The following is a 134184-nucleotide window of genomic DNA, read 5'->3' on the forward strand; positions in this document are numbered from 1 at the left end:
CAGTGATATCTATGGTTTGCAAACGGAAATCTGTATTCATATCTGGCTAAGTCTGTGTCTAAAAACGACAAATGAATGCTCTTGAAAGTGCATTGCAGCCTGCGGGGAAGAACCTTCACTCCTCTCTCCCAATGTGCTTTGAGAGGTAGGTGAGGAATGGGAAGGATCTCTGACCTTCTCATCCAATGAATTTTGAGAAGGAGAGCGGATGCGACTAGTCAAGAAAATGCAATTGAGATTCAACTATTAAAGCCCCCGTGCAGTCTTTGTAAAACATTTTTTTTTATCATCACTGTATGTCTAATAAATCACTGTGTGTGTTTATTTAATGAAAATAACTTTCCCTGAGCGGATAAGAGGCAATCCGGAATTTTGATAAAGACATTAATGAGCGAGCTAGGACGGACGTTAGTCAATATAACTATTTGTTCAGCACTTTTGAAATGTACAGCGATAGAATTCAGAACATGGGCCGTTCTTACAGTGTTCTCCCTGTACACCAAGTCCGAAACATAGAATAAATAAAGGGGGTATATAAGCAGACAATGAAAGCTCTGACAATATTCTATGATTACATTTCTCAAAAACATGTGCACCACCAAGTCAGAACAGTAGGTGAAATTAAGAGGGGAAAATAGACCAAATTATTAGGGTGAGGCAAATGGGCTACTAACAGCTTACTACACAACATACACTTAGTATTATTTTCTTAGCTACGGTATACATATCTCCCTGGCATATTACATCATTCATGCAACAGCATACAAGATATTTTTGGACTCACCTTGTTGTGCTGTGCTCACAGGAAGGTAGCGGTTGAACAGGAAGGTAATGTGGCGGTGCTTCGTGATCAAACTTTTTCATCAAGGTCTGGCATTCTCTGGATTTATGGTGCTTTCAAGACAACTGGGACCTATGGGGAAAAAAAGGTCAAATCATGATGACGTCAGTGACCTTCAGATCATAGCTCTAGAAAGAGGCCTGAGTTCCCCATTTACAATTCCGAATTGGATGAAAGTTCAAAACGTATTTTCCCATTAGTAGCTTGTTTTCCCGAGTTCCCAGTTGTCTTGAACTCACAGATTCCTTCCAAACCACTCATTGTTGAATTTGCGATTTCCAACTTGTTGTGTAATGTTTATGTCCAATGGCCGATGAGCCCCGATACATTTCATCTGTAATTTCTCATCATTATTTCTCTTCATATGACAAGGATTAAAAAGGATTTGCCAGTAGATTGTCAACTTGATTCATGATGATGACTGCTAGCTAAGATTTTGAAAGTATGATGTTGACATGATCAGTCCAATCAAAGCTACAGTAGCTATAACGCGATTTGACGTCMTTTTATCTGTGGCCAATGACCTTGAGCCTTCTTGGATGGGCGCTTCTAATGTAACTCTATGGCAGCACCCAAGGGGCTAGAATTTTCTAAGTCCACCCTTAGAATTGGAGGTGACATAGTGTCCCCATGAGTGAGGGTTTTCTAATGATCAATTAGCCTTTTAAAATGATTAACTTGGATTAGCTAACACAACGTGCCATTGGAACACAGGAGTGATGGTTGCTGATAATGGGCCTCTGTACGCCTACGTAGATATTCCATAAAAAATCTTCCGTTTCCAGCTACAATAGTCATTTACAACATTAACAATGTCTACACTGTATTTCTGATCAATTTKATGTTATTTTAATGGACAAAAAATTTGCTTTTCTTTCAAAAACAAGGTCATTTCTAAGTGACCCCAAACTTTTGAAYTGTAGTGTATATTWTTTTGGACATTGTTTGCAAACTGATATGTGACATGTATTAATGCCAAAATAACATGCAAAACAGGCAAGCCCAATAAAAAATGTGTGGCTCCAAACAGGCTCTGCTCCACCTGCCCTGAATGACGGGTCTCCACTGACACCAGCTGTTTATCACTTGATTCTCAGAAAACCCTCTCCTGAATCAGCTGATGTTGCACSATCATTTCCCCACATAACTAAACAGCCAGACATCAAATGTGCATCAAACAACTGTTATGCATAACTTAAAGAACCCCTTTAATGACAGTATTGATTTTTGTTTGATTCATCTTGTTAAAGTTACAATATTCTTTCTGTTAGAGGCATTTGATTCTGCAAATCCATACATTGTTTGGGATATGTGTGCCCATGAAAACTGTTTTCACACCGTGCCAAACGAAATGTTACGGGTTACAGTGCACTTCCSAGATCTCCATACAAGAAGGAGTCCAACAGCAATATCATGGATTTTGTAATTCAATGTGTAATTCAATTGTTAAATGCTTAGTATATGATATAATGACAAACAGCAGTATGATAAATGTAAGGAAAGAAAGGTAGTGTTTAAACATAGGTTTTGATTCAACTCATGAATTATATTGAATGTTACCCCTTTATATCTTAATGTATTCACATGAAAAAAAAAAAGGCAAATTATTACAATTGACTTTGTAACAGCTCCAAACAGTTGTCCACTACAGGAAACACTCACTGGTACCCTAGTTTATAGAGAGACCCACCAGCAAAAAAGCCTCTGATCTCCTCTTTACTCTTTCACCTAATTTGACCTCTCCCATCACAGCAAGGGGGTGTGGCCTCAGGCTTCCAACACGTCGTGACCAATGACATGAGCGTGAAGCGCCTGTTGCACATCAAGGGGAGGCGGGCCATCCGAGCCACAGAGGTGGCCCTGTCCTGGGCTAGCTTCAACCAGGGAGACTGCTTTATCGTGGACCTGGGAAAGGTAACTCTCGTCTACACAGTACAGCCTAGGTGATATGTAGACCTGTGTATATACACTACCGGTCAAAAGTTTTAGAACACCTACTCATTAAAAAGGTTTTTCTTTATTTTCACTATTTTCTACATTGTAGAATAATAGCAAAGACATCAAAACTATGAAATAATACATATGGAATCATGTCGTACCATAAAAGTGTTAAACAAATCWAAATATATTTTATATTTGAGATTCTTCAAATAGCCAACCTTTGCSTTGATGACAGCTTTGCACACTCTCGGCATTCTCTCAACCAGSTTCATGAGGTAGTCACCTGGAATGTATTTCAATTAACAGGTGTGCCTTCTTAAAAGTTAATTTGTGGAATTTCTTTCCTTAATGCGTTTGAGCCAATCAGTTGTGTTGTGACAAGGTAGGGGGTATAGAGAAGATAGCCCTATTTGGTAAAAGACCAAGTCCATATTATGTCAAGAACAGCTCAAATAAGCAAAGAGAAATGACAGTCCATCATTTCTTTAAGACATGAAGGTCAGTCAATACAGAAAATGTCAAGAACTTTGAAAGTTTTTTCAAGTGCAGTCGCAAAAACCATCAAGCGCTATGATGAAACTGGCTCTCATGAGGACCACCACAGGAATAGAAGACCCAGAGTTACCTCTGCTGCAGAGGATATGTTTAATAGAGTTACCAGCCTCAGAAATTGCAKCCCAAATAAATGCTTCACAGAGTTCAAGTAACAGACACATCTCAACATCAACTGTTCAGAGGAGACTGTGTGAATCAGGCCTTCGTGGTCAAATTGCTGCAAAGAAACCACTACTAAAGGACACCAATAAGAAGAAGAGACTTGCTTGGGCCAAGAAATACAAGCAATAGACATTAGACCGGTGGAAATCTGTCCTTTGTTCTGGAGTCCAAATTGGAGATTTTTGGTTCCAACCGCCGTGTCTTTTTGAGATGCGGTGTGGGTGAACGGATGATCTCCGCATGTGTATTTCCCACCGTAAAGCATGGAGGAGGAGGTGTTATGGTGTGGGGGTGCTTTGCTGGTGACACTGTCTGTGATTGATTTAGAATTCAAGGAACACTTAACCAGCATGGCTACCACAGCATTCTGCAGCGATACGCCATCCCACCTGGTTTGGACTTAGTGGGACTATCATTTGTTTTTTCATCAGGACAATGACCCAACACACCTCCAGGCTGTGTAAGGGCTATTTTACCAAGAAGGAGAATGATGGAGTGCTGCATCAGATGACATGGCCTCCACAATCCCCCGACCTCAACCAAATTGAGATCGTTTGGAATGAGTTGGACCACAGAGTGAAGGAAAAGCAGCCAACAAGTGCTCAGCATATTTGGGAACTCCTTCAAGACTGTTGGAAAAGCATTCCAGRTGAAGCTAGTTGAGAGAATGCCAAGAGTGTGCAAAGGGGTGGCTATTTGAAGAATCTTAAATATAAAATATATTTTGATTTGTTTAACACTTTTTTGGTTACTACATGATTCCATATGTGTTATTTCATAGTTTTGATGTCTTCACTATTGTTATAGAATGTAGAAAATAGTAAAAATTAAGAAAAAYCCTTGAATGAGTAGGTGTTCTAAAACCTTTGAATGATGATGTAGGTGTTGGTATTTGAAAGCTAGAGTCAGAGCTTTTAGCTAAGTTATATGATGAGCAAAATGATGTGGCTACACCATTGAAGGGACTCTGTAGTCGGTAGAATTGGTGAAATCATCACCATTAACCTGAACTCATATTTACAGCACCTCACATCTCTGTGTAAATCATGCATTGACGTCAATGATTATTTGCATAACATTTCAAGTTAGGCATCTCAATATAGGAGTTCAAGCCTGAAGGGCTATAGCTAAGTAACATTAGAAGCAAAAATGGTGGACACCAGAAATCACATAGTTGAATTTCAATACACGTATAGAGCCCTTAGGCATCGAAAAGACATGTAACTAGGTGACACTGGAAAGCTAGCTAAACCTTTTATTTCCTCGGTCTTCTCCACTCTACCTCTTCCTCAGGATATCTACCAGTGGTGTGGCAGTGAGTGTAACCGTTTTGAGCGTCTGAAGGCCTCCCAGGTGGCCATTGACATCAGGGACAACGAGAGGAACGGCAGGGCCAAACTCCACATGGTGGAGGATGGGGCTGAGCCACAGGCACTTACTGAGGTGAAGGATAGGGATACACACACACACACACAAGAAAATCAATCATACTTATACATGTACAGTATCCAAGTAACATTCAAATATTCATCATTGGAAGTGGTAATTACTGTATAACATATCGTAAAATGGTGCTATACATTTTTTAGGAGTTTCCTGGTTATTGAAATCACCTTCACTGTGGGAATGCAGATGGGTACAAATGCCTTTTTTGTACCCTGTGCCACTTCTGTGCCATAGCCTTTTGCTAAACTGCCCCCCCCCCCAAACAAGTATATGGCAATGTCTCTAAGACTAACGAGAGAGAAAATGATAAATAAAAAGGGGGAGAGAGATAGAGAACGTGAATAAGAGAGAGAAAAGAGAGACTGGCCATGCATGTGTATGGGGCCTGGAACAAGGCTTCTCTGTGTTTCTGTATGAAGCTAATCTTCCATGTTGGATCCTCATAGACTCTGGGGCCCAAACCCAGTATCCCCCCTGGCACACCCGATGATGAGAAGGTGGACACCTCCAACAGGAAGAAGGGCGCCCTCTACATGGTAACTGATGTTACTGCACTTTTCTGTTTAGCATCAGCATCATGATTTGTCATTGTTCTTATCTCATTGTTCTCTTCTCTTGATAATGGTGTTATCCATTTCAGTTCTCACATATTGTTGATCTCTCAAGCTTATTGACGTACATTGTAGATCTCTGATGTTGTATATATTTGTTGATTCCATATTGATCCCTTATTTATATATGGGAATCCGTAGAGAAGAACACATTGCTTTTCAAGGGAGTACTGTCAACATATGTACAGGATGAATATGTGTCTGTTGATATCTAATCCCTGTGTTTTGTAGATCTCCGATGCCTCTGGCTCTATGAAGTCATCGGTGGTGGCCTCCTCCAGCCCCTTCAAACAGGCCATGCTGACCGCTGAGGAGTGCTACATCCTGGACAACGGAGTGGACAAGAACGTCTTCGTATGGAAAGGTAGGCTACTCTTCTCCTCTTCGCTCTGCTTTTGAAACATTTGCCAGGATATTGATCATTATGTGACGCACTTTGACGAAGCAAGTCGATTATCGGAAAATATGTAACTTCTGGGAAACAGCTCCGTCTGGCCAAAAATAGTGTCGGGGCATAAATGGCTACCTCAACGTGTAATGTTTTACAGAGTTCTCTCTTTACGTATTTGTTTTAGCAATCGTCAGGTTTTTTTTTTAGAGTCTTGTTGAGTTGGGTTGATAATTTAGCATCCCTATCTGTTTCCCCTTCACAGGACCCAAGGCCAACACATCGGAACGTAAAGCAGCCATGTCAGCAGCCCAGAAGTTCATCAAAGAGAAGGGCTACTCCGATAAGACACAGGTACACTGATGGAATAACGGGAAGTTTAATTTTGAAAAAAAAACATTTTGACCATTCCTAGGTCTTGCTCAGGCACTACTAGGAAATGGTCCAAATTTTGTTAGCCATGTCCACTTTCCCCCCCAAAAAGTGACTTAAACTTTTGAACGATAATGAATATTAAAAAAAGATTGATAGTTTCACATAACCATAATTCCAAGTTTMATTTATCACTCAGCTATTGGAACGAACGTGAGATGAATTTGTGGTTTATGGCAAACAAAAAACGTGTATTTCTTCTTCGGCCCTGCAGATCCAGGTACTTCCATCAGGAGGCGAGACCACTCTTTTCAAGCAGTTCTTCAGTGACTGGAAGGACAAGGACCAGACCACAGGTCCCAGTAAGGCCTACAGCATCGGCCGCATTGCCAAGGTGGAGCAAGTGCCGTTCGACGCCTCCTCCCTCCACTCCAATAAAAACATGGCCGCCCAGCATGGCATGGTGGATGATGGTAAAGGCAAAGTCCAGGTAAAACACATAATACTGGACTACAATGGAAATAACTAAGTCAAGGATCTCAAACWAATTTTTCCCAGGGTCTGTCTGTTTATATTTACATAGACAACCACGGGCCGTATTAAATCATCTTTTGGGCCGAATGTGGCCCACCACCCGAACGTTTCAGACCCCTGAACTAAGTCTTTGGACTTTACTGTGTTTCTATCTTAAATTTAGGAAAGTTCAGGCAAATACAAGGTTTTGAAGCAGCAGTCAGGGTGCTGGGCACTTTCAGAACAAATCAGGGCAGCAACATAAACGTTGAAAATGATATTGTGAGTGAGCACCCCTAACTATTGCTTTGTTTTCAGATCTGGCGTGTTGAGGACRGTGATAAAGTGGCTGTGGATCCCTCCTCCTACGGCCAGTTCTATGGWGGAGACTGTTACCTCATCCTCTACAGCTACAAACTGGGAGGCAGGGAGCAGCACATCATCTACACCTGGTCAGTACATATGACATCATCCACAACTATGCTGTAAACATGACATCATGTATTTAYACCTAGTGAGTGCAAATGACTAATCATCTACTGTGCACCTGGACAGTGCAAATGACATCGACACCAGGTTTGTGTACAACAAATCAGTTACACAAAGGGGGCATTTTACCTAACCCTAACCTGTTCTGGAATATTCTGAAACACTTCCACGTGTCCTCCTGAACCTAGTTCATAAAGAAAGATGTATCTGAAATGAGCATGGCAAACTGACTCAATACTTTTATCCCATATTTGATACCGGTGTGGTTAACATGTTTGCTGGTTTGTGTGTGTGTGTATCAGGCAGGGGCTGAAGTGCACCCAGGATGAGCTGGCTGCCTCTGCCTTCATGACAGTGAAGCTGGATGACTCTATGGGAGGAGCCCCTGTTCAGGTGGGTCTCTTTACTCTACAGCTCATCTTCCTGTCCCCAACGCAATCGGTGTCAATAGCACAGCACAGTCAATAGCTATGACGGTGTGGCGTTTTTATTCGTAAGGGCACTGGACAAAGCACTTTCAGTCAATAGGTCAAAGGTTGTCAAGCCGTTGCATTTATTGTGGTTCATAACGCCGAATAAAAAAAAATTATTAACCAGATAGGCCAGTTGAGAACAAGTTCTCATTTACAACTGCGACCTGGCCAAGATAAAGCAAAGCAGTGCGACAAAAACAACAACACAGAGTTRCACATAAACAAACGTACAGTCAATAACAATAGAAACATCTATATACAGTGTGTGCAAATGGAGTAAGGAGGTAAGGAAATAAATAGGCCATAGTAGCGAAGTAATTACCATTTAGCAAATTAACACTGGAGTGATAGATGTGCAGGTGATGATGTGCAAGTAGAAATACTGGTGTGCAAAAGAGCAAAAAAAGTAAATAAAAACTATATAGGGATGAGGTAGGTAGATGGGTAGATAGATGGGCTATTTACAGATGGGCTGTGTACAGCTGCAGCGGTCGGTGAGCTGCTCAGATAGCTGATGCTTAAAGTTAGTGAGGGAGATATGTCTCCAGCTTCAGCGATTTTTGCAATTCGTTCCAGTCATTGACAGCAGAGAACTGGAAGGAAAGGTGGCCAAAGGAGGTGTTGGCTTTRGGGATGAACAGTGARATATASCTACTGGAGCGTGTACTATGGGTGGGTGTTGTTATGGTGACCAGTAAGCTGAGATAAGACAGAGCTTTACCTAGCAAAGACTTATAGATGGTCTGGAGCCAGTGGGTCTGGCGTCGAATATGTAGCGAGGGTCAGCCGACGAGAGCATACAGGTCGCAGTGGTGGGTGGTATATGGGGCTTTGGTGACAAAACGGATGGCACTGTGATAGACTGCATCCAGTTTGCCTGTGCATGTATGATCTTTTGCCAAGGGCAGCTGCTGCGTTGGTATCCAGTCTCTAGCAAATGAGGTCATTTTATTGAGTCTCCTATGCATTTTGTCCTGTCTTTATAGACGGAATAATTGTGTGGAAAGGTTTTGATACTGACCAGCAGAGGGCAATCACTCTTTGTTTTGCTTCCAGTTGGGTGTTTCAAGCAGTTTTGTGCTTAACATTTTAATGGGTACCACCATATTGGCAAATAATGTTACATCGTGACAGTTCGGTATATTAAGGACAGCAACCTTTGTCTCAATTTTCATGAAATCAACAGAATGACCCATCACTTTAGAATGTTTTTTCTGAATCTACATCATTATCATTAAGTGTCCATGTTTGTCTATTTCCCCCTACAGGTGCGTGTGACCCAGGGCCAGGAACCCCCCCACCTGATGAGCCTGTTCCAGGGCAAGCCCATGATGGTCCACATTGGAGGAACGTCCCGTAAAGGAGGACAGACAGGCACTGGCAGCACACGACTCTTCCACATTCGGCAGTCCTCCACCCGCGCTACACGAGCCGTAGAGGTGAGTTCTCAGTGTGTCTTTGTGTGAGGGAGAGGAAAAGATAAGTCAGTTCGGGTTCAACAGGGGTATATTATTTATTTATTATTTTTATTTCACCTTTATTTAACCAGGTAGGCCAGTTGAGAACAAGTTATCATTTACAACTGCGACCTGGCCAAGATAAAGCWAAGCAGTGCGACAAAAACAACAACACAGAGTTACACATAAACAAACGTACAGTCAATAACACAATATAAAAATCTATATACAGTGTGTGCAAATGTAGAAGAGTAGGGAGGTAAGCCAATAAATAGGCCATAGAGGTGAAATAACGCTGGAGTGATAGATGTGCAGATGATGATGTGCAAGTAGAGATACTGGGGTGCAAAAGAGCAAGAGGATAAATAACAATATGGGGATGAGGTAGTTNAGCAAGAGGATAAATAACAATATGGGGATGAGGTAGTTGGGTGTGCTATTTACAGATTGGCTGTGTATAGGTACAGTGATCGGTAAGCTGCTCTGACAGCTGATGCTTAAAGTTAGAGAGGGAGATATAAGACTCCAGCTTCAGTGATTTTTGCAATTCGTTCCAGTCATTGACAGCAGAGAACTGGAAGGAAAGGCTGCCAAATTAAGTGTTGGCTTTGGGGATGACCAGTGAAATATACCTGCTGGGGCGCGTGCTACGGGTGGGTGTTGCTATGGTGACCAGTAAGCTGAGATAAGGCGGGGCTTTACCGAGCAAAGACTTATAGATGACCTGGAGCTAGTGGGTTTGGCGACGAATATGTAGTGAGGGCCAGCCAACGAGAGCATACAGGTCGCAGTGGTGGGTAGTATTTGGGGCTTTGGTTATACAACGGATGGCACTGTGACAGACTACATCCAGTTTGCTGAGTAGACTGTTGGAGGCTATTTTGTAAATGACATCGCCGAAGTCAAGGATCGGTAGGATAGTCAGTTTTACGAGGGTATGTTTGGCAGCATGAGTGAAGGAGGCTTTGTTGCGAAATAGGAAGACAATTCTAGATTTAATTTTGGATTGAAGATGCTTAATGTGAGTCTGGAAGGAGAGTTTACAGTCTAACTAGACACCTAGGTATTTGTAGTTGTCCACATATTCTAAGTCAGAACCGTCCAGAGTAGTGATGCTTGTCAGTCGGGCGGGTGCAGGCAACAATCGGTTGAAGAGCATGCATTTAGTTTTACTAGAATTTAAAAGCAGTTGGAGGCCACGGAAGGAGAGTTGTATGGCATTGAAGCTCGTCTGGAGGTTTGTTAACACAGTGTCCAAAGACGGGCCAGATGTATACAGAATGGTATTGTCTGCGTAGAGTGATCAGAGAATTACAAGCAGCAAAAGCGACATCATTGATATATACAGAGAATAGTTGGCCCGAGAATTGAACCCTGTGGCACCCCCATAGAGACTGCCAGAGGTTCGGACAACAGGCCCTCCGATTTGACACACTGAACTCTGAGAAGTAGTAGTTAGTGAACCAGGTGAGGCAATCATTTGAGAAACCAAGGCTATTAAGTTGCTGCAGGGGGTGCTGAGCTGTTGGCCGGGGTAGGGTTAGCCAGGTGGAAAGCATGGCCAGCCGTAGAAAAATGCTTATTGAAATGATCGATTATGATACCCTTACCTATTAAGATGGGAGATGCGGGAAGAGGGTCTTGGCGGTGTGGGAAGGGATGGGAAACATGGTTTCCGGGTGGGGAGGAAGGATGCGGGCGGGTGGATGGGGACTGAGGGGGCTGGGGGGAATGGGCTGGGGAGGGGGAGCCTTTTTTGTTTATTTTCCGAAATACAAAATATTACAAAACTGGTGATACTGTTTATCTTTGTATGTATTTCTCCTTATTTAAAAACGAATAATGTACCCACGGGTACAAGAAAATATATGTGAAAATATGAAATGCAAATATGATAACTGAATATATGAATATATATGACTTTTAATGTTATACCTATACCCGTAACTAGGGCTGTTGGGTTAATCATTTTACCGCCACACTGGCAGTCATTGTCATGACCGCAGTAAAATTCCACGGGACCGCTGAGTATAGGTAATCTCCTTTTATGCACTCTGGACATGCTTRGTAGTACCCATCTCGCCAATGACCATCAGGTTGCCAATAGCCTGGTACTCAGGGCTCTATTGTCCCTCCATCAGGTCCTAATGGCCTGGTACTCAGGGCTCTATTGTCCCTCCATCAGGTCCTAATGGCCTGGTACTCAGGGCTCTATTGTCCCTCCAAACAGTCCATCATGGCCTGTGTACTCAGGGCTCTATTGTCCCTCCATCAGGTCCTAACGGCCTGGTACTCAGGGCTCTATTGTCCCTCCATCAGGTCCTAATGGCCTGGTACTCATGGTTCTATTGTCCCTCCATCAGGTCCTAATGGCCTGGTACTCAGGGCTCTATTGTCCCTCCATCAGGTCCTAATGGCCTGTACTCAGGGCCTCTTGTCCCTCCCATCAGGTCCTAATGGCCTGGTACTCATGGTCTCTTATTGTCCCTCCATCAGGTCCTAATGGCCTTGTACTCAGGGCTCTCTTGTCCCTCCATCAGGTCCTAATGGCCTGGTACTCAGGGCTCTATTGTCCCTCCAGAGAGAGGGGCTGTCAACAGTTGAATGAAATATGTTTCATTGTGAAAACATGTTGCTATTGATGTTTCAGAACAGATTTCACTTGGTTTCCCAAATGAAGCACTGGGTACCTGCAGGAACAGGGTTGGAGAGCCCATGGCATGGAGTTTGGTCGGAATATAACCTGTAGCCCAGCGAGAGGCTGCGTGGAGTGAAATAATTGGAGTAGCCTACCTGGCATGATTGAAAAACGAACAGGCGGGAAAGTGGCCTCCATTCGCTATGGTGCATATGGATGACGTCGTTTCCCCCCTGTTCCTGCCCATTTGATAATGGTCCATTCTAAATCGAAACTAATTTGACATATTGTTAAAGACAAGATTACATTGAGAATAGTCTGATGGGTGAAAATATGATCACTTGATGAGAGAACAACATGTGCAGCCTGAGGCAAGGAACAGAGCACATGCTTTTTTTGCGACTTTCTCAAATCATCAATGGCCTATAGTCGCATCATGCAGCCCATATATGTTTTGATTTCTACAACGTTCTAAGGTTTGTATCATTCACAACTAAAGTTGCCAAATAACTCTAAATCTAGCGTATAGGWTCTGATTCAAATTAGCACTTTTATGCTCAACATAGCCACTTCCTCTGCACACTCGTTCTGGAATGGGAAAAATATCCTTTCTATTTTATTCAGCTAAGTTCAATTATATTCTTCTCACTATAAAATCATATAATATAAAATAATGACATGGGACTTATGAGCATAACTTATCTGCTAAATAAACAAGCCTACAGCCTATGGCATGGCGCATAGCCCGACAAAGAGTAGGTCAACTCATATTCTGTTCTTCTGAAATACATTTTCTTCATATCATAATGTTTGTTTAGACCCGCCTAAAATAAAGAATGGATTTATTGTTATGGTGTATATTAAATTGCTTTATTAGACTTTTTTCAATGTAGATGTTCCAAAGGCGCGTATCAGTGGCTTGTATGCGGCTTGTATGCGTGGAGACCTGGTGATACTGAGCGTGTTTATATGAATTAACGGTCAATTACCGTGAGACAGGCAGTATTTTGCTGACAAAATTGTATGACCGCCACAGCTCTACGCTGTAACCCCCTTCTGAAAAAATGACAAACAAAATAAAAAGTTGAGATAATGACCATTGGTGCGGGAGGAGGATTGACAGGCCCTTAGAAGAACATCTAAAACTATAATATAGTAGAAGTATAGAAACAGTGTAGTATAAGAAGTAGGATTCTACTTTTACCAGACCACTTCTGAACACCTCTTGTCTTTTTCTCCCTGTCAGGTAGAGCCCTCCGCTTCCTTCCTGAATGCCAATGACGTGTTTGTGCTCAAATCTCCCGATGCCATGTTTGTGTGGAGGGGTGTGGGCGCCAGCGAGGAGGAAATGGCCGCCGCCAAGCATGTGGTGGGCATCCTGGGTGGCAGTGCCAGTGATGTGACTGAGGGCAAGGAGCCAGGTAAGGATTTCATGTAGTATTCCATCTTTATTGTATTAGTGGGGTGCATCTCGATAGTCCAACGTGTCTTCCTCTTCTTGTCTTATCTCCTTCATCTACACTAGGCTGAAATCACAGGATAGGTAAAGGCTATTTGGTGTTGGCATCCTCTCATGCATTTGCTTGACCATCTACCTTTTTTCAGATCAGTGTTGATGAAGGAAAGGTTACAAGGAGAGGAAACAACTTTAGACAATTGAAATGTGCCCCTAAAATAACACAGGAAAGAGATAACATCACACATGCTAATATCACAACAAAACACGATAGTGTTCCCGAAGAACCAATGAAATGAATCTATGCTGGTCTTACCTGTCCTAGCTGGGTTCTGGTCTGCCCTTGGAGGAAAGAAGGAGTACCAGACCTCCAAGGGTCTGCAGAACATGGTCAAACCTCCACGCCTATTTGGCTGCTCCAACAAGACCGGATGCCTCAGCGTAAGTGATGGGAGTGTTGTTGAGTGTGTCTATCGTCGCGTGTCTCTTGGATAGATAGCTGACTACTCAATTCAACCCCCAATGAGAAATTCAGTGTCACTCCGAAGGAGAGAACATTGCATAGGTAACACAATGTGGAATACTACAATGCAAAAGTCCAATGTGCCCRTGTTCCACAGTGCTGTATTTTAATCCTCCAATCACCAGGTGGAAGAGGTTCCTGGAGACTTCCAACAGTCTGACCTGGCCACTGATGATGTCATGTTGCTGGACACCTGGGACCAGGTGAGTGAAGCTCCTCCATCATAATCACAATTCACAAGCTTGTTCATCTTCTGCTCTCAAAAAACAATGCAGAGTGAATCTGAAAGTCTAGAAGCTAACAGCATGTGTGGCCTCCCCACAGATCTTCCTCTGGATCGGCAACGATGCGAATGCAGAAGAGAGGACTGGAGCACCCAAAATAGGTACGAGAACACGCAGAGAAACACACTTTTACAGTGGCCCCTACTCAGGATCCAGACGGGGGTCACAACTGATTTAAGAAGAACATGAGTTATCTTATGACGCTCATTGTATCTAGCTATATAATCAAAGGATGACCTTTATATTAGTAAAAGGTTGTTTTCTCCCTCCGACGCTCACCATTGCATACAGTTGAACTTGAAATTGGTTTCAGCCTATGGTTAAAGCTTCACTTTCTGTGGCCTTCATAAAAATATTTTCTGGATCAAAGCATTATGAGTTCCTTTTGTGACTTAATAACATAACAGTACTGTATTTCTGGTCTCTCTCTTTAGCCAGAGACTTGGACTGTCACAATACAGGAATAATGTTTATGCTCTTTCATCCCTCCCTCTCCCTCTCCCCCCTCCTCTCTCTCTCCCCTGTCTCTTATACACATCTAGATGTGTATAAGAGACAGGTCATAATACAGGAATAATGTTTATGCTCTTTCATCCCTCCCTCTCCCTCTCCCCCCTCCTCTCTCTCTGTCTCTTATACACATCTAGATGTGTATAAGAGACAGGTCTCTTCCCCTCCCTCCCTCTTCCCCTCCCTCCCTAGCTAAGGACTATGTGGACTCAGACCCCTCTGGACGCAGAGGGCTGCCCATCTCCACCATCAAACAGGGGGCAGAACCCCCAACCTTCACTGGCTGGTTCCAGGCTTGGGACCCCAAAATGTGGGAAACAGACCCTCTGGAAAGAATCCGTGCCAGCTTCTAAATGCAAAACTCCACCCACCCCCTTACCTATCTGCCACTTACCCATACCCATACCCTTGCCACTCCCATGCACTGCTGTTTGGGAGTTCCTGCCTCTATTCTGTACCAGTGCACTGCACCGCTCTGTTACTCTAGCTTGAAAAAAATAACATCATGTTGTCGTTTTTAAAGATGTATGAAATGTTTGCCTAGCATGTTTTTTTATTTCCTGTTAGAGCATATCTTTGGGAGCCTTCTCACTCCAGTAGTTCTACTGTATTGAATCCAAAAGGTATTTGTTGCCCTTCGTCTTGATATGTGATGCATGCTGCATTTTAACAAGATAAACTACATGGCCAAAAGTATGTGGACATGCTCATCGAACATCTCATTCCAAAATCATGGACATTAATATGGAGTTGGTCAATGTTTGTCTATGGAGATTGTGTGGCGGTGTGCTCGATTTTATACATCCGTCAGCAATAGGTGTGGCTGAAATAGCCGGATCCACTCATTTGAAGGGGTGTCCACATACTTTTGTATATGTAGTGTATCTAACTGAAGAAATACGTGATATCTTTTTGACATTATTTTTGATGATTCTGAAATGCTATTACAGATGGCTTTTAAATAAATTCCTAGTATTTTAAAGGATTGTCTTTCTTCTGTGGACTGTGGTAGAAATAAGAACATGTTGGTAGCCTACATTTTCTATGTTGACAGGAGCACACATGGACAGGAATGACAGCAGAACAGTTTCACACTTTTAATATCAGTACAACCTCTTTCTCCCATGTAACATTTCTCTGTCTTCTGAAGTTGGTCAAATGGTGTAAAAAAACGTACCTAACTTATGAGAACAGAAAACCATAGTAGCCGTCTAGGATACTGTAAAAAAGGAAGACGCCAAGAGAATGTTACCCTTTTACGCACCATTTGGCTAAGGAGAGTTGCCTGAATTCCTTCTTCCCGCTTTTAGAGCTACAGTGGCAGAGCGCTTGGCATGATTGACAGGGTGACCTTGATCGAACTGCTCATCAGCCAGTCTCGCGGGAGCCTGGGCAGACAGCTCTTTCCCGCCACTCTTCGGGAAAGTGAAAATGGTTTGCTGCTTGCCATGGCTCGAAGAAATGACATGAAAGCTTCTTATACATTAGCTTTCACAGCTGTACAGGCCTACAGGGACTTCATGAGAAACTGAGAAAGGTTCATAGAGAAACAAAGTGCTGAAAGCTTTCTGTTTTTCTGCAAGAGAGGAATAAGCCTATAGGGTAGGCCTATATATGAGTGAGTGACCCACATGGCAGGCCTGTGTAGGTAAGGCATTCTGGTCAAATATGCTGAGTGCCTTTTAATAGGTTGAAAGCTTTTGGTTAGGCCTCAGTTTACTAAGTATTTGAAATTGTAGCTAGGCTTTTAATCTTCAGTAGGCTACATCAAGTTCATTAATTGGAACTCAGGTAGACTGGCTCCCGAGTGGCGCAGCAGTCTAAGGCACTCAATGCTAGAGGCGTCACTACATACCCTGGTTTGATCCTGGGCTGTATCACAATTGGCCCAGCATCATCCGGGTTAGGGGAGGGTTTGGCCGGGGTAGGCTGTCATTGTAAAATAAGAATTTSTTCTTAACTGACTTGCCTAGTTAAATAAAGGTTAAATAAAAATACATTTAAAAAAATACTGTCTTCTACTACAGGTGTAGGCTTCTGTAGCTAGGCCTTGGATTCCTTAAAGTTTAGACCTCCCAAAATCCACATGCTAAAGTGAGGGGGGAAAACATAGATTATCCTTGCACCCATGTCACTGTGAACATGGCGGTCACTATATTTGACCTGTTTCTTAGACTAGGCTTCCTTCTCTTGTCACCAAGTAAAGTGACATTTAGAAGTGACATTTGTCCTGTAACCGCTTGCGCGCGTGACAWATACGCCCACTCCTTGCGCGCTCGCTACCGCTCGCCTCCCTCCAACACTATCTAAAAAAATGATAAGTGGTTTATAGGTGGTTTTAGCCTCTCAATAATAGGCTATCTTTGGCGCCGCAGACAGAGATGGGAYCACACAACAAAACAGTAAGCTAAAGTGTGCATAAGCTTTAATATTTGCACAAGGAGTCCATAACTTTCCATTCAATAATTTGCATGAAATCTCCTMCTTCACACATTAATTTCTCTAAATAAAGAAACGTGATAGGATACTTTTTGTATAGGCTGATCCATAAATATCACACATATTCAGACGTAGGACATTTATGGACTAATAGAGTTTTTAACATTGGTAATGAGGGGAAAATCACGTCAAGATCAAAACACTTCAAGCTTCACTGAAAACTTTCCTTTGCATAGCCCTTGGCTGGCATAATAGAGGCTGTTATTATTCGGGCACTCAATGACAAAGTAACCTGGCATTACGAACCACTACTGCTATGCGGCGGCGCTCCACAGATCTTTCTGCAGTGTTCGGAAGGGATAGGCAGGCGTGCTATTCCGTCATGTGATTCTCCTTTTTTCTTCCTACAGTCCTCCTTCGAAGTTGATTTTCGAGCGAGGCAGTGCGGTGCCAGCCTTCCTCAATCTCGGCATCTGGAGTGCTAACTAGATGCGGTGACTTTCGTCCCGACTCACMTTATTTTTTCTCACTCGGCGTAGTTTTCAACAACTTTTTAAGATGGCTGGGGCAATTATTGAAAACATGAGCACCAAAAAGTTGGTGATCGTGGGAGTGATTCTGCTTTTGTTCCAAGCGTTTTCTTTTATGGTCGGTGGCTTGATTGGTAAGCATGGTTTTTCCAATTGTATTCTCTTTTGTTGCAACCTTTGGCTTTGTTATTCGACATCTGCGGTTGAATATCCACTATTTGTCGAGTATATTGAATATTCTATGTAGGCCTATCAAATAATGAAAACAATTGAATTATTTAGTCAATATCACTGTTGTGATTTGTCATGTAAAAGTTGTCTATGTAACTATTAACAATGTAGCCTTTAACGAAGTTACAATGTATCAAACGTATCAACTTTTGTATCAGAAGTTGCAAGAAAAAGAACGTACTAGTTGGTATTCGTCTCCAACTCAAAATATTTCCCTCTGTATTTGCCTTTACTAATATAAAGCACCTTTCCTATATTTAATAATACCTTTTATTGTAAAGTATTCAGTGAATCCACTTTGAATTTGCATGGTTTTGTTTTCTTTTGAAGAATGACATGTTTTACTGTAAAACACCATAGGAATTGGTGTGTGTATAACTTCACTCCAGCACAGAACGTTGTCTGCCCCACTTCTCTCCACCTTCCTCTCATTATGTATGTCTGTAACCCCAGGCAGGCATCATCTCTTTATTTCCCCCTTGCATCTCCCTCTCTCCCTAAATCACAAAGCCCTCTCAGCATTGCATATTTTGATTTCTGCCGGTTCCATTTGCATGACTCCCCACTGACACACACACACTCACGCACATACACACTCATAAAAACTACCACAAACTCTATGCCTCAATATTTGAGTCCTATGAGGCCTTTTGTTACAGATCCCAATCTCTGGTTACTTTTGGCAAAACACAGTCAGTCAGTCTGTCTCCGCTCCTCTCCAGAGCTGGGTGGCTGCTGATAAATGAGCTTGTTTGGGCTACTCCTGCCCAAGATAGTTTTAATGAAGCCGGATGCCTTTTGTATCTGCTCGGTGGCCGGGGCCAGCCAGGGTAATTGAGTAGAAAGGCGTTCGTCTCCCCCTGTTATTGGACAACTCCAACACAGCGTGAGGTCACTGGGCTGAGAGGCGGCCATTATTGCGGACACACTGGGGTGGAGACTGGAGGAGCGGTGTGCTCCCAGAATCTCAGGGTGCCAGGATAATTGAACTCTGAGGGGTTCCGTAGAGCTGGTTTAATTCAATTTGGTGTGTCTGTGCTTGTTCCTGAGTAGGCCCAAGTCCATTGTGAGGCGACATTGGCACACCTAGCTAAGAAGACACACTCGCAACAGAGAGAGATAGTTGATACTCTTCTCAAGATGGCCTTGGATTACTTCTATGAGGGGGGTGCCAAAGGCCTAGCCTCAAGGGTTGTTTTATGCGCTGTTATGTTTTTGTCTTTTACACTATTGAGAGTAAATGGGCTCAACGTCGGCTCGTAATCGAGACCGGTCACACTTTATTTGGATAGTCCATCTGTAGATGCTCTACATGGTCAAACTATCTGTTGATAAGCAAAGTTGGTTGCTAAGGTTACGCTTAGGGTTAGCATTAGGTTTAGAATAAGGGTTGGGGTTGGTAGATGGTTAGTTGAAATGTCACTCAGTCTGTAGAGCAACTAAAGATGGACTATCCAAAGTGTTACGTAGGGGCCATCAGCACAGACCATGGCGTTTCCTTGTTTTAGCAGGTTAAGTTATCAAGTGTATGAGATTTTAGAACTGAAGTAACTCCTGTCAAGCGGTCTCATATTCCTTCCCTTTGAGCAGGTTTTAAAGTGAATTGTAGTGGCACTGATGTATATATAGAGTTTAGAAGTTATTTTGTTCATGGCTGATGTCTGTCTCTGGCCCTGAGGGCATGGTCTGGCTCTTGTTGATGCCTATTATCAATACATCCTAGTCCTTTTTATGGACCTACGGTCCCCTTAGTGACCAAGAGAGAGTCTTAACTACTGCCTAGTCACATAACCCCTCCGACACCTTTTCTTATCCTGTCAATACCCTTTTCTAGTCCTCAAACCTATTCCGTCTTTCATCCCTCAAGCCTCCTGGCTCTATCTACACAGCACCGTTCATGTTTTTACCTCGACCATATCCTCAGCTTTCTAATGCTAATGTTTAGTACCTTTCCCAACGACTAGTGAAGTCCTATGAGAGAGTGGCCAACCTCATCTGGCTCATGAATCTCTATAAGGATACAGTATTATGACTTAAGTGCTGGGGGCTTTCCCGGGAGCCACCTTTTAAAGGGATCGGGCCTTACTACAGGGCGTTCTGTCAACGTTCTGTTGAATGAATTGTCACTTTGTTTAACCAGGATTTGGCTCGGTTTGATCTTAAACTCAACTTCTTCGCGTGTGCGTACTTTGTTGAGCTTGGTAGCCGTCTGACACAAGTTAAACTCCGGAACAACGCTTTGATTATGAGTTTGGAAATGTATTTATGTTTAAAACTTCACCATTAGCCTAACTGTGAWTTAATTATTTGTAGTGTATTCTGTAATTGAAGAATATAATGGGCTTTTAAAAAAAAATCCAGATGATTGCACATAGGATTTATATTTCAGCACAATAATAAAAAGTTACACAATACACATACAGCATATATATATTTTTAAACCTTTATTTAACTAGGCAAGTCAGTTAGGAACAAATTCTTATTTACAATGACGGCCATACCCGCTGGGCCAATTGTGCGCTGCCCTATGGGACTGCCAATCACGGCCGGTTGTGATACAGCCTGCAATCGAACCAGGTTCTCTAGTGACGCCTCTAGCACTGAGATGCAGCGCCTTAGACTGCTGCGCCACTCGGGAGCCAAGCATTGAAATGAGAACCGCAACAAAATTGTCTGTGGTCAGCAATGAAAAATTCCCCCAAAACGCTTATTCTATAGCTTATACCATCAAACATAGTATTAGATGATAATTACTATTTTTATTTCTCCACAAAAGGTCTCATCCTCAGGACAGATGACTAGGACATCTTATGGATCTAGGTCAACTACCATAGTGATCGGCCAGTAACTTAGCAACTCCCCTCTCCCTGTAGCTCCCAGCCCCACCACGGCAGTCCACTACCTGGCTACCAAATGTGTGGACGCGGTCAAACGTCACCAGAGTAGCAGGTGGCTCATGCCCTGGGGCCCTAACCAGTGCGACAAGATCCAGGACTTTGATGAGGCTATGTCCAAGAAGATCGAGGCCAACGACATCGTGTTTGCCGTCCACATCCCCCTGCCCAACAAGGAGATGAGCCCCTGGTTCCAGTTCATGCTGGTCATCTTGCAGTTTGACATCGCCTTCAAAATGTACAACCAGATAGGTAAGGGGAAACTGCAGACTCGATGTGATTGGTGTTGATTGTCTTTCATTTTTTGATTGCGTGTTATTTTAGTGTCAAGACATTCTTATTTTTGATCTTTGTCTCTTTTTTTTGTGTTATGTTGTGTCTCAGGGGGGCAATATGTTGTGTCTGTGTTTTGTGTGTTTCTGCCAATTGTGTTTTTTTTTTTAGGATGTTAATTGTCTGTCTCTGTCTGGTCTGTCTTTGTTGTGTCAGTGACTCATGACAATTCACTCGTACAAGGATCTGTATTACCGCTAAAATATTTGGGTGCTTTGCCCTTACGCTCCTTGTGGATCCAATTTATAAAGTATTCAGAGGTGTGTGTGTGTGTACGTAGATGCTGTTAATATTAGTGTCCCTCTGTCACCTCAGGGTATTGCCTGCTTTTGTCCTGTTTATTGTGGCGAATGCATGAGCACCCAGAGGAATGTGCCTTTTCTCTCCTCTCAGTAGATTGCATTTCTCTCGCACTGAGAGAAAGGCCTAACAATGATGGATGTGCTGCTGGTTCTCCATAGTGATACAAGCCTCAGGGCTCCATGTCAGAGGCTTATAGTCTCTATAGAACAGGTAGCTGGGGGCGGCTCGAACTGTGGTGGTCTGTCTCAAATTGGACACTGATAGCTTTGCAATTTCCTAATATGGAGTGGAATAACACTCTGCTGGGCACATTTTTCACCCCTTCTCCTTGCTTATCCCCAAGATGAATTGTAACATGGTATGTGGTACATCACTTGGAGTGTTGGGGATGAGTTTCTCACTTTCCATTGCAGGGTAGTGTATCCTTGAGGTCAGTGTAAAATGAGAAAATAAAAGCCCTTGAAATATTCAGTCATTTTCGGCAGCCGGTGTTCGCTCAATTAACTGTCACCTGATCTGATAAAAGCTAAATTCCCCCCCCCCCCATAAATTTGCTCATCAAAGCAGACATCCCACATCTCCCTGTATCCTCTTAACATTCCTTTATGTTCAGACCAGGAAGGGTTTGCCATGGTCCTTATCTGAACATGGTATCCGTCATATCTGTGCTCAGTTTCAATCTGAACCCAATGTACTTCCTGTACACCTATTACAATATGGCAATAGACATAGGAAAGTGTCACCATCTTTCTTACAACAATTCCAGTCCTTTCTCCCAGAAGAGCCCAGGTGTAGGGATGAGTGTTTGTTTTGGAAGTGTGCACAGTTATTACATTCAGACAAGGATTCAGACATGGCAACCGTCTTCTGATCTGGCATTAAGGGTAATATGGAAGCTTGAGCTTGCTTCTCCCTTCCTTGACGGCAAGTGGAATATCTCTGTGTGTGTGGTTGTTAAGGAGAGGCCACTGACAGGGCGCTACGCCAGGTCTGGGGCTGTGAAAGAAGGGATTAGAGGGATAACGGAGGACTAATGAAGGGGGATTGGCGTGCCGGCCTGGGAAAGTGATCAGAACGCAGGCTCCTTCAAGCTGCAGGAGTCTTCGCCCTTCTGGAAACGGATGGGGGCAGAGATGGGGACCAACTTCTTCTGTTGTGTTACAGATTTCTAGCAAATCTAGCGCAGGGTGCACGGCATGTACAGTAGGGCACGAGGCACTCTGTAATATCCTCCTCTCACCGACGATACGTTGCAAAGTATAGTTTAGAGCAGTGAAGCACTGTATTTTTACCACAATAGAAAAGCTAAAAGTTAAGTTTGATCTTGTTTGACTAGGTTAAACTGTACACTCCAATTTTAACTATAGCCGTGTTTCAGTATGTAACGTTACTCCTCAAAATGTCGAGTCATTAAAAACCAAAAACCTCCTGTCCCAAGCAGGACGTGGGCTTGTTTACAGCTTGTGCTGCCAGGCTAGTCATCGATTCACTACCCCGTCCAAGAATTCCACCCACCCAGATATGGGACTGTTGTCCACCCCTCTCTAATTCGCCAGGGCCAGGCAGACTGCCTCTGATCACCTGCCAGAGGTTTTACTGTGTGGGGCCCTGAAGATCACCCTGATGTCAACAGCTGTCTATGACCGAGCCGCGGAGGAGAAAAGGACAGATTGCCTGGGCTTTTTTTTTTAAGAGTCATCATGCACAGAAATAGCATGCGGCTGCATATAAAACGACGCATTCAGCTTCAGTGCTGAAACATGTAGCTGTACTGTAACCGGTCGCAAATCAAATCCAGGTTGTCCTTGCCACTCAAGACCACATTAGCTTGCTGAGCTCTTAGGTCTCATTTTGGTCTCAACAGAGGTCAGATGGTCTCATGCGGGAATGTTCTTCATTTGTGGCTCGCTCTGCAAACTACCTCTGTAACATTAACAAGGAGCGGAGTTGCAGTTTGTTCAAAGAAGAGAAGTTCCAGCAAACTATTGACATTGAGCTCTTCGTGATTCACTTTCTCACGGCATCCAAATCTCTCTGTCTGAGAGGTAAACAAAGAAAACCAGAACCCTCCGTGTGACAAAATGGCGTCGGTCTGTCTAACTCAACCAGAACCACTTTCTTTAGACATTTACCATGCTGAAGGTTGATCCCTGAGATTAATTGTCCCCTTTTTTTTCTCACCCACCCCACTCCACCCAGGCAACAGCCACCCCTGGCAGGGGTCCAGCAATAACACAGCTGTTGAGAAGGCTTAGTGGCGATGGGCACTGCACTGGGGTGGAATGTTTGTGTGCGGTAAGCTGACATTCAGGATATTTGGCGGTGTTCACTTGAGAGGGGTATATGGAGACAGTAGAGGAGAGAGGACTGCCAATAACTCCCCCTCCCTCCTTTTCCTCTCTTCCCCCTCCTGGTCAGGGCACCGGGTTTCTTTCAGGGCTCTCCAGCTTGTTTCATAACCACACGAGTCTCTTTGAAAGGGTGAAGCACAGATCTAAAGCCTGTGTTGGCATTCTGACAGCCATTTTGTTTCTCTAGGCACTTAAAACCAGGTTCAGCTCAACGTTTTGCACCTTCAAGTCAGTAATATTGTATCATTACCAACTGTATAGGAGACGGAATTCAAGGCCTTACGTACATGTACGTAAACTATCTTTAAGCCCCTCAACAGGGAAATGTTTCGGATCATTAATCATCCTTCGACTATTTTGGGATCAACATGGCACGCCGATGTGAGATTTTGGTGCATCTGTTCCAGAGGTCGACCGATTATGCTTTTTCAACGCCGATACCGATTATTAGAGGACCAAAAAAAGCCGATACCGATTAATGAGGCCGATTTTTATTTATTTGTAATAATGACAATTACAACAATACTGAATGAAGACTTATCAATAAAATCAATTTAGCCTCAAATAAATAATGAAACATGTTCAATCTGGTTTAAATAATGCAAAAACAAAGTGTTGGAGAAGAAAGTAAAAGTGCAAGTTCCTTGCTCAGAACATGAGAACATATGAAAGCTGGTGGTTCCTTTTAACATGAGTCTTCAATATTCCCAGGTAAGAAGTTTTATGTTGTAGTTATTATAGGAATTATAGGACTATTTCTCTCTCTACCATTTGTATTTCATATACCTTTGACTATTGGATGGTCTTATAGGCACTTTAGTATTGCCAGTGTAACAGTATAGCTTCCGTCCCTCTCCTCGCTCCTACCTGGGCTCGAACCAGGAACACATTGACAACAGCCACCCTCGAAGCAGCGTTACCCATGCAGAGCAAGGGGAACAACTACTCCAAGTCTCAGAGCGAGTGAAGTTTGAAACGCTATTAGCGCGCACCCCGCTAACTAGCTAGCCATTTCACATTGGTTACACCAGCTTAATCTCGGGAGTTGATGGGCATGAAGTCATAAACAGCGCAATGCTTGACAAACCTTTTGTGGGCTGAACTATCCCTTTTTAATAAGCCCAGTACCACATTTTATAGCCTTTGGAATAGTTTTTAAAGTTGCACTCGTCGTCTATAGTGGATGCATTGTCTAGGAAATGTATAGCATTTCTTGCTAAGTGAAAGCAAATGAAGTGTCTGCTAATTTGATGGCATGAAAATGACCCAGTGTTGCTCAGCACAGATCGTATGTGTAGCAGTCCAGATTGTGGTTTAACAGCGGTAAATGCATTCTTTTCATAGCTCTAGACGTTGCTCCCTCTGGTCTTTTCCCGAAAGGCCGTGACTGTCTGTCATCCGAGACTTATTTCACCCCAGTCACCGCTGGTTTACACCAAAGTATTGTTGTCATAATTATAACATGAGTTACGCAATAGGGAATCGCAGGCGGAGAATTTGATTTCATTGCAAATTCCCCCTTCAATGCTGATCTGCTTGTTAAGTTACGCGTAGAGCATAAACAGGATATATATGCCATTATAATGAAGTCTCCCCAACTGTTATGTGGCATCTATATAAAGTTTGGTAGTCGGTAAACATGAGAACCTTTTTTTTGTTTGTTGAACTTTTAGGATCCCCCTAAAGTGTGATGTATTGACATCTTCCTCCTACAGAGGATGGAGCAGTGGCCACCATTGACGTAGGTGTGGCCTACAGGGATGACATGCTCGGTGAATGGACAGAGATGGCCCACTCCATAGAGCAAAGGAAGCTTAGCTGCAATTTCACCACCACCAAGGTAAACACAGGACTTTGTGGAGTGTTCCAAYCGTTTCCTTCCCTCTGGGGTTAAACACTTCCAGTCCAAAAGGGTTTTCTGTGCTACTGGTTTTAATCACTTGATTGCTCTGTTTTTTATTATAGTATTGGTTGGTTAGTCCACACGTGATCATTCAGGTTTTAAAAAAGTCTCCCAAAGTTCTGTGGTTTCAGCTGATTAAATTACATTTTGTGTTTAAAGAAATTCCGTATAGTTGGTGTCCCATCAGACGTGTGTAAGTCATCTCTCGCTGTGCCCTGTAGACGTATGAGAACGAGGGTCGCTACTACGAGTGTGACCTGCTGCCCTTCATGGAACTGGGCAACGTGGCCCACAAGTACTACCTGCTCAACATCCGCCTGCCCGTCAGCGAACGCAATAAGATCAACGTGGGCATTGGAGAGATCAAGGACATCCGTCTGGTGGTTAGTAGTGTGTGTGTGTGTGTGTGGGTGTTGGAAGAGAGACTCAATGAAGTCAAATCTATTCATGAAATATCTGCGATCATTGAATGTCCTTTACTTTTGTCTTGAAACGTGTGGAGATACTTTTTAAAAACGTTTTTCACGTCCTAACTGATTGCCAAAATGGCCAAACGAGATGTTGAGGTGAACTGTGTAGAAAGACAGGCTGACGTTTTTCATTTCCTATCCTATCAGGGTATCCATCAGAACGGCGGTTTCACCAAGGTGTGGTTTGCCATGAAGACCTTCCTCACGCCCAGCATCCTCATCATCTTGGTGTGGTACTGGAGACGCATCACCCTCATGACACGACCCCCTGTGCTGTTGGAAAAGTAAAAGGCCGCCATATTGTTTATTGGACTGTGAACAGGATGGTTCTTTGTTGTGTATTACGGCGTTCAGTCATCCATTGGCGTTGGTTGCGTCGTGAGCTGGTGCACCGTGTAGGTGTGCATTGAGAATTGATCTCTAAACCAAAATGCATGGATGTCCTTGTCCTAGCTTCATACACACGAGTAAGGCCTTCAGCCAGGGTAAAACTCAGTAACCCCCAGTGGATACCAGTTAGGCCTTGGGCCTATGGCAACGTTAGCAAGTACAGGAGGAGACGTGTCGTTAGATTAACTATGGATGAACTGTGCATCTAGGTCAGATGTTATCAGTGCACTGTCCTGGGCCCGTATTCATAAAGTGTCTCAGGGTAGGAGTGCTGATCTAGGATCAGGTCCCACTTGTGCGTCATGTAATCCTATTCATAATGATCTATAAAGACAAAACTGATCCTAGAGCAGCAGTTGGGCAGCTCCCCTGTTAAATAAAAATGAGAACCAGGTGTAGATTTTTCAAGACCTGTAGTGGTGACAACTTAATTCAAAACGATAACTAACGCCAGATTGAAATGATGTACCAATGTAATGTAGAATGATACCCTGTGCCGAGAGGTAAGTGTTCAGTTTGGTTTGTCCCCTGCGGCGTTGGGAGACTATATCAGTACGTCGCTGCGTTCAACACCACAGGAACGTTCGTCCAAGCGAGAAACGCGCTACACAATCTTCTAGCACTCAGCTAACACTTCTACCCCAACCACTCCTCCGTCTTCCCCGTCGTCTCTACGGCTCAGAGCCCTCGTTCCCAAACTACTTCGCAAGGTTTCCTGGAAGAATATAAGGCACTGGAAGAATACATTTATCAATGGCAGTAGTTCACACTGAAATAATAAGTGAGTCTACACAGAGTACAAAACATTAGGAACACCTTCCTAATATTGAGTTGCACCCCATTTTGGGTGGGGGACCATTCTTGATACACACAGGAAACTGTTGAGCATGAAAAACCCAGCAGCGTTGCGCTTCGTGACAGTCAAACCGGTGCGCCTGGCACCTACTACCATACCCCGTTCAAAGGCACTTAAATCTTTTGTCTTGCCCATTCACCTTCTGAATGGCACACATATACAGTCCTTGTATAGCTTTCCCCTGGTCAGTCTGTCATGGAAAGAGCAGGCGTTCCTAATGTTTTGTACACGCAGTGTATGCCAAGTCTGTTTCCACCAAAGCTATTCCTTTATACTGTAGTTAATGCTTTTATTTCCCCAGGTTGTAGGTTGAGGCCTCTTGCTGCTTATGTCTATCTTACAAGTTATGGAGCTAGCTCTGCAGCTTGTTTAGTTTAAGTGCTCTTTATACAAACACACACACACACACACCTCTATCTCTCCCATCTGTATATTCGCAGAGCGCAGGACATTCCATTCATACTAGCCCAATGGAACGTATCTCGCTGCCGACTCTTCTGGAATGTGATTAATGTTTTTAGAGTCAATTGTAACCCCCCTGTCCACACACCCCCATACCACCATTTCCCCCACTCTCAGCCTGTTCCACCCCCTCCTTCCCTCCCTGCAATACACCCCCCCTTCTCTATCCCTTATCTGCACCCCTCCCTCCTTTTCTCCCCTCTATGCGATTATCCTTTCATCTCGTCCCGGCATGCGGGGACTTGCAGCGGTTGAACAGAGAAGCCTTGTTCTGTGTCTGTAATAGGTTGGTTTGATTGATTTATTTTAGCCAGTGTGATTTATCATGGCAGCGTGGTCCAGTGACTGGAGAGATGGGAGTATGGAGTCTCCCGGAGGTCCAACCCCACGGCTCCCTGAGGGGTCTACGGAGAAACGTCCAGGTATAAGTTCTCCTGCTACAAACTGGGGTTCTGTGTCCCAAGTATTTCTGATGGAGCCAAAGCCTTCTCAGCGGAAGTCGTCTATTACCGAATGAATGGCCGCGCACAACTCCCAACACCATCATTAAGTTTGCTGTCGACGGAACGGTGGTAGGCCTGATCACCGACGACGATGAGACTCCGCCTATAGGGAGGAGGTGAGAGAACTGGGAATGTGGTACCAGGACGGCAGCCTCTCCCTCCAACGTCAGCAAAACAAACGAGCTGATCGTGGACTACAGGAAAAGGAGGGCCAGGCCAACTTCCATTCACATCTACGGGGCTGTGGTGGAGATTTGGCATGGGCCCTCAGATCCTCAAAGTTCTACAGCTGCACCACTGAGAGCATCTTGCTGCATCACCACTTGGTATGGAAACTGTCTGACCGCAAAGCGCTACACGAGGGTAGTGTGTACGGCCCAGTACATCACTGGGTTCGAGCTCCCTGCCATCCAGGACCTCTATACCAGGTGGTGTAAGGGGAAGGCCCCAAAAATGTTCAGACTCCAGCCACCCGTCATAGACTGTTCTCTCTGCTACCACACGGCAAGCGGTACCGATGCACCAAGTCTGGAACTAACAGTTCCCTGAAAAGCTTCTACCCCCAAGCCATAAGACAGATAAATAGTTAGTCCGGGTAGCTATTTGGTTAACAATTTCACTATCTGCGTTGATCCTTTTTGCACAAACTTTTTTCACTCATCACATACGCTGCTTGGTACCGTTTCTCTATCCTGTTGCCTAGTCACTTTATTCCTTGTTATGTACAGATCTACCGCCATTACCTGGACTCGGTTCTGCTACCCCGTGTATACAGCCATGTTATCGTTACTCATTGTGTATTTATTATTACTTTTCTATCGTCTCTCTCTTTTCTTTCTCTGCGTTGTTGGAAAGGGCCTGTAAGTAAGCATTTCACTGTAAGCATGTGACAAATAACATTTTGATTTGAATGACAAAGGAGGTTGTTCAACCTTTTTTTTATTTTATACAATTCTGACCATTATATAAAACTAACGGACATAATAATGATGTTGATTATGATCATTATATTAATACAGTGCGTTATGGTGATGATGACTGGTATTTTATTTTGTGTTGATTTGACCTGTTAATGGCGGTGGTACCGCTGCTGATGATGATGCTGCTGTGTCCTCCAGGGTGATCTTTGCCCTGGGCTTGTGCATGACGTTCATCAACATCCCGGTGGAGTGGTTCTCTGTGGGGTTCAACTGGACCTGGATGCTGCTGTTCGGGGACATCCGGCAGGGCATCTTCTACGCCATGCTGCTCTCCTTCTGGATCATCTTCTGTGGAGAACACCTCATGGTTTGTCGCCGGTCTTTTCACCTCTTCCAAGTATTCTTCTGACGTCTTAGTATCTATCCATTTGAGTTAATATGGCTTATTATCCATTGGCTGAGTGTGACTTAAGGAGAATATAGATTTAGCCAACTCRGAAGAGTTAAGTACCGTGAATACAAATTTGGAGCATGACGGGAGTGTGTTGGAGGGAGTTGGCTGACATTCTCCCGGGAAATCTGATGKGTGTCGTCGGTTTGACACTAGCAAATCAGGAGCCAATCACTACAGAGCGGGGGGTGTTCCCAAAGCATGTCATTGGTCCCACGTGGGGGGACACAGCGCATCTYGATATGGAGCGCAGTTCACAATGGATGTATCTCATCAGTTGGTAACTTTTTGTCTTTTCTTGTGACAGGTAAATTTGCTGCAGCATAGCCTATAGTAATATCATTGCTTTAAATCAGTCCATTCAAATTGCATTTCTGTACCTTGTAAACTGTCAAGAGTAGACTTCTCCAAGTGGTTCCCTAACTTGGCCTAGGCTAGATGCAGTTAATTCGGAATGAAACGTATATTCAAAACGTAGAGCTTTTGAGCGTTTTATTTAAAATACTTATTCGCCGCAGTTTTCAGCTTAGACTAGAGTTCTGTACTCACTTGCAAACAATAATACAATTCTTCTTTGTTTTTGGAACTTAAGTCGGATAATTTTATTCGAAGAGAGATGTAACCTTGACGACATACTGTATTAGGCTCTCAGTCAACTTACCTTGTAAAATAAAATAAGAAAGCTTGCTCTTGTTTGCTGAATGTAAAAGACAGCTGCCAAAATAAATGTTGAGAGGGAGAGAGTATGTGGATATAGCAGTTATTTATTTAGACCGTAACTATTCAATCTTTGTGAAGACGCAAAAGCCGCTGGATCCTATTCTAGTCCCATATTATTCAAGCATGTCACTACAATAATGAAGAGAAGAACGACACGCAACGTGGGGAGACATTCTGAAAGGTGCAGTGCATTCGGGAAAGTATTCAGACCGCTTGACTTTTTCCACATTTTGTTATGTTACAGCCTTATTCTAAAATGGATTAAAATGTATTTTTTCCCCCTCAATCTATACACAATACCCCATAATGACACTGAAAACAAGTTTTTAGAAATCTTTGCAAATGTATTAAAAATAGAAAACAGATCATGTTTACGTACAGTTGAAGTCGGAAGTTAACATACACCTTAGCCAAATGCATTTAAACTCAGTTTTTCACAATTCCTGACATTTAATCCTAGTAAAAATTCATAAATTCCTAACCTAAGACAGTTGGGATCACCACTTTATTTTAAGAATATGATAATAATGTCAGTATAATAGAGATTTATTTCWGCTTTTATTTATTTCATCACAATCCCAGTGGGTCAGAAGTTTACATACACTCAATTAGTGTTTGGTAGCATTGGCTTTAAATTGTTTAACTTGGGTCAAACATTTTGGGTAGGCTTCTACAAGCTTCCCACAATAAGTTGGGTGAATTTTGGCCATTCCTCCTGACAGAGCTGATGTAACTGAATCAGGTTTGTAGGCCTCCTTGCTCGCACACACTTTTTCAGTTCTGCCCACAAATTTTCTATAGGATTGAGGTCAGGGCTTTGTAATGGCCACTCCAATACCTTGACTTTGTTGTCCTTATGCCATTTTGCCACAACTTTGGAAGTATGCTTGGGGTCATTGTCCATTTGGAAGACCCATTTGCGACCAAGCTTTAACTTCCTGACTGATGTCTTGAGATGTTGCTTCAATATATCCACATAATTTTCCTTCCTCATGAAGCCATCTATTTGTGAAGTGCACCCGTCCCTCCTGCAGCAAAGCACCCCCACAACATGATGTTCTTCTGCTTGCAAGCCTCCACCTTTTTCCTCCAAACATAACGATGGTCATTATGGCCAAACAGTTCTATTTTTGTTTCATCAGACCAGAGAACATTTCCCCAAAAAGTACAATCTTTGTCCCCATGTGCAGTTGCAAACCGTAGTCTGGCTTTTTTATGGTGGGTTTGAGCAGTGGCTTCTTCCTTGCTGAGCAGCCTTTCAGATTATGTTGATATAGGACTCGTTTTACTGTGGATATAGATACTTTTGTACCGGTTTCCTCCAGCATCTTCACAAGGTCCTTTGCTGTTGTTCTGGGATTGATTTGCACTTTTCGCACCAAAGTACGTTCATCTCTAGGAGACAGAATTCCTAACCCCTCTTTCCTGAGTGGTATGACGGTTGCGTGGTCCAATGGTGTTTATACTTGCGTACTATTGTTTGTACAGATGAACGTGGTACCTTCAGGCATTTTGGAAATTGCTCCCAAGGATGAACCAGACTTGTGGAGTTCTACATTTTTTTTTTCTGAGGTCTTGGCTGATTTCTTTTGATTTACCCATGATGTCAAGCAAAGAGGCACTGAATTTGAAGGTTGGCCTTGAAATATATCCACAGGTACACCTCCAATTGACACAAATGATGTCAATTAGCYTATCAGAAGCTTCTAAAGCCATTACATAATTTTCTGGAATTTTCCAAGCTGTTTAAAGGCACAGTCAACTTAGTGTATAAACTTCTGACCCACTGGAATTGTGATAGTGAAATAATCTGTCTGTAAACAATTGTTGGAAAAATTACTTGTCATGYACAAAGTAGAAWTCCTAACACACTTGTCAAAACTATAGTTTGTTAACAATAATTTTTTGGAGTKGTTGAAAAATGAGTTTTAATGACTCCAACATAAGTGTTTGTAAACTTCCGACTTCAACTGTAAGTATTCAGACCCTTTACTCAGCACCATTGGCRGTGATTACAGCCTTGAGTCTTCTTTGGTATGACACTACAAGCTTGGTACACCTATATTTGGGGAGTTTCTCCCATTCTTCTCTGCAGATCCTCTCAAGCTCTGTAAGGTTGGATGSGGAGCATTGCTGCACGGCTRTTTTCAGGTCTCTCCAGAGATGTTCAAGTCCGGGCTCTGGCTGGGCCACTCAAGGATATTCAGAGACTTGTCCCGAAGCCACTCCTGTGTTGTCTTGGCTGTGTGCTTAGGGTGGTTGTCCTGTTGGAAGGTGAACCTTSGCCACAGTCTGAGGTACTGAGCGCTCTGGAGCAGGTTTTCATCAAGGAGCTCTCTGTACTTTGCGCCGTTCATCTTGCCCTTGATCCTGACTAGTTTCCCAATCCCTGCCGCTGAAAGACATCCCCACAGCATGATGCTGCCATGCTTCACTGTAGGGATGGTGCCAGGTTTCCTCCAGACGTGACGCTTGGCATTCAGGCCAAAGAATTCAATCTTCGTTTCATCAGACCAGATAATCTGGTTTCTCATGGTCTGAGAGTCTTTAGATGCCTTTTGGCAAACTCCAAGCAGGCTGTCATGTCCCTTTTACTGAGGAGTGGCTTCTGTCTGGCCACTCCACCATAAAGGCCCCCCCCCCCGATTGCTTAGTTTGGCCGGTTGGCCAGCTCTAGGAAGAGTCTTGGTGGTTCCAAACTTCTTCCATTTTAAAGAATGATGGAGGCCCCTGTGTTCTTGGGGTCAGTAWTTTTTTGGTACCCTTCACCAGATCTGTGCCTCGACACAATCCTGTCTCTGAGCTCTATGGACAATTCCTTCGACCTCATGGCTTGGTTTTTGCTCTGGCATGCACTGTCAACTGTGGGACCTTGTATAGACAGGTGTGTGCCTTTTCAAATCATGTCCAATCAATTGCATTTACCAYGGGTGGACTCCAATAAAGTTGTAGAAACATCTCAAGGATGATCCATGGAAACAGGATGCACCTGAGCTCAATTTCAAGACTCATTGCAAAGGGTCTTAATACGTAAGGTGTTTCTGTTTTTTATTTTGAATAAATGTGCTAACATACCCATATTGACRAAGTAAAAAAAGGTTATTATGTGTAGATGGATTTAAAAATATATATWTTTTTATYCATTTTAGAATAARGCTGTAACGTAACAAAATCTGGACAAACTGAAGGGATCTTAATGCTTTCCTACTGCACGTGTCAGCCTACTGATTATAACATTTTTAAATAGGCCCTGTGATTTATAAACAAATTCATTCAAATTGACTAACCTATCATTTTAACTTTGTAGGCTGCATGACCTGCACAAATCAATGAACCATCAGCATTGCATGCTTTTTCCCAGCTTCATTATTTGAAAGAGGTGTGTAATTCCAGTACATAAAATGCAGTCCACACTCCAAGAATAACATAACTAGATGTTCCCAAGACAGCATACGTCTATGGGGTTTTAAGATTTTATGTCTTGTGTAATGTAGCCTATCATACACTATATATACAAAAGTATGTGGCGACCCCTTCAAATTAGTGGATTCGGCTATTTCAAACTCACCCGTTGCTGACAGGTGTATAACATYGAGCACACAGCCATGCAATCTCCATAGACCAACATGAGCAGTAGAATGGCCTTACTGAAGAGCTCAGTGACTTTCAACGTGGCACCATCATAGGATGCCACCTTCCAAAAATCTATTCGTACAATTTCTGCCCTGCTAGAGCTGCCCTGGTCAACTGTAAGTGCTGTTATTGTGAAGTGGAAACGTCGAGGAGCAACAGTGGCTCAGCCGTGAAATGGTAGGCCCCACAAGTTCACAGATTGGGACCGCCGAGTGCTGAAGTGGGTAGCGTGTAAGAATTGTCTGTCCTCGGTTGCAACACTCACTACCGAGTTCCAAACTGCCTCTGGAAGCAACGTCAACACAAGAACTGTTCCTTGGCCGAGCAGCCGCACAAACGCTTAAGATCACCATGCACAATGCCAAGTGTCGGCTGGAGTGGTGTAAAGCTTGCAACCATTGGACTCTGGAGCAGTGGAAAGGCGTTTTCTATAGTGATGAATCACACTTCACCATCTGGCAGTTTGACAGATGAATCTGGGTTTGGTGGATGCCAGGAGAACTCTATCTGTAGTGTTTGGGGGAGGAATACATTTCTGGGGCTGTTTTTCATGGTTCGGGCCCCTTAAATCCAGTGAAGGGAAATCTTAACTCTACAGTATACAATTTACATTCTAGACGATTCTGTGCTTCCAACTTTTTGGCAACAGTTTGGGTAAGGCCCTTTCCTGTTTCAGCATGACAATGCCCTCGTGCACAAAGAGTGGTCCATAAAGAAATRGTTTGTCGAGATCGGTGTGGAAGAACTTGGCTGGCCTGCACAGAGCCTGTAGGGGGTGAGTCCCAAAGACCCTCCCCATTATTGTGTAAGGGGACCTTAAGATTCATATGTTTTGCTGCAGGCCTTATAATAAGATACTGTTSCTATGTGTCTAAAAACTCTGCCACTATATGTTGCACAAGCCATCTATATTATTCTTTGTGGTTCAGCCCTGGCTGTTGCAAGAGTGTGCTTGCAGGCTGGGTGTGATTCAGACTGAAATTAGATAAAGAGAAGTAACCACTGTCAGGTTTTGATATTTTGATCTTGTGAAACAGTGGTCAATTCTAATAAATTCAGAGAAGCTACTGGACTAGGTTGCCTTATAAGGTAACCTCAGCTTATTGATACACAYATACATTGACGTAGCTGATCATACCAMTAGGGAGTGATCACATGTATAAAATCAGCTGTGCCCTTAGGTGGGGAGCAGAACTTACTCGGAAAMATGCGTGCTATGTTCCTGTTGTCAACTTCTGTCTGCAATTGCATTAATAAAGGTTTTTGATTTAATTCAAGATATTGTCTSAATGCTAATTTCACCAATGAGCCAATAATTGACAAGGAACGAACCCCAACAAGCCCTGACCTCAACCCCATCGAATACCTTTGGGATGAATTGGAACGCTGACTGCGAGCCAGGCCTAATCGCCCAACATCAATGCCCGACCTCACTAATGGTCTTGTGAGAACTTGCTTCCATTCAGCCACATCTAGTGGAAAGCCTTCCCAGAAGAGTGGAGGCTGTTATAGCAGCAAAGGGGGGACCAACTCCATATTAATGCCCATGATTTTGGAATGAGATGTTCGACGAGCAGGCGTCCACATACTTTTGGTCATGTAGTGTATGTATTGGTTAACRGCACAATCATTTTGGCTTTTTCTGGCTTGGACTCAACATGTATTTTTGTAGGGCTCATTGGGTTCAGGTAACATTATGTTTGACGTTTCAGGCCGATCAAAGCTCATACACATGTTGTACAGGCCTGTCCCCTAGACCTTGCTCCTTTTTTGCATGACATCAGGACCAAGTCGGACTGATCCAGTTCGGTCATTGGGTGGGGCATTCTGATGAGTTGGGTGTGGGGGAGTCTGGACCGAATTTTAATGATTTTAAAAATACCCTGAGTATCCATTGACTTGGTATGACTTTTAGTATCCATTTAATTCGGGCAGCAGGTACCCTAGAGGATAAGCGCGTTGGACAGGTAACCAAAAGGTCGCTGAACCCAGGTGAAAAGTCTGTGCCCTTGAGCAAGGCACTTAACCCTAATTKCTCTTGTAAGTCGCTCTGGATAATAACGTCGACTAATTGACTAAAATGTAAATGTATCCATGGTAGGTGGATACATTTGGATTTTGAACTGCATTTGATTATTTTATCCCCCTCTCTTGTCTTACTGTTCTGTCCCACTTTTTATTAATTTCCCCTACCCCCAGGACCAGATGGAGAGGAACCGTTTCTCAATCTACTGGAAGCAGGTGGGACCCATTGTCTTCGGCTCCTTCTGCCTCTTCATCTTCGACATGTGTGAAAGGTGAGGCTGAACCGCACACACACACACACACACTGTCAAAACAAAGCTCCGAGCTATTTAAAGGTTATCCYCACAGATTTCTGACGTATTTGTTTTCCCCACCAGGGGAGTCCAGTTGAAGAATCCTTTCTACAGTATTTGGGCTTCCGACGTGGGGACTGAGTTGGCTGTATCCTTTGGTTACGTTGATGACTTCGTGCCTTTAAAAGGGATGAAAGGGATGAAATATCTCTTGTCTGAAAAAGAATGTGTCCATGCAATTGTACTGTATATCCCCATACAAGTTTCCAGTGTATCCTGGAATTATTTATATGATCCTTTAAAAAAAAATCTTTGCAACATAGGGCCAGATTGTGTATCAGTATTTGACATCAACATACTAACATTAATCAGAGCACGTCTCCTCTGTTAGTTTCACAGTCACAGTTCCCTCTCATCACTGTGTTCTGTGCTGAAGGTAGCAATAATTAAGTGGTGCTGGCAGTGCCTACTCCTGCCTTGGGCCATCTCTCCTCCTTATTTACCCTCTCCCAGCCTCCTCACTCTGTGTGTGTGAGAGGAGGAGAAGAGCTGCATAGGGGAAACCCACAGGCCTAGGTGATGCAAGATTCATCAGAACAACCCCCATCAGAAACTAGTAGCAGCAAGAGTATTTTGCTTAATCTCTCTGCTTCACCTCTCTCCCTCTCTAGCAGCCCCTCTCTCTTTCGCTCTCTTTTTTTTGTTGTTGCTCGCTCTCCAGTCCAGTGGGAGAAAAAAAGCCCTGTATAAAGTTGGTCGTAACAGGGAGACCCATGAGGTGACGCCCAGAATCGTCCGGGTAGGGGAGGGTTTGGCCAGCCGGGGTTTCCTTGTCCCATTGCGCTCCCTGCGACTCCTTGTGGCGGACCGGGCGCCTGCAAGCTGACTTCGGTCGCCAGCTGGACGGTGTTTCCTCCGACACATTTGTGCGGATGGCTTCCTGGTTAAGCGAGCAGTGTGTCAAGAAGCAGTGCGGCTTGGCGGGGTCATGTTTCGGGGGAGCGTTGGCTCTCGACCTTCGCCTCTCACGAGTCCATAGGGGAGTTGCAGCGATGGGACAAGACTAACTACCAATTGGATATCAGGAAATTGGGGAGAAAAAGGGGTAAAAGTACAAACTAAAATAAAAACGATGGCCATCTCTATCAAGCATGGTGGTTTATATTTAGTGTTCCTAGAATTAAGCGGAATGTCTGAAAACAGCCATGGGTTTCTATCAGTCTGTTGGAAAATGTACTTTTACTGCTACTGTGTTGTAAGATGCGTCAGGCTAGAGCTGGGGGTCTATATATGGGACTTCAGTTATGGTCAGTCCTGTCTAATGGTAAGAGTAATCTTTCAGTTGGCTTAATAAATCGTTCGATTTGCGCAATGTTTTATTAGCAGCACCATGCACGTTAGCTCCTTGACTTGAGGTTGATTTACAGATGGCGTTCATCATCGTGGCGGGGATCTGTGCCTGTCTCTACTTCCTCTTCCTGTGCTTCATGGTGTTCCAAGTGTTCCGCAACATCAGTGGGAAGAGGTCCTCCCTGCCCGCCATGTCCAAGGCCAGACGCCTGCACTATGAGGTCTGTGTGTACATAAATGTGTGTGTAAACAGCACATACAGTGCCTTCAGAAAGTATTCATACCCATTGACTTATTACACATTTTGTCGTTACAGCCTGAATTCAGTATGGATACTGTGAGGATCTGTGTTTTTATGCATTTTATCCTGATACCAGATTTGATTGACGCAACCCTTGACAATACCCAAGTGAAAACATGTTTTTAGATTTGTTGGAAAATGTATTGAAAATGCAATACAGAAATATGAATTTACATAAGTATTCACACCTCTTTGCTATGACACTCCAAATTGAGCTCCGGTGCATCCAATCTCCTTTGATCATCCCCTACAACTTGAATGCCAAGAGTGTGCAAAGCTGTCATCAAGGCAAAGGGGGGCTATTTGAAGAATCTCAAAAACAAATCAAATTATTTAACACTTTTTGCTTACTACATGATTCCATATGTGTTATTTCATAGTTTTGATGTCTTGACTATTATTCTACAATGTAAAAAATTAAGAAAAACCCTTGAATGAGTAGGTGTTCTAAAACTTTTGACCGGTAGTGTATATCTGGAGAAAGGTAGGAAACTATTTCTACAGTGTTGAACTTTTCCAAGAGCACAGTGGTCTCCGTCATTGGGAAACATAAAACGAATGGAACTACCCAGACTTTTCCTAGAGCTGGCCTTCTGAGCAACTGGGCAAGAAGGGCCTTGGTCAAGGAAGTGACCGAGAACCCAATGACCACTCTGACAGAACAACAGAGTTCCTTGGCTGAGATGGGAGAACATGCCAGAAGGACAAGTCTCTACAGCACTTCACCAATCTGGGTGTTATTGGAGAGTGGCCAGACGGAAGCCATTCCTGAGAAAAAGGCACATGACCGCAAGCCTGGAGTTGGCAAAAAGGCACGTGAAAGACTAAGGCAAAAAATAATATAAGGCAAAAGATTCTGTGGTTTGATTAGACAAAAATGTAGCTCTTTGCAAAGCAGGCACAGCTCATCACCCGTCTAACACCATGCCTACCGTGAAGCATGGTGGAGGCAGCATCATGCTATGGGTATGCATTTCAAAGGGCAGGGACGAGGAGACTGGAGGGAGAGGGAACAATGAATAAATCCTTGATGAGAAACTGCTTCAGAGTACAAACAACCTTAGACTGAGGTGAAGATTTACGATCGAACAGGACAATGACCCCTAGCGTACAGCCAAAGCAACACTGCAATGGCTTCAGAACAAGAATGTGAATGTCCTTGAAGTGCAGCCAAAGCCCAGACTTGAATCCCATTTGAAAATCTGTGGGAAGACTTGAAGATTGCTTTTCGCCGCCGCTCCCCATCTAATAGTTTTTTTTTTACCCCCTTTTTCTCCCCAATTTCGTGCTATCCAATTGTTAGTAGTTACTGTCTTGTCTCAGCGCTGCAACTCCCTTACGTACTTGGGAGAGGTGAAGGTCCTSCGTGCGTCCTCCGAAACACAACACAACTCAACCAAGCCGCTCTGCTTAACACAGCGCGCATCCAAACCGGAAGCCAGCCGCACCAATGTGTCGGAGGAAACACCGTACACCTAGCGACCTGGTCAGCGTGCACTGCGCCCGGCCTGCCACAGGAGTTGCTAGTGCGCGTTGAGACAAGGATATCCCTGCCGGCCAAACCCTCCCTAACCCGGATGACGCTAGGCCAATTGTGTGCCGCCCCATGGGCCTCCCGGTCGCAGCCGGCTGCAACAGAGCCTGGGCTCGAACCCAGAGTCTCTTGTGGCACAGCTAGCACTGCCTTAGACCACTGCGCCACCCGGGAGGCCGTGCTCCCCATCTAATTTAACAGAGCTTGAGAAAATCTCCAAGGAAAAATGGGAGAAAATGTGCAAAGCTGATAGACATACCCAAGGCGAATCAAAGCTGTAATCACCGCAAAAGGTGCTTCTACAAAGTATTGACTTAGGGGTGTGAATGCTTATGTAAATTAGATATATATATATTTCTCCTTTTCAATACATTTGCTAACATTTGTAAAAACATGTTTTCACTGTCATTATGGGGTATTGTGTGTAGATGGGTGAAACAATTTAATCCATTTTGAATTCAGACTGTAACAAGAAGATGTGGAATACGTTGAGGGTATGAATACTTCCTGAAGGCACAGGAGTATGGTGACAGCTTAATTGGGGAGGATGGGCTTGTGGTAATGGCTGGAGCGGCATAAGTGGAATGGTATCAAACACATGGTTTATATGTGTTTGATGCTATTTAATTTGCTCCGTTCTAGCAATTATGAGCCGTCCTCCCCTCAGCAGCCTCCACAGACTTAAACATTTGTATTTTCAATGAATTTGTTGTCCGTTTCTTTTTTCATGGATAGTAGTATTAATTCTAATCTTCCTCTCAAAGGGGCTCATCTTCCGGTTCAAGTTCCTCATGTTGGTCACTCTGACCTGCGCTGCCATGACTGTCATCTTCTTCATCATCAGTCAGGTGAGTTCTGTCTGTGTGCCTCCAGGGGTATCCCAGAATCCTCTGGAGAGGGTTGGGTATTGAAGCAGGGTCATGCTAATTAGGGAACTCCATAGCAAAATGTTTTGTGTCGGAAAACGAAAACAACTGTTATTGGACAAGTTCAGATAGTTTTGTGGTGTTTTCTTAAACGTTGTACCTACTGAACACGACCCATATTGTGTGTGTGTCTAGGTGAACGAGGGCCACTGGCACTGGGGAGACTACACGGTGCAGGTGAACAGTGCCTTCTTCACAGGGATCTACGGCATGTGGAACCTCTACGTGTTCGCCATCATGTTCCTGTATGCTCCCTCACACAAACGCTACGGAGACGAGCAGTCCAGGGGTGAGTCCAGCTAACACCCGCCTCTAATGGTCAACTGTCGGTAGGTCAAAAGTGACGTCAAATGTTATTTAAAGGGCATCATACGAGTTCCAATACACTTCACTGTGGTGAGCGAATATTGACACGCAACAGTGTCTCCTTTTTGAGGTAATAACGTTACTTTCAGGTGTATGTTTCTTGTGGACATTTCAGTCTGTCTGAGGTTAAGGGGATCTGGTGCGTCTAATGGACAAAGAATCTCAGAAAAGATCCTAGGAATCCTGTTAAAACCGGTTTCAAGACTAAAGAAACTCCCAGCTCAGAGTAGCTTATAGGACCAGTAACCCTGGTCCTGGAGTGATGTTAAATATTTTTGATTCAACCAATCTGTAAGACCAGGTGTGTTGAATTTAGGCCTGAACTAATCAATTGCCTCAGTTGGTCAGGTGTGGTGCCTAGTTGGAACAAAATCCTGCGGCACTCCAGGAACAGGGTTGCCTACCCTTGTTATAGGAGGACTTTAAGACATTGCCCAGGCAAACTCTGAGCCAGGAGTAAAATCAACTCATAAAACTCCGCCGGTAATCACGACAGTGCGGTACTGCAAAGGAAAGATGGTGATGACGCTCATTGACATTGTTGAAAATGATTTGGGAATAACCAATCTCGACGAGGCATCGCCAGCTGTTAAATCTAGCGCGCTTCAGACAACCACTGCGAATGTGACTACATCAAATGTTGCAATGGTAAAATGTTGAACTTTCCTCTGACACCATCGCTTTGCCTACTCTTTAGTTATTGCCTAATTTGTTGGCATGCACAACCTTCTTTTTAACCAATTCTCATGGTTGTTGAAAGCGGACATTGGACAATACTACTGTAATAGCAACACACTCGTCACTCCCGTTTAACAACTCTAAACCACTTTGGCACAGTAGGCATAAGAGAATACCTGTTGGAGTTCAGGAAAGGGTTCCCTGAAATGCGTTAGCCTGGAGTGGTTTCTCGCCTTATCTCTTTCTCCCTCTCTGTCCATTTAATCAGGTCACTGTTTCAAAAGACAAAGTCATAAATGACGTCTGTCGCGAACCAGAGGGCCTGACATAAAGAGCAAATTGACGAGGAAAAGGGTTTAACGAAAGCTGTGTCTTTTTATTTTAAAAAACGCATTGCGGCGTTAAAGCCTGCATCGGGGGACATAAGTCCGTTTTATACATTGTGACTGAAATGGGAAGCACAACAGCACAAGGTTTGTTCAGAACCATTAGGGCTCTCAGGATAGACATTTTTTCTTCACACTTTTCAACTGAAGACGACAAGCTTTTCTTGTATCGCTCCGTTTTCTACCGTTTGGTGCCTAACGAGCCCGACGCAGATGACCCAGGTGTACTGCTGTCTGTGTACTGATTTGTCTGTTGGTCACTGTGCTCTGTTCAGGAGCCAGTGGGGAGGACATCCAGCTGACCACCACCATCACCCACGTGGACGGACCCACCGAGATCTACAAGATGACGGGCAAAGAGGCCCAAGAGTAGCCCCCCCCCTGGACCTTCTAATACCTACCCTACAAAAGTCCCTCCCTTCAACCCTGACTGTGCTTTCTTTAACCAAATCCCACTGTCCCAAAAGTTCAAAAGCAACTTTTCTGTAGGCCTGCGGTCCATTCATTTCATTGCAGACATGGGGCCGGATTGTAATATCCATCTTTGACATTTGACACAGTCCGTTAACTATCAGTGTTTGCAATGTTGCTGCACAACTGTACTCTTTCTGATGAAGTCCAGATTGTGGACTAGCTGCTTTGAAATGGAAACGGGGGAGAAGGATGTAGCACATCATCTGGTGGTCATAAGAGGGAGTTGTGGAGGAAATCGCACTCCAGGTAGATGTTGCCTTCAGGCACAGTTCTAGGATCAGTTAACCCTCCCCAAATCCTAAATGTAACCATTAGGGGGAGGGAGTACAAATCTGACCTTAAATCAGTGTCCAGTGGTAACTGCATTCAACTCCAGGGCATTCTGAGGCGTAACTGGTTGCCTCACTGAAGACATCAATTTGTTATTTAGAGGGAGCAAATTTTGTATGGATGCTGTTTTTGACTGTTCACCTCAGCAGTTTTACATTTAAATAACCAGTAGGATATACAAGTGTGTATATGCCTCATCGTACAAGTCCAACATGGCCACTTTTGGAAGATCTGTCAAATGAAAGCACATCCCCGCTGTTGTCAGTAATAACGGCAAGCTTTGTTGTCACTTCTGTCTGCACTCACTCTCACCTGTACACGTCCATGGAAAGTTCTAGACTACTGGATTCACTTGTCTATCACTCTTACAAGTGGGGGGTTGCCTTTTTGGATTGTGGGGAAAATGTACAAACCACAAGGGCTTTTTGGGAAACACCAAGTTCATTGTTACCGTCTAGATATATATTTTTTATAAAGTGCTTATTCTCAACTGTATGAAATATTGACATGCTGTATCACTTACTGTCTGCTGGCAAAAGAAAAACATTTGACATTTGAAGATTGTATTACATGTGGGAGTGTAGTTGTGCTTTTTATGCAAATTTAATGAACTTTATGCCATGTCTTTTAATATTTGCTAAGTAAAGTATATTCACTCACATTTTTGTATTGAATTTTCTTTGTCTGTTTTATTTTCTTGATAATGTTATCAGACAGTACTAATAAATGAAAAACAAACACACAAAGAAATGACAAAATTTACTGAACATTTTTCTAATCCTAAATGGGAATTATTCCTCTTGTGCTTGCAGTAGTTTATCCTCTGCCTTAGCAACTCAATGAGCCTGGGGGGGAAAGGAAACCGTTATTCACAAATGTGTAATTTCAATATTCTGTGTTGACAGGAAGTGTTGCTACAGTATTAGAGAAATGAAATTCGGAGTCAAAGTACAACAGAGCGATTTGTAATGCTTACAGGCTTCTTCTCCATTTCTCTGCCTCCTGTCAGTGCTCTCCAGAGTCCCTGGAAGCAGACAGTTCCTCCAGTATTTTTCCTTCCACCTGTAGCAGTGGAGAGGCTGGTGGAGGACAGTTCTTTCTCTGCTGCCTTGGTCTCCCCTGCTACAAGGCTACTCCGAAGGAGTGCATGTTTCCACCAGTGGTCAGCACCTCATCACCATAGCCTGCTGCAGTGGGGTCTCAGCCAGAAGCATGCCATCCTGAGGGGCCACAAGGACCTAGCCAAAGATCTGGTCTGCCAGACAGGAGACATGTGAAGTCCTAGATGCTGCAGTGTCTATGCTGCTTATGGAAGTTAAGCTTTCACTAAGTGATAAGGACGGGGAGCTGTCGTAGGCAGTGTAAGCATACTCACGGATTCCCACTTATCAAGATCACGTTAAAAACCTCAGGTGAAATCCGGTCAAAGAAACACCAACAAAAAGTTGGATAAGATAAGTTATATTCTCATCCATTACTTTTTCCTTTCAGATATCATCAATGAAAAGTATTGATTCATGAGAACTTAAATTCGATCAAATGAAAATGTCTCACCTGACATGAAATTGCGGTTCATATTTGAAAGCGAACTAATCTTTCGCAAACAATTGTCTTTCTAAAAGAAGTAGCTGTTTCTTCATTGTGATTGTAGAAGGAACTGAGAGTTTGAGAAAGAACTTCCCCATTGGGCACACTGGTTGAATCAATGTTGTTTCAACAACTTGTCAACACATTGACTTAACCGGACTAACAGGTTGTTACATCAATGTCATTTCAACATAATCATCAGAACCTATGTATATGTTGAAATTGCATAAAAAATTACATGTAGAAACATATAAAATATTTAAAAAAAAAAAAAAAAAAAAAATATTACACCCGTTTATTAGGTACACCACCCCGTTCATGAAAATAGATTGCTCCTACAGACAGAGTCACGTGGCCATGGCTTGCTATATAAAGCAGGCAGGCTGGCATCGAGGCATTCAGTTACTGTTTGTTTTAACATTAGAATGGGCAAAACGAGTGACCTAAGCGACAATGAGCTTGGTATGATTGTCGGTGCCAGACACCCAGGATTCAGTATCTCAGAAGCGCCCACCCCCCTGGGCTTTTCACGCACGACAGTGTCTAGGGTTTTACCAAAAATTATGCGACTAAGCAAAAACATCCAGTCAGCGGCAGTCCTGTGGGCAAAAACAGCTCATTGAAGAGAATGGCAAGAATTTTGCAAGTTATTAACAGGCGGGCCAAAAACAGACAMATAATGGCGCAGTCAATAGTGGTGTGCAGATCGGCATCTCGGAACACACAACTCTTCGGTCCTTGTCACGGATGGGCTATTTCAGCAGAAGAACACACCGGGTTCCACTCCTATCAGCTAAAAACAAGTATTTTACTGGGTGACTTTTACTTGATTAATTTTCTTTTAAGTTTATATTTACTTTTACTCAAGTAACTGTATCTATGTGGAATAGAGTAGATGACACTTAAGGGCAGCAAAGCATTTAATTTATGGATGTTTGTGTCTATCAGAATAAAAGATCAACACCAACCCTGATCCTTTGGTCATATGTAAGCCGATCAAAACRCAACCCAGAGGCAATCTACACYGGTTACARTTGGTGCCGTTTCCTTTCGGATCTACAAGATCACTGCTCGCATGATCGCCGGATTGCTCCATCACCACTGGACTCCCTTCCTCTCTCCGGTACTGGACCGTCTGCATTCCTCTGTGTGTGCAAGTCTATGAACCAGAGGTACAGGGCATTTGGCGCGAGACAAAGACATTCAGTACTTTATTTGATGTTTACTACAGCATTAAAAAAAAAAAAAAAAAATTATTGATCTACAGTGTCTGATATTTTCTCAAGTTTTCAAGTCTTTCAGTTTCATTTATAAATGTTTTTGCATGTGAATGTGCATACTGAGTATTTAATTTCTGATTTATAAACAGTATTGGATATTTAGTCTGTTGATAGCCCCAACTTTTCTCTCTCTAAATTATAAGGTTGGCATTGTTTCCATCATGTACTAGTCCAGTGACACTTACGAGCTTATTTTTAGGGAAGGTTTTAGTCGGCACAACTGGCTCAACACAGAAGTTTACATGAAACAACATCTGTGAGTTCATCAAGATCAGAGCTGCTGTCCTCATACCTCCCACATAGTACAGTCAAAACAGCCTTGGAGACGAGTGATACTGTTGTCATTCCAGATCTGGACAGTTTTAACTGTGGGTTTCTCCCCCTCCAGGAGCCGACAGTAGGTTGGCCAGAGGTAGACGACATTGTGGTCTGATGTCCCCAGGGGAGGTCTGGTGGTGGCAGAACTTATGTTCATCTCCCACTGTCCAATCCCCAAGCTCGCCCACTTTCCAGTTTAAGCTTAGGTGTGGACCGTATCAGAGGTCCAGGGTTGGTTGGATGGCCATCACAGGGATCTGAGGAGAGGCAAAGCTCAAGCTCAATACGCAGTGCTGCTGTCAGCATGCAGTTAGAGCCCAGCAGCAGTCAGCCAGCCCATTCTCCATCACAGTGAGCCACGTCAGCCCTCTGAGGTATTCAGCCAGTCTCAGTGCTCCTTCAATACGCCAGCTCCACTATCGGTCCCTCCAACCAGTCTCACCACAGAGGAACCAGGCCTTCGCCATGTGGTTGGCATGTTGGACAGAGTCCTCTCACTGTGCACTGCTTCTCAGACACACCAAGCACAGCCTAAACAAACACCACGCTCAAGCCAAGTCCGGTCAAGTCCCTCACGCCAGGTCCAGCCAAGTCCCCCATACAAAGTCTGTGGCATCACCGAGCACACAACCTATGCATGTTGCAGGCTCCACAGGCTCTGTCGCCACTGTCTCAGCCCTGGCCATTTCAAGTGAGACTACCCAAAAGCATCTCAGCCTCCCATGACATCAGCACACCCCCCCGACATCAACCCGTTTTAAAACTAGCCAGCAGTTTGAGGGAAAGCATGGGCAAAGATAAAGTGACCTTCACAGGTGAGCCAGACCTGCAGTAGCCTAGTGGTTAGAGTGTTGGACTAGTAACCGAAAGGTTGCAAAATCGAATCCCCGAGTTGACAAGGTAAAAATCTGTTGTTCTGCCCCTGAACAAGGCAGTTAACCCACTGTTCCTAAGCCGTCATTGAAAATAAGAATTTGTTCTTAACTGACTTGCCTAGTTAAATAAAGGTAAAATAAAAAATCTATGTAAATAGCTGTAGGCTGCTGTCAGACGACCAGAAATACATTTTTGTCGGACCATGGTGACTAGAATGGGATAGTGAGCAGTTTTATGCCCCCGTACTAGTCAGTTAACGTTGAATGGAATGTTGGACTCAGTCTCTATGTCATGCACAATCAGTGAAGAGGCAGGGTCAAGACTGAAAGCTGCTGGTGTTCTTCCCTGTTCTCAGCTAGCCCCCAGCAATGTGTTTTTTGTCGGTTGTGGTGGTCTGACTACGAAGCCCAAATGTATATACTGTATGATCTGGAAATAAAAGTTTACTCATCGAAGTTCACTGTGCCCTCTGGCCAATGAGATGTTTATCTTTGGGGAAAAAACGTGATCAAGTCTGTCCTTCAGAAGATGATGTCCAATAAGAAGTACTGGGAAGGCATCTCCTCCCCAAGTGTGAGCAGTTCCTCAGGCAGGGCATGCCCCGAGTAGACAAGCAAGATTGGCACGGTAAGGCTTAGGCAAGCTGTTACTCTCCTTCCACAGCAGATGTACCTCGTATGGGGGAAGTTGCCAAGCGGTGCTCGTGTGTCACCTCGGAGCACTGTCATTGTTGAGCCCACCTCTGCCCACTCAGCCCCAAAGAACATTCTGGTAGGGAGAGTCATAACACCCATGTGGGGAGGTCGCTGGGGAAGTCCTGACGCGTCACTGGACCCGGTCATACTGTGCCGCGACGCCAAGCTAGCGGATGTCTCTCCTTGCCTAGCAGTTGAGGATCTGCCCGTCCCTCAGAGGCTGCAACGACAGTGTGACACCCCAAGTCTTGCCACTTCTCCTCGAGTCGGCTGATGCCACACAGCTGCTGAAGCACTGTGGTTTGAGCGACGGGAATATCAAGGCATATGAAGTATCTGCTGAGTGGAAAGCTAAGCTGGCTGAGATCCTAGTGAAGTACCAAGATGTCTTCTCGAAGGACAAGCTGGACTGTGGAGAGGGGCGAAGGACTTGTGCACCGCATTCACCTCTCCGGCCACCGCCCTTTCAGGCTTTCCTACTGCCGTGTCTCTCCTGCACACTATCACAAGTTGAGAGAAGTGTTGAGCAAAATGGAGGAGAAACAACTCATCACCAAGTCAGTGAGTGAGTACGCCTCGCCACTGGTCATGGTCTGGAAAAAGACCTGAGGATCTGCACTGACTTCTGCTTGCGCAACGCGAGGACCATCAAGTACATTCACCCTCTGCCACATCAACCTGACTGCCTGGCTGCCTTGGTAGAAACGCTTATTTCAGCGCCACGAACCTCAGATCAGGGTTCTACAATGTCCCTCTCCATGAGTCTGACACCCCTGGGCTTGTATGAGTACAATAGGCTTCCACAAGATTTGTGCAACAGTCCAGCGTCCTTGAGGATGATGCTCAGCATTTTTGGTGACCTCAACTTTTCCAGCCTTCTGCACTACCTGGATGATATGCTCGCCTTTCCTCCTTCTGAGGAAGAGTCTTTGAGACGCCTTGAAGTCGTGTTCAGTCGATTGAGAGCTATCACAGAAGAAGTGTCACTTTTTGTGCAAGTCTGTGAGGTTTCTGGGCCATACTATCGACAGCACTGGTGTCTCTGTTGACCAGGAGAAGATCAAGGTAATCTCAGATCTGATGAAAGACGACGCCTGCACACCATCACAGAAGAGAGTGAGATCCTTCCTAGGGATGGTCCTTTACTACCAGCACTTCATCCCCGGATGTTCCTCCATCGCAAAGCCCCTCACCCTGACTGCGGGACAGAAACGTAAAGGCAAACAGAAAGGCAATGTTGCCGGAGGCCACAGGAGAGCTGTAACCTTCCATGAACTAACCTCTCAGGCCTGGATGCAGAGCTGTGACACTGCGTTTGAGGAACTGAGGAAAGTGCTGATCAACTATGTGGTGTTGGCCCATCCTGATTTCGACAAGCCTTTCATCCTGTCCACCGACACCTCCCTGGATGGCCGGGGCGCTGTTCTCTCCCAACTGTGAGAAGACAAGACCGATTTACGTTCGCAAGCAAGTCACTCAGCCGCAGACAAGCTAACTACCCTGCACACAGACTGGAGTTCCTGGCCCTCAAATGGTCTGTCTGTGACAAGTTTAGTCATTGGCTTAAAGGTCCGAAGTTCACAGTGTGGACTGATAACAACCCTTTCACATACATCATAACCAAGCCAGAGCTTGATGCATGTAAGCAGCGCTGGGTCTCCAAGTTGCACCATACTGCTTGTAGATCAAGCATGTTCCAGGGAAACTGAATGTTGAGGCGACACTCTGGCAGGGACCTGTTCGTGAAGCCACTCAGTCATCGACTCTTGTCTGAGCCGTATTTAGAGCTGCTTAGGAAAGTGTGTGATGTGAAAGATCGATGTGTGCAGGAAGCATTCGGACTGACGTGTCAGTCCTAGATAACTCCTCCCTTTGTGTGTCTGCGGATGTGTCATTGTCTGAGGATGATGTGTTAGCCTTAATCTCCTCTCATGAAGACTGGGAGTCTGCGTCTCGGCAGAGAGCTGCTTCGTTTGTGGACCACATTAGCATTTTAGCACCAGCTGGCCAAGACACACTACCTTCTTTGTCCGTAGAAGAGCTCAAGTCCCATCAACAACATGATGTCGCCCTCCCCAAAGTGATACACTATGTTGAGAGGAAGAGCAGACCACCCAAACGTGAGCGTCACAGTGAGAACTAGCTGGCTCTGAAGATTCTCAAGCTATTGGATAAGTTTACACTGCTGAATGATATCCTGTACAGAGTTTCCTCTGAGGAAGGAGGCTTTGTCTGGTGTTCATGACCTGGCTGACCACCAGGGTCAGCCACACACCCTCTCCCTTGTCCGTCAGAGGTTCTTCTGGCACAACATGGAGAAAAACATACGCAACTATGTCAAGACCTGTCAAAGGTGTGTCCTCAGCAAGACCCCAGAGCCTGTAGAAAGAGCTCTAATGGAGAGTATCTAGACCACTGCAACACTGGAACTTGTATGCATCAGCTTCTGGTCTGCTGAAGACAAGTCTGTGGATGTCCTAGTGATTACTGATCACTTCACCAAGCTGGCACATGCATTCCCCTGCCGGGACCAGACAGCAAAGAAAGGGGCAAAACTTCTGTGTGTATTGATTTCCTCCCCGCCTCCACTGAAACCAGGGAGCGAATTTCCAAAGTGAACTCATCGCCGAATTCCTGGAGTTGGCTGGTGTCGAGATGTCTCGGACCTCCCCCTACCATCCTATGGGGAACGGTGGCACGTAGAGGTTCAACAGGACACTAGGCAACATGCTGAGATCCTTGACCCCAAAGTCAAAGCAGAAGTGGCCCCAGATGATCCAGAACATTACTTTTGTGTACAACTGTACTGCTCATGAGAGCACTGGCTTCGTACCCTTTTACTTGATGTTTGGTAGAGTACCCAGGTTACCTGTTGACTTGATGTTCAAGAAAGTCTTCCAGGACGAGACTGCCTGTGGCTACGGTGTCTATGTGAAGTCCCTGGTGAGCGACCACCAGTCTGCCATATACCAAGGTCAGAAGAGCTCTGCAGTGTAACAGAAACACCAGTCTGAACCGTACTACAAGAAAGTTGAGGGCCAGCCTCTCTCCATTGGCGACCAAGTTCTCGTGGCTAACAAGGGATGCAGAGGAAAATGCAAGCTTGCCGACATGTGGGAACCAGACATCTACACTGCCTGCCATGGCTTCAAAGCCTGTACTCCACATCTACAAGATCCAGGATCATTCTGGAAATGAGAGGGTGGTGCACAGAAACCTTTTGCTCCAAGTCAACTTCCTCCACTTGGATGAGACACAGGATGCATCTGACCCCAGCTTCCAGAGCAACAATGTTATGGCAAGTGACACCTAAGTGACATGTTCCTGAGACTGAAGCTTCTGGATTGGAGTTCAACAGTGCAGCAGCTGAACCTTCCATGGAGGATGCTCTCTCCTGGCAAGATGGATGTGCTGAGAATCGCACTACTTCCTGGGTCCAAGAACAGTCTTCGGCTGAAGACGCTGATGAAGACACTGGCAGCCTCAACCCAAGTAACCCACAGATGAACATTCACTCAGATGAGTTTCCTGTGGCTGGTGCCCCTTCATCTCCCTCCCTTACCTTGCCTCTAAATGCCATCCTGCCCCAGAAAAATCTAGGTAGAGCCCCCATGAAGGCAATCACCCCACTTCTAGGTTTGAAAATGTGTAGACTGGAAGTGTATTAAAGACTGATAGACTCTATGGTACAACAAATTGTAAACACCAAAGGACATTGATTGGACAGAGTCCCCTGATATTGATAAGGGAATCAACTTAGATGTTGAGAAGTTTTAGTTCTTTTCATACTATCCACACTTCCTTCTGCATTCCCCCTCATAAACATCCCTTGCCCCCTTACATCTTCCCTGTCTACTGTATCCATGTGGAAGAGGTAGGTTACAAACAAATTGTCCCATGAAAATCATATTCAAACCTATATGTTAATACACAGATATTGAGTTTATATTGTCACTGACATTGTAATATTATGGTCTTCTACCAGTATATTGTGATATTTATGCATTTCATGCATTTGTTAACTTTTCATCTGTTGATTGGTGAACACTGTACATGCTGGCTAGCTATTGTACTTTCTACTGTATGCTACATGTTGTCATTGGGCTAGCATGGCTATTCATGTCCCCTGTTGTTCATTTGTGCATCAACTCCTTTGTAAAGTACAAGGGCAGCACAACATTTCATTTATGGATGTTTGTTTCTTTATCAGGGTTGTCATGTGTTTTTGTTTATGATATTTTGACAATATTTTACTGTTAGTTTGCAAGTGCACGTCATGTACATAATGCCTGGCTGTCATTTATGAAAGTTGGCTAGCCAAGGCCCATAGGTTATACTGTACATTGCACGATATTGTATCATTATCTAACTAGACGATTGTTATTCTTATTTGCGGACCTGTCTACTGTATCTATGTGGAAGAGAGGAGTTGGTGCATAAGGGCAGCACAATATTTCATTTATGGGTGTTTAAAAAAAAACACCAACCATGATCTTTTGGTCATACAGTGCATTCAGAAAGTATTCAGACCCCTTGACTTTTTCAACATTTTGTTACGTTAGTCTTATTCTAAAATGGATTTATATAGTTTTGTTTTCCCTCAATCTACACACAATACCCCATAATGCCAAAGCAAAAACAGTGTCGTGGAAATTCTTACACGGGGACACTGAAAGTCAATCTTAAATGAATCATTGTTTATTATCAGCGCGCTGGAGAGGTTCCAACCAACTCAATGCACCATAGTACACATGTCAATCAGGAGCTCTGCTGGGGCAGTCCCAGCAGTTGTCTTATATAGTGCTATACACAGACAAGTTATATTTGCATGATTTAGCATAATTAATAAATAATTACAGTCTTGTTTCATTCATGTGACCGACTTATACTGGTTCATAACACCTCATGAGGCTTCTTTCTCTAAGCTGAGACCTTGAAACGGAGATATTGTTCATTCTCAAAACAAGGTCTGGGCGTACTGCCAAATTGCAGATACTGATAGTGAGGATTTGTACAGTCAGCCACTTGCATGAACACAGAAATTGGTTTATATAACAGCACATGAATAGGACACAGACATTAGTTATAAGAAAATCACAAACATTGAAATTCCATTACAAGAGGTTTTTAGAAATGGTGCTAATTTATAAAAAATGGAAATACACAATTACATAAGTATTCAGAACCTTTACTCAGTACCTTGCTGAAGCACCTTTAGCAGCGATTACAGCCTTCAGTCTTCTTGGGTATGAGGCTACAAGCTTGGCACACCTGTATTTGGGGATTTTCTCCCATTCTTCTCTGCAGATCCTCTCAAGCTCTGTCAGTTTGGATGGGGAGCGTTGCTGCACAGCTATTTTCAGGTCTTTCCAGAGATGTTTGATCGGGTTCAAATCCGGACTCTCGCTGGGTCACTCAAGGACATTCAGAGACTTGTCCCGAAGCCACTCCTGCATTGTCTTGGCTGTGTGCTTAGGGTTGTTGTCCTGTTGGAAGGTGAACCTTCACCCCAGTCTGAGGTCCTGTGCGCTCTGGAACAGGTTTTCATCAAGGATCTCTCTGTACTTTGCTCCGTTCATCTTTCCCTCGAGCCTGACTAGTTTCCCAGTCCCTGCCGCTGAAAAACATCCCCACAGCATAATGCTGCCAAACCATGCTTCACCATAGGGATGATGCCATGTTTCCTCCAGATGTGAAGCTTGGTATTCATGCCAAAGAGTTCAATCTTGGTTTCATCAGACCAGAGAATCTTGTTTCTCATGGTCTGAGAGTCTTTAAGGTGCCTTTTGGCAAACTCCAAGCGGGCTGTCATGTGACTTTTACTGAGGAGTTGCTTCAGTCTGGCCACTCTACCTTAAAGGCCTGATTGGTGGAGTGCTGTAGAGATGTTTGTTCTTCTGGAAGGTTCTCCCATCTCCACAGAGGAACTCTGGAACTCTGTCAGAGTGACCATCGGGTTCTTGGCCACCTCCCTGACCAAGGCTTTTCTCCCGGGCGGACAGCTCTAGGAAGAGTCTTGGTGGTTCCAAACGTCTTCCATTTAAGAATGATGGAAGCCACTGTGTTCTTGGGGACCTTCAAGGCTGCAGATATTTTTTGGTACGCTTCCCCAGATTGGTGCCTCGAAACAATCCTGTCTTGGATTTCTACGGACAATTCCTCATGGCTTGGTTTTTGCTCTGATATGCACTGTCATCTGTGGGACCTTAAATAGACAGGTGTGTGCCTTTCCAAATCATGTCCAATAAATTGAATTGACCACAGGTGGACTCCAATCAAGTTGTACAAACATCTCAAGGATGATCAATGGAAAAAGGATGCACCTGAGCTCAATTTCGAGTCTCATAGCAAAGGGTCTGAATAGTTATGTAAATAAGGTATTTCTGTTTTTTATTTGTCATAAATTTGCAAAGATTTTGATAAACTGTTCTCACTTTGTCATTACGGGGTATTGAGTGTAGATTGATGAGGAAAAACATTTATTTAATCCATTTTAGAATTGTTATGTGACTTTTTCCACATAACAAAATGTGGAAAAAGTCAAGGGGTCTGAATACGTTCGCAGAGGGAATCTACACTGGTCACACCAACATCCCCGTGGAAAGTTCCCGACACCTTGTAGAATGCCCCGAATAGTCCAGGCTGTTCTGGAGGCAAAGGCGGTTCCGACCTGATGCTAAATGGGTGTACCTAATAAACTGTCCGTTGAGTAGTTGAAATGTATTTATGTTGAATTTCATATTTGATTAGACATGTTATTTGACCTTGTTTCAATGTTGATAGTAAAATGGTATGTTTGAATAAATGTCATGCGATCAACCTGAATAGAGGTATATTGAAATAAAATGTGGAGCCACAGTCTAATGATTCCTGCCTGAACAGTGACTCCTTCTGGTATATGAGGGGTAATGCACTTTTGTGAGAAGTTGACCATCCAGTAGCCTAACTCTTATGTACCCTGCTTAGCCTTGGAAACAAATTGTTTGATTCAGCTGAGCTATCATGTCAAACACATTTAGACATTGATCAGCTTCCATACTCATTTTCGTACACTACCTAAATAGCATTTAATATTTTAAAGTAACTCAACTTTTCTTACACAAGCTGTATGTGAAAGTAAATTCGCCAGGAGTAAGATAGGGTTTATGTAGGCTACATTGACATCTGATTTGCCCAAAGGACAGTATTTTAACGTGAAGCTAGGTGTACTATCATTTGTCTATGGTTGATTGGATCTTTGGACATGTAGATGTAGTTGCCATTAGCCTTATAAATAAGATTCCAACCAGCCATTGTGCTTAAAAAATACGCTATTGCTCTCTAAAGCCTTAGTAAATACTGTTTGTGTAAGAAACGCTATTGCACAGACAGAGGGCGCCTAGGAGGCGGCAATAAATAAAGGAGCAGAGACCGCAAAACATAACATTCTCAGACATCCGCTATGTTCCTTCCCACTATTCTGTGAATCTCCATTTCTCCACCCGTCTCGGTTCGTTTGTTTTCCTCGCGACGCGGAGGAGAGCGTAGTCCTACGCGCAAGTAGGTGGAGAAAATGAAAAGTTAACGATATTGACTATAAGCGACAGCCAACACAGTGTGAAAGTGAAAGTGGCACCAGTTGGCATTCCCAAAGACCGTCGTTTGATCTGCTTTTCATAGCTGTCCCAATAGAGGGCTGTTACTGAGGGAGGTCTCCTCTTAGTTGGTGACGGTTACAGTAAGCGACACGGAGCCTGTACATTGTCCTGGCCAGGTAAGTGTGTCGTGTCAGTCTACCTTGGAAGTCATAAGGGTTTATCAATAGGCCTATAACATTCACAGTTTTACGCGCTACAAAACGTTCAGAAAGATAACTGTTGCCATTCAAATGTTAGTCTTCATTTGTACTCCTGCGTCACCCATATTGACAACATAAAATATTGACATTGTTGCCAATTATGCGTGCATTCAGACATATTGTGTCACATTTGTAGCGTGCGTAATATGCGCATAATAGTTATTGCCGTGAGAATGGCATGCTATGATTTTGGGTGTCGACAGTAATCGCACTTCTGACCAAGAACGAATTGCAATAGTCTAATTGTGTAATAGGAACCGCACAATGTACAGTGTATCTTTCCAATTCGTCTATCGACAGACCATGCGGGTCGACTTGTTAGCGAAACATTGTTAATCATATGCATACAGTAGATCATCAGATCTCTTGTGAAAAGGCAATACATAGCCTACTGTAGTAAACCAGTTAGCCGAGCAACCATTACATGGCATTAGTCGACTAAATTCAACTCCAAGAGTTACGATGGAATTGAGCAGCGGCTAGTCTGGGCGGACTGGAGCTCCGACATCACATACACTTTTTTAATCGATTACTATGGATTTCAGCACCCAAAGAATAGCATGCAATGTTGTCCAATTACAGTCCGCACACACTAGTTGCAGCTCAACAACATCATTAATCGTGGAGTTGAGTTTAGTCGGCAAACATGGCACATGACAGCTCTATGACGAATTCCACATTTTTAACCCATTAAAAAAGTGCACGATTGCATGTTCTTGGCTTCCTATGGTAAGTTTGACAGACCTGTGAGCTCAGTTCTGTCCAATGTGTATTTTCTCATCATCAACAACAGCACTGACTTTGCAGCCTGGTCTCATAGACGAGACGTAACATAGTAAAGGTAAATGGGTGCCTCTGAAATTAGTATGATATGTTACATTTGGTATGGTTACATAAGACAGATGGTTATTTATGGCAAAAAGGAAATAGGACGGCTGGTCGGGGTGGATGAGTGGGCGTATAACACAAACATGCAAGTTCAAATCTCATATGGACAACTTTAGCATTTTAGGTAATTAACAACTTTTCAGCTACTTTCTAATTTTTAGCTACTTTGCAACTACTTTCATTGTTAGCTCACCCTTCCCCGAACTTTAACCCTTTTAGATAACCCTAACCGGTTAACCTAACTCCTGAACTCAACTTTAAGCCTAAACCCTAGCCTAGCTAATGTTAGCCAGCTAGGCAACGTTAGCCACCTAGCGTGAATTCTTAACATACTGTATCATACGTTTTTCAAATTCATAAAATATTATACGTTTGCAAATTCTTAACATATAATACGAATTGTAATTCGTAAGATATCATACGAAATGGGTGATAGACATCCACAAATTAATACATACCATATCATACTAAATGGAGTGTCTCAGATTTACATACAGAATAATACGAAATGCTCTGAGACCAGGTTGGACTCTGAGATAGATGATGCAGCTGAATTATGGCCAGCACTGGAGCTCCTCTGCCAAGGCGTTTATACACAGACAATAACCCAGTATGTGTTCTCTCGCCCATCAAAGAGTGAACACAGGCACGGCATTGATCAGTGTTTAAGTTGAGGATGTATAGCTATACACTATATCCTCTCACTCTGTGCCAGAAGACCAATGAGACCAACACATCAGTGTCATCTGTAATCACACCCGACAGATTCTCTCTCGAGGAGGACATGTGTAGAACAATGTGAAGAGTTTCATTCCAAAACGCTATTTATCCATTTTCAGAAATGTTAGTAAATTAGATTTTTTTCTTTAAAGAACTTATGAAAGAGACTGGTTTGTTTTTTTCTCATCTACTCATGGCATGGGGTTGTTCAATGACAGACATGTACATTTGAAGTCAGAAGTTTACATACACCTTAGCCAAATACATTTAAACTCAGTTTTTCACAATTCTTGACATTTAATCTGAGTAAAAAGTCCCTGTCTTCGGTCAGTTAGGATCACCACTTTATTTTAAGAATATGAAATGTCAGAATAATAGTAGAGAAAATTATTTATTTCTGATTTTATTTCTTTCATCACATTCCCAGTGGGTCAGAAGTTTACATACACTCAATTAGTATTTGGTAGCATTGCCTTTCAATTGTTTAACTTGGGTCAAACGTTTCGGGTAGCCTTCCACAAGCTTCCCACAATATGTTGGGGGAATTTTGGCCCATTCCTCCTGACTGCTGGTGTAACTGAGTGTAACTGAGAACTTTTTCAGTTCTGCCCACAAATTGTCTATAGGATTGAGGTCAGGGCTTTGTGATGGCCACTCCAATACCTTGACTTTGTTGTCCTTAAGCCATTTTGCCACAACTTTGGAAGTATGCTTGGGGTCATTGTCCATTTGGAAGACCCATTTGTGACTAAGCTTTAACTTCCTGACTGATGTCTTGAGATATTGCTTCAATATATCCACATCATTTTAATTCCTCATGATGCCATCTATTTTGTGAAGTGCACCAGTCCCTAGTGCAGCAAAGCACCCCCACAACATGATGCTGCCACCCCTGTGCTTCACGGTTGGGATGGTGTTCTTCGGCTTGCAAGCCTCCCCCTTTTTCCTCCAAACATAACAATGGTCATTATGACCAAACAGTTCTATTTTTGTTTCATCAGACCAGAGTACATTTCTCCAAAAAGTATGATCTTTGTCCCCATGTGCAGTTGCAAACCGTAGTCTGGCTTTTTTTATGGGGGTTTTGGAGCAGTGGCTTCTTCCTTGCTGAGCGGCTTTTCAGGTTACGTCGATATAGGACTCGTTTTACTGTGGATATAGATACTTTTGTACCGGTTTCCTCCAGCATCTTCACAAGGTCCTTTGCTGTTGTTCTGGGATTGATTTGCACTTTTCGCACCAAAGTACGTTCATCTCTAGGAGACAGAACGCGTCTCCTTCCTGAGCGAGATGACGGCTGCGTGGTCCCATGGTGTTTATACTTGCGTACTATTGTTTGTACAGACGAGCGTGGTACCTTCAGGCGTTTGGAAATTTCTCCCAAGGATGAACCAGACTTGTGGAGGTCTACAATTTCTTTTTTTCTGAGGTCTTGGCTGATTTCTTTAGATTTTCCCATGATGTCAAGCAAAGAGGCACTGAGTTTGAAGGTAGGCCTTGAAATACATCCATAGGTACACCTCCAATTGACTCAAATGATGTCAATTAGCCTGTCAGAAGCTTCTAAAGCCATGACATCATTTTATGGAATTTTCCAAGCTGTTTAAAGGCACAGTCAACTTAGTGTATGTAAACTTCTGACCCACTGGAATTGTGATACAGTGAATTGTAAGTGAAATAATCTGTCTGTAAAAATTATTTGTGGAGTGTGGAGTGGTTGAAAAACGAGTTTTAATGATTCCAACATAAGTGTTTGTAAACTTCCGACTTCAACTGTATATATTTTTTATTTAACCTTTATTTAACTAGGCAAGTCAGTTAAGAACAAATTCTTATTTACAATGACGGCCTACACCGGCCAAACCTGGAGGGCGGTTGGCCAATTGTGGGACTCCCAATCACAGCCGGTTGTGATACAGCCTGGATTCAAACCAGGGTGTCTGTAGTGACACTTCAAGCACTGAGATGCAGTGCCTTAGACCGCTGCGCCACTCTGGAGCCTTGAGTAAGCCTTGAGGTGGTACCACCCAGCACATCTAGAAGGTAGTGTATTTCATACCGAACCCCCCCCTTGAGGTGACATAGAGGCACCTGATTTGAACCGCTAGGGGGAAATAGACAGATTTACAAAAAAATACCAAAATATATAACTTTTGCAACGAACTCTCAAAATGAAGACCAGAATTTACGTTTCACTATAACATCTGGTTTTCGATGAAAATCCTGTATTTTTAAATATACAGGATAAGAACATTCCATTCCAGGTAAACAATGGATATATAGCATTTTGCATCAAAACACATTCATATTTTACACACACATAAAGTAACCATAAATATAAATTTCTGGAAAATTGGTGCATATAGTGTTTTTGAAATAAACTCTTCATGTGCTCATCTGTGGCCAGAAAAAGACCCACAAGATTAGAGGATCTTATCTTGACCCTCAATCAGGAACTGTAGCTGTTGGCATTGCTGCTGGCATAATTGTTTTTCTATGAATGAGGGCGCTCTTCAGGGAAGGCTGTCTAGTCAAACCATGTCTGGTCTGGTCATAAGGCTCCCCAGCCTGTTCTTGGAATATCGGTCCAGTTACTGCTAAAACAATTATTCTAAGAATGGTTCATTGTCATTCTAAGAATGTCCTGTAACTTCCAATTTTAGGTATTTATGACTACATACACATACATGAGCTTTCATTGTAGCTTTCATTTTAAAACTATTAGTAATTTCATTTTGAAACTAGTAGTAGTAATTTCATTTTGAAACTAGTAGTAGTAATTTCATTTTGAAACTAGTAGTAGTAATTTCATTTTGAAACTAGTAGTAGTAATTTCATTTTGAAACTAGTAGTAGTAATTTCATTTTGAAACTAGTAGTAGTAATTTCATTTTGTAACTAGTAGTAGTAATTTCATTTTGAAACTATTCTGTCTTCCTTCCTTCCCGTTTTGGGCTGAAACTCTCAGGTTTGTGTATGAGGAAGGCCGAGCTTAGAGAATTAAACATTGTTTAGGGTTAGGCTATGTTTCTTCATACTGCAATGGATGCCATGCGATCTTTGCTCGGTTGTTTGTATGTGTTCTGCTTGCGAGGCCTCAAGTTCTTGTTGATACAGTTTAAGACTAACAGTCTTGCCAGTGATCCAAACGTGTGTGAACACACTCTCTCTAACTCACTTCCTCTCTTCCAGTTAGTCCACGTTTATGTGGGTGATTGATTAACCTTCTTAGTATTTAAATCTATCACGTATCTAGTATTAGTCAGAGGATGTGACTGCTCACTCCACAGCCTAATGCAATCCGTCAACTGTTGTCCCCAAGACAATATCATAATGCACTAATACAAATAAAACTTATTTGTGGACGTAATGTGGAACTAAGCCCTTTGTCATCACACACAAATCACATTGACACAACAGTGAAACATCAATAGCACCTTTTCAGTTGAGTTTAAAGTTTAAGTTTAAAAATGATCATTTCAATTCAATAAATCCAACAATAGATTATTCGCCTTTATTAGTGCTTGCGAATCCAGAGTCACATTTCGTCTCACCCAAAACGATAGATTTGCCTAAGGAAATCAGTCAATTCAAATACATTGAGTAGGGCCTTATCTATAGATTTCACATGACTGGGAATACAGATATGCATCTGTCGGTCACAGATACAGTATCAATGCCTAAGGAATCAATGCACCAACAGGGTAATATTTTACAGACAAAATTGTGTTATAACAACCTTTGTGCTCTGAGAGTTGTTTCTTTTTAGCCTCCCCCCTCCCTCGATTTTATAAAGAAGTACATATTACTTCACAGGAAATGACATGTAATCGATTAACACATCTTCCTCTCTGCAGGATGCAGGAAGTGTGTCTGGACTGATATGTTAATCTGATTTGAATGAGGACCAAACGTGTGCTGCACTAACTGAGGGGTTGTCGTAGCAACTATCTGAGATGGGTAGAAGCCATCATCTCCGGCGTTTTGTAACATGTTGTGTTTCGTCCTTATAAGCCCTGTGTGACACTGTCTAGTGTAATGTATTCTTCCTCCCTTCCTTTCTAACAATTTCTCTCGCTATTTCCATCAGCTACATGGGAAATACTCCGTTTTGGTCATGCAGTTTTGGTCATGCATTCTACACTGAACAAAAATATAAAAGCAACATGTAAAGTGTTGGTCCCATGTTTCATGAGCTGAAATAAAATGGCCCAGAAATGTTCCATATGCATAAAAAGCTTATTTCTCTCAAAGTTTGTGCACAAATTTGTGTACGTCCCTGTTTGTGAGTATTGCTAATTTGCCAAGATAATTCACCCACCTGACAGGTGTGGCTTATCAAGAAGCTGATTAAACAGCATGATCATTACACAGGTGCACCTTGTGCTGGGGACAATAAAAGGCCACTCTAAAATGTGCAGTTGTGTCACACAACACAGTCTTGAAGAAGCGTCCTCCAGAGCTGTTGCCAGAGAATTTAATGTCTCTACCAAAAGCCGCCCAACGTCGTTTTAGAGAATTTGGCAGTACGTCCAACCGGCCTCACAATCGCAGACCACATGTAACCACGCCACCCCAGGACCTCCACATCAGTCTGAGGGAGTGCCGAGGAGTATTTTTGTCTGTAATAAATACCTTCTGTGGGGAAAAACAAATTCTGATTGGCTGGTTCTGGTTCTGGCTGAGTTACAGTTCATATAAGAAAATCAGTTAAGCTTTTTGTGCGTATGTAAAATTCTGTGATCTTTTATTTCAGCTCATGAAACATGGGACCAACACTTTACATGTTGCATTTCTATTTTTGTTCAGTTTAAAATACCCTTCAAAAGTAATTCTAAGATGTCCGTTGGAAGGGGGATGAGAGGATGGATGAGAAGACAACAAAGAACAGAGGGATATGAAAAGGGGTTATTTTTTGGATGCATGCAGCATTGTGCCACGTGCCGTCGCCGTGACCACGTGAGTGGTTGCCATGTAGAAGCTGTCCCATGCAGAGACCTTTTCAGTGGACGAGCTTTGTCTTCCACCTGGTGCTCTCTCTCCCTCTCTTTCACGTACTGTACTTATGGTGAAGGAATGGTTCTCATTGAATTTACACATGCACTGACGCCGCACACACACACACACACAGCTGATATGAAACAATAGTATTTTCATTTAATTTAAGGCAGTCTATGGGAAGCTCAGATCAATCCCTGGGCACTCATAGCCTGGCCTTTTGAATGCATCCGAGGGAGGTGAGCAGCTGTGGATACTGAGGGTAGCGCCAATGATAACTGATTGCTTGTCCAAACCCAGGGAGGATGTCTTATTAATCATTATTAACTGGATGGTTTGAGCCATGAATGCTTATTGGCTGAAAGCCGTGGTATATGGTCTGAAATACCACGGCTTTCAGCCAATCAGCATTCAGGGTATGACAAAACATTTATTTTTACTCTAAGTACTGTTGAAGTCGGAAGTTTACATACACTTAGGTTGGAGTCATTAAAACTCGTTTTTAAACCACTCCACAAATTTCTTGTTAACAAACTATAGTTTTGATAAGTCGGTTAGGACATCTACTTTGTGCATGACAAGTAATTTTTGCAACAATTGTTTACAGACAGATAATTTCACTTATAATTCAATGTATCACAATCCCAGTGGGTCAGAAGTTTACATACACTAAGTTGACTGTGCCTTTAAACAGCTTGGAAAATTCCAGAAAATTATGTCATGGCTTTAGAAGCCTCATAATTTGAGTCAATTGGAGGTGTACCTGTGGAAGTATTTCAAGGTCTACCTTCAAACTCAGTTCCTCTTTGCGTGACATCATGGGAAAATCAAAAGAAATCAGCCAAGACCTTTTTTGTAGAATTGTAGTCTGGTTCATCCTTGGGAGCAATTTCCAAATGCCTGAAGGTACCACGTTCATCTGTACAAACAATAGTACGCTAGTATAAACACCATGGGACCACGCAGCCATCATACCACTCAGGAAGGAGACGGATTCTGTCTCCTAGAGATGAACGTACTTTGGTGCGAAAAGTGCAAAACAATCCCAGAACAACAGCAAAGGACCTTGTGAAGATGCTGGAGGAAACCGGTACAAAAGTATCTATATCCACAGTAAAAACGAGTCCTATATCGACATAACCTGAAAAGCCAGCAAGGAAGAAGCCACAGCTCCAAAACCCCCATAAAAAAGCCAAACTACGGTTTGCAACTGCACACGGGGACAAAGATCGTACTTTTTGGAGAAATGTCTTCTGGTCTAATGAAACAAAAATAGAACTGTTTGGCCATAATTACCATTGTTATATTTGGAGGAAAAAGGGGGAGGCTTGCAAGCCGAAGAACACCATCCCAACCGTGAAGCACGGGGGTGGCAGCATCATGTTGTGGGGGTGCTTTGCTGCACTAGGGACTGGTGCAATTCACAAAATAGATGGCATCATGAGAAGGAAAATGATGTGGATATATTGAAGCAACATCAAGACATCAGTCAGGAAGTTAAAGCTTGGTCGCAAATGGGTCTTCCAAATGGACAATGATCCCAAGCACACTTCCAAAGTTGTGGCAAAATGGCTTAAGGACAACAAAGTCAAGGTATTGGAGTGGCCATCACAGAGCCCTGACCTCAATCCTATAGAAAATGTGTGGGCAGAACTGAAAAAGCGTGTGCGAGCAAGGAGGCCTACAAACCTGACTCAGTTACACCAGCTCTGTCAGGAGGAATGGGCCAAACTTATAGTGGGAAGATTGTGGAAGGCAACCCGAAACGTTTGACCCAAGTTAAACAATTGAAAGGCAGTGCTACCAAATACTAATTGAGTGTATGTAAACTTCTGACCCACTGGGAATGTGATGAAAGAAATAAAAGCTGAAATAAATCATTCTCTCTACTATTATTCTGACATTTCATATTCTTAAAATAAAGTGGTGATCCTAACTGACCTAAAACAGGGACTTTTTACTCAGATTAAATGACAGGAATTGTGAAAAACTGAGTTTAAATGTATTTGGCAAAGGTGTATGTAATCTTCCGACTTCAACTGTACGTTGGTAACCAACTTACATTAGCAATAAGGCACCTCTGGGGTTTGTGGTATATTGCCAATATACCACATGTTGCGCCGTGCTGAAGAACAGCCCTTAGTCATGGTATATTGGCCATCTACCATACTCCCTCGGGCCTTATTGCTTAAATATAATACCATACTCCCTCGGGCCTTATTGATCACATAGTTAGCCCATAGGTTGCTGTTATTCAATTCAAAGATACAGGTACAATAAGCAGTGAAAACTCAGCCAAGATGGTCTATCCACTTAGACAATATGGTTTATAAGGACTTATAAATTGGGTGGTTTGAGCCCTAGCTATTTCAGTGGATGTTACACACATTTCTACCAGCAAATGTGTTAAATTATAGCCATGGTATGAAAGGGATAATTAACAAGGGGCTATGCATTCTATGCAAAATTTTCCATAGGAATTATCCCTTCTCTGACACCATTTTGTGGGATTGTGAGAAGACTAGTACTAGCTGAGAGAGTGAAGGGTGGCTGTTTGACATAGCCTGCAGTCCATTTCCTTAATGTGCTATCTGGCAGTGTTTGTATAGTGATTTAGAACCGCTGAGGTTGATACAGTGGATCCAATCCAAACCAAGGATCTCAGGAAGTGTGATGTTCATTCCCTAAAGGCAGACATGTTGAACCAGTCTGAGGGGGATACAATATTGCTTCTTAATTTGTGGCTCCTGTCATAACAGTTGAGTCTCTCGTCCGGTGAGCGGCTCAGGCTAATGTCAAGCTAACGTCAACATACTTCTGTGGTTGATATGGAGCTCTGGGCTCAGACCAAGTGTCCTCGTCACTGTTCTAATGCTTCTTCTTCATCATGTTGGAAGACTAGGGCCAGGATTCAATATAAGGCACATTATAGAGCAACGCATTGCTCTTGACTTTGAAAGGTAATTTACGTTTGAGCTGAAATAAATGCGCAGTGTTTACCATGAATGCGATTTCTGAACCTCCTTGCTGTGAATCCTGGCCTAGAAGTAGTGTTAACGCCACAAGTTGCCAGGATAGGGCAGAGCCAATGTAGACTTGAACTGGGTACAAAGTTAAATAAGTATAGCACAGCACATGGTAGATTTCTAGTGAATACACAGCATTCCGGTTAGGTTCAGTGGATACACAGCAAACTAGCACAGCAAACGTGAGGATGCCACACAAAAGTTAAAGTTAATCACCATTTATTTAAAAAAAAATATTTAACTAGGCAAGTCAGTTAAGAATAAATTCTTACTTACAATGACGGCCTACACCGGCCAAACCCGGACGACGCTGGGCTAATTGTGCACCGCCCTATGGGTCTCCCAATCACAGCCAGTTGGGATACAGCCTGGATTCAAACCAGGTTGTCTGTAGTGTCGCCTCTAGCACTGAGATGCAGTGCCTTAAACCGCTGCACCACTCAGGAGCCGTAAGTACAACTACAGTCATGGCCAAAAGTTTTGAGAATGACACAAATATTAATTTCCACAAAGTTTGCTGCTTCAGTGTCTTTAGATATTTTTGTCAGATGTTACTATGGAATACTGAAGTTATAATTACAAGCATTTCATAAGTGTCAAAGGCTTTTATTGACAATTACATGAAGTTGATGCAAACAGTCAATATTTGCAGTGTTGACCCTTCTTTTTCAAGACCTCTGCAATCCGCCCTGGCATGCTGTCAATTAATTTCTGGGCCACATCCTGACTGATGGCAGCCCATTTTGCATAATCAATGCTTGGAGTTTGTCAGAATTTGTGGGTTTTTGTTTGTCCACCCGTCTCTTGAGGATTGACCCCAAGTTCTCCAATGGATTAAGGTCTGGGGAGTTTCCTGGCCATGGACCCAAAATATCGATGTATTGTTCCCCGAGCCACTTAGTTATCACTTTGCCTTATGGCAAGGTGCTCCATCATGCTGGAAAAGCCATTGTTCGTCACCAAACTGTTCCTGGATGGTTGGGAGAAGTTTTCTCCTGAGGATGTGTTGGTACCATTCTTTATTCATGCTGTGATCTTAGGCAAAATTGTGAGTGAGCCCACTCCTTTGGCTGAGAAGCAACCCCACACATGAATGGTCTCAGGATGCTTTACTGTTGGCATGACACAGGACTGATGGTAGCGCTCATCTTGTCTTCTCCGGACAAGCTTTTTTTTCCGGATGCCCAAAACAATCGGAAAGGGGATTCATCAGAGAAAATGACTTTACCCCAGTCCTCAGCAGTCCAATCCCTGTACCTTTTACAGAATATTAGTATGTCCCTGATGTTTTTCCTGGAGAGAAGTGGCTTCTTTGCTGGCCTTCTTGACACCAGGCCATCCTCAAAAGTCTTTGACTCACTGTGCGTGCAGATGCACTCACAACCTGCCTGCTGCCATTCCTAAGCAAGCTCTGTACTGGTGGGGCCCCGATCCCGCAGCTGAATCAACTTTAGGAGACGGTCCTGGCGCTTGCTGGACTTTTCTGGGCGCCCTGAAGCCTTCTTCACAGCAATTGAACCGCTCTCCTTGAAGTTCTTGATGATCGATAAATGGTTGATTTAGGTGCAATCTTACTGGCAGCAATATCCATGCCTGTGAAGCCCTTGTTGTGGCAAAGCAATGATGACAGCACTGTTTACTTGCAGGTAACCATGTATGGCAGAGGAAGAACAATGATTCCAAGCACCACCTCCTTTTTGAAGCTTCCAGTCTGTTATTCGAACTCAATCAGCATGACAGAGTGATCTCCACCCTTGTCCTCGTCAACACTCACACCTGTGTTAACGAGAGAATCACTGACATGATGTCAGCCCGTCCTTTCGTGGCAGGGGTGAAATGCAGTGGAAATGTTTTTTGGGGATTCAGTTCATGTGGATGGCAAAGAGGGACTTTGCAATTAATTGCAATTCATCTGATCACTCTTCATAACATTCTGGAGTATTTGCAAATTCCCATCATGCAAACTGAGGCAGCAGACTTTGTGAAAATGTATATTTGTGTCATTCTCAAAACTTTTGGCCATGACTGTACTAAATATTAAGGCTCTAAATGTAGAATGTTCACAGCATGAAATGTAATAAAAACTGTGCGCTTTACCTGGTTGTTCTCCAAGTTGCCAAGCAACAACCAATACTCTTTACCTTAATTTCACTTTAACAATGAAGCTCAATAAAAACACTAAAAATCCCTTGCCCTTGCTTGAGAGCGGCATGGCAGCTTGGATCCCAACCGCTGGCTTCGTCTCCCTATCTTGGCTTCTGAGCCCCCGGAGCATACCATGTGTTCCTCTTTTAAAGGGAGCTCAATTACGGTGCATTCGTAAAGTATTCAGACCCCTTGACTTTTTCCAGATTTTGTTACTTGTTCTAAAATTGATTAAATAATACATTTTCTTCATAAATCTACACACAAACCCCATAATGACAAAGCGAAAACAGGTATTTAGAAATGTTTGCAAATGTATTACTAATAAAAAACAGAAATACCTTATTGACATAAGTAAAAAAAAAAAAAAAAAATGGATTTCACCTTTATTTAATTAACCAGGTAGGCCAGTTGAGAACAAGTTCTCATTTACAACTGCAACCTGGCCAAGATAAAGCAAAGCAGTGCGACACAAACAACAACACAGAGTTACACATGGAATAAACAAACATACAGTCAATAACACAATAGAAAAGTGTATATATACACTGTGTGCAAATGAGGTAAGATTAGGGAGGTAAGGCAATAAATAGGCCGTAGTGGCGAAGTAATTACAATTTAGCAATAAACACTGGCGTGATAGATGTGCAGAAGATTAAGGTGCAAGGAGAGATACTGGGGTGCAAAGGAGCAAAAATAAATAAATAACAATATGGGGATGAGGTAGTTGGATGGGCTATTTACAGATGGGCTATGTACAGGTGCAATGATCTGTAAGCTGCTCTGACAGCTGATGCTTAAAGTTAGTGAGGAAAATATGAGTCTCCAGCTTCAGTGATTTTTGCAATTTGTTCCAGTCATTGGCAGCAGAGAACTGGAAGGAAAGGCGGCCAAAGGGGGAATTGGCTTTGGGGGTGACCAGTGAAATATACCTGCTGGAGCGCGTGCTACGGGTGGGTGCTGCTATGTTGACCAGTGATGGTGGTGACAGTGTTTCCTAGCCTCAGTGCAGGAGGCAGCTGGGAGGAGGTGCTCTTATTCTCCATGGACTTTACAGTGTCCCAGAACTTTTTGGAGTTTGTGCTACAGGATGCAAATTTCTGTTTGAAAAAGCTAGTCTTTGCTTTCCTAACTGCCTGAGTATATTGGTTCCTAACTTCCCTGAAAATGTGCATATCACGGGGGCTATTCGATGCTAATGCAGAACGCCACAGGATGTTTTTGTGCTGATCAAGGGCAGTCAGGTCTGGAGTGAACCAAGAGCTATATCTGTTCCTGGTTCTACATTTTTTGAATGGGGCATGCTTATTTAAGATGGTGAGGAAAGCACTTTTAAAGAATAACCAGGCATCCTCTACTGACGGAATGAGGTCAATATCCTTCCAGGATACCCGGGCCAGGTCAATTAGCAAGGCCTGCTTGCTGAAGTGTTTTAGGGAGTGTTTGACAGTGATGAGGGGTGTTCATTTGACCCCAGACCCATTACGAACGCAGGCGATGAGGCAGTGATCGCTGACATCCTGGTTGAAGACAGCAGAGGTGTATTTAGAAGGCAGGTTAGTCAGGATGATATCTATGAGGGTGCCCATGTTTACGGATTTGGTGTTGTACCTGGTAGGTTCATTGATAATTTGTGTGAGATTGAGGGCATCTAGCTTAGATTGTAGGACGGCCAGGGTGTTAAGCATGTCCCAGTTTAGGTCACCTAACACTACGAGCTCTGAAGATAGATGGGGGGCAATCAATTCACATATGGTGTCCAGGGCACAGCTGGGGGCTGAAGGTGGTCAATAACAAGCGGCAACGGTGAGAGACTTGTTTCTGGAAAAGTTAATTTTTAAAATTAGAAGCTCGAATTGTTTGGGCACAGACCTGGATAGTATGACAGAACTCTGCAGTAGATTGCAACTCCGCCTCCTTTGGCAGTTATATCTTGTCGGAAAATGTTATAGTTAGGGATGGAAATGTCAGGATTTTTGGTAGCCTTCCTAAGCCAGAATTCAGACACGGCTAGGACATCCGGGTTGGCAGAGTGTGTTAAAGCAGTGAATAAAACAAACTTAGGGAGGAGGCTTCTAATGTTAACATGCATGAAACCAAGGCTTTTACGGTTACAGAAGTCAACAAATGAGAGCGCCTGGGGAATGGGAGTGGAGCTAGACACTGCAGGGCCTGGATTGACCTCTACAGGGTATGGCTAAAGGCTATAAGAACTGGTCGTTTAGTGCATTCGGAACAGAGAGTAAAATGAGCAAGTTTCTGGGCGCGGAAGAATAGATTCAAGGCATAATGTACAGACAAGGGTATGGTAGCATGTGAATACAGTGGAGGTAAACCTAGACATTGAGTGACAATGAGAGAGGTTTTGTCTCTAGAGACACCATTTAAACCAGGTGAGGTCACCACATGTGTGGGAGGTGGAACAAAAGGGCTAGCTAAGGCATATTAAGCAGGGCTGGAGGCTCTGCAGTGAAATAAGACAATAATCACTGACCAAAACAGCCATGGACAAGGCATATTGACATTAGGGAGAGGCATGCGTAGCCGAGTGATCATAGGGTCCAGAGAGTAGCTAGGCGAGCTGGAGACACGGCGATTCAGACCGCTAGCAGGCCGGGGCTAGTATTCAGACCTTTTGCTATGAGACTACAAATTTAGCTCAGGTGCATCCGGTTTCCATTGACCATCCTTGAGATGTTTCTGCAACTTGGAGTCCACCTGTGGTAAATTAAATTAATTGGACATGATTTGGAAAGGGCAACTGTCTATATAAGGTCCCACAATTGAATGTGCATGTCAGAGCAAAAACCAAGCCATGAGGTTGAAGGAATTCCAAGACAGGATTGTGTCGAGGCACAGAACTGGGGAAGGGTATCAAAATATTTGTCTGCAGCATTGAAGGTCCCCAAGAACACAGGGGCCTCCATCATTCTTAAATGGAAGAAGTTTTGGAACCACCAAGACTCTTCCTAGAGCTTGCCGCCCGGCCAAACTGAGCAATCGGGGCAGAAGGGCCTTGGTCAGGGAGGTGAACAGGAACTCGATGGTCACTCTGACAGAGCTATAGAGTTTCTCTGTGGAGATGGGAGAACCTTCCAGAAGGACAACCATCTCTGCAGCACTCCACCAATCAGGCCTTTATGGTAGAGTGGCCAGACAGAAGCCATTCCTCAGTAAAAGGCACTCAGGACGATGATGGCGCCGACAGAGGGCTGCCTCTCTTCTAGTCCTTAGGAAACTTTGCAGTATTTCATTTTTTATGTATTATTTCTTACATTGTTAGCCCAGAAAATCTTAAGTGTTATTACATACAGCTGGGAAGAACTATTGGATATCAGAGCGACGTCAACTTACCAGCACTACGACCAGGAATACGACTTTCCCGAAGCGGGTCCTTTGTCTGCAGTACCCAGGCCGACCCAAAACTACGCTGCAAGAGAAGAGGAAGACATATTATCTCCCAATAGAATTCTCTTCTGTTATTGTCACAGCCGTGTATATCCCCTCTCAAGCCGATACCACGATGGCCCTCAATGAACTTCACTGGACTTTATGCAAACTGGAAACCATATATCCTGAGGCTGGATTTATTGTAGCTGGGGACTTTAACAAATCTAATTTGAGAACAAGGCAACCTAAATTCTATCAGCATATTGATTGTAGCACTCGTGAAGGCAATACACTGGATCACTGCTGCTCTAACTTCCGCGATGCATACAAGGCCCTCCCCCACCCTCTTTTCTGCAAATCTGACCACGACTCCATTTTGCTCCTCCTTTCCTATAGGCAGAAACTCAAACAGGAAGTACCCATGCTAAGGACTATTCAACGCTGGTCTGACCAATCGGAATCCACGCTTCAAGATTGTTTTGATTACGTGGACTGGGATATGTTCCGGATAGCCTCAGAGAATAATGTTGACGTATACGCTGATTCGGTGAGTGAGTTTATAAGAAAGTGTATAGGAGATGTTGTACCCACTGTGACTATTAAAACCTACCCTAACCAGAAACCGTGGATAGATGGCAGCATTCAGGCGAAAACTGCAAGCGTGAACCACCACATTTAACCATGGAGGCGACTGGGAATATGGCCAAATACAAACAGTGTAGTTATTTCCTCCGCAAGGCAATCAAACAAGCAAAATGTGAGAATAGAGAGACAAAGTGGAGTCGCAATTCAATGGCTCAGACAAGAGACGTATGTGGCCGGGTCTACAGATTCTCACGGACTACAAAAGGAAAACCAGCCACGTCACAGACACCGGTGTCTTGCTTCCAGACAAATTAACATCTTCTTTGCCCGCTTTGAGGATAAAACAGTGCCACTGACGCGGCCCGCTACCAAGGACTGTGGGCTCTCCTTCTCCCTGGCCGACGTGAGTAAGACATTTTAAACGTGTTAACCCTTGCAAGGCTGCTGGCCCAGACGGCATCCCTAGCCGCGTCCTCAGAGTATGCGCAGACCAGCTGGCTGGTGTGTTTACGGACATATTCAACTCTCACTATCCCAGTCTGTTGTCCCCACATGCTTCAAGATGGTCACCATTGTTCCTGTACCCAAGAATGCAAAGGTAACTGAACTAAATGACTACCGCCCCGTAGCGCTCACTTCTGTCATCATGAAGTGTTTTGAGAGGCTAGTTAAGGATCATATCACCTCCGCCTTACCTGTCACCTTAGACCCACTTCAATTTGCTTACCGCCCCAATAGGTCCATAGACGATGCAGTCACCATCATACTCCACACTGCCCTATCCTATCTGGACAAGAGGATTACGTTTGTAAGAATGCTGTTCATTGACTACAGCTCAGCATTCAACACCATTGTACCCTCCAAGCTCATTATTAAGCTTGAGGCCCTGGGTCTCAACCCCACCCTGTGCAATTGGGTCCTGGACTTCCTGACGGGCCGCCCCCCAGGTCGTGAAGGTAGGAAACACCATCTCCACTTCGCTGATCCTCAACACTAGGATCCCCACAAGGGTGCGTGCTCAGCCCCCTCCTGTACTCCATGTTCGCTCATGACTGTGTGGCCATGCACGCCTCCAACTCAATCGTCAAGTTTGCAGACGACACAACAGTAGTAAGCTTGATTACCAACAACGACGAGACAGCCTACAGGGAGGAGGTGAGGGCTCTCGAAGTGTGGTGTCAGGAAAACAACCTCTCACTCAACGCCAACAAAACAAAGGAGATGATCGTGGACTTCAGGAAACAGCAGAGGGAGCACCCCCCTATCCACATCGACGGGACAGCAGTGAAGGTGGAAAGTTTTAAGTTCCTCGGCGTACACATCACGGACAAACTGAAATGGTCCACCCACACAGACAGTGTGGTGAAGAAGGGCGAAGGTTCACCTTCCAACAGGACACCCACTCTAAGCACACAGCCAAGACAACTCAGGAGTTGCTTCGGGAGAAGTCTCTGAGTGTCCTTGAGTGGCCCAGCCAGAGCCCAGACTTGAACCCAATCGAACATCTCTAGAGAGACCTGACAGAGCTTGAGAGGATCTGCAGAGAAGAATAGGAGAAACTCCCCAAATACAGGTGTGCCAAGAAGACTTGAGGTTGTAATCGCTGCCAAAGATGCATCAACAAAGTAAAGGGTCTGAAATACTAATGTAAACATAGTATTTGCACACAAAAAAAACTAAACTGTTGTTGCTTCGTCATTATGGGGTATTTTGTGTAGATTGATGAGGGAGAAAAACAATTTAATCCATTTGAGAATAAAGCTGTAACATAACAAAATGTGTAAAAAGTCAAGGGGTCTGAATACTTTCCCAATGCACTGTACCTATAAAACCTGTAAGCAGGAAGACCAACATAGTCAATCACAGAGCACATTCAAAACAAATGCTAAACTGTATGTGTATTTTGCTAAGTATGCAAAAATGTGTTAGTCATTGTACTAAATTATGTAATTAATATGCTGTGGTGCTGTCTAGAAATAATTCCTTGCCCTGGTCAAAGGCACTTGTGTAGATCTGAAAAGATGGGATATGTATAATTAATATGGCAGAAGTTCTATTGGTCTATTGGAGGGGAAAATGTAGCTTTTACCATTATTGCTTCAAACCCATCAACACGATTGTCGGGGTTAGCTAGGGGTTGCTTCTGACTCTGTGCTCCTCATGGAAAAAAGTGATAGTTTTACTGTGGAACTTTGTTGCTGAAACTTGTTTTATATTATAGCGTCTCAGATTATGAAAGGATGTTTGGTTGCCATTGTTTTGTCAGTGACATTTCATCCCTGTATACAGCTCTCGAAAGGGCCACTTTCTCAAAGGTATCATTTCTTTAAAACATTGTCCTAACATTACATTTACTTGACAGAAACATAGGTAATAATGAAATGAACACTTTATTTTCTTGAAGGTCCATTGCAGCCATTTATATCTCGATATCAAATCATTTCTGGGTAAAAATTAAGTACCTTACTGTGATTGTTTTAAATTAAAATGGTTAAAAAAAAGACACAGAAATAGCATCTTAGCAAAGAGCAAATCTCAAGCAAGAATTTAGCTTCGACTGTCTGGGAGTGGGGAGGGGAACATTTGTGATGTCACCAGGCAGGCCAAAACTCCATCCCACCAAAACAGGCAGAGATTTCAGACGTTGTTTTCAAACAGCTCTTACACTAAAATGGCATTAACATAATTTTCACAATTCCACTGTATTATTCCAACCTCAGTGTGGAAATATATATAAAACATACAAATATCATGTTTTTGACTGCACTGGGCCTTTACAATCAGCCGGAATTTGCATGTTTTAGGTTAGGGTTGGCATGGCTCATATGTGGCAATTCCTCTTTATGGCCACTTAGTGGCGCAGTAGACCACATTCCCACCCGTCTCACATTGTCTTTGCAATCAGACAGTATAAAACTTTCCTGCTGCAGTGCATTGTACCTTGCTTATAGTGAGATATCCAAATATTATAATACATACATCACTCTGATATTGTGTGTATGTGAGGATTTGTCGCCTTAGAAGATAAGTGTCTCGTGTGTGTAAATGTGGATTAAAGAATGTAAATACACTAAAGTCACAACCGCAGACTGAATAAATACCAGAGATGGGACCAAGACCCTAATATTCGACAAGATCACAATATTCGACAAGACCACAAGATCCGACTATCAAATCGAGTCCCAACTAGAATGGGGTCGATTCTCAAGTCAAGGCCAAGTCGAACTCAACCAAAACAATGGAATTGCCATGGAAATGCATGGAGGAAAGGGCTGTCCAAAGTCTCCTCATTGCCCTTAGCAAAATTAGCATACATTTAGGCTATTGTTTATATGTGAATTTCACACTATGTTGAGGTAAAAATCGGAGTATAACGCTTGTAAGGATGTCGACCCCAATACATGTTCAAGTCATCATCTCCAATCAACTGCATTATAGTTAATAACAACTTTAACTTCCACCACTGATTTATGTATGCTAGCTATGCTAACCAGTTTATATGAACGTGAGTTAGCATTTAGCAGTCACTTCTAGACCTGAAAAGAGACAAGTTCTTCATGTTATGCAGCGAAAACAGCCAAATAAACTCAGCAAAAAAATAAACGTCCCTTTTTCAGGACCCTGTCTTTCAAAGATAATTCGTAAAAATCTAAATAACTTCACAGATCTTCATTGTAAAGGGTTTAAACACTGTGTCCCATGCTTGCTCAATGAACCATAAACAATTAATGAACATGCAACTGTGGAACGGTCGTCAAGACACTAACAACTTAGAGACGGTAGGCAATTAAGGTCACAGTTATGAAAACTTAGGACACTAAAGAGGCCTTTCTACTGACTCTGAAAAACACCAAAAGAAAGATGCCCAGGGTCCCTGCTCGTCTGTGTGAACGTGCCTTAGGTATGCTGCAAGGAGGCATGAGGACTGCAGATGTGGCCAGGGCAATAAATTGCAATGTCCGCCTAAGACAGCGATACAGGGAGACAGGACGGACAGCTGATCGTCCTCGCAGTGGCAGACCACGTGTAACAACACCTGCACAGGATCGGTACATCCGAACATCACACCTGCGGGACAGGTACAGAATGGCAACAACAACTGCCCGAGTTACACCAGGAACGCACAATCCCTGCATCAGTGCTCAGACTGTCCACAATAGGCTGGGAGAGGCTGGACTGAGGGCTTGTAGGCCTGTTGTAAGGCAGGTCCTCACCAGACATCACCGGCAACAACATTGCCTATGGGCACAAACACACCGTCGCTGGACCAGGCAGGACTGGCAAAAAGTGCTCTTCACTGACGAGTCGCAGTTTTGTCTCACCAGGGGTTATGGTCGGTTTTCGCGTTTATCGTCGAAGGAATGAGCATTACACCGAGGCCTGTACTCTGGAGCGGGATCGATTTGGAGGTGGAGGGTCCGTCATGGTCTGGGGCGGTGTGTCACAGCATCATCGGACTGAGCGTGTTGTCATTGCAGGCAATCTCAACGCTGTGTGTTACAGGGAAGACATCCTCCTCCCTCATGTGGTACCCTTCCTGCAGGCTCATCCTGACATGACCCTCCAGCATGACAATGCCACCAGCCATACTGCTCGTTCTGTGCATGATTTCCTGCAAGACAGGAATCTCAGTGTTCTGCCATGGCCAGCGAAAAGGCCGGATCTCAATCCCATTGAGCACGTCTGGGACCTGTTGGATCGGAGGGTGAGGGCTAGGGCCATTACCCACAGAAATGTCAGGGAACTTGCAGGTGCCTTGGTGGAAGAGTGGGGTAATATCTCACAGCAAGAACCGGCAAATCTGGTGCAGTCCATGAGGAGGAGATGCACTGCAGTACTTAATGCAGCTGGTGGCCACACCAGATACTGACTGTTACTTTTGGTTTTGAACCCCCCCTTTGTTCAGGGACACATTATTCCATTTCTGTTAGTCACATGTCTGTGGAACTTGTTCAGTTCATGTCTCAGTTGTTGAATCTTGTTATGTTCATACAAATATTTACACATGTTAAGTTTGCTGAAAATAAACTCAGTTGACAGTGAGAGGACGTTTCTTAATTTTGCTGAATTTATATCCAAATCGGATTTAGTAACCACACACAATATTTGACAAATATTCACTTTGATAGATCAGATTTGTTGAATGTGAGCCAATATGGTCAATGGAATGTCTGCTTTCTATTGACTCCTTTACCACATCTATAGGACACATGCTGCGTTCAAAACTCGGTAATCTCTGATTCAGTGCATTCAAGACAACTGGGAACACGTGAAAACATGAGCTTTGACTGGGAAAATTGCGCCACTCTGGAGCAATATGAACAAAAGTTCTACCTCGAGTCTTGAGAATATTCATGTGAACAATAAACATCGCGCCCACTGAGGGTAAGAAATTGTAAATTAAATTGTATCATATCAAACATGAAACAGAAATGTCTAAGTGTTGCGATCAATGGTACGGGAATGATGAAATGCTAGCAATTATTGTAGGATTAGATGGAATATAGATTTACCACATATGCATTTAAACGTGTAAAAGCAACAGCAAGCAGTTCAACAAGAGAACAGCGTGGTCTCCACAGGGGAGAGTTTCGAGAGCATAAATGGAGACGCGTTTACGGCAAGCTTCATAAGTAAATGATCAATTGCAGTAGGCCTAAGGTAGTAATTATTGGTTGATGCCCCAATGCTAGTGAGCTTGTAAAGTAAACAGTTAATATTCTGGATCATCAACATTCTTTGGAGCTGCATATTTATTTATGGCAATCCTCTCTCCCTACACTTTGACATTTGCGCTGCACCCAATCCGTTAGCTGTACAGCACATCAGTAATCTGTTTGCTAACTCACCCGACCTGTGTGGATTGACTGGTCCAATCAGAGGGCCGAGTGTGCTTTTCACTAGCCAATCTGTTGCACGTTTTTTTGCAAGGGCGATGCTGCAGCTACTGTTTTGGCTGCGTGGAGAATAATCCAGAGAGAATCTGTGCCACAAAATGAGTAACAAAACGTTACAAAACCTCGCCAGATAATTTGAAGTCGTCAAATACGAGTCTTGAAGCTCCAAGTCGAGTCTCTCAAGTTATTTTATTTTCTGTCAAGTCTCAAGTCATCAAATTTGTGACTCAAATCCATGTCATGTAATTCGAGTCCACAACTCTGCTAAATTTCCTACGTCCCCATTCTTGAAACGAGGCTGCTTTGTTTGGTAGAGTACAACGTTATGTTAATGTAAGTTAAATTCAGTGCACTTAGTCAGTAGGGTAATAGGGTCCTCATTTGCAGGTGCATAGTTCCCTGTTAGTTAATGATGCAGTCAGGATGGGAAGTTATGCATTGTGGATTTCTTTAACCCCACGTCACGTGTTACTATGGAAACAGGGACGAGGGGCTTTACTACAAGGTCCAGGTGTCCTGACAATCCTCCTCTCCCTCCCTCCCTCCTCCTTCTGCCAACTTGGCGTTGCCAGGTGGGCTAACTTCAACCTTTACTGAGTATACTCATCCACTGCCCTTTCGTATTGTTTTCTCTCCTATCCTCTCTCAAACGCACACACGGTAGAGTAGTGTGTGTCTGTGTGTTATACAAACGACAGTTGGGTCACTCAGGTAAAGTTTACGCTGTCTGGATATCCGGGCGACCTGGCGCCATTGAAGTAGCCTCTAGCAGCCCTGTGAAGTGTGTATTTTTATCCCCCACGCTCCTAGAGATATCTGTCTCTCGTTTATTGATCCCACTATGCTGTCACCAGCTCTGATAACACTGTGGGTTGCTGGTGGATCAAACGGTGTTTCGTTTACTCTAAGAAAACATGTGTACACTGTATAGCAGGCCTATTGCTTCGTGGTTTGCTTGAGAAAACACTGGCAGGTGTTATTTTCTATTCTGGAACTCAGACTGCCAATGATAACTTTATCATGAAATGGGTTAGGCTACTGTCATTTTTACATTTTCTCTTGGTGATTTGAGATGTTTTGCTGGTGTTAAATATAGCAGACCCAATTGCATTTACCTGCGATTACCACTAGCACATTTCCTGTCAGTTTGCAATTTGCCCTTTTTTGGATCCATATATTTTGATGGTTCATAGGTCTCCTTTCTGTAGGCTGTGTCAGAGTTGCATAAAAGGCTTCCTGTGAGTGTATCTTTGGGCCAAGAGTTATGTAGACTCCTGTCAGGGCGACACAGGAAGACACACCTTTCATAAAGACACCAACTCTCTCTAACATGCACAAATATTAGTACTGACACTGGCCTGTACACTACAGTATTTCTTAACCCGGTTGTCCTTATATGGGCATTTCCCCTAAGGGGCGGAGCCTTTAGTAGCCACATCAACTTCCTGCCAGAAAGGTAAATGTCATAGAGTAGATATGTCTTCATCTGGGATGGGCCGATAAGGAGGAAGTGGTATAAATAATGATTTTTTTATTGATGACATTCAAATACAGGAAGTTCAAGGGTACATAGGGTGGCAGGTAGCCTAGCAGTTAAGAGTGTTTGGCCAGTAACCAAAAGGTTGCTGTTTTGAATCCCTGATCCCACTAGGTGAAAAATCTGTTTTTGTGCCCTTGAGATAGGCATTTAACCCTAATTGCTCTGGATAAGAGGGTCTGCTGAAGTGACTCAAATGCACATGACAGGCAGTCAAGTTGATAAAAGCATGGGCAATGAAAGTGATACAATAATGTGCTGAAATTGAAGTGTTTCTTGTGTTGCCAATCAGCAGCGCCATCTTCTGTAAACTATTCTCTTTGTGGAGCTCAAGCTTCAGATTGCTCAGAATTGATATCAGTTTGATTAATTATTTAATTTCTTCAGAGTCTTCAAGGAAGTTGACTGGCAACCCAAACAAATGGAAGGATTGTGGGTAATTTGTGGGTCCTTGTTCAGGCCTATTCAGTGGCCTTGTGGTTATGGCACCTGCCCTGAGTTTGGAAGGTTGTGAGTTCAATCCCTGGCAGAGTCATACTAAAGACTGTAAAAAATGGGCCATGAGGAGTCTTTGCTTGACACTGAGCATTAAGGAGATGGATTGGGGCTAAGGCCCTGTGCTGTACTAGCATACTGTCCAGAGAGTGTACTTGTACACCAAGCTACAGCAGACAGGCTCCTGCCCTATGAGCTGTTTCTGCTTGTGCAAGGCTACTTATGTTCAGGCCTGGGATGGTTTTCAGCGTTCTGTGTTTAAGGTAAGAACTGAAATGGACTCCTGTGGAGGTTTGTGTGAGAGAAATGATGCTAACCTTTATGCTCATTGGGCCCCAAAGTTGTCTCTTGTTCTGTGTTTGAGGCACACAGGTGTCAGAGATGCAGACACTGATGTCCATCTCATCCTACACAAGTCAGGCTCTGCATTGACATTCAGCCACATTCAAAGTGCACAAAACTTTATTTGCAACTCATTAACAGCCTAATAGAGTCCACTCTGCTGCATTGAGTTTGCTTGTACACTAGCACCTTAAATTGGCCCAGTGTTAGTAAGTAGACACTCACTTTCTGTGAAGGTCACCATCTTCAAACAAAACTGGCTACATCTTTATGGTAGTGTGAAAGGTGCAGCCTTTACCACAGCCTCATGTAGTGGTGCAGAGAAAAGACAAGAGCAAAGGGTTAGGGGATGTAAAGGGCATCATTGTGACAGATATCAGGGTGGTCTCTCCAGGAAGTGACCTCAGTTTGACCCCATGTTGTCCACCCCCACTCCCTTGGATCCCTGACATCACCGCAGGAGGAGAGGGGGGGTAGGAGTTGGGTTTGTAAGGCCTTTAGGTTGGATAGGAAGGATGTGGTGGTCTGGAAGGGCGATACAAAAGGGAAACATTAGGTACACATAAAAAAAACGATGCATGAAATCCTAGTAGTGCCAGGTGAATATGGGATTAACATTAACTATAAACTGAGGACTACCAACATAATTAGAACAAAGGAGCCATCGCATTTAGCGTTAATAGCAAACTGAGGGCATGGCTATAATGTAGGGCAACAAGTATACTGAACAAAAATATAAACGCAACAATTTCAAAGATTTTACTGTGTTCATATGAGGAAATCAGTCAATGGAAATATATTAGGCCCTAATCTATGGATTTCACATGACTGGGAATACAGATATGCATCTGAGCACAATATTTCTGTGCATTCAAATAGCCATTGCTAAAATGCAATGGTGTTCATTGCCCGTAGCTTATGCCTGCCCATGCCATAACCCCACCACAGGGCAGTTTTCACAACGCTGACATCAAACCGCTCATACACGTGGTCTACGGTTGTGAGGCAAGTTGGACGTACTGCCAAACTCCTTAAAATGACATTGCAGGTGGCTTATGGTAGACATGAACATTAAATTATCTGGCAACAGCTCTGGTAGACAGTCCTGCAGTCAGCATGCCAAATGCACACTCCCTCAAAACGAGACATGGCATTGTGTTGCATGACAAAACTGCACATTTTACAGTGGCCTTTCAGTGTCCCCAGCACAAGGGGCACCTGTGTTAAATCAGCCTCTTGATTTGCCATACCTGTCATGTGGATGGATTATCTTTGCAGAGGAGAAATGCGCACTAACAGGAATGTAAACAAATGTGTGCACAATTTTAGAGAAAAGCTTTTTATGCGTATGGAACATTTCTGGGACCTTTTATTTCATCTCATGAAACTAACACTTTACATGTTGCATTCATATTTTTGTCCAGTGTATATATTATTTAGGACTTCTCCAAACAGTATAATAACAAAGAGCACTTACTTCATCTCTCTCTCTCTCTCTCTCTCTCTCACACACACACACACACACACACACACACACACACACACACACACACACACACACACACACACACACACACGCTGTCCATATGATCAAATATGCTATTAGAAGTGCGCATTATCACCTGTAGCTTAACTGAAAGATGGGGTTGCCTATCTGCATTTATCCTATTGGGCTAATCACTAGCTAGATCCCAAATGTGATCTTTTAAATAGTTAGCATCCTATTGATGAATTTTATGTCGCAAAAATTATTGCATAAACACAGTGAATATACAGTATTACCTGTTAGGCCAGGGTTTCCCAAACTCGGTCCTCGGGACCCCAAGTGGAGCACGTTTTGTTTTTTGCCCTAGCACTACACAGCTGATTCAAATAATCTTCAAATAATCAACAAATCATCAAGCTTTGATCATTTGAATTAGCTGTGTAGTGTTAGGGCACAAACCAAAACGTGCACCCCTTGGAGTCCCCAGGGCAGTTTGGGAAACACTGTGTCAGTGTAATTTGGAGTAACCCGACACTGGAGTAACTCACCCCCTGCCTGTACCTTTCACAGAAACCACTTCATGTCACCATTTTCCCCCCCAACACTTTGCCTGATTACCACTACTCTTGCTCAACTAAAAATGTAATCTGTCTCATCATAATATTGTAAGTATTTCCCCTAAAAAGATAGAGCTATGTTTTACCAAAGTTACCCATGTTTCATTTAGCCCCAATCTCCCCTATGCACTCACAACTAATTGCTGAGGGGTGACATGCTTAACCATGGCGTTGCTAAAAACTCTGGGTTTAAAAAGATGCAGTTTGTGCATATGTAGGAGTTGATAAATAAATAGGTAGGAATGGAAAGCTGGGATCCCCCTCTTTTTAACAAAGGCCATCAAAACAGCTGTTTTCCCTGCAATTGCAAGATGGCACTCAACTCGAATGTGCCTGGAGAGGAATTTTTCATCTTGCATAGAACACATAACAGATTTTTTCGATTCATTACTCGTTTTGTTTGCAGAGGAAAAGTAAATGTTGACTGTTCTAGCATCTTCAAAGTGCGCCTTGGCAGAAATATTTTTTTCATGTTCCATATTTTTGGGGCATGGCAGCAGTGATTTTGCCATGGTGCAATGCCACATATAAATTGCTGTCTCTGTCTTGCTGGCGGGCTGGCTTGCTGCTAACCTGGCTGTCTGTCTGTGTCTGGTTGTCTTTCTGTTTGTGTTTGGTTGGAGGTCTGGCTGACTGGCTGTGGCTGGCTGTACACTGATGGATCTACAGCTGAACCAGGGGTCACAAGGTTCAAGGATTTCCCGCTGATGCAAGATAGGGAAAGCATGGTGTATTCTCCCCCTGTCCCCCTGTCCCTCTTTCATTATCTTGCTCTTGCTTTTTGTCTCTCTTTCTCTTTCTTTCCCCCTCGCTCATGTCTGAAAAGCAAATCCAAAAGGGTTGTTGTAGCCTTCAACTTCCTTCCTCTGTGTCTCTTGTCCTCCATCTCAATGTCTGAAAAGAAAAATCAAACGCTTGTTTTCTATAATTCTGTAATATCTGTGTGATTTTGAGCAGGTGATACATTGTTGGAAACTTCATGTGAAGCCCACTTGAAAATGTATTGAAGTCTTGGCACATTGGTTGGCATTCCTAGGCCTACATTCTTGTTCTGTTACATTCTTCTCCTTTCACTCTCTGTTTTCCCTTAGTCAGATGTTATTGGGTTGAACTCTCATGACCTGACCCTGCCCATTCCCGCTCTTAGATGCAAACAGTCCCTGACCTTTCCTTGAACATGTCATAAAATCATAAAATCTGGACATGCCTTTAGCGTAGCAGCTGTGTAGTATCATATGAATACAAATGCAATGACGACATGATATTGCAGCAAATGCAATAGGGCTGCTCTTAAATTACATTTCTACCTTTTCTTCAGTGTGTTGACTTTGTCAGTGTTTCGCCTAGACATTTGCATAGAGGCAAAGGCCCCTGAAGCAACTTTCATGGCTGCCATGCCAATACCCCAAACTTTCAGTTGAAGCCAATTGTAATTTTTAATAGGTGGGGGTAACTGTAATGGTAGGGGAAACACTTCTCAGAGTGACACTTTTTTTCCTGTTACACCAATAACTGGGGATTTACATGGATAGGTCACATCAATACATGTACACGCATGTCCTACAGTAACTCTTGAGTTATGACTGACTCTTTCCTTTCATGGGATCCTCCTTGAACATTCCCCATGCTAGTTAGAGCATGGCGCTGCAATGTATAGCTGCCGTGTTACGGGCTCCTGACCTGTTTTTTTTGCGCTGATCTTCATGATGCACTATGCAGAAATCGCGCCGCCATTTCCTGGTTGCTACAATTCTAATAATTTGCCTCATTTCAGTTTGTGTGACAACTAGCAAGTCTAGTGTAGAGAATCATTGTATCATTTTAACCGTTGTGAAATATCTTTTCCATAACCAAAAATATTGTATTTTCAACTGTTTGAAGCTGGTGTACAAAACCGAATGTAAAAGACGCAGAAAATAAAACTTAAGAACAGGAAGCATAGAAATAGAGCACATAGAACAGATCTACCGCTTCTTAGACTTAAGTCACATTTCTATGTGAATTTGGTCGGGTCGCCCAATAAGTTACAGCTAGCTAACTTTTTTTGTACATAATGTTTCCGCCATCGTTTCCTATGACTAAAAGAACAGCGATCACTTACCTTGATTTGGATGAAGATTTCTACTTCATTGAGTCGGAGGCTCAGGACATACTGCTCACCCTGGATAAGGCCCTAATCCCCGAGACTCGAAAAAGGCGGCGCAATAGAGGCCGACGTGAGGGCACCCTGACGAAACTACGTTGGCGATTACATAAACCGCCTCTACCCTCCGCTCTATTGGAAAAAGTACAATCACTGAAGAACATACTGGACGAGCTCCGTTCGAGCCTATCCTATCGACGGGACCCGAAGAAGTGTAATATCCTATGTTTCTCAGAGTCATCGCTGACCGAGGACATGGATAATATACAGTACATCTAGCTGGTTTTTCTATGCACCAGCAGGACAGAATGAGAGTGTCGGGTAAGCTCAAGGGAGGAGGTTTGTGTCTCTTTGTTAACAACAGCTGCTGCATGATCTTGAATATTAAGGAAAGCTCGAGGTTTTGCTCGCTTGAGTTAGAATACCTCACTATAAACTGAAGAACATACTATTTACCAAGAGAGTTTAAATCTATATTTTTCGTAGCTGTCTATTTACCACCACAAACCGATGCTGGCACTAAGACCACACTCAACGAGCTGTATAAGGCCATAAACAAACATATATCCAGAAGCGCCATTCCTAGTGGCCGGTGATTTTAATACAGGAAAAACAAAATCCATTTTACCTCATTTCTACCAGCATGTCACCTGTGCAACTAGAGGCAAGCGGTACCGATGCACGAAGTCTGTAACCAACCGAACCCTGAAAAGCTTCTACCCCCAAGCCATAAGACTGCTAAATAATTAAATAGCTACTCAGACTGTCTGCATTGAACCTTTTTGCACCAACGTTTTTGACTCATCACATACAGTGGGGCAAAAAAGTATTTAGTCAGCCACCAATTGTGCAAGTTCTCCCACTTAAAAAGATGAGAGAGGCCTGTAATTTTCATCATAGGTACACTTCAACTATGACAGACAAAATGAGAAAAAAATCCTGAAAATCACATTGAGATTTTTAATGAATTTATTTGCAAATGATGGTGGAAAATAAGTATTTGGTCAAATAACAAAAAGTTTATCTCAATACTTTGTTATATACCTTTGTTGCAATGACTGAGGTCAAACGTTTTCTGTAAGTCTTCACAAGGTTTTCACACACTGTTGCTGGTATTTTGGCCCATTCCTCCATGCAGATCTCCTCTAGAGCAGTGATGTTTTTGGGGCTGTTGCTGGGCAACACGGACTTTCAACTCCCTCCAAAGATTTTCTATGGGTTGAGATCTGGAGACTGGCTAGGCCACTCCAGACCTTGAAATGCTTCTTACGAAGCCACTCCTTCGTTGCCCGGGCCGGTGTGTTTGGGATCATGTCATGCTGAAAGACCCAGCCACGTCATCTTCAATGCCCTTGCTGATGGAAGGAGTTTTCACTCAAAATCCACGATACAATGGCCCCCATTCATTCTTTCTTTACACGGATCAGTCGTCCCTGGTCCCTTTGCCGGAAAAACAGCCCCAAAGCATGATGAGTGTTCCACCCCCATGACTTCATCTAGAGGTATGGTGTTCTTTGGGATGCAACTCAGCATTCTTTGTCCTCCAAACACGACGAGTTGAGTTTTTTACCAAAAAGTTCTATTTTGGTTTCATCTGACCATATGACATTCTCCCGTTCATCTTCTGGATCATCCAAATGCTCTCTAGCAAACTTCAGACGGGCCTGGACATGTACTGGCTTAAGCAGGGGGACACGTCTGGCACTGCAGGATTTGAGTCCCGGCGGCGTAGTGTGTTACTGATGGTAGGCTTGTTACTTTGGTCCCAGCTCTCTGCAGGTCATTCACTAGGTCCCCCCGTGTGTTCTGGATTTTGCTCACCGTTCTTGTGATCATTTTGACCCCACGGGGTGAAATCTTGCGTGGAGCCCAGATCGAGGGAAATTATCAGTGGGTCTTGTATGTCTTCCATTTCCTAATAATTGCCTCCCACAGTTGATTTCTTCAAACCAAGCTGCTTACCTATTGCAGATTCAGTCTTCTCAGCCTGGTGCAGGTCTACAATTTTGTTTCTGGTGTCCTTTGACAGCTCTTTGGTCTTGGCCATAGTGGAGTTTGGAGTGTGACTGTTTGAAGTTCAAACAGGTGCCATTAATACAGGTAACGAGTGGAGGACAGAGGAGCCTCTTAAAGAAGAAGTTACAGGTCTGTGAGAGCCAGAAATCTTGCTTGTTTTGTAGGTGACCAAATACTTATTTTCCACCATTTGCAAATAAATTCATTAAAAATCCTACAATGTGATTTTCTGGATTTTTTTCTCTCATTTTGTCTGTCATAGTTGAAGTGTACCTATGATGAAAATTACAGGCCTCTCATCTTTTTAAGTGGGAGAACTTGCACAATTAGTGGCTGACTAAATACTTTTTTGCCCCACTGTACACTGTTACTACTTTTTAATCATCTGTCACTTTATTCCTAGTTATATGTATACTGAACAAAATATAAACGCAACATGTAAAGTGTTGGTCCCATGTTTCATAAGCTGAAATAGCAGGTCCCCAAAAATGTTCCATATGCACAAAAAGCTTATTTCTCTCAAATCTTTTGCACAAATGTGTTTACATCCCTATTAGTGAGCATTTCTCCTTTGCCAAGATAATCCATCCACCGAAGAGGTATGGCATATCATGAAGCTGATTGAACAGCATGATTATTACACAGGTGCACCTTGTACTGGGGACAATAAAAGGCCAAAATAAAAAAAATCTAAAATTTGCTGTTTTGTCACAACATAATGCCGCAGATGTCTCAAGTTTTGAGGGAGCATGAAATTAGCATGCTGACTGCAGGAATGTCCACCGGAGCTGTTGCTAGAGAATTGAATGTTAGTTTCTCAACCATAAACTGCTGCCAACGTCATTTCAGAATTTGGCAGTACATCCAACCGGCGTCACAACTGCAGACCACGTGTAACCACGCCAGACCAAGACCTCCACATCTGGCTTCTTCACCTGCGGAATCGTCTGAGACTAGCCCCCTGGACAGATGCACAACTCAAGAATTTCTGCACAAACTGTCAGAAACCATCTCAGGGAAGCTCATCCGCGTGCTCGTCGCCCTCATTAGGGTCTTGATCTGACTGCAGTTCGGTGTCGTAACCGACTTCAGTAGGCAAATGCTCACCTTTGATGGCCACTGGTACGCTGGAGAAGTGGGGTCTTTACGGGTGAATCCCAGTTTCAACTATACCGAGCAGATGGCGTCATGTTGGCGAGCGGTTTGCTGACTTCAACATTGTGAACAGGTGGTGGTGTGTATCTGTGACCAAAGTATTCCCAGTCATGTGAAATCCATAGATTAGGGCCTAATACATTTATTTGAGTTGACTGATTTCCTTATATGAACTAACTCAATAAAACCTTTAAAGTTGTTGCATGTTCCATTTATATTTTTATATACAAAAGTATACAAAGGTATGTGGACACCCCTTCAAATTTGTGGAATTGGCTGTTTCAACCGCACACGTTTCTGACAGGTGTATAAAATCGAGCACACAGGCATGCAATCTCCATAGACAAACATTGGCAGTAGAATGGCCTTATTGAAGAGCTCAGTGACTTTCAACACTGGTCATAGGAGTTTGTCAAATTTCTGCTCTGCTAGAGCTGCCCTGGTCAACTGTTAGTGCTGTGAAGTGAATACATCTAGGAGCAACAATGACTAAGCCACGAAGTGGTAGGCCACACAATCTCACAGAACGGGACCGCCGAGTGCTGGAGCACGTAGCGCGTAAATATTGTCTGTGCTCAGTTGTAACACTCACTACCGAGTTCCAAACTGCTTCTGGAAGCAACGTCAGCACAAGAACTGTTCGTCGGGAGCTTCATGAAATGGGTTTCCATGGACGAGCAGCCGCACACGGACCTAAGAGCACCATGCGCAATGTCAAGCGTCGGCTGGTGTGGTGTAAATCTTGCCGACATTGGACTCTGGAGCAATGGAAACGCGTTCTCTGGAGTGATGAATCACACGTCACCATCTGGAAATCCGATGGCCGAATCTGGGTATAGCGAATACCTTGAGAACGCTACCTGTCCGAATGCATAGTGCTAACTGTAAAGTTTGGTGGAGGAATAATAATGGTATGGGGCTGTTTTTTATGGTTCGGGCTAGGCCCCTTCGTTCCAGTGAAGGGAAATCTTAACGCTACAGCATACAATGACATTCTAGACGATTCTGCGCTTCCTCCTGGCACCAGAGGGCGGCAGAGACGGCCCAAGAGACTATTATTACACTCAGGTGTTTTCTATTTCCTTATTATGATTTTCACTAGCCTATCCAAGAATCAGAAGGCAGACGCCCTGTCCCGCCAACACGATGTATCTAACGAGGAGAGGGACCCCGAGCCCATCATCCCCAGCTCACGCATTGTGGCCCTTGTGATATGGAGTATTGAGACCACGGTCCGATGAGCCCAGACCTGAGAACCTGACCCCGGTGGGGGACCCACTAACAGACTTTACGTTCCGCAATCAGCCCGTTCCCGAGTACTACAATGGGGACACTCCTCTAAATGAACTGGTCATGCAAGGGTTAATCGGACACTGGAGTTCCTGAGGCGGAAATTCTGGTGGCCCAACATGTTTGAGGATGTGAGGTTCTTTGTTGCGGCCTGTTCCACCTGTGCTCAAAGAAAGTCCTCACAACCGCGACGGGCTGGGTTGCTTCAACCTCTGCCCATCCCCAGCTGGCCCTGGTCCCACCTGTCCATAGACTTTATCACAGGGTTACCTCCATCCCAAGGGCTTACCACTATCCTGGTGGTCGTTGATCGGTTCTTCAAGGCAGCCCATTTCATTGCCTTACCCAAGTTGCCCTCAGCAAAGGAGACTGCTGATCTCATGATTACCCATGTCTTTCGACTACACGGACTTCCCCAGGACATTGTCTCGGATCGTGGTCCCCAGTTCGTTGCACGGTATTGGAAAGCCTTCTGCTCCCTGTTGGGGGCGTCGGTGAGTCTCTACTCGGGGTTCCACCCACAGTCGAATGGGCAAACTGAGTGAACCAACCAGAAGCTGGAGAAGTTCCTCCGTTGTTTCATCTCTACCTAGGCCAGTAACTGGAGCAAGTTCCTCGTTTTGGGCGGAGTATGCTCATAACACACTGCCGAACTCGTCCACTGGGTTGTCGCCGTTCGAGTGTCAGTTCGGGTTCACCCCCCGTTTCCTGAACAAGAGGCCGAAGCGGGGGTGCCATCAGCCGAGGCGTTCATTAGGCGATGACGCCACACCTGGATCAGAGCGCGATCCTCCTTGCTCCGCTCCTCTGCGCGACACCAACACCAGGCAAACTGACACCGAAGGCCTCTTCGACTCCTCCGAACGGGTCAACACGTGTGGCTGTCCACCCTTCCCCTAAAGGTGGACTCGCGGAAGCTCGCTCCGCGCTACATAGGACCATTCAAGATCCTGAGTCGCATCAACCCGGTCACCTATCGTCTCCAGCTTCCCAGATCTATGAGGGTCTGTCCATCCTTCCATGTCTCCCGTCTCAAGCTGGTAAGGACCAGTCCATTCTCTCCCCCCACACCTGCTCCTCCACCCCTCAACTTGTGGATGGCTGCCCAGCCTTCACGGTCTGGTGCCTGTTGGAGGCTCATCGGGTCCGAGGGACCCTGCAGTACCTGGTGGACTGGGAGGGCTACGGTCCAGAGGAGCGGGCGTGGGTGCATGCCCGGGACATCCTGGATCCGGGTCTGGTTCGAGACTTTGAACAACAACGTGGGGGTCGTCTTGGCTCCTGGGGGGTCATGGTTCCTCCTGGCACCAGAGGGCGGCAGAGACGGCCCTAGAGACTATTATTACACTCAGGTGTTTTCTATTTCCTCATTGTGATTTCCCCCTTTAAAAGAGGTGTGTTTTCTGTTCTCTTTGCAGAAGCTTGATTTCGGTTGCCCTGTGTGGTCATCCCCTGAGTGAGTGTCTAGTCCTAGTGTTTGTTGTTTTCTCTTGTGTTACTGTGATCCTTATGTTATCTTTTCTCAGTAAAGTAAATCCTTAATCATTGATTCCTTGTCTGGTCCATTCTCTGTACCTGGGTTCAACTTCACCATGTCACACGTGCACAAAGCAAGGTTCATACAGAAGGGGTTTGTTGAGATTGTGTGGATGAACTTGACTGGCCCTGACTTCAACTCCATCGAAACACCTTTGGGATGAATTGGTACGCCGACTGCGAGCCAGGCCTAATCGCCCAACATCAGTGCCCGACCTCACGAGCGAGTCCCTGCAGCAATGTTCCAACATCTAGTAGAAAGCCTTCCCAGAAGAGTTAAGGTTGTTATAGCAGCAGAGGGGGGGGATCAACTCCATATTAATGCCCATGATTTTGGAATGAGATATTTGACTTGCAGGTGTCCACATACTTTTAGTCATGTAGCGCATCTGCCTCAATTACCTTGTACCTCTGCACATCGACTCGGTACTGGTACCCTGTGTATATAGTCAAATTATCATTACTCATTGTGTATTTAATATTACTTTTATTACGTTTTACTTTTCTGTTATTTCTCTGTTTTCTTTCTCTCTGCATTGTTGGGAAGGGCCTGTAAGCATTTCACTGTTAGTCCACACCTGTTGTTTACAAAGCATGTGACGAATCACATTTGATTTAAAAGATTTGATGTGTGGAGGAAGGCTAGCTGACTCATTCAGAAACCTCGCCTCCCATCACTTGTGTAATTCTTTCCAGCGTACGCATGGCTGTTGTTTTTGTTCAGGCCCGCTTGGATATGTCGAAGCTGACAGATAATGGCGGATGATTCAGTCCTTTTCGATCTTCAGTACTTGAGTACGCACAGAGAGCCAAACCCTGTCTGACTATTGTCAACACACTAATTGAAATTGCCTTTTTTGTTGTTGTCATTCCTTGAGTTTGTTGTAAAAGTGTATGAGATACTTTCCTTGTTTTTAAGAAGCGTTGAAAGCATCCCCTTTACTCCACACCTTTTAAAGCTAGAACTAGGAGGAGGCTTTACATACAGAACCCAACAGTCTAACTTTCTAGTAGTGTTCTAGTGGTGTCTGTTCGTTGAGTGTCTCTTCTCCTTTGATCCTTGCCACTTCCAGCGGTTTCAGAACATGACAGGTGGCAGAAAACAGATATCCAGTCTAGTCTGTCGAAAGAGTTCAACTCTGAGCTGCAGGGCCAAAGGTCAACATACTATTGACACTTGACCGAGTTGATACAGATGTAGTATGTGCATGTTCTCAAACGTTCCTTCATTTAACTATGCCATTAACTCATGGTGGCAGTGCTGTAGTTTGAGGCATGACACACGTGCACTCTCACACATGCATACTGCTCACATGCACACACGTTACTCGTATGAACATACACATGCTCATATGCGCGCACGCACATACATACACCGCACACACGCGTTCTGCTAATTTGTAAATAGGTTCATTTGCTTCTTGCAGAGGAAATGGTGCCAACATGGAAATGTGTGCTTTTTGTTTTTGACCACCATTTGCCCTTTCATAGAGTGATGTTTGTTACTTTATCACTTTTCATTGTGAGTTTAGTGGCCCAGTGGTGTGCTTAGTGCATGTCTATTGATCTTTTAATGATTGTTCTTGGCAGAGGCTCCAGCTGATGTTGTCTCATAAAAGGTGATGTGGACAGGCTACACTCTCTCTCTTTCTTTCGTGTCCATCTGTAATGAATGGTTAAGATGTTCCTTTATAAACATGTGCTAAAATGATAATGCGCAAGAGGCTGTGGTATATCATGAATTTGGCTGGGGTTATGTTGTCAGGCAGAATGTTGTCACTAATTGAATGTTCTTGGCCAATCAGCAAGCAGGAGCGAAATATCAAAGACCCATATGGTGTGCTGATGTGCATTAAAGTCCTTTGTTGGCTAGCTCCTACTGTATTCCTGTCTGTCTTCTCCTCCCCTCTCAAACCTGTTCCAACTTTCTATTGAGCCAACTTCCTGTCAACATGGAAAATAAACCCGATTTTATGATGCTCCCTTTGTTGTCCTCTGCTTGGTATGACGTGCATATGCCATTATTCCTGTCCCTGCTCCCTCGCTCTCTCACCCCTAAACCTGCCCCGGATGGAGGGAGGAGGAGGGAGAGGGCGGAATGCAGGGTGCACCGTGGACCTTTAGCCTTATAAATGCCACCTACTTTCTTTGGAAACAGTAATGTAGTAATGCACATGAAGCTGGACTAGCTCTGGGAGTGGACAGAAAGAATACTTTGTTTATTGTTCCATACAGTCAGGGCTCTCTTGGGGCGAGAGATGGAGATTGGTGTTGAATTGTAAAGTATCACTCCGCCTGCATCATGAATAGCAGTATTCAGTAGAGGAGAGGCGAGGCGAGAGCAAGAGGACACAATAGCTTTAAGTTTTATGGTGCTACTGTTGCTGGAGCAGATTTTGGCACGGCGCCTATGGCATCACACATACAGCTGCAGTGCTTGCTTTCCCCATCTGAACTCTATCTCTCTTTCTGCTCACTCTGTTTCGAACTCTCCCTCGCTCTTTCTCTGCTTCTCTCTTTGTCTTCACACTTGTTCTAATCTCCTCTTCTCTCAAATTCCTCAGTCGTTATTTCTCCAGTCCTCACAACTTTCCCTGTTTTCACAACAAAAAGAAGACATACACTATATTATGATCATTTCCAGCTCAACTATTTGCTCTGTGGCCCTGGTTTATATGCCTAGTTCTGTATATGCCTAGTTTTCGAAACAATGCCATTTGTTTTCCGAAGGGCTGTCAGGCATTGCCTTTGCCACTTGGCCACCGTGGCTCCTGTATGTCACCCTCTTGCGTCTGTGGTGACGTCTTAGGGACATTATCTCCCATAAGCCTCTGTTTGTTTTGGCTGCCTGGGACCTGATAATGGCCCCATTACTGGAGAATAAGGGCTCCTGTGCAGTTCGCTGGAAGACCCACTGTCTACAATCTGGATCCTACCCAGCTGGCAACTCCTCCTGTTCCCTGCTTACTCCACGGTCGCTAGCCAGTGGCTACTGGCCAGGCTATTTTTAGGACTGCTGCATGAGGCTATTGGTGCTTATGTTGTCATCGCATTGGCTGGGTTCCCTTTCAGTCAGTCAACTTCGGTACAACATACTATGGGGAGTCACACTGTCGCGACTTCGGTTGAAGGATCTACAATCACGCTTGACAAGACCAATGAAAACCGCGCCTCGTTGGTAGCCCCGCCTTTCACAGGTGATAAGCGTGAGGCTCGGATTCATTCGTTCAGTTATTTCACCTCAGTGTGAACAGGAATGATTCACGCTACGAAAACAAACAATTGGAAAACTAGACGGTCTTATGTTGCGCCAATTAAACTATTCCATAGTGGATGTTGTGTGCTGAAGTTTGTATGTGTTTCCTTATCAAGAACAATTCGTTATTCTTCAATTTGCTGGAAGAATGACTAAGAAAACAACCGAGATGACGATGGCTAAGCCGGGTTCGGTGTCGAGATCATGCCCCCAGTTATGCTGTTATACTAGTTATCTGAAAGATATTCACGATTTGTGTATAGTTTCTCTTACCTTGGAACACGCTTAGGCGGCCCTCACTCTAACCAGTCCGTGGACGCATTGCCATGTACTGCGTGCAAACTCCCTGAAAAGACTAGCATCGTTGCCGAAGCTTGGAGTTACCAATAGTGACTTTCCTTTTTCCGGATGTCTGTGCCTTGGCTGGGACCGAGGTGCAGGAAGCGGTGAGGGACTTGGTGCAATGGTCAGAACAGGTGGAACTAGCATCCCAGCAGGGAGATAGTGACACGGCTAGTTAAATACAGGGCCCAGGCTCGGAAGATGACTTGGTGTCTCTGGACAGCTCTGGGGGTTTCTCGGGTGATGAAGAGCTTAGTTCCGGGGCAGCCTCCTCTTCACGCTACTGGATATTGAGGGGGCAGGGCTGGTGCACACGCCTCCGGTGTATGGCAAGCTATCTTGTTACCTAGCCCTGTACCTAGCCCGTGGCTAATGCCTATCCTATGCTCCCTAACAAGCACTGTCACTTTTTGGCTGCTCAGTTGGATAAGGTGTATCGTGCAGAGGGGGTGGCTGCCCGATTACTGTCATCTGTCACTGTGCTGCAGGTTTACCAGACAGAATTGCTGGAGGAGCTGGGCACGGCTTTGGCCACAGGTAAGCCCCACACAGAGCTCCTGGATGAGATCCATGTTGCGGCCGACTTCATTCTGCGCCCAGTCCTGGTGCACTGCTCTGGCGCTCGGGAAGAGCATGAGCGCTACTGAGGTGGCACAGCATCATCATTGGCTGACACTTTCGGAGGTGCCATCGAGGGACAGACAGATGTAGCACGATTAGCCGATTGCTCCCATTGGGTTGTTCGGCCCTGGAGGCTATGCAAGCCAAAAATAAGCAGTTAGAGGCGCTGCACGCTTTTCTCCCTCGGCGGTCCTTTGGATGCCGGGGAGGGGCACCTTCCAGAAGGCCGACAGGCGGAGCTCCGCCGGCTTAGCAGACTACACCAGGGTCTGGGCCCAGCACCAGGTCGACCGGCCTGATTCCCAGTCGCAACACCAGTCTGCCTAGCACAAGAGCCACCCCCCTTCCAGGGGCAAGGTGAGAGATGGTCCTGCCGCGGCACAGGGAAAGAAACATTTCATTCAGTCTACAAAGGCACCCTCCAGAAGAGGGCTGTCTCCAAATAAGTGGCAAGCGTTTGAACTCTCGTGACAAGATAAAGGATTTGAACCTTGAGTTCAGTGCTCTGTGAGGGGCATCCTATGTTCCTACAGGAGCTTTTCGAGCAGGGGCGGGAATTCTCCACGCTAAAAGTGTACATGGCCTCTATCTCAGCCTTTCATGTGGGAGTTGACAGAGCCTCACAGGGGGCTCACACCCTGGTTGTGTGATTCCTGAAAGGTGTACAACGTTTCAGACCGGTCTTTAAACCTATTGCGCCCACATGTGACTTGACACTGGTTTTGGAGGCACTGTGTGCAGGTCCCTTTGAGCCTCTGGAGTTGGTTGGATCTGACGATCCTCCCCTACAAAACCTCCATGCTCATGGCTTTGGCCTCGGCTAAACGTGTTGGGGACATCCACGCGTTTTCCGTACACCCTTCCTGTACTCATTTCGCCCCGGGCCACTCTAAGGTGATGTTGCGTCCAAATGTGGCCTTCGCACCAAAAGTCATGGCTATGTCCTACAGGTCCTTCGTTTTTGAGCTATTTCCCTTTTCACCTCCTCCTTTTGCTTCGGAAGAGCAACAAAGGTTACATGCCTTGTATCCGGTGCGAGCCTCACGCACGTACATTGAACAGACACAGGATATCCGGTTATGTGACCAGCCTTTTGTCTGTTTTGCTAATCTAGCTCGCGGAAGGCTGCTCTCTAAGCAGCATCTCCCCCACTGGATTGTGGCCGCTTGCTGCTATCTCCCTGGCATATAGCAGCAAGCGACAAGTGTTACCTAGTGGTGTACGCACCCACTCCACCAGGGGTCTGGGACACCGCCAGTGACACGGAGACTCACTTTTTCACTTTAAAATGTATGCCAAGCAAAAACCGTTGAATGCAAAGTTTAACAAATCATACACCTATATCATACACCAAATCATACACCTGCAGAAGTCTACTTTCAACAATTGCAGTTAAGTACAGTGAAATGCCTTCCTTGCAAGCTCTAAACCCAACACTGCAGTAATAATAACAATATAATATTAAAAATAATATAAGGTAGAACAAAAACATACAAGAAATAGAAATAAGAAGAACACAAGAAAGTATCTAAGCATACCGCAGTGCATTCAAAATTATTCACTTTTTCCAAATGTTACGTTACAGCCTTATTCTAAAATGTATTAAATTGTTTTTATTCCTCATCAATCTACACACAATACGCCATAATGACAAAGCAAAAACAGGTTGTTAGAAAGGTTTGCAAAAACTCAAACGGAAATATGACATTTACAGACCCTTTACTTAGTACTTTGTTGAAGCACCTTTAGCAGCGATTACAGCCTGGAGTCTTCTTGGGTATGACGCTACAAGCTTGGCACACCTGCATTTGTGGAGTTTCTCTCATTGTTCTCTGCAGATTCTCTCAAGCTTTGTCAGGTTGGATGGGGAGCGTCGCTGCACAGCTATTTTCAGGTCTCTCCAGAGATGTTCGATCAGGTTCATGTCCGGGCTCTGCCTGGGCCACTCAAGGACATTCAGAGACTTGTCCTGAAGCTACTCCTGCATTGTCTTGGCTGTGGGCTTAGGGTCGTTGTCCTGTTGGAGGTGAACCTTTGCTCCAGTCTGAGGTCCTGATCACTCTGGAGCAGTTTTCATCAAGAATCTCTCTGTACTTTGCTCCGTTCATCTTATCGATCCTGACTAGTCTGCCAGTCCCTGCAGCTGAAAAAATCACCACAGCATGATGCTACCACCACCATGCTTCACCGTAGGGATGGTATTGGCCAGGTGTCAGGTTTCCTCCAGATGTGACGTTTGGCATTCAGGCCAAAGAGTTCAATCTTGGTTTCATCAGACCAGATTATCTTGTTTCTCGTGGTCTGAGAGTCCTTTAGGTGCCATTTGGCAAACTCCAAGCAGGCTGTCATGTGCCTTTTACCAAGGAATGGCTTCCATCTGGCCACTCTACCATAAAGGCCTTATTGGTGTATTGCTACAGAGATGGTTGTCCTTCTGGAAGGTTCTCCCATCTCAACAGAGGAACACTGGAGCTCTTTAAGAGTGACCATCGGGTTCTTTATCACCTCCCTGACCAAGGCCCTTCTCCCCTGATTGCGCAGTTTGGTCTGGTGGCCACTTCTAGGAAGAGTCTCGGTGGTTCCAAACTTCTTCCATTTAAGAATGATGGCGGCCACTATGTTCTTGGGGACCTTCAATGCTGCAGAAATGTTTTGGTACCATTACCCAGATCTGTGCCTCAACACAATCCTGTCCCGGAGCTCTATGGACAATTCCTTCGACCTCATGGCTTGGTTTTTGCTCTGACATGCACTGTCAACTATGGGACCTTATATAGATAGGTATGTGCTTTTTCAAATAATTTCTAACCAATTGAATTTACCACAGGTGGACTCCAATCAAGTTGTAGAAACAGCTCTTGGATGATTAATGGAAACAAGGGTCTGTATACTTATGTAAATAATGTTTTTATTTATTTTTAATTTGCAAACATTTCTAACAACCTGTTTTCGCTTCATCATTATGTGGTATTGTGTGTAGATTGATGATTTATTTATTTTTTAAATACATTTGAGAATAAGGCTGTAATGTAACAAAATATGGGAAAAGTGAAAGGGTCTGAATACTTTCCGAATGCAGGGTCAGTCAGTTCCAGTACCATATTTACAATGTGCAGGGATACTGTAATGATGGAGGTATAGGGGTAAGGTGAATAGGCATCAGGATATATAATAAACATTCTGTCCTTTCCTTGTGATTATGGTCTTGTGATGTGGGGCAGGTGCCTGCATTCCCCTTCACTGAGGTCATGGAGAAGAAACTGTCAGTTGACACAAGCTATTTATAACTCAATTCCGTGCATGGTTCAATGGGGAAATTCCATTATGTTTACCCCCAACACTGAAGCAGAATTCTAGTGCAATGATTCACTGGCCGTAAAGACCACTTCTCCACACTCTGGGGGAAAATGATTCTGCACATTAAATGTAGTTCTTGTGGAAAACCATGACAACACTGTGTGTACGGTCTCTAGTGCCCTGTTAAAATTTTAAACAATGCACTTCCTTTCTTGAAGAAATCACTGGCTGGAATGATGAAAGGTCGGAACAGTTTGTATTTATAAGATGCTTAGGCCTACATCAAGTAAAGGGTGAACAAGGATACATTTTTTACAAGTGGGTAGTGCTGAGAAATTCACCGGTATGTGAGTTATTTTTTGTTTTTTAGGCAACAAATTGAATTCCATTTCGTTCCGTTTTTTTCTGTGAGCTCAATGCGCACATGCGCTGCAGTTTATCCTGAGATAAATCAGATCATGCCCGTACTGTGCGATGTAGTAGGGAGATGTAGTTTCCAACAGTCCAATGTTCTACATAGTTTAGCTTTGTTAATGTTCTACATAGTGTTCCACTGCGCGGTTACTTGCCTGTCTGTGTTTCTTTTACGCCCGCTACATAAGAGACTGAAGATTGCTTGATCAAGATGGGATTCATCGAGAGCAGTTGCTTCGCGGTGTATTGGTATTAAACAGCCATAAAAGTACGATAAGTTGGCGATTCCACGATTCCAATATTTTTGGTATCTCAGATTGTTCTGGCAATTCTCACATAGGAACTTCATTGGGTGGAAGGACATTTAAAATGCTGAAATTGCTGAAATTAGAAAATGTAGCCCCCTTTTAGAACTACAGTTGAAGTCGGAAGTTTACATACACCTTAGCCAAATACATTTAAAATCAGTTTTTCACAATTCCTGACATTTAACCCTAGTAAAAATTCCCGGTCTTAGGTCAGTTAGGATCACCACTTTATTTTAAGAATGTGAAATGTCAGAATAATAGTAGAGAGAATTATTTATTTCAGCTTTTATTTCCTTCATCACATTCCCAGTGGGTCAGAAGTTTACATACACTCAATTAGTATTTGGTAGCATTGCCTTTCAATTGTTTAACTTGGGTCAAACGTTTCGGGTAGCCTTCCACAAGCTTCCCACAATATGTTGGGTGAATTTTGGCCCATTCCTCCTGACAGAGCTGGTGTAATTGAGTCAGATTTGTAGTTCTCCTTGCTCGCACACGCTTTTTCAGTTCTGTCCACAAATTTTCTATAGGATTGAGGTCAGGAATTTGTGATGGCCACTCCAATACCTTGACTTTGTTGTCCTTAAGCCATTTTGCCACAACTTTGGAAGTATGCTTGGGGTCATTATCCATTTGGAAGACCCATTTGTGACCAAGCTTTAACTTCCTGACTGATGTCTTGAGATGTTGCTTCAATATATCCACATCATTTTCCTTCCTCTTGATGCCATCTATTTTGTGAAGTGCACCAGTCCCTGCTGCAGCAAAGCACATCCACAACATGATGTTGCCACCCCTGTGCTTGATGGTTGGGATGGTGTTCTTCGGCTTGCAAGCATCCCCCTTTTTCCTCCAAACATAACGATGGTCATTATGGCCAAACAGTTATATTTTTGTTTCATCAGACCAGAGTACATTTCTCCAAAAAGTACGATCTTTGTCCCCATGTGCAGTTGCAAACCGTAGCCTGGCTTTTTTGGCGGTTTTGGAGTAGTGTCTTCTTCCTTGCTGAGTGGCCTTTCAGGTTATGTCGATATAGGACTCGTTTTACTGTGGATATAGATACTTTTGTACCTGTTTCCTCCAGCATCTTCACAAGGTCCTTTGCTGTTGTTCTGGAATTGATTTGCACTTTTTGCACCAAAGTACATTCATCTCTAGGAGACAGAACACGTCTCCTTCCTGAGCGAGATGACGGCTGCGTGGTCCCATGGTGTTTATACTTGCGTACTATTGTTTGTACAGACGAACGTGGTACCTTCAGGCGTTTGGAAATTGCACCCAAGGATGAACCAGACTTGTGGAGGTCTACAATTTTTTTTCTGAGGTCTTGGCTGATTTCTTTTGATATTCCCATGATGTCAAGCAAAGAAGCACTGAGTTTGAAGGTAGGCCTTGAAATACATCCACAGGTATACCTCCAATTGACTCACATGATGTCAATTAGCCTATCAGAAGCTTCTAAAGCCATGACATCATTTTCTGAGATCGAACCCCAGGCTGTAGTGGCGCCTTATACCACTGCACCAGTGGGAGGTCACGTTATACATTTTACCGACGCAAAAAGATCCCACCATGTTCAACAAACAAAAGATCTGTCGGCATTTGTAAAATTGTACAGAAGCTTCCTGTTTCCGTCATAGCTGTTATTTTTTTGTCGGTATGACTTAACTGGCATAAAACTGTGGATGAAAACGTGGTTAGTATCGAGGATGATGTCTTATGAGTTACCTAAAGTTACTTAAAAGTACTGATTGCCGGAAACAGTGAACACAATTGCACACATTTCTCTTCTGAGGGAAACAACGTATTAAATTCTGTGAACAAAACACTTAACAGTGAATTTTGTATTCACTGATGACATTTGTATTTAAAGTTTTGCAAAAGTTGTTCTAAGATATGCAAGTTCTGTAAATGTATTTAAGCATTTGATCATCGCGGTCCTGCTATAGATATGTTTTAACACAGATCGAAAAATTGCTTGTACTACACCTTTTGTATTCAGCACATGTGAAAAAGAAAATTTGATTTGATTTATTCGCCTACGAGACATTTTGATGCCAAACATTCTACGACAATGATGTTGAATGCAGAAATAGTCCAGCTAACAGGATAACATTTCTTCCCAAAGGCGAGCATTCTATCTCTAGAGGACACTTTTATGGCTGCTCTGTCAGTAAAGACTCAACATGGGTTGAAGAGTGCATGGGGCAGAAATGAGCCTAAAGTAATTACATGGGAATTTGGGATTTGTGGATTCTTCTGAAATGAGTTCAGTCTAGAGGCAGCTGTCTAGACAGAGCTGTGTTGTGCTGCTGGACCAGAGCTTACTGAGCATTGGGTGAAACCTCTAAAAGCAACAGGACCGTTTTCAATAAAGAGCGCCTGTGTGCATGTATGTCTGGAGGTATGTGTGGACAAGGAAATGACTGTATGAGTACAGTACTGGACAAGTGTCCTTTGTGTGTGAAACAGAAATATATCAAGTTATCTTCCATAGTCGGTGGAGGTAGTTCACTGGCATTAGCTATGCATGACGAGCAACCTGGTCTGAGACCTGAATACTTGTGGTGTTACTGTAGCTTCCAGAGATAATATCAAGACTTAAGGTCAGTAGGCTAACACGGTCTTGGGGTGGTTAGGCCAATAACACAGGCCCCTTACTTAATGATTACTTTCGACTCTCATTTGCCACCAATGCTAATACCAGACTGGGTGGGGTCACCCAAGCTAAGTTATCTCTGGAACCATGCCCTCTTCTTTGGGTGGTGCACTTTTTCCTCATCTTTTACCCCAGAACTGACGTCCCCTATGTCTCACCCCTGCAGCTTTTTTTTCTGTGAACCTACTAATGGTACAGCTCAAATAACCACTAGGTTAATAAAGTGACTGAACTCTCACTGCACTACATTCTTCCAAACACTGAAACCTTGTGAGTTGTCTGCATGATCTAATCTTTCTATTTTTAACATCCACAGGCTACTGTTTGAGTTTTCCAAGCTATTCGATTGGCCTAGGTTACAAAAGGTATCCAACAGAAAGACTGGACCAGTGCAGTCCCAACCAGTGTGCATGACAACAGTTGCTTGGCAAGCTAAAGGCCGAACAACTCTGAGCAGTTTTTCTGGTGGGAATGGAATGATGTCATCCTCTCTAGCTCCTCAGTGCCTCAATGTTTCTCACACTTCAACAAACACAAGCCCCTACCATCAGCAGCTTTTCTGTTTCTCTCTCATCGACTCGTCAAACTATCCTACTTTACTCAGCAAAACCAATGGTCTTTTATGGCGTTCGATAAACTGGGTAACGAAGTGAACACAACGAAGTGTTTACTGTAAACGAGTGATTGCCAGCGTGGCTGATCTTCTATTAGCCACAATGATGGTGTTGTAGGAGAAAACGATTTTATTTTATTCACAGACTCAGCTGGAAAATGCTCATACTGGCAAAAGAGCACGGCTCGAATGGTGTGAACAGCTACTTTTAGCTTTTTGCCTGCAGACAAGGGAACTCCTGCAGCAAACATACAGCTGTAGGATCTTAATTTGAGACAAACTTGCTACAGCAGGAAAAAAATACTGCAGCAACAGGAAATGTGAATTATTATGTGGATTAGCATTAATTAAAATTTTTGTAGGGGTTGATACATTTTTAGTAAGGGAAAATCAAGTTTGAAATTTCAAATAGGAAATTATAAACTTCAGAAGCCTTTTTAAATCTCAAGTACAGTACCTGTTTTAAATGTCCTGCATTGCAGGAAAGTTCTCCTGCAACAGGGGGATCAAATTCAGATCTTACATCTGTAGAGTGAAACTGAAGGTGTTTCTCACCCTTTTCCTTGATGACAGCTTTGCACACTCTTGGCATTCTCTCAAGTGTGCTTTGTTAAAAGTACATTTTTGGATTTTTTTCTTCTTAATGCGTTTGAGCCAATCATTTGTGTTGTGACAAGGTAGGGGTGGTATACAGAAGATAGTCCTATTTGGTAAAAGACCAAGTCCATATTATGGCAAGAACAGCTCAAATAAGCAAAGAGAAACAACAGTCCATTATTACTTTAAGACATGATGGTCAGTCAATACGGACAATGTCAAGAACTTTGAAAGTGCAGTCGCAAAAACCATCAAGAGCTATGATGAAACTTGCTCTCATGAGGACCGCCACAGGAAAGGAAGACCCAGAGTTACCTCTACTGTAGAGGATAAGTTCATTAGAGTTACCAGCCTCAGAAATCAGTAATTAACTGCACCTCAGATTGCTCCTCGCAGAGTTCAAGTAACAGACATCTCAACATCAACTGTTCAGAAGAGACTGTGTGAATCAGGCCTTCATGGTTGAATTGCTGGAAAGAAAACACTACTAATGGACACCAATAAGAAGAGGAAACTTGCTTGGGCCAAGAAACACGATCAATGGACATTAGACCGGTGGAAATCTGTCCTTAAGTCTGATGAGTCCAAATTTGAGATTTTTGGTTCTTTTGTCTTTGTGAGACGCAGAGTAGGTGAACGGATTATCTCTGCATGTGTGGTTCCCACCATGAAGCTTGGAGGAGGTGGTGTGATGGTGTGGGGGTGCTTTGCTGGTGACACTGTCTGTGATTTATTTAGAATTCAAGGCACACTTAACCAACATGGCTACCACAGCATTCTGCAGCGATAAGCCATCCCATCTGGTTTACGCTTAGTGGGTCTATTGTTTGTTTTTCAAGAGGACAATGACCCAAAACACACCTCCAGGCTGTGTAAGGGCTATTTGACCAAGAAGGAGAGTGATGGAGTGCTGCATCAGATGACCTGGCCTCCACAATCACCTGACCTCAACCCAATTGACATGGTTTGGGATGAGTTGGACCAAAGAGTGAAGGAAAAGCAGCCAGCAAGTGCTCAGCATATGTGGGAACTCTTTCAAGACAGCATTCCTCATGAAGCTGGTTGAGAGAATGCCAAGAGTGTGCAAAGCTGTCATCAAGGCAAATGGTTGCTACTTCGAAGAATCTAAAAACACTTTTTAGTTTATTACATGATTCCATACGTGATATTTCATAGTTTTGATGTCTTCACTATTATTCTACAGTGTAGGAAATAGTTAAAAAAATAAAGAAAAACCCTTGAATTTGTGTGTCCAAACTTTGACTGGTACTGTATATAATTTCTTATATGCAAAGACGATTAAATCAAGAATAGTCTGATGGGTGACAATATTAGCTTATCACTTGTGAATGATATATTATCACTTGTGAATGATGCCCAGTTTAAGGCAAGAAAGAGTACATTCCTTTTTTCTGCGATTAAAAAAATAAATCATAGTCGCACACCTCATGTAGCCTAGCCCATAGGTTTGTATTACAACTAAAGTGGCCAAATAACTTCGCAAAATTAAGCACATTAATCCGCACCGAGTGAGTTTCAAGTTTGGGGAAGATAATTTTCATAAACATTTTTAAAAAACATTAAAATGCACCTTTATAATAAAAGCATTACATGCATAATCGCATTTGAGGTCACTTTTGAGAATGGTGTTTTCCTGCTAATGGAACATTTGCGCTTATACCCACAACTGTCCCAGACTATGCTTGGAATATTTATTTCTTGCACAGAATAGAGTAGGTCAACTTTTGTACAATGGGGGATAGTAGATTGACATAGGCTAGTGCTTTTGCTGTTTGTTAGGCCCACTCATCTTGTTGGCTGACGAAAAGTAAATGTGGACAGTTCTTCCAATATCTTCATGCGCCTTGGAATTGGATAAGGAAGCTTGCAGTTGCATCCTCGATGTGTCTGTCTTCACTTGCAGCCTGTGAGAAAGACCCGATCACATGATGGATAGTCATGTGAGTGAGAGGTGCTTCGTAGCACGCAGCTTGAGAAGGGAATTCTAATTATTATATTCAGCCCAAGGGCACAACGGCCGCTGGCCGCAAAAGGCATGGATTTATTTAGGGGGCGTTACGGCCACACAAAGGGGATGCTGCTGGGAAATTCGATGCATTATCAAGTGCTTGTCAAATTGTGAATGAGAGACTGATGAATTGTGTACAGCCTGTGCAAAAGAAAACAAAGCAGAGATCATGCCGTTCATGCAACTTTTTTCAAATCATCATTAGAGTCGCATCATGCAGCCTTAGAATGTATTACACATATAAACATATAGCCCAATGTTTGTATCACAACCAAAGTTACATAAATATCTCTAAATTCAGCATATAGGAGGACCTATTTCTTTGTTAACCCCTCAACACAGAGTAGCCGCACGCAGCGCTCCCTCAAATAATTTGGAGAAAATATAATTGATCTTTTTCTCAGCTATGTTCATTTTACTCAGCTATGTTCAATTGTATTCTGCATACTATAAAATAATATGAAATAATGCCAAATCTTGTCTGCTAAATGAACTAGTGTAGCCCATAGCCATATGGCATAGCCTGATCAGGGCCTAACATAAGGACAACTCAGAGTATGCTATTCTGTTCTTCTGAAATAGACTACATTTTCTTCATATCATGTACCTTTAAAATAAATAATGGATGTATTGTGATGGTGTAGGCTATATTACATGGACTTTTTAAAATGCAGTTATTCCAGGTTTGCATCACTGGCTTGTAGGCTATGCGTGGAGATGCTAAATGTGTTTATGTTAATTAATGGTCAATTACCGTCAATTAACAGTTATTTGCTTGACAATCACAGGCCGACAACATTTCATGACCGCCACAGCCCTATCTACTGCCAATGTTTGTCTATGTCTATGCAGCCAGCAGCATACCACCCTGCATACCACTGTTGGCTTGCTTCTGAAGCTAAGCAGGGTCGGTCCTGGTCAGTCCCTGGATGGGAGACCAGATGCTGCTGGAAGTGGTGTTGGAGGGCCAGTAGGAGGCACTCTTTCCTCTGGTCTGAAAAATATCCCAATGCCCCAGGGCAGTGATTGGGGACACTGCCCTGTGTAGGGTGCCGTCTTTCGGATGGGACGTTAAACGGGTGTCCTGACTCTCTGAGGTCATTAAAGATCCCATGGCACTTATCGTAAGAGTAGGGGTGTTAACCCCGGTGTCCTGGCTAAATTCCCAATCTGGCCCTCAAACCATCATGGTCACCTAATAATCCCCAGTTTATAATTGGCTCATTCATCCCCCTCCTCTCCCCTGTAACTATTCCCCAGGTCGTTGCTGCAAATGAGAACGTGTTCTCAGTCAACTTACCTGGTAAAATAACGGTAAAATAAAATAAAAAAAAATAAAAAAAATGTCGATTGCATGGCTGTGTGCTCGATGTTTATACACCTGTCAGCAACGAGTGTGGCTGAAATAGCCGAATCCACTAATTTGAAGGGGTGTCCACATACTTTTGCCATGTGTAGCTAGTCCTCTAAGAAAATGAATGGTCCATACCTCATGTCTCTATCATAATCTGTTCAAAAGTTATTGGAGTTTTACCCTTGTATGATGGCCAAAATTTGTGTGACTAAATCAATGGAGGCCAGAGATAAAAAGTGGTAAAAAATAAGAAAAAATTGCACAGCATCGCATCAGATAGGCTGGATGCTGTGCGAGAATTTATGCAGCAGGTTAGGTGCTCCGTTTCGCATAGTTTGATATGGACTCATACTCCGACCCTCCTGTGATCCAATGTGCGTGTTCGGAGCACGGTAATATGCATATTGAAAAACTCCCTGTGTGTGTGAGGGAGAGACCGATTTTGGCTCGCAGCCCAGGGCTTTGAACTCACAAAAGTTCAAAGAGACAGACTTCTGTCTAGACTCCAAATATCGCGCCTTTACACTGTTTCCATGCAAAAGAGGAAACTTTGGCGTCACCACTTTTTTGGCAGACGCCCATAGCCTCACACGATGTCTATAGACAACTTAAATTAACACATTTCAATAAGCCATAGCCTTCTATAGATATAATCATGATGACGTTAAATTATTTAAAAAACTCCTGCAAAAATGTTTGTTTATAAGTCCTGGCTTCAGGCAAAGCTGTACAGCTGCACACATATTGTCAGAGGTGTCAAGTCATATACTGAATATAATATAAGTAATTTAGCAGATGCTTTTATCCAAAGTGACTTAGTCATGCATGCTACATATGGGTGTTCCCGGGAATCAAACCCACTATTGTGGGGTTGCAAGCGCCATGCTCTATCAACTGAGCTACAGATCCTATTCAGAGCTAACTCTATTCTTTCTAGTGACTCACAAGGACTCCCAAGCATTGTGCTTGGAATGTAATGTTAATTAATAGCATGTGTGTGGGTGAGTATGTGTAAGGTACAGTAGAGTAGTGGGCCTGCTCTATTCCGTGCTGTTGGTGGTCCTGTTGAGGTTTACATATGAGGGCTGGAGGATGGTGTTGAGGGGACGATGGGGTGGGCTATGTTATGGGGTGGTCCTCTCTCTGATCCTAGGTGGTAGAACTACTGTATGATGAAGCCTGTGTGGCCCCATGCCTTGGAGTTACTGCAGGGGGATGGGGGTGCCCTCCCAAAGTCAATTAGGATGGTGGTGGTGTTGGTTGGCGTCAGATTAGAGGCTTGCCAACCTGACTCACTTGGGCAGGTCTGAAAACTCCCTTTCACTACAGGCTGGTTGAACTGGTCTTTCGAAGCCACAGAAGAGTTTCTATGGTTCGGGGGCGACAGTTAATTCAGGTACCATCACAGTATCCAAGACCAGCTTACCTCTGCTACACACAGTCATTTGGTAAGCTGGTCCTGTATACCATATTATGTTCTTTGTAAGCATGCACTGTGAACTTCTACGAGTTTCAGGTTGAATTTAAATATTGCCAAGTGACAGCCAACATCAACTGACTGCAGCTCTATCAGAATCAGCAGAACCCTGTTCGACCTAGGTAATGCAAGCACTGTCTTCCTTTAGGAACAGCAGAACACAATTAGCTAAACTGCTCTGGCCTACATTTCCTTCTTTCAAAGAACAGGAAATAAATATCTGGTCGCTGTTTACTGCTTCCAGGAGGGGTCTTTACTTTCGCCAGTGATACCCTAACGGTGTTCTTTAACTTGTTGACTGTGAACAGGTTGCTCTTTTCATTGTGGCAGTATTTTCCCTGCTCTGAATATTACACAATGAATCTCTCATCATGGTTTCTAAGGGGACCAAGGATGCTGGAGTAATTGATTTTTACAAGGAAGAGCTAGTCATTTATTACCAGAATATGTAAAAATATGTTATCACACTTTTGTCCGAGGAGGATGTAACATACTTTTTTCCTCAGGTCATTGAGTGTTCAGCTCTGTTAGCTTGTGTCATTATGTCAGTTAAACACCAGGAAATGACCCACCAAAAACATTAGGTGGGAAAAGGGAGTTTTTACCCTTCAGAAATTTCGGCCAGAAGAGTCTCCGGAAGAGTTAATAAGAAACAAAACGGCATTGTTTTTTTGTTGTTTGAGATTGATTTAGCTTCACTGGCATCCAGGGTTGGCAGAGATTGAACTTGTGGCACTGACTTTTACATTAGTTGTATTGTACACGGAAAGCTAAATCAAGAAAGTAATTGAAAGTATCTGACATATTGATTGCAGCAACAAAGCTTTGAAGCTCTATCATTATTGTCTCCCACTTTTTCCAATTAGCTATTTTTGCTCTGGAGCGTCATGCTTTAATCAGTCATGCCAGGAAACAAGAGACCTCCCTCCTTCCTGGACACTAAGACAGATACAGTGGACTCCTGTTGTAGCATCAAAGCCGTCAGAAGGGACCACATCCTGTTGGGCACAGGGGTCAAACAGAACTACCCAATCACTCTAACCAATGGAGGAACAGGAGAGCTTGACTCCCAGCTCTGGCCCTGTGCACACTTTTGTATTTTGATTGTTAAGTTGTGTGTATTTGCATTCAAATCCTTTACTTATTCTAAGCATTTCTTTACAAACTCTCCTATGACATTCTGAAGACTCCACTGATTGCAGACATTAGGTCTTACATTTCAGTCTGCAGTAATTCCTCGACTGTGTGTTTGGAATATGAACATACTGTAGGACTGTTAACATTGGATGCGGATTGGCTTGGTTGAGGATCTGAGTAACACCAATGGTCTCAGCTTATAGGGCATTTGGAATGAGGCAGACCTTTTTTTTTTATGGAAGTAGCGGTCCATTTATGCGGGCTTCTTTATTGCACATGTGATGCTTCGGTTTATTACACAATATATTCTGACGAAAGGTTTCCTGTCTCTGGCAGTAAAAGATAAAGTGTGGTGTGTGTGTGTGTGTGGGAGGGAGGGAGGGAGGGAGAGGGAGTGAAAAAGACACCGAAACCAGAGATCCCAGGAAACCGAGTAGAGGATGTGTCCAGGCATGTTCCCATCGTCCCTGTAAATGATTATCAGGAAGTGGAATTATAGCTCAGAGAGAATGTCTCCTCCAACCAACTGTGAACTTCACCCCACTGTTCATGACCACTCAGGACTATACTCTCTACTTTAAACCCGCTGCTCTACTTTGGTGCACTTAAACTACCTTCTCTTATGTAAAGGGTTATCTTTTTGCTCAGTTTGGCAGTTTCCACCACCTTACTTTGGGGCAGCTGCTCTAGGCTCGGATGTGTGCGTGTATGTTTGTCTTAACTGTTTGTACTACCGACTCTGGCGTCGTGTGTCTCTGTGCACAATGAGGAAGCCCTTGTGATGTTATTTATGGGGAAAAGCCTAAGAAGAGAAAGTGTGTGAGCAGAAGCCATTAACCCTCATGTTTAGCCTTGTTGCATACAGCTGCAGTGCCTCTTTAATGTCTCTCCTACCACTAAAAACATGGTTATATCATGCAAAGACATAATGGAGAACTGATTGACATCACGCTTTGTTGACACAACAGTAACCATCTCACTGTGCTCTTTCGTTCTATTATTTGTTTACTGTTATGGTCCCTTCTCTGACATATGATTGCTTTGTTATGACATGCTCTACCGTACGGTGATTTTTCAAGCGGCTGGCAAAGTGTCATAACTGCTTCTCATGTGTCAAAGATGTGTTGGGTCTTTACCGTCAGATAGTAGGATGCATGTCTGGGGCAAGATGGAGGGGGGAAATGTTCTGTCCCAATGCTTGCTTTAAAGAGAGTGGTCATGCTTTTAATGAAATGATTGCAGGTTGATTTAGGGCCCTATTCAATCCATATAGCAGAGGTCCAGCACTAAAGCCCAATTGAAATTTAAAGGCAATGTTCCCGCGTTCAGGGTAAACGCTGCATACATCGATTCAAGCAGAAATTACCTTTACATTCCTATCGCGCAATCTGTCATGCTTCAGCCATACAGATTGAAAAGAGCCCTTAATCTGTTTGTTTGTTTTTTTTGCAGGTTTTCCCCCCAAGATTCAATAAGGTTTGATTTCAAGTCTTTGTCTAGGTAAGTGTCGTCCAATTTGTCTATATATTTGCTGTACTTTTGCCATATTTGTGTTCTTTCATTAAACAATCTATTCCATGAGGCACTTTTGTTATACTTAATGCATATAGTGGTGTGGAGGCCAAGATGTCATCGACGATGCCAAGCTCTAACAACATAGCCCAAGCCAGGAGGACAGTACAACAGCTGATGATAGAGGCCAGTATTGAGAGGATAAAGGTATGGTATGCTGAAAGTTAGACTGAGTAGAAAGCAGTGTTGAGTAACAATTAAGTACGTTTTCTGGTCCTTACCTAAATGTCTCCCTAAATGGACACCAACTTGCAGCTAAGGATGATCTGTTGTCAGTGAGTGTCTGCGCGTGCATGTGGGATGGGTGTGCATGTGTGTATGAGTGAGACTCCTGTGTCAGCAGAAACCCTCCCATTCACACTCTCATGTCTCTCTGTCCTGTAGGTATCCAAGGCCTCGGCGGACCTCATGCACTACTGTGGCGAACACGCCAAGTACGACCCTCTGCTCATGGGCATCCCTGCCTCAGAGAACCCCTTCAAGGACAAAAAGCCCTGCGCTATATTGTAGTGAAGGCCTTTTTATTTATCTGTTTGCTTCTTAATGTTGCCTGTATTTTATTATCCGGGGAGAATTGTGATCTAAACCACTACTCATCCATCAACCTTGCCTTAAAGCCTGTAACGTTACCCTTTAATGAAAATGCTGTATTTTATCACTCAATTTGAACTTGCCATAGTTACATACATAACATACAGTAAACGGTTAGAATATACACTACCATTCAAAAGTTTGGGGTCACTTAGAAATGGTCCATTAAAATAACATCAAATTGATCTGAAATACAGTGGAGACATTGTTAATGTTGTAAATGACCATTGTAGCTGGAAACGGCAGATTTTTTATGGAATATCTACATAGGCGTACAGAGGCCCATTATCAGCAACCATCAGTCCTGTGTTCCAATGGCACGTTGTGTTAGCTAATCCAAGTGTATCATTTTAAAAGGCTAATTGATCATTAGAAAACCCTTTTGCAATTATGTTAGCACAGCTGAAAACTCTTGTTTTGATTAAAGAAGCAATAATACTGGCCTTAGACTAGTTGAGTATCTGGAGCATCAGCATTTGTGGGTTTGATTATAGGCTCAAAATGGCCAGAAACAAAGAACGTTCATCTGAAACTCGTCAGTCTATTCTTGTTCTGAGAAATGAAGGCTATTCCATGTGAGAAATTGCCAAGAAACTGAAGATCTTGTACAACGCTGTGTACTACTCCCTTCACAGAACAGAGCAAACTGGCTCTAACCAGAATAGAAAGAGGAGTGGGAGGCCCCGGTGCACAGCATGGTGTTTATACTTGCGTACTATTGTTTGTACAGATGAACGTGGTACCTTCAGGCGATTTGGAAATTGCTCCCAAGGATGAACCTGACTTGTGGAGGTCTACAATTTTTTTTCTGAGGTCTTGGCTGATTTCTTTAAATTTTCCCATGATGTCAAGCAAAGAGGCACTGACTTTGAAGGTAGGCCTTGAAATACATCCATAGGTACACCTCCAATTGACTCAAATGATGTCAATTAGCCTGTCAGAAGCTTCTAAAGCCATGACATCATTTTATGGAATTTCCCAAGCTGTTTAAAGGCACAGTCAACTTAGTGTATGTAAACTTCTGACCCACTGGAATTGTGATACAGTGAATTATAAGTGAAATAATCTGTTTGTAAACAATTGTTGGAAAAAATGTCTTGTGTCATGCACAAAGTAGATGTCCTAACCGACTTGCCAAAACTATAGTTTGTTAACAAGAAATTTGTGGAGTGGTTGAAAAACGAGTTTTAATGACTCCAACCTAAGTGTATGTAAACTTACGACTTCAACTGTAGATATTCCATAAAAAATCAGCCTTTTCCAGCCACAATAGTCATTTATAACATTAACAATGTCTACACTGTATTTCTGATCAATTTGATGTTATTGTAATGGACAAAATAATTGCTTTTTTTTCTAAAACGAGGCAATTTCTAAGTGACCCCAAACTTTTGAATGGTAGTGTACGTTGGGACATTGACTGTTAGTGTCTGTCTGATTTAGCTCAGTGGATTTAGCCGTGGTTTCCATCCATCCCTTTAACAAGTCTGTAATTTGTCTTCAATCGTATCTGCTGTCATGTGTGTTACAATGACCGTATATAATGTATTTCAGGCTTTGGAGTCATGGTTGGGACATTTGACTTTATTATCTTCTCCCCATTGACTCATGCTGTTTATTAATAACTTCCTGGTTTAGCAGGGAGTCACCTGGGTTGTCAGTGACCAATGGAGGAAGTAGACATCATCAGAGCCTTCTATTAATGTAAAGAGCAGAAGTGTTTGGTTAGTGCAGAGCATATGTCAACTCAATGCCAATTGTCGGATAGGAAACTGCAATGTAATGCTGAGGCAGGTCATTCACCTAGACAACCTTAGTATACAGCACTCCTCCCAGCCATTTAAACCAGGTGTTACATAACCTAACACTGTGAGCCAAGTCGCCTTACGTATTATTTATGATCGAGATCATATAATTAATGTATAGTTTGGTATTTTAAAGAGGAGTTTCAGGTACAAGTATTCCGTTGGGAGAGACCATAGAAGATGCATCAGCTGGGCATGTGGGTTGTAATTAACAATGTAACAAATGATTTTCACTCCAACCACGTGCACTATATCATGTATTCAAGGCTGACCCCGAAGTCCAGAGATAAGTGTCCTGTTGAACAGTAAAGAATAGAATGTGCTGTATGTCCTGTCGTTCAGCTGTTGGGAACATGTCCCCCGTGACAAATCTAGATGAAATGAACCAGCTGTATCTGTGTGGTTAGCACCTATGGGCTGGAAAGTGCAATTATTTTTGGGAACGATGAATCTTTCTGTGCTGAATTGCAGTCATTTCTAACTGAATCGTGCCATCGTTATGTCTACACCTTGTCACTAGTAAAAGGGAAACGAAAACATGTCTGATTGTACTTACTTGGTGCTACTGTTTGTATTTTTGGTGTTAGCCTCCCTCCTCTAAAAGGTACTTCATTAGACATAAAGGTCTTGAAATCAGAGACAAGGAAACCCAGCAATCCATTAAGAATTCTTCAGCGATGACAAGTGTATCTCGACTAAGTTTCTCTCTAACAATGGGTTTTATTGCCATAAACTTAGTACGCTACCGTTAATTTGTGTGCCATCACCAGATAATTCTGATTCAACCAGCATCCCAGAAATGGCCTTAATGTACCTTTGGGAGACTCTTATGCGACCCTTGTGAATCTGGTGGATTAAAGACATCTGTATGTGGCTTTGTTCTCTCTCTGCCGTAGTACAGTCGTTCCTACTGTTATTAAACATGGTTTTATTATTGCACCTTGTTTTGTCTGCTCTGCTTCTTTTAAGTCGTCCTCTTTGTTACTTTCTCGCGTTACATGCTAGCTTCCCTCACGGAAGTATTTTTTCATTGTTAGTCTGATGATGTGTACTACCTAATGTGCAAGAGTACATTGTGCCCATCACGTTAAGATAATCTAACAATGAATCTCAGAAAGCATGATATTAAAATGTAGCATCCAATGTCACTCTGATCAGAAGGGAATAACGAACAAATTCAAAGGGGATGCAGACCAAGCTCGTCCATAGGACTCCCACCCACTCAGCAGTTTGGTTCAGCTCCAGCCATGTGGCCTAAAGAGAGCTACTGCACGTTATCTATGGTCTAGCCTTGCTTCCTCTCATTACGTGGGTTCTAACGGACATGTATTTATACCTCACCACGGAGAGAATAGAATAGGCCTTGGCCTATGGCCGTCTGGGCCCAGTGAACAGGAGAGAGCTAAACATAGAAGGTAACGAAACCCTTGTTTCCGCTCTCCGAGAGAGGAGGAGCTATTTTGGGGATTTGTCAGCATAGCCTGAAGCTTGTTGCCCTTGATTTTCTGTCCTTATCTTTGGGCAGCTGGTGGGTAAACATGTTTTTTTTCACTATGAGGACAATGGTGGATCATAACCGAAAGAGACATCTTAGCTAATGTTCCCTCTTGCAGCTGGGAAAGCTAGGCACAGTTTTACCATCTCACAGTGGAAGCCTTATGGCACAGTGTCCTGCACAAGCCTGGCTGCACAGTAGCAGTGTATTGATATCAGCTCTAAGCAGACGTATCAGCCATGAAGCACACAGTGTAATCCTGGTGAGCACAATATCATTGTGTTCCAGGGCGACCCTGGTGTGCACATTGCTAAGGCCTGGCAGGCCGACTGACCGTGGGCCTCCCGCTGTGAAAGCTTGGCAGTTACAGTGTCAGTGTGTTGGAATGTGCTGATGTGGGGGATGAGGGGAGGGGCGGGGCGGGGCAGTGTCGATCCAATCTCTGCACTGTTGGCAGTCCCCCCCCGCACAGCCACCTCGGTTAGACCGAGCCACTCACTCACCTATTCAGCAGTGCAGTGGACCGTGCCAACCATGGCATCTAATCTACTGGCTACTACCAACCAGTGCACCCTCATGGTATTATAACACTGTTGTTACACAAGTTATTCAACTTTTGTGTTTGTTTTGTTATTTTCCTATAGAGGTCTACACTGTTATTATTGTATTAGTAGTGTTCTCTGTTGAGTACGTGTAACACGTTGAGTGTCCTGTAGATGTAAAACATTGTCTCAAGATTCCTCCCCCTTCCCCCCAGATACATTGAGTGAAAAATATGAGTCTGATTATTATGAAATCTGTCATCACCTGAGTCTTTATTGTCTTATACAACCTTCTACAATGTGTGTTGATTGTGATGACCTGAATGCACAAGGGTACCCAAGGAGCAGGTTGGGTAGATACTAAAGCCTGGGGATTGTCAAATCCCTTGCTTGAACACCTCCAGTACCAACATAACACTTACATCAACCCTACCCTAATTATATATAATAAAAAATAACCTTTCCCCCTACACCAACACGATACGTGGGAAGGTCTACCCAATCCAGTGTTATTATTATATAATATACAATATAATAGAATCCACTTAAAACAACTTCTTTTTATTTTGTGCTACAAAAATATAACTATATAAAAAAAAATACAAAATCATTGAGCTATGGAAATATCTAGAGTTAAAAAAAAAAAAAAAAAACAGTATTCCAAAAGGTTCTTAAAGCAATTTACAATGAACACACAACAGCAAAATATCCTTCTCCTCATGTGGGAAGAAACTGGGTTTTGTTTTGCAAAGGTGACAAGCTCTTCTCGTGATCATAATGAAACGGGAGTAAGCCTGCCTTACATGAGCTCTGACATCATCCACACTCGACGCCAGCGTCACATGTGAGCATGTCACTCAATAGCAAGTGGAGGAAGGAGTGGGTGGTTTACACAATCTGCACCCACTGCATTCTCCCTTACAAAGCTTTACAAAGACTTCCAGTCATGTGTTCTCTAACACACCTTCCCTGTGAAAGACTAACCGGCTCAAAAAGCCTTACTTTTGCATGAGTTTACACTATTACCTACCCCAGCAGAGGTTTTGTAATATGTTGCATTTTATGTAATATGTCACACCTGGCCATACACTATTAGTTGAAGCCGTGAACTTTGTTCCTTTTTCCATTCTACCTTTATTCACCTGAGCACTCACTATTGTCTAGTTCAATAGCTAGTTTGCATGCAAGTGAAAAATCAAAGCATGTGTACCGAGCAGAAACCCGGATTGTCAAATGTGCTGCAAATGTGCATGCAGTACATTTCCAAATGAGGCGGCAGGCAGACGTAATGCATTCAAAGAGGTATGCAGAAAGGGCACTCAGCTCAATCATGGGCTGAACTCAGGACGGGTGAAAACCGTTCGGATGAATGAGCACGGCCTTGCTGACCCAAGCAGAACAAAGCGTGGAGTGGAGGGGGGCTATTGTCACCCAGGGATGAAGATGTCACTGAGTCCATAGAGGCCAGTGTGACCTCCATGATCCACATGTGATTCCCTATACAACTGTCAGAGGGGTCAAAGCTCAACTAGCTTTGTTACATTTCCAGAAATGAAGAAAAAAAATGAATGAGGACCATCAAGTTCTGGCTCCAAAAATAGTTTTTATTGACGACAATAATACACCTGTGTCTTTACAGACAATTGCAGAGAGATAATGATAAAAAAATTGTAAACATAAATACATTTAAATATCATAAGAAATAACTTAACTGTAAAAAAAGAACTATTCACTTGTGTAAAAAACTGTTGGCAATGGAAACACTGACTGAATGCATAGTATATTCACTGTTCATTAGATATTTAGCCCTTCCCTTTTTAAATAATTATATAACAACAATAGTAAAGACAACATCAACATTGTGAATAAAAAAATACAACAAGTCCAGTGTTTCTACAAGTGCTCTGTTTCTGCAAAGAGAGAGGCCTTGGTTGTCTTAACAAAGGTGCCTACAAAAGAGCTCATCTTTTTGTTTCTCTCAATCTTTTAAGTCCCCACAAGATGAAGTGCTCTGCCATACATGATTTTATCCTTCTGTATAGTGTGTCCATCTTCCGTTAAAAAGCACAGACGTCGGTTTCGGTCTCGTGGCTGAACATAAAAAGTGCCTCGTCATCTCGCCCTGACTGCCATAGCTGAGAGTTCAACTCCACCAGTCCCAGTGGAAATCCACCCCCTTTTGTATCCCATCTAGATGGCTGGATCTGATCTTCTTTTTTTCTTCTCAAAATGCTTTATTTTGTGGTTGTTTGTCTTCTTTTTCCTCCATCAGGAATTTTCCCAGGGTAGTGTGTCCATCAGGGATCACTTTACTCCCGTACAGAGAGAGTCCTTCGCAGGTCCTGCTGTTGGGGGGACCCTTCATCGCTCAGGGAGGTTAATGATGGGTACCCACTGGTCCATGCACCGGCTCTCCCTGCAGAAGCGGTTCACTTTGCTCAGGGCTGGGTCTTTCCAGGAGGAGGAGTGTGGGCTCTGCAAAGACAAAAGAAAAAGAGAGAGTCAATAGTTGCATAAGTATCCTAATGCCTGATTTTATGGCCTGCAATAAAATAGATAGACACCTGGGAGTGTGTAAACCTAAGGTAATCTTAGGTTTCAATAATCTTAGGAGTTTCAAGACGATGAGCAATTCAAGTTATTTCCCTCAATGAAAATTCCACAGAAGTCATTAGTGGCAAGACTGAGTTGTTCGATTACAGGACACAAGGAGTGAGTAATTAGTGGGTGTTGGAATGTTCTGGCATGTCCAGAGAGAGTGTCTCATGTGCACCAGTAAAATAAAATAACTTTTGAGCCATTTTTAGCACCTGTTCGTGTTTGAAAGTTATCATTTTTGAGTGAATATGAGGTGAATAAAGTGGAAATAGATACTTACAGTGACCAGGACACAGTGCAGATCCATGGGCTCTCCCCCCTGTGTCCCTCCGCCGAGGATCTCTGCCAGACGCCTAGTGTTGTTAACTCGCAGGATGCTGATGTCATTCTCACAGCAGAATGCCTGGATCAGGGTGAAGTGGATCTGAAGGGCCACGTCCTTTACATCCTCGTCATCTGTTGCCAGGATGCACAGAACCACATTATCTGGATCTCTAATGATGAAAGTAACAGATATGTGGTTAGTAACACAGTAACAGAACATGAAATGCAGACATTCTAAATAAGCATGCATAGACAAAAACTACATCATTGGAACTTTGACCTTTCATTGGTTTTAAAGTGTAGCCTACTTACACATTCAATGATTTTGCTGCTTCATAGACCCCTACTGTTATGCATCCTTGGGGTAATGCCAATGAGAGAACCTCTTCCAATGCTTTTGCCACTGTATCCATCCTAAAACAGAGAAAATAGTGTATTATTAAAACTAACATCAAACTCACATCAACTTTCACATATGCATGGGCAATGCTCAAATTATTGAAAAGGAGGGTATGCCAGGGCTAGTCTATCTGACCTGGCAGACCAACGTTACTGCCAAGCGCAGGAGCTGGCTATCGTGTACTTACTAGGATTAACGTTAGCTAGCTAGCTAGCTAGCGTAGGTAGTTCTGTACCTTGACCTAGCTGCGAGTCCAACTGACTGATTTGCAAGTTCAAACTCTGAAATCGCGTTTGTTTTTCGGTGCATGTCACTCCATAATTGACAAAACTCCTATTGTATGATGAGTACAAAGATAGTCAATTAACGTTACACTGAAGTTTTAAATTCAGGTCAAAAGTGTTTCCCTAAAATTACCTGACACCGGCGTTACAGTGTTAGGCTAACTGCAGATTGGCTGGCCGGAACGCGTCTCGTGAGCTCAACAGAAAAGCTGGCGTTACATATTCGAATACTGCAAATACTTCAACCAAGCCAAGCTACCTAGCTAGTTAACTAACCAAGTCAAATTACTTAGATAACGTTACAGAAGTTAAATATCTGGAAAAAAATACACTGAAGTTTTCAGCATTATTTTTGAAATGTTAATGCATGCATTGCTTGCCAAGTTAAAGTGTAAAGAGAGTAATTTGCAAATTGCACTGGCATTGACAAAAGCGTTTTAAAGTAGTTTACCTTTCTGCAGAATAATCCCCACTTAGTTCCTCAAATGTCATTTTGCACATGAAATCAAAATCGAGACAATAGTATTGCTTGCTGATATGTCACTGTTAGTGCTAGTGAAATTGTCACAACTTCAGTAGCTACTCTGTTTATCGCTGTTGGAAATGAGACAACAACCAGTGTCCACAGATAATATCGCAAGAACAATGCAAGTGCATAGGATAACGTCAAATATTTGCATACTTAACATCATTGGCCACATGCTAATTTACCAAGATCCTTTCTGGGTGGGGAATGGCTGTAAAATGAGTGGCAACAGTAATGAGATAATCTGATTGGAAGACTATTTTAGAAAGGCGTGGTCTCTCTCCAGCTGTTGCAGCTACAGTGTGTGAGGTGCTGTGCCTCGTTAGGAAACCGGTCAAAATGTGTTATTCAAGGCCAATTTAGTTATTCAAGATAAAATAAATATTTCAAAAGTTTGATAAAAATGCTTGACTGTATCGCTATCTGTCAGTGCATTTGTGCATTTTGAAACAAGCACACAACACACACATACACAAACGTATCCAAAGGGTCTAAAGAACGATGAAAAGTAAAGATGTCATGTCTGTCAAGAAGTCAACTTCATAAACCAGAAAAGAAATACGTTTATCAATTGTATTATTGAAAACTGAAATGGTCTACATATACCTGATCACCTGTATTTTGCTAGGGAAATTATGCAACCTCACCTGTCATGAGAAAGAGCCGGGTATGGAGACATAGCAACGAGATGCTACCAGTTTCTGATTGGACAGTCGGCAGAGCGTGCAGAACCGCTGCTCCTGGAGGGGAAAGTACAAACGCATGGCGCGAGAAGGGTGACAAAGACTTTGTGAGGTAAGTAGGCTGGCCTATGCATGCACGAAGAAAAATATGGGTCAAGGAATATGATTGTTACATTTTTCCCTGATGAAATACAAGCGATGAAATACCCTAATACACTTTAAGAATGGTAAAAAAGGCCTACATTTCAGAGGCCCATCTTCAAATAGGAAAGGTGAAAAAAGTATATTATTAGGCCTATTTTATCTTTAACTAAGATGAGCTGGAAATGATGGTTGTCAATATTAATATATCGGTAATCTTTGGTAAGATGACAATACAAATACAATTTACCTATAAGGATCAAATGCACTCCCTATGGGAGTGTTGGCTTACGGCCTTTGAAAATAGATGTTATGGCCTCTGACAAGAGGTCGGGCCTTGTGGAAGAGGTGACAGTGCACATGTTCCATTACTACATAGTTGCCGGTACCCTCCTCAATCGCTATATAGGTGGCAACAGTGGGATAATGGCCTGTGCTCTCTCAGGCCTTTGTTTCTCAAGACATAGTGGAATAGTGTTGCTTCTATGTATGTGGGTGTCCAGTCTAGACATCTGCTTGTACGTTTGGACTGTTATGTCACAGGTGGTAGAATCCTGCTCTTTTCCTCTTCACATCATCTTTACACATTTGTATCTACATTTGGCATAACCAGCTTATTTTATGCTTTTAAGACAAATGCATGCCTGGGAAAATTAGTTCAGGTGGTACCAAATGTAATTTCATTGCCCTCTGCTGAGTTTTCAGGGGTATTTCACCACATGTGGCGGCAGGTGGTTAGTGGATAGAGCGTTGGATCGAATCCCCGAGCTGACCAGGTAAAAATCTGTCGTTCTGCCCCGTTGAAAATAAGAATTTGTTCTTAATTAATTGATTTGCCTAGTTAAATAAAGATAAAATAAACATGGAGCCAAGGAAGCTCAGAGGGCTGAACAAAACTTGAAGGTGAGTTAAAACGCGACCTTAAAGAGGCAATCTGCAGTTGCTATATACCGTTTTTGACTTATAAATTAATTATATGTACCCGTTGATTCAATCTGAATCGCTGAATTTACAGATTGTGCGATAGAAATGTAAAGGTAATTTTAGATTGAGCCGACATATTCAGCGGTTACCGTGAATAGTCTCCACTAATGTGGGAACGTTGCCTCTACATTTCAATCACGCTAGAACGCTGTATTTCTGCAATACGCATTGAATAGAGTCCTTGCAGAATATAACATAGAAATATCTCATGAATTTAGTTCAACTATCGACTCGTACCGCATCAGAACCCAAAATATAAGATTGTTTGTAAACAAAATAAATGTAAACAATTATAGTCTCAAAATATGGTTAAAACTTAAATTTTGATATCATGGATTGATGGTCAGTTTCTCCATCCATCGCTCTGTCTATGAATTTGAGAGTGGTTACATTTACAGCCCCATCCCTCAGGTTCTTACTGAAACATGGCGGGGATTACGCTTTGATATTGTTTAAACTGCTTTCATGGTTTTCTGTGGGACTTTAGTATCTTGGTCACTTGGTGTACAAAGCAATATGATGACAGTTTCGTTTTTTTTGTTTTAGAATTAAATGTATTTTCTTCTAGATCTACAAAAGTATAGTCCTTGAAAGTTGGATCCTTTCATGTAATGTCCCTTTTCATACTCCAGAGGGAGATAGAGCTTCATTGATCATAGAGCAGCATGGAGCTCAGTTTTCGAAAACAACTTTGATTTTGGCCTTTTGATGCCACCAGTTTGTCTCAGAGAATATTCAGCACTATTGCTTCAAGCCTATCTATACTTTAATTTCATTGGGCATTTGGTTACACATTTACACATTACTATTTTATCTACTATATCAAGATAAAAATATATATTTTAAAAGTATTTTACCAAATCATGTTACCAGTAGACTGTGTAGGCTAATAGTATTATACATATAATAGTATTTTTAATAAATATTAATTATTATCCTTTCTTTCTAATTCCGTCCCACTAGAAATGGAAAAACATTTGATATTTTCCAAAAATGAATACCCTAGAGTCGTGTATACAGTCAATGTTTATTTTGTGACTGCCATTGTGGGATATTGAGCTGCCCTTATTTTACATGTGAAATGCATACAATCAAAATATGACAGTACATCATATTAATGTAATTACTGAAGGGAGCCCATGCAAGCTATATCAAACTTAAAGCTTTTATGAGTCTAATGAAAAAATAACCCCAGGGAGTGTTTTGTAATGGGCAAAAGCTCAAAGCTCCTCTCTAAGCAGGGAGCTGTAGTAGCCACAGTACCCTTGAGGAGCCAGCGGCCCCATTCTTACTTTAGTCTCTCCTCCAGCCCGCAGCCTGGAACAAGGGCAAGGTTAACGCTGTGGCCTGGAGCCTACACCAGTCTACACCAGAGAGAGGGAGCCTAATGTACTTCCATACAGGACCATCAGATGATAAATCACTATTGTACAGCACAACCGCTTCCACCTCAACTTGTGTTATATTAGTGGTAGGCTTAGGCTACTACTGAAATGGTGTTTTAAGGGCTTCATAAAATTAGAGACAATCATTTAGCTAAATCAAATTAGAGAAACTCTTAAAACGATTACATCAACTAATTCAGCCGAGGAGTCACATACAAAGGCATGTAAAAGCAAATAAAAAAACACTAAACAAAATACAAACAACTATTTCTCCAATTAGAGCTGCTTGTACAAAACAAATGAAAGGTGACATGCTCAAGGTATACTGTATAAGCACATTATTAAACATACACACATCAAGAGAAACCAATAAAGATGGATTTAGGCCTCAATCAAGGAAAATATAAGATGAAACATTTATCTGTGAGTATGTCGAAAAATGACCTCAACATAATTTGATCAACTACGGCTTTAATAAAAATCTAATTCAAACATTGTAACTCCATTCAGCAGTATTACACTTCCTTTTCCTTGCGTTAGGAAGATGATGCCGCACAGAGAAAAATGGAGCGCGGCACGGAAGTTGAAGAGGATAGGTCTGGGTGACACCCATGATAAATGCATCAGGTGCTGACACCACTATCGAAAAGAAAGAATATACCTTTGTCTTGTCACAATAATCCTAATCTGTTTGGTGATAGGGGTACATTAAAACGATAAGCGAGAGGAGGGGGGGGGAACACATAAAAGAATGGGACCGCCAGTCGAGGATGATAAATGTGTTCTCGGCGATAGAGAAGCCGTGTACGACATTTCTTTCTAATGGCCTGATTGCTCAATTAATTCCATAGCTGGTTCTTTTGCAGCCCTCTTTAATGTGGAAACAGTCATATTTCCTCTCAGATTAGTATAGATACAGGCTGACAGTCTGCACTGCTCAAGGTATTTGGGAGGCATAATTCATTCATAATGCCACAATACGCCCCATCTATCATCTCAGGTTTTTCCTCCGCCACCTCGCTCCCTCTTCTCATTCCCAGCTCCTGGCTCTTTGGTAAGGAGGGGCCCGGCCTGGGCCCCGTGTGTGTGTGAGGTTGGATTGGAAAGTGGGGTGTGTGATGTTGGAGTATGTGTGTGTGTGTGTGTGTGTGAGGTGGTGTGTGTGAGGTAAGAGTGTGTGGGCGGTGGTGCGTGTGCGTTTGGGGGGGGGGGGGTGTAGAGAAGGTTGGGAGGTCGGCAGCTTCTCTCCCACTGATGTATTAGCTGGCATATGCAAGCGATGAATTACCAGGCGAAGGGAGTCAATTATCCACTGTAAAAAAACTAGTGACTGGTCGCCCCGGTGGCCCCAGGGCCCCTTTTCCAATTCAGGGAATGATTTCCCAAAGAGTGGGAGAGGAGAGGAAGGAGCATGTGAGGGGGAGGAAGAGGAGGAAGAAGGAGGGAAAAGAAACGACCCGCGTCCCCTACTCCACTTTCTTCACCCTTCGTTCTCTCCACTCAAATCCAGAACACGGGAAGCTGTGTGAAAATGCTAAATGCTATTATCACCCCTTCGGAGTACATAAACCCTCACTTATGATGGATGTGTATGGGATTTGGAATGGATTTAGTCAAACAGCAGCCATTACCCCCTCTTACCTGGTTCTCTCTTCTTCGTTGTATTGAAATTGGGCCCCTAGTTGATCTGGCCTAGCTATTAAAGTAGAATATTTGAGTAGTCACACACACACTGTCCCTCGTCACCTTGCCATGTAATTTTTGGTTGGCCACTGATTTCTCTAACCTCTTTTTAGAGGCGAGAGGAATGGAGGGTAGGGAGCGGTATGGGGTACTCCATCCGGACCCTTTTTGGATGTACGCCAGTGCAAGCGTCCCTGCCGCTGACTGACACAGGTGACACTTAGGGAAATGAGGTCATTAGCTGGATTTACAGGGGGTTTTGATAGCTGGGTAATGGGTTTTAATGATAGAATTGAACATACAGAGCCACCTGGGACAGACAGCGTGTACAGGCAGACAGGTCGTTTAATAAAGTGAGAGAGGAACTGAGTGTGGAGGAGAGAGAGGGAAGAGAGATCAGGATAGAGAGAGAGAGAGAGACTGTGTTTGTGAGAGTATGCATAAGGAATGTGGAACAATCCTCGGCGCTGAGCTCTGTATCAGAAGAGGAAATGTGATCGACTTTCCAAGTCAGATAACCGCCTTCATTTTCAGATCCCCATCTGAAAAATAAATGGACTCTGTTACAGTATGTGTAATGGTCAAATGTGCACACCATCGTCAGTAGGCATATTCAAACACGCAACACAAACTGTGTGAAGTTTTATAAGTAGCATGTGCGTCTCAATACAGTACAGAATATGCATTACTTTACAATACCGTTGAGGTACTCTTCACCAAAAGTAAACCACTTGTTGATAAGGATAGGTATGACTTCCTTTATCAATTGCCTTATGAACCGTAGGACATTCAAAGAAACTCAACTAATTTAAGAGAAAAGAACATAAGCCCAGAGTTTGCAAACGCAGCCAGGTCCTAGAGTTTTAAGTCTTAACGTTTAAGATTTTCAAATGGAAACGGATAATAACAAAAGATTCTTAAGTTATAAGAGAGGATGCAGCCATAAGCCTGACCAGAATTGCAAATGAGTTAAACAAACAAGTGGTAGATATAATACTAAAACAAAGGAGACTGGTATCCAGTATTTAAGCTGCGTAAAAGCTGCCAGTTGGGGTGGGTATTAGTGCTGTAACACTTTATTTGAACTACATTATGCGTACAAAAGACAGCAGAGTTATATAAAACACAACCGTATAACTATCCATGAAAGTTAAAAACACATTTACTTTCAATGCCATGAAAGTAAATGTTTACTATCAAACAGAAAACTTGGGAACAAAGTTGTCCAAAATACATTTGTATTAGATTTGGAAAAGAGGTCATGTCATTTTCATTTACATTAGCGTATAAAAGAGACTATTTTAAACAGACCGCCGTTGGGATAAAAACAGTAGTGGAAGTGGAGGATCTACGTATACAACCTCTGACCTCTATCCCCTACAGAGGAGAGCCTTCTGATTGGCCAGACTGCCTCTCTCCTCAAAACCCCAGGATTCAAATCAGAGCCGAACAATCCAAATCCCGTCTTGGAGACCGAGAGCCACATTCATGCAGCCCACCGACCGTCGAGCGCCCGTTCTCTCGCCACGAGGCGAGTGGAGAAGGACCCAAGAGGATAGGTGGAGAGAGATGAAGCCAGTTTGCCCTGGGCTGGGCTGCTACCAAAAGAGGTTTTCTTTGTAAGAAAGAGAACAAGGACCGACCCTAGTCCACAGTGGATCTTTTCCTAAATTGTATCATACGTATGTGCATCAGCCGTACCACTAATCGTGAGGAAGTAGTCAAAGGTTTTTGCAAGTGTTATCTGTTACAAGTCCAATTTAAGCGCTACGATTCTGTGACAGCAGAATGCTTGTATACCACCTACTGTATACAATAGGCTATTACCTGGCTTCCCCTAACTACCGCACCTGTGATATTTCTGTAAAGTAAATACCTGAGCTTTACAGATCTTGAGCAATCCAGCAACAACAGAAGCCATGCTGGTGCATTATCATATCCCTCTGTGCTCAGGTAGTAGGAGGTGCATTGACAATGGAGTTATGATTATTACTGAGACTCTGGGAAATAGCTCTGCTACTAAAAGAATTATGTTTCTCAACATGTGTTCACTATTCACTCAGAGCCACATGGTAAGATGCTCTCTCACAATGCATTTACAGTATGTGTTTTTAAATGGAGCAATTTAGTAACACTTTATGTTGGGTTGATAAAGGAATGTGTTTTTTCCGCCTGTATCTGTACAAGCTTTTATTGGTATGCTGTTGGACTAGAACACACGCACGCACACACACACGCACGCACGCACGCACACACACACACACACACACACACACACACACACACACACACACACACACACACACACACACACACACACACACACACACACACACACACACAGAGTGTTTTCCTACCAGACCAGCGGAGGCAGTAATGGCTTGTTGAGCCGCTATTAGGTCAGGCCCGGGGGCCAACAGGAGCCATATCTCAGAGAGTATTGACCAGCTCAGTGGCCCCTCCCCAGCCCTTCCTCCCCCTGTCCCTGATCCTGTAAAGTAATAACTGTACTCGTGTCAGGGAGGTAATTATCATTGATCTGCAGCAAAAGGTGACAAATTTCACTGTTGCTCCGCTCGGTGATTCATCCTCTGTTGTGGTTCGCTGCCCTGTTGTTACAGTGGATCTAGGGTCTGGGTCTTCTTACTAGTGATGGGAAGTTTGGCTCTTTTTACTGATTTGTTCAGTCAAAAGAACAAATGTTTCGACTCATTTAGTTCATTTGATTCAGTAATGCCCAGAGCATGAAGACGCAGGACCCCCTACTTATACTTCAGCGCCCCCTACCGGCAAACGATGAACTGAAAACTTGAAAGAGTCATTCTACGAGCCACTCGTTCACATGTTGTTCACCATAGGGGGCCTATTGGAGCTGTAATTTGTGACTGAGACTTGTAAACGTGTACTTTAAACAATGTACATTTGATGATTGCTAGGCAAACAAATACGATTATTTCTTAATACATTTGAAACGAGGTCTAGGTGTGGCCACGAAAGGGACTAGATTGTGAACGACTCTTGGCGGAATGCTTTGCTTGACTGCCGTGAAGGTGATAGGTCCAGTCGCTCGCGAACTGCAGCCCCCCCCAAACGATTCGTTCTCGAGTTTGAGTTTGTTGAGCAGAGGCTGTGTCCCTCATAACATTCAATTATTAATTAATTGCGGTCATTCTTGCACCATGCGATCCATTATCAATTCTAACCATGTGTTTTTCATCTCTATGCTCATGTTGTATTTTCCTGCGCGCATATGACACAATGGTCGGTGGTCGGAGCGTGTTTCTGGAGCTGCTGATCCGTTGTTAATCCTGCTCAAGCACTCATTGCGGCCAGCAGTAGAAGGGCAAAGGAACGCGAGTCACTCAGAAAAAACAAATCATGACTCTCGAGTTGGTATAAAGAGTTGTTCAAAAAGAACGAATCGTTCGCGAACTGCACATCACTACTTCTCACATCCTGCCCAGCTTTAACTTGACCTTTAACCCACGGGAGGAGAGGGAGGATTCTGATGGGCTTTTGGACTAGTTAGTCTACGCATACTAGACGAGTTGGTTGTTTAGCAACAAAACAGACGCGTGCGCAACTATGGGGCAAAACAGACCGGGTTGGCTGAGATTGTTGACAGCGTGGAAGCTGTATTTCGTCTCCAATGTTTACTGAAAACATAAATACTTTTGCACAGTGAGCACTGGTTGTCTCTCAAATACATTGTTACAGTTGTTGGTTAGCTAGCTAACAAACAAATTACTTGACATCAGTCAAAACACCTCAAAACAAGACATGGTATCAATAACAATATACTACGAGCTGAAAAGAGCCACCTACGATTCCCCACATGGTAGCTTCTTGTCATTGTTGCTAGCTATCTGGCCATCCAGAATCACAACAACACACAGACTTCTGCCCCACTGAAGTGCGTGCATTGTTTTTCTGAAGTTGTCAGATATGCCGTCAATACAGTGCCTTCAGAAAATATTCACACCCCTGGATTTATTCTGCTTTTCGTTTTGTCACAGCCTGAATTTTAAATGAATTAAATTGAGATTTTGTGTCACTGGCCGACACACACGAATTGTGTTTTTACACATGTTTACAAATTAATAAAAATGAAAAGCTGAAATCTCTTGAGTCAATAAGTATTCCACCCCTTTGTTATGGCAAGCATAATTAAATTCAGGGGTATAAATTTGCTTAACAAGTCAAAATACAAAGTTGCATGGACTCACTCTGTGTGCAATAATAGTGTGCAACATGATTTTTGAATGACTACCTCATCTCTGTATCCCACACATACAATGACTGTGAGGTCCCTCAGTCGAGCAGTGAATTTCAAACACAGATTCAACCAGGGAGGTTTTCCAATGCCTCGCAAAGAATTAGTAGATGGGTAAAAATATCACTTTGAGCATGGCGAAGCTATTAATTACAATTTTGGATGGTGTATTAATACACCCAGTCACTACAAAGATACAGGCGTCCTTCCTAACTCAGTTGCCGGAGAGGAAGGAAACCGCTTAGGGATTTCACCATGAGGCCAATGGTGACTTAAAAACAGTTACAGAGTTTAAACAACCCTGGGCCAATTTGGCTCCCGAGTTGCGCAGCAGTCTAAGGCACTGCATCTCAGTGCTTGAGGTGTCACCACAGACACCCTGGTTCAATTCCAGGCTGTATCACAACTGGCTGTGATTAATGGCTGTGATAGGAGAAAACTGAGGATGCATCAACAACATTGTAGTTACTCCACAATACTAACCTAAATGACAGAGTGAAAAGACAGAAGCATGTACAGAAAAAAATATTCCAAAACATGCATCCTGTTTGCAATAAGGCACTAAAGTAAAACTGCAAAAATTGTGGCAAATAAATTATATTTTTGTCCTGAATCCAAAATATTTGGATCATTGAGTACGTCTTCGTATTTTCGAGCATGGTGGTGGCTGCATCATGTTATGGGTATGCTTGTAATCGGCAATGACTAGTGACATTTTTTAGGATAAAAATAAATGGAATAGAGCTAAGCATAGGCAAAATCCTAGAGGAAAACCTGGTTCAGTCTGCTTTCCAACCAACACTGGGAGACAAATTCACCTTTCAGCAGGACAATAACCTAAAACACACTGCCAAATATACACTGGACATTGAATGTTCCTGAGTGGCCTAGCTACAGTTTTGACATAAATCGGCTTAAATCTATGGCAAGACTTGAAAATGGCTGTCTAGCAATGATCAACAACCAACTTGACAGAGCTTGAAGAATTTTTTAAAGAATAAAGTGCAAATATTGTACAATCCAGGTGTGCAAAGCTCTTAGAGACTTACCCAGAAAGACACAGCTGTAATCGCTGCCAAAAAGTGATTCTAACATTTACTGACTCAGGGGTGTGAGTACTTATGTAAATTAGATATTTCTGTATTTCATTTTCAATACATGTGCAAAACTTTCTAAAAACATGTTTTGAATTTGTCAAATTGTGTGTAGATGGGCGACAGAAAACAATTAATGCAATCCATTTTGAATTCAGGCTGTAACACAACAAAATATGGAATAAGTCAAGGGGTATGAATACTTTCTGAACGCATTATATGTCTCTTGGACAAAGGTCTTGGGTTTGCGGTCATATCCAAAGGACAAATGACAGAGAATATTCCCAATATGTTCCCAATACACAGTCTGTAATTTACATTTGAACTCAAAACTATTGTGGATTTAAAACTGCAATTAAATCCTGTTGAGTATGTAGCCTACTAGCCTACTGCAAACCATACATTGGACACCAGAACTAAACAAATCAAAGCAAGGAAACATTTTGTCAGCCTCTTGGTCTTTTTTAAGTTCTCATCCCACTTAGCTGCTGGACCCTACTGGCAACAAGTCGACCAAGCCTCCACTGTGTCACATCATAACAAATTAGGCAGACAGTGCAACAGGGTGGGAGATTGCTACATTCATCATGGGAGAAATGGATCATGTCATCAAAGTTGTGGAGCCCTCTCTGCTCCTGTGGGTCTATGGATGGAGCAGCTATATGGTAGCAAATTGAATACAGCTACAGGAAACTGCAGCAAGGTAAATTGTGTAGCAATATAGGAAACTAGAGAAAACTGTTTGGCAAGGTAATTTTGTTGGGTTGTAAACAAGAGATGTTTTATTTTGATATACCAGAGTTACAGTGACTTCGGAAACTATTCAGACCCCTTGACTTTTTCCACATTTTGTTACGTTACAGCCTTATTCTAAAATTGATGATATAAATAAAAAAATCATCAATCTACATACAATACCCCATAATGACAAAGCGAAAAAAGGTTTTTAGAAATTTTTGCAAATGTATTCAAAATAAAAAACAGATATCTTATTTACATAAGTATTCAGACCCTTTGCTATGAGACTCAAAATTGAGCTCAGGTGCATTCTGTTTCCATTGATCATCCTTGAGATGTTTCTACAACTTGATTGAAGTCCACCTGTGGTAAATTCAATTGTTTGGACAAGATTTGGAAAGGCACACAACTGTCTATATAAGATCCCACAGTTGACAGTGCATGTCAGAGAAAATCCAGGCCATGACGTCGAAGGAATGGTCCGTAGAGCTCTGAGACAGGATTGTGTCAAGGCACAGATCTGGGGAAGGACACCAAAAAATGTCTGCAGCATTGAAGGTCCCCAAGAACACAGTGGCTTCCATCATTCTTAAATGGAAGAAGTTTGGAACCACCAAGACTCTTCCTAGAACTGGCCTGCCCGGCCAAATTGAGCAATCGGGGGATAAGAGCCTTGGTCAGGGAGGTCACCAATAACCTAAATGGTCACTCTGACAGAGGGAAAGATGAATGGAGCAAAGTACAGAGAGATCCTTGATGAAAACCTGCTCAAGAGCACTCAGGACCTTACCTGTCACCCAAGCCTCACTTCAATTTGCTTACCACCCCAATAGGTCCACAGACGATGCAATCGCCATCACACTACACACTGCCCTATCCCATCTGGACAAGAAGAATACCTATGTAAGAATGCTGTTCATTGACTATAGCTCAACATTCAACACCGTAGTACCCTCCAAGCTCATCATTAAGCTTAAGGCCCTGGGTCTCAACCTCGCCCTGTGCAACTGGGTCCTGGACTTCATGACGAGCCGCCCCAGGTGGTGAAGGTAGGAAACAACATCTCTACTTCGCTGATCCTCAACACTGGGGCCCCACAAGGGTGCGTGCTCAGCCCCATCCTGTACTCCCTTTTCACCCATGACTTCGTGGCCATGCACGCCTCCAACTAAATCATCAAGTTTTCAGACTACACAACAGTAGTAGGCTTGATTACCAACAACGACGAGACAGCCTACAGGGAGGAGGTGAGTTCTAGGAGTGTGGTGTCAGGAAAATAACCTTTCACTCAATGTCAACAATACAAAGGAGATGATCGTGGACTTCAGGAAACAGTAGAGGAAGCACCCCCCTATCCACATCGACAGGACAGCAGTGCAGAAGGTGGAAAGTTTTAAGTTCCTCGGCGTACATATCACTGACAAACTGAAATGGTCCACCCACAAAGACAGTGTGGTGAAGAAGATGCAACAGCGCCTCTTCAACCTCAGGAGGCTGAAGAAATTTGGCTTGTCACCTAAAACCCTCACAAACTTTTACAGATGCACAATTGAGAGCATCCTGGCGGGCTGTATTACCACCTGGTATGGCAACTGCACCGCCCACAACCGCAGGGCTCTCCAGAGGGTGGTGCGGTCTGCACAACGCATCACTTGGGAGCAAACTACCTGCCCTCCAGGACACCTACAGCACCCGATGTCACAGGAAGGCCAAAAATATCATAAAGGACAACAACCACCCGAGCCACTGCCTGTTCACCCCGCTACCATCCAGAAGTCGAGGTCAGTACAGGTGCATCAAAGCTGGAACCGATAGAAGCGGTTTTTCCATCTATCTCAAGGCAGAGAGGCTGCTGCCTACATACAGACTTGAAATCATTGGCCACTTTAATGAATGGAACACTAGTCACTTTAATAATGCCACTTTAATATAATATAATGTTTTTATATCTTGCATTACTCATCTCATATGTATATACTGTATTCTATACCAGCTATTGCATCTTAGCCTATGCCACTCTGACATTGCTCATCCATATATTTATATTTATATATTCTTATTCCATTCATTTACTTACATTTGTGTGTATTAGGTATTTGTTCTGGAATTGTTAGATATTACTTGTTAGATATTTCTTCACTGTCGAAACTAGAATCACAAGCATTTCGCTACACTCGCAATAACATCTGCTAACCATGTGTATGTGACCAATAAAATTTGATTTGATTTGACCTCAGACTGGGGGCGAAGGTTCACCTTCCAACAGGACAATGACCCTAAGCTCATAGCCAAGACAACGCAGGAGTGGCTTCGGGACAAGCCTCTGAATGTCCTTGAGGGGCCCAGCCGGAGCCCGGACTTGAACCCGATCGAACATCTCTGGAGAGAACTGAAAATAGCTGTGCAGCAACGCTCCCCATCCAACCTGACAAAGCTTGAGAGGATCTACAGAGAAGAATGGGAGAAACTCAACAAATACAGATGTGCCAAGCTTGTAGCATCATACCCAAGAAGACTCGAGGCTGTAATAGCTGCCAAAGGTGCTGAGTACTGAGTAAAGGGTCTGAATACTTATGTAAATGTGATATTCTAGTTTTTTATATATCTTTGCAAAATAATCTAAAAAACAGTTTTTGCTTTGTCATTATGGGGTATTGTGTGTAGATTGATGAGGGATAAAACAATTTAATTAATAATAGAATAAGGCTGTAATGTAACAAAATGTGGAAAAAGTCAAGGGGTCTGAATACTACTCCGATTGCACTGACTAGTCTCCCAGTCCCTGCCGCTGAAAAACATCCCCACAGCATGACGCTGCCACTACCATGCTTCACCGTAGGGATGGTATTGGCCAGGTGATGAGCGGTGCCTGGTTTCCTCCAGACGTGGTTTTTGCTCTGACTTGCACTGTCAACTGTGGACCTTATATAGACAGGTGTGTGCCTTTCCAAATCATGACCAATCAATTGAATTTACCGCAGGTGGACTCCAATCAAGTTGCATAAACATCTCAAAGATGATCAATGGAAACAGCATGCACCTGAGATCATTTGCGAGTCTCATAGCAAAGGGTCTGAATACTTACGTAAATCAGGTATTTCTGTTGCTTATTTTTAACAAATTTGCAAAAATTTCGAAAAACGTTTTTTTGCTTTGTCATTATGGGGTATTGTGTGTAGATTGAGGAGGAATAGTTTAAAAAAAATCTATTTTAGAATAATGCTATAACGTAAAAAAAAATGTGGAAAAATTGAAGGGGTCTGAATACTTTCCGAATGCACTGTATATTACCGGCGCAACGTTTTTTTTCTCTCGGATTGACAGGCTGCATTTTACACATAGCGTACCGGTAAACCACGTTGTGAACCATACTCGCGAGCCACTAAAGCCGATGCAAATGACCAGTGTTGTGTCGAGCTGCCTGCCAACCGAAGGTGCTGCCTGCCAACCGAAAGTGCTGCCTGCCAACCGAAGGTGCAGTGGGCAGTTGTGGCTTATCACAGTGTAGCCGGCGGTAGCTAGTAACATGGGTCATTTTTTTGTTCTTTCCCAAGATTATATCTGAAGTAGGATGGCAGCCTACACAATAAAGAATTCATATTGGTAGCCATCTAGATGTCACCGTGATATAGTCTCTTAGTCAACAGGGAGACCATGAACTCCAACAACACCGGGACACAGTGTTCTCCTCAACACTGTGGGATTCGATTCATTCAGCGCTCAGCTGCTCGACCCATGTCATCGGTTTTGCAGGCCAGGAGTTTCCGTATACCCTCTCCCCGCTAACCATTTGTTTAGTTTCACCTGGAGAAGATTGACCCCAAGAGACACATGTAAGAAGGGGTGTGTTATGTTGAGCCTCTGTTGGCTGTCATGGACATTTTAACAGTAACATTTTGACTTAAAAAATATATATATTAGTAAATCTGTTCGCTTTACCAGTAGTATGTAAACATTTGGTGGCAGAGAAAGGAAGGAACATGTTGTGAGTCTGGTAAAACTAATCTGCGGTATTGTGATTATTTGGCTATAGCAGTGTTTTATTAGTTAGCAAGGGTTTGAAGTAGGTGTATCTAGCTGTCTCATTTGTATTTGTTCATTGCCTACATTTATTTCATGAACTATATTGGATATATGCTGTAGGTTCGAATCGACCCAAGATGGTGAACCCTGAAGATGGGACAAAGGTGACAAGGTGGCCTTGGGGAAGCCAGGTGTTTTCAACCTATACATTGCCCCATTCTTCCAAGAGCTGACTGAGTTTGAATGAAGACCTCTAGTGAGGTAAGTACACACACACATCTCGGTCTCTTCGTCTATTCTTTATTGTTCTATGCTTGTCCTATTTAAGGGTGAGAAGAGCGAGCAAATCAGAACCGAGGAGGATTGTTACGGAGACCCAAGAGGAACAATTACGGTAACGCTGCGCTGAGTTCTCTCTCCTGCCCAACTGTCCCGTTGTGTTTTTCCCCCTTACCCCGAATAGAGTTGCCCCTGATCATAGATCTAGGATTGTACACAATTTGACCTCCATCTCCCTCTCTCTCTCTGCCTCTGTCCCACACACGCAATAACGTTTTTAGATTAGTGTTGTAATGATGCTCTCATTTAGTTACATGTGTGTTAACTGTTGTTACTTCTATTGTCAATGATGTTGTTAATTTGTTGTTAATGTTGTTACCAATTTGAATAACTGTATTTTACATACAAATATATTGGTTTTCATTATTTAGATTTCAGGGAGAATTTACTGTAAATGTACAGCATTATCCTGGCACCAGAGTTGTCAGTTTAATACTGTAATTTTGCTTTACATCAGAGATGCTGTAATATATTTCAATGTACTATTTTCTTTATTGGTAAACATTACAGCATCCCTGTACATTTACAGCAGGGATGCTGTAATATGTTTTTTACAGTAAGGAAAATATTACTGTGAAATATATGACAACTTTTAACAGGGAAAAGTTTTACAGTGTATAGCTCTACTCAGTAAGAGAGAGAGGTAGGGAGAAACAAAGAAAGAAAGAAAGAAACAGAAAGAATGAAAGAGAGAGGGACGAGAGGGTGAAAACGAGAGGGAGAGGGACAGGCAATCATTTCTCTCTTTGCGGGCGGCAGAGCGGGGAGGCGTGCAGATGAAACCCCATTTTCCTCTGATTAAGTCCTCCGAAAATATTCCATTTGTCAGTGCCATCGTCGTGGCGACAGGCCCGGCCCGCGCAGCCAGCCGACTGTGTCTGTTGACTATGTAGCGCCGCGATTTACATCGGTCACTGACAACATCATCTCTCCCGCTAATGTCCTCCTTCACTCCTGTCTGCTAGGCTACCCCCCTCACCTCCCCACCTACTCAAACCCCCCTCACCCACACCCACCTCCCCCTCCAC

At 43.3% G+C, this 134184-nt stretch overlaps 4 protein-coding genes across 4 annotated transcripts in view; 3 read left to right on the forward strand and 1 right to left on the reverse strand.

Moving 5' to 3' along the window:
* Positions 1 to 15641, forward strand: part of LOC111956736 (gelsolin) — a 22156-nt gene extending 6515 nt beyond the window's left edge. Inside the window, exons 4-17 of the mRNA XM_023977296.2 lie at positions 2594 to 2755; positions 4793 to 4942; positions 5392 to 5481; positions 5788 to 5920; positions 6210 to 6298; positions 6591 to 6806; positions 7148 to 7281; positions 7621 to 7711; positions 9060 to 9230; positions 13133 to 13307; positions 13668 to 13783; positions 13991 to 14068; positions 14190 to 14250; positions 14852 to 15641. Of these exons, the coding sequence (XP_023833064.1) occupies positions 2594 to 2755; positions 4793 to 4942; positions 5392 to 5481; positions 5788 to 5920; positions 6210 to 6298; positions 6591 to 6806; positions 7148 to 7281; positions 7621 to 7711; positions 9060 to 9230; positions 13133 to 13307; positions 13668 to 13783; positions 13991 to 14068; positions 14190 to 14250; positions 14852 to 15012 (1827 nt within the window). The 3' untranslated portion in view covers positions 15013 to 15641. The remainder of the gene's footprint in view (positions 1 to 2593; positions 2756 to 4792; positions 4943 to 5391; positions 5482 to 5787; positions 5921 to 6209; positions 6299 to 6590; positions 6807 to 7147; positions 7282 to 7620; positions 7712 to 9059; positions 9231 to 13132; positions 13308 to 13667; positions 13784 to 13990; positions 14069 to 14189; positions 14251 to 14851) is intronic.
* Positions 15642 to 17463: 1822 nt separating this feature from the next.
* On the forward strand, positions 17464 to 42753 carry LOC111956739 (protein wntless homolog). The gene is made up of 12 exons (XM_023977304.2): positions 17464 to 17762; positions 20733 to 21005; positions 25456 to 25580; positions 25865 to 26026; positions 26261 to 26397; positions 29443 to 29611; positions 36248 to 36345; positions 36451 to 36514; positions 37794 to 37937; positions 40316 to 40399; positions 40613 to 40766; positions 42183 to 42753. The coding sequence occupies exons 1-12, from the start codon at positions 17657 to 17659 to the stop codon at positions 42278 to 42280; spliced, it is 1614 nt and encodes a 537-aa protein (XP_023833072.1). The 5' UTR covers positions 17464 to 17656; the 3' UTR covers positions 42281 to 42753.
* Positions 42754 to 54960: 12207 nt separating this feature from the next.
* On the forward strand, positions 54961 to 110058 carry LOC111956294 (guanine nucleotide-binding protein G(I)/G(S)/G(O) subunit gamma-12-like). Its single transcript, XM_023976741.2, has 4 exons — positions 54961 to 55220; positions 109129 to 109176; positions 109287 to 109395; positions 109633 to 110058. The coding sequence occupies exons 3-4, from the start codon at positions 109303 to 109305 to the stop codon at positions 109756 to 109758; spliced, it is 219 nt and encodes a 72-aa protein (XP_023832509.1). The 5' UTR covers positions 54961 to 55220; positions 109129 to 109176; positions 109287 to 109302; the 3' UTR covers positions 109759 to 110058.
* A 5189-nt stretch (positions 110059 to 115247) lies between these two features.
* LOC111957285 (growth arrest and DNA damage-inducible protein GADD45 alpha) lies at positions 115248 to 117927 on the reverse strand. Its single transcript, XM_023978074.2, has 4 exons — positions 117739 to 117927; positions 116916 to 117017; positions 116560 to 116773; positions 115248 to 116156 (listed from the first exon to the last, which is right to left on the reverse strand). The coding sequence occupies exons 1-4, from the start codon at positions 117786 to 117788 to the stop codon at positions 116043 to 116045; spliced, it is 480 nt and encodes a 159-aa protein (XP_023833842.1). The 5' UTR covers positions 117789 to 117927; the 3' UTR covers positions 115248 to 116042.
* Positions 117928 to 134184: the final 16257 nt, after the last annotated feature.

Source organism: Salvelinus sp. IW2-2015, linkage group LG32 (genome assembly GCF_002910315.2).
Source record: "Salvelinus sp. IW2-2015 linkage group LG32, ASM291031v2, whole genome shotgun sequence".
Taxonomy (NCBI): Eukaryota; Metazoa; Chordata; class Actinopteri; order Salmoniformes; family Salmonidae; genus Salvelinus; species Salvelinus sp. IW2-2015.

Bases quoted from the DNA above. Each gene is read 5' to 3' on its own strand.
- LOC111956739 (XM_023977304.2), top strand. From the start codon at position 17,657: ATGGCTGGGGCAATTATTGAAAACATGAGCACCAAAAAGTTGGTGATC. The intron at 29,612-36,247 runs GTTTGTCGCCGG...CCCTACCCCCAG, and splicing joins TCTGTGGAGAACACCTCATG to GACCAGATGGAGAGGAACCG. The intron at 37,938-40,315 runs GTCTGTGTGTAC...TTCCTCTCAAAG, and splicing joins CCAGACGCCTGCACTATGAG to GGGCTCATCTTCCGGTTCAA.
- LOC111956294 (XM_023976741.2), top strand. From the start codon at position 109,303: ATGTCATCGACGATGCCAAGCTCTAACAACATAGCCCAAGCCAGGAGG. The intron at 109,396-109,632 runs GTATGGTATGCT...TCTGTCCTGTAG, and splicing joins CCAGTATTGAGAGGATAAAG to GTATCCAAGGCCTCGGCGGA.
- LOC111957285 (XM_023978074.2), bottom strand. From the start codon at position 117,788: ATGTGCAAAATGACATTTGAGGAACTAAGTGGGGATTATTCTGCAGAA. The intron at 117,018-117,738 runs GTAAACTACTTT...TCTCTGTTTTAG, and splicing joins GGGGATTATTCTGCAGAAAG to GATGGATACAGTGGCAAAAG. The intron at 116,774-116,915 runs GTAAGTAGGCTA...TTTCATCATTAG, and splicing joins GCAGCAAAATCATTGAATGT to AGATCCAGATAATGTGGTTC.